Source organism: Nycticebus coucang, unplaced genomic scaffold (assembly GCF_027406575.1).
Source record: "Nycticebus coucang isolate mNycCou1 unplaced genomic scaffold, mNycCou1.pri scaffold_49, whole genome shotgun sequence".
NCBI lineage: Eukaryota > Metazoa > Chordata > Mammalia > Primates > Lorisidae > Nycticebus > Nycticebus coucang.
The window spans coordinates 131,700-260,396 of record NW_026515580.1 but is presented as its reverse complement, the minus strand read 5'-3'; the positions used below and the strand labels follow the sequence as shown (position 1 = coordinate 260,396).

The 128,697-nt window shown below is 36.5% G+C and overlaps 2 protein-coding genes and 3 pseudogenes across 2 annotated transcripts; all 5 read left to right on the top strand.

Annotated features, from left to right (window-relative positions):
* Positions 1-21,513: 21,513 nt before the first annotated feature.
* Positions 21,514-24,947, top strand: LOC128579376 (protein MCM10 homolog; annotated as a pseudogene).
* A 4,645-nt stretch (positions 24,948-29,592) lies between these two features.
* LOC128579381 (protein lin-54 homolog) lies at positions 29,593-31,948 on the top strand (annotated as a pseudogene).
* A 7,542-nt stretch (positions 31,949-39,490) lies between these two features.
* On the top strand, positions 39,491-68,503 carry LOC128579361 (POTE ankyrin domain family member A-like). The gene is made up of 6 exons (XM_053581497.1): positions 39,491-39,547; positions 49,995-50,161; positions 59,493-59,526; positions 59,980-60,121; positions 68,148-68,207; positions 68,487-68,503. The coding sequence occupies exons 1-6, from the start codon at positions 39,491-39,493 to the stop codon at positions 68,501-68,503; spliced, it is 477 nt and encodes a 158-aa protein (XP_053437472.1).
* A 3,273-nt stretch (positions 68,504-71,776) lies between these two features.
* On the top strand, positions 71,777-103,793 carry LOC128579375 (ankyrin repeat domain-containing protein 26-like). Its single transcript, XM_053581506.1, has 9 exons — positions 71,777-72,186; positions 73,086-73,238; positions 80,536-80,606; positions 80,954-81,047; positions 82,148-82,221; positions 82,535-82,619; positions 95,231-95,433; positions 96,737-96,823; positions 103,548-103,793. Exons 1-8 carry the CDS (start codon positions 71,779-71,781, stop codon positions 96,801-96,803), a joined length of 1,155 nt encoding a protein of 384 aa, XP_053437481.1. The 5' UTR covers positions 71,777-71,778; the 3' UTR covers positions 96,804-96,823; positions 103,548-103,793.
* A 2,201-nt stretch (positions 103,794-105,994) lies between these two features.
* LOC128579386 (succinyl-CoA:3-ketoacid coenzyme A transferase 1, mitochondrial-like) lies at positions 105,995-107,718 on the top strand (annotated as a pseudogene).
* The last annotated feature ends 20,979 nt before the right edge of the window (positions 107,719-128,697 follow it).

Here is a 128,697-nt window from a genome sequence, read left to right as displayed (position 1 = left end):
AATTATCTTCCATGACTTGGTAATTATGAATTGAGCTGCAGTGAAGAATCTGGTGCAAATATCTTTATTGCCAAATGACTTTTGGTCATTTGGATATACACCTAGAAGAGGAATTGCAGGATCAAAAGTCAGGTGTACATTTAGATCTCTAAGGGTTCTCCAAACTTCCTTCCAAAAGGAACGTACTAGGTTGCATTGCCACCAGCAGTGCAAAAGTGTTCCCTTTTCTCCACAACCACACCAACATCTAGAGTTTGGGAATTTAGTGATGTGGGATACTCTTACTGGAGTTAGGTGGTATCTCAGAGTAGTTTTTGTTTGCATTTCTCAGATGATTAAAGATGGTGAGCATTTTTTTCATGTGTCTGTAGACCATGCGCCTGTATTCTTCAGAGAAGTTTCTGTTCACGTCTCTTGCCCACAATTAAATGAAATCACTTTTTTTTTTTTCTTAGTCATAATTTTGAGTTCTCTGTGGATTCAGGTTATTAGACCTTTGTCAGAAATATAACTAGAAAAAATCCTCTCCCATTTTGACGCTATTTGCTTTATTTACTGTTTTCTTGGCAGTGCAGAAACTTTTTAATTTGATCAGATCTCAGTAACGTATTTTTGATGTTGCTTCAATTGTCCGGGGTGTCCTCCTCATCAATTTTTTCAAGCATTTCCCTGCACTACGAATTTTTTATAGTTTCATGTCTTAAGTTTAAGTCCTTTAACCAGTGAGAGTCAATTTTTGTTAGAGGAGAAAGGTGTTGGTCCAGTTTGAGTCTTTTACAGTTTGCCAGCCAGTATACCATGGAACACTATGCAGCATTAAAAAAAAATAAATAAAAAAAAGAAAAGGGGACTTTACCTCTATTATGTTTACATGGATGGAGCTGGAAAATAATCTTCTTAGTAAAGTATCTCAGGAATGGAAAATAAAATCTAATGTACTCAGTGCTACTGTGAAACTAATCTATAATCACTCACACTTGCATATGAAAAATGAAACATGGGGCGGTGCCTGTGGCTCAAGGAGTAAGGCACTGGCCCCATATGCCAGAGGTGGTGGGTTCAAACCCAGCCCTGGCCAAAAACTGCAAAAAAAAAAAAGAAAGAGAGAAAAATGAAACGCAACTTTAGCCTGGGAAGGGGAGGGAGAAGGGAAAGGAGGGAGATGGGTTGATAGGGGAGGGTTAGTAGGGGGATCACACCTATGGAGCATATTGCAAGTACAAGTTGGATCTATCAGGTGTAGAACACAAATGTCTTAATGCTGCAATTGGGGAAATGAGGTGAAAGCTATGTTGATTAGTAGGGTGTAAGCACTCCAAATTGTACAAATAATCAACACATCGAATCCCATAATGGCATAAATGTACTTATGATCTATGTACAAATGACTTAATTAAATATATATGTGTGTATATATGTATGTATTCATGTTTTTTCCAAAACTTTTTCTTATTTTTAGCAAATATTGCTTTTATTTTTGAAATGTAAAAGTTTATTAATTTCATATAATGCTGTGACATTTCAATTTTTTTCTTTTTGGATAAATGTTTTGATATTTGAAATTTATTGTTCATAATTTCTTTGGTGTATTTTATATGTCCTTAGGTGAGTGGGTAATGAAACTCTTAGATGGTAAAAGTAGATGGTAGAAGAAATGTAGGTATATCTGCAGGTATATCTGCAGCTTACATGGAACAAAGGGAATGTTTATATTAACTATTAATTATTCTACAAGTGTACATCCATGCTGCTCTATTAAAAATACTTTCTCTAAGAGAAATATAGATTAAACTGTACTGTCATTAGAAGTGTGTCCTTTATAAATAACAAAACAAAGATCAGATGAATACTTATATGTATAAAGGATGCTTTTGTGTCTCGTTAAAGCTATGCTGTAGGCTTCTGCCATCAGCTTTGTCATTTATCCTCTCAATGGTGTGATTTGCTCCTCTGATTAAAGACACCATTCACATTGCCATATGTGCACTACTGTATTTGAATGGTTTTCCTCTGAAATACTTCAGAAATCTTAAGTTGACGGTGTATTAAATGTATGTTCCCTTTCTTTTCTTTGTTTATTTCTGTCATATTGCTGTCCACAATAAAAAAAGAAAAAGGAAAACAACTTCAGAGCTAAAATAATCATGTACAAAGTCAAACTTGAGGATTAAGCTCAATATTAACTCTCCATAACTGCACGTTTGGCTTTATCGTATTTACATTTATATTGTCATTTACATTGATTGTCTGTGTTTTTTGTTTTTTTAGGGTTTTCCGAGAAACATTGCCAGTTGAAGGTAACCACATTTATTTTTTTATCTGGAATTATTCACTGTGTGTCATACGAAATATACATTACTTATGAAACCCTTTATTTTAAAGTCCACTCAGCATGCCATTAAGATGGAAGTTTCCCATGGCAAGAACACAGTAAAACAGAAGAATGTGCAACTATCCAGATCAGGTAATTTTTGGGGGGGAAAGTGGATACATGTTCTTGCTTTGTGTAGTGACTATAGTTCACTGTAACTTCAAAATCCTGGGGTGAAGGGATCTTTCTTCCTTCTTTAATTTTCAACTTAAAATTCCTGTTTTTGTTAGGGAGTGGACAGAGATGAACTATGAAACTACACAATTTTCTAGTAATTCAAAGAATTTATGAAATTCTGACTTTACATAGTGGAATGCATTATACTAACAAGTTCTTTTAACTTTAGTTATTTTATCCAGTTTTTAGACTGATGATATTAAGGCAATAAATGTCTGACTAGCAGAACCTATGTGCATGTGTGTCATCATTAATTATTAAAAACAAGGAAAATAATAAATTATCCTTCCATGGCTATTTGAAAGACATAGTCTTTAAAAATGGCAGTACTAAATGTTTTGGCTTTAGGGTCCTCTCAAACTATTACAAATAATTGACTGGAAGTATCCAACACCTAGAATTAGCTGTATGTTATTACTATGAACTCATACTCTGAAAATGTTTTACTTCATAGGTGACATAGGTGTACAATCATAATTTGTTTCCATGTCCTAAAATTTCATATAACTGATATATACACTTTGTACAAAATAAGATGATGAAGTTTGTGAACTCATCCTAGAAAAAGCACTGCATACCTCATTGCTGAATATCACCATAGTCACCTTTGAAGTACTTCCCTTGGAAAGTTGTGCAGCAATACTAGTGCCTCATCCAGGTCCAAAGCAATTTTGGAACTTTTTTTCTGGAATAGCCATCAGCACTGACATTGTATTATATTTGATGTCCTAAATGTTATCAAAATATCATCCTTTAAAATGTTCCTTCATCTTCGGGTAAAGAAAAAGGTCATTGGGAGCCAGATTATATGAGTAGGGAGGATGTTCTAATACAGTTATTAGTTTACTGAGTAAAAACTCCGCACAGACGGTACTGTGTGACTTGGTGCATTGTCACACAGCAAGAACCATTGCCCCCCTGATGCAAGAGCCATGATTTGGCAAAAAGTTCAGGTCATTTTCATCTAACTTTTCCATGTAGCCTTTTCAGCACTTTCAAATAGTAAACTTTGTTAACTGTGCAGTTGTCGAAAATTCCTAATGAACAATCCCTCTGATATCAAGAAGGTTAGCAATATCATTTTCACATTTTGTTAGAACTAAAGGAATGTTTTGATTGTGGAGAAGACTGACTTTCATTGTGCACTTTGATGCTTTTCTTCAGTTCACGTTGGTATGCCCATGTTTCATCACCAGTGATAACATGGCTCAAAACTTCATCTTGCTTCTCTGTGAGGTCTTGTCAAAATTTGACTCTCCTTTCCATTTTTTTCCACTGGTGATCTACTTTGGGAATCATTTTGTCCAAGTTTTTTCTTGTCAAGATTTTCCATTATGATTTTCCTGATATTTTTATTAGATCATAACTGTGTACATTACTGCATTTGTGTGGTACAGTGTGCTGATTTTATATATAATTTGGAATGTTTACATCAAACTGGTTAACATAGCATTCACCTCCCCTTCTTCCCTCCCCTGTTTGACTTGAGTATTTAAAAAAAAAATTTCCCAAGGGCGGCACCTGTCGCTCAGTGAGTAGGGCGCCAGCCCCATATGCCGAGGGTGGCGGGTTCGGACCCAGCCCCGGCCAAACTGCAACAGAAAAATAGCTGGGCGTTGTGGCGCGCACCTGTAGTCCCAGCTCCTCGGGAGATTGAGGCAAGAGAGTCGCGTAAGCCCAAGAGTTAGAGGTTGCTGTGAACTGTGTGACACCACGGCACTCTACCCGAGGGTGGTACAGTGAGACTCCGTCTCTACAAAAAAAAAAAAAAAAAAAATTTCCCGGTTGATTCCATTAATCCATATAACCCAACTATTGATATGACAGACGTATGTGTGTATATTGACCTTTCAAACACACTTTATACTACATTTATCTAATGCTACACTCTTCTTATGTAAATAAATGTTTGCTAACTAAAAGAAAGAAAAAAAAACATAGCATTCACCTCACTTATTTATTTTCTTTTTCTTTCAGTTTTTTACTGGGACCGGGTTTGAATCCACCCCCTCTGGTCTATAGGGCTGGCTCCCTAATTCTTTGAGCCATAGGCACCACCCACTTATTTAATTGTTGTGTTTAGACATTTATACTCTACTATTAATAAAATATTAAATTTAATATTAATAGCGGAATATACATGTCTACAAATTTTAATACCAGTATTTAATATTTAATAGTATTGATATTTAATTCTTAATATTTAATAGTATTAATGCTTAACTAATAGTAGATTATAAATGTCTCTACAATACTTAAGAGTAGTGTTAATATTTAATAGTAGAGTATAAATGTCTAAACACAACAAGTAAGTAAGTGAAGTGAATTCTGTGTTAACAAGTTTGATTTAAACATTCCAAATTGTATATAAAATCAGCACATTATACCCCATAAATGGAGTAATGTATGCAGTTATGATCTAATAAAATAAATTAAAAAAAAGACTTTCCTACTTATTTCTCTATTGATGTTTACTTGATATGCTATGCTTCTCACAGTCAGCTAATAGTTTTGATGCAAAATTCAATGAATTTTTGTAAGGTTTTCATGACTTTCATTCTTATCACTGGGCACCCTTACCTCTCTTCTTCAGTGCTGCTTTTTATCCCTTCAGAAAACTATTTAATCTATTTGCAAACTGCTGATTTTTTTGTGGCATTATCTGCAAACTAACATGTCCCTGACTTCCCTTTCATGCTTGCTAAGTTTAACAAGATTAACATTTATTCATCGCTCTAATTCAGGTTCTGAAATTCTCATAACAGCACACAATCATGCAGCAATGATAATGAACTCCATTCTGAAAGACAGTCAACATAAACACAACTATGAGACACTGATACACCAAAGTTATGAAACTTTAATGAGGGGCTTGTACAGTACTAACAACATAAGCACACGGTTGTGAGCTTGTGAACTTAATTGTCAAGGCTTCATATGTCATTCTGTGACTTTCTCTTATTTGCTCAGTATTGTATTTGTGAGATCAATCCATATTGACACATGTATATTTGGCTTAATTTATTTTGATTTTTATAACATTCCATCACATAAATGCTGCAACATCAAACTCTTCGAAAGCTGATATATATATATATGTGTGTGTGTCATATATCCATATATATATATATATATATGAATGATAGTCATAATGGCTTTTGTATTATATAGGTGTATCTACAGATATTTATTGTATTGTTTATTAATACTGAAAAAAATCAAAATACAAAACCAAGTTTTATATGTTTATTTATTTTATAAAAACATCCATCCTATATGGGACACTGATATTTGCTATCCAAAATATTTCCATAAACATTCACTTATCTCAGGCCCACATTGCCTTTATTTTCCAATATTTCCTTGTAATGCATCTTCTGCCATTCACTTGTGTTTTTCTGAAATTCGTCTTTCATATAGAATTTACAGTGATTTACTTCAGTGAAAATGGGATAATTAATATCTCTTTGAAATATTAATATTCAACCACCATGAAATTTCATAGAAGGATTTCTGCTATCCCTTCTTGTCTGCATTTTTTTCTGGCATTCCTGAGATTCTAGAATGCCTGGCTCACCAATCCCTCCACTGTAGACAAATACATATACATATGTTTCTTCAGGAATTGTTTCCTCTCTCTCTTTCTGCTTTCTGTCTTGCCCTCATCCTTTCCTGTCCCCTATGCCCTTTAATTTGGCTCATCTAACATTATAAGTATCAGCTCAGACATGATCCCTGAAAAACTCATTTTTGACAGTTTTATTTATATTCCTTCCAGCCACAGTCTCAATCATTATTGAGTAAAACAGATAAAGACTGTTCCAGAAGTTTTGAAATATTGTGCTTACAGTCCAGGGGCAAAGGGTAGAGACATGGCAAGAAATGATTTACAGTTTTGGTAGGAAAATTGCAGTAGAGATGACACTAGAGTACTAAGGCACCCCTGAGGGAGGAGATGCCTATTTATCTGGGGAAACAGCAGGAATCAATGAAAGCTTCATGTAGCAGGCTAAGGCCTTAAAAGATGAAAATAAAATTGTTAGAATAGAAGAGGAAATCTTTTCACATGTAACAAACAGGATGTACACTGATGAAAATAGAAAAAGTAACAGAAATTTGTGAATTATTGATAAAACAACATGCACAGCATGCTGTTAAAAGGTACTATTATGAAGTAGAGAATAATCCACAATGTTATTTCATATGTGTGTATTGTATATTTAAATTCTGTTTTTCTTCTAACATTATATGTAATGTGTATTGTATATTTAAATTCTGTTTTTCTTCTAACATTATATGTAAAATACATTAGGTGGAAAAATCTGTGAGTAAATCTGTGATATGTCTGTATTTGTTGAACCTAGTGACATCTAGTGCCCTCTGGGTTGTTTTGCAAAGTTTTGGATAATTAGAAGTTTTTTTTTTTTTTTTTTACAGAAGTAAATATTTGGCTAAAGATTAAGCTTAACTTAAACTCTCAATTTACACAGAAATTACCTTTTAACCCTTTTGTATCAAACAGTGTCAATTTTGTTGAACTGTGGTCCACTTAACTAAATGTATGGTCTATCAGCAGAACAAGCCTTGCAGATGTCATCAGATGAAGAGAAAGAAAGTCATGAAGGAAATAAAAATAAACTGTCAAAGGTATGAAAATATTTAATTTTAGATTTCTGATTTAATGTTGATTTCTTTTGCAATGGTATTTTGAATGGCATTTGCAATGTAGAATAGTCCAAAATAAAATTATATTTAAAATTATATTTTGGACTAACATCTTAGACTCAATAGGTCACAATTTAATATTTTCTTTAAAATATATTCTCAAATACTTAAAATAATTAAAAATCCTGAAATCTCAGATAGCCTTTGTCTTTGGAATAGAGATAAAGAATTTCTGGGTGGAGCAAATTTGGGAATCAGAAAGATCATTCAGCTGAGTTCTCCTAGAAGGACTGGGGAAAAAGAGAGAACCCAGCTATACCTGGCATGAAGACCTTACCCAGAGTCATAGCTAAGGGAGCACAGTGATGAGGTGGTGAGATGGATTTAGTTTATGATCTGGAGGGGTGGAAATCTGATGAATTAGGTAGGTGATTGAGACTGGCTGGGATCAGCTGGCCACCCACAGAGGCTTGGGACAGGAAGAAGTCTTTCTTGAATTTTCAGTTGTTGGGGCAAGCTGTGTGTTGAGTGAAAAGCTTGGAAGAGAAGGCAAGCTCAAACAGCATACAGCAACCAGATTCAAATGCTGGTTTGAGTGGATGTGCCATAGGTTTGTGGCTGGTGAGGCAACTATAATGAGAAGGTCTCAGTGGCCAGGAGGCTGCCATTGTGGGAAGTCCTGACAAGGTCTTAGCAGGAGCCTAAAGCACGGCTGTCTTAATTCCTTCCGCCAGGATCAGAACGCATCTATTGGGGCAGGCTGAGGGACTCCTGCAACCTACAGGAACTAGAGTCAGGGGGCACTGTGAAACCTGCCCCTGAAGGATTCTAGTGAGCTTTAAGATCCCAACCCAGCAGGATCTGAATGCTGAGAAAACAATCAGGCGATTGCCCAAGGCAATAATTTTGGAATTAGGACAATAGAGGTTGCTGGCTGTGCTCTCGGTCTCCTAAAAAACCCACAGCGCCACCTGGTGCCCCAGAAACGTACTGTCATCATGCAACATACTGTCATCAAGAGCAAGGACTTCTCTTTAAAACAAACGAGGTAGTGAGAAGTAAAAAGGAGCATAAGGAGGTAAACAAGAAGAAAGAACACATGAGGAGGAACCAATAGAAAAATTCAGGCAATATAAGAACAGAGGATCCCCCACAATGAACCGTGAGGCACCTACTGCAGAAGACGCCATCTATAAAGAATTAGTGGACTTCTCCCAGAGCTGGACAGATCCTCTAAACAGAAATTAAACAAAGATATAAGAGATTGAAATGAGACCCTAGCAAAACTGTGCTTGATAGATGTATATAGAACACTCCATCCCCAAAATACGAATATACATTATTGTCATCATCCATGGAACATTCTCAAAAATTATCACATCCTATTACAGAAAACAAAACTCAACAAAATCAAAAGAATTGAAATTTTATCATGCATCTTCTCAGACCACAAGGCACTAAAAGTCGAACTCAACTTCAACAAAAATGTTCAACCTCACAAAAAGGCATAGAAGTTCAACAACCTTGTGCTGAATGACAGTTGGGTGCTGGAAGAAATAAAAAAGGAAATCATTAAATTCCTTCAGTATAACAACAATGAAGATACAAGTTAAAAAAAAAAAAAAACTGTGGATATAGCAAAAGCAGAAAAAAATGATCACTTTAGAAGCCTATATTCAAAAAACAGAAAAAAAGAAAGATGGAGACTTTACCTTTTTTATGTTTACATGGATGGAGCTGGAACATATTTTTCTTAGCAAAGTATCTCAAGAATGGAAGAAAAAGTATCCAATGTACTCAGCCCTACTATGAAGCTAATGTATAGCTTTCAAATGAAAGCTATAACTCAGTTATAACCTAAGAATATGGGGACCAGGGAGAGGGAGGGTAGAGAGGGGGTAGGATGGGCGGAGGGAGGGTGATTGGTGGGATTACACCTGTGGTGCATCTTACAAGGATACGTGTGAAACTAAGTAAATGTAGACTATAAATGCCTTAACACAATAACTAAGAAAATACCAGGAAGGCTATGTTAACCAGTGTGATGAAAGTGTGTTAAACGGCCTATAAAAGCAGTATACGGTGCCCAGTGATTGCATTAATGTACACTGTTATGATTTAATAAAAAAAATTAATGTTCACATAATGTACCTTGGTCAAAATTAAATCCAATTTATGTAATAATTGGTCACTAAATTGCCCTCTAAAGAGACACAGGTTGGTTGACTAAATAGAAAAACTCAGGCCAGACATCTGCTGCATTCAAGAGTCTCATCTTTCCTTAAAAGACAAACATAGACTCAAGGTGAAGGAATGGTCACCTTTAATTCAGGCAAATGGAAATCAGAAAAAAGTAGGTGTGGCAATTATATTCTCAGATACAATAGGCTTTAAACCAATCAAAGTAAGAAAAGATAATGATAGTCACTTCTTATTTCTTAAGGGCTACACTCAACATGATGAGATTTCAATTATCAACATTTATGCACCCAACCAGAATGCACCTCAATTTATAAGAGAAATTTTAGCTGACATGAGCAACTTGATTTCCCCCACACCATAATTGTTGGAGACTTTAACACTCCTCTGGCAGTGTTGGATAGATCCTCACACAAAAAAGAAGCTAAGCAAAGAAATTTTAGAACTAAACTTAACCATTCAACATTTACATATAATAGACATCTACAGAACATTTCATCCTAATTAAACTGAATACACATTCTTCTCATCAGCCGAGGGATCATCCTCCAAAATTGATCACATCTTGGGTCACAAGTTTAACATCAGCAAATTTTAAAAAATATAATTCATTCCTTGTATTTTCTCAGACCATCATGGAATAAAAGTTGAACTCAGTAAAAACAGGAATCTCCACATGCATACAAAAACATTGAAACTAAATAACTTCATGTTGAATGATAGCTGGGTCATAGATGAGATTAAGAAGGAAATTACCAAATTTTTGGAACAAAACAATAATGAAGTCGCAAACTATCAGAACCTCTGGGATACCACAAAGGCAGTCCTAAGAGGAAAATGTATAGCATTGCAAGCCTTCCTCGAGAGAACGGAAAAAGAGGAAGTCAATAACTTAATGGGACATCTCAAGCAATGGAAAATGAAGAACTTTACAACCCTAAACCCAGCAGAAGAAAATAATTAAAATTAGAGCACAAGTAAATGAAATTGAAGACCAAAGAATCATACAACAGATCAACCAATCAAAGAGTTGGTTTTTTGAAAAGCTCAAGAAAATAGATAAAACTTAGGCTAACCTAACCAGAAGTAGAAGAGTAGAATCCCCTATTCATCAATTAGAAAAGATAAAGGCCAAATAACAACAGACTCCATAGAAATCCAACAAGTCCTTAATGAATACTATATAATATATATATATATATTATATAATATTCATACTATATAATAAAACTCTACTCTCAGAAGTATGAAAATCTGAAGGAAAGAGATCAATACTTGGAAACATGCCACCCTCCTAGACTTAGCCAGAAAGAAGTGCAAATGTTGAACAAGCCTATAACAAGCTCTGAAATAGCATCAAGTATAAGAAATCTCCCCCAAAAGAACAGCCCAGGACCAGATGGCTTCACATCAGAATTCTACCAAACCTTTAAGGAGGAACTAGTACCTATATTACTTAATCTTTTCCAAAACATACTAAAAGAAGGAATACTTCTCAATATATTCTATGAAGTGAATATCATGCTTATATCTAAACCAGAAAAAGACCCAACAAGAAAAGAAAATTAGAGACCAATATCTCTAATGAATATTGATGCAAAACTATTCAATAGGATCCTAGGAAACAATCCAATAACACATCAAACACATTATACACCACAACCAGGTGTGTTTTATCCCAGGGTCCCAAGGATGGTCCAGTATACATAAATTCATAAATACAATACATCACATAGACAAATTAAAAATCAAAGACCATATGATTCAATTGATGCAGAAAAAGCTTTAGACAATACCCAGCATCCTCTCTTGATCAGAACGCTTTAGAAAATAGGTATAGAATTTATTGAATTCTTGAGACATCTTTTGGGTTACTGCTTGGAATTCTAATTCGATCAATTGGCACTTGCTACTGGCTGCTTGAAGAATTTTTTTCTTCTTGACTTCAGACAGGTTCATTGCAATGTGTCTTGGAGAGGCTCTGTTAGCATTGAAATTACCCAGGGTTTGATATGCATCTGAAAGGGGTGTGTTGGGGTCTTTAGTGAAACTTGGGAAGTTTTCCTTTATGATAGATAGTCTCCTGAATGGCTTCCAGGCTTCCATTCCTTTGGGGCAATCTTCTTCCCCTTTAGGAATCCCTATTCATATATTTGAATACTTCATGGAGTATTGTAGTTCTCTAAGGACATGTTATGCTTTCTCTCTCTTCTTTTCTGCTCATCAACTCTCCGGGTTAAGTGAAAATTTTGTCCTGTAGCTCTGAGCTTCTTTTTTCTCCATAGTCTACCCTATTTTTGATACGTTTTATTGCAGCTTTACATTCCCTGATTGTTTCCTTCATTTCCTTAAGCTCCACCATATCCTTTCTGTATTGTACATATCTCTTGTCTCATTTTTGGTTCTTTCTTTCCATGTTCTTGCCCATTCCTTTTAATGTCTTTATCATCCATATTTTAAATTCCCTTTCTATCAACTCTATTAATTATTTTTGTTTATTTTCTCCATACATATACATGTGTTTATTTGGTTTCCACTTTTTGCCTGCACAAAATTAAAAAGACTTAAAATTTAAAAACAATAGCATTGATTACAATAAGCACTAGAAACAAAAATCTCATCAAGAACGAGCAAAGATAAAAACATTCATAAAAGAAATCAGATAATTGCTGCCAGAAAATATTGAGCAATAATAATAAGAATGCAAAAAAAAAGTAACATTCATATGGTTAGATAAGAGTATGTCTATCATAGAATGCTTTGACTTTGAGGTTCAGTATGGGGTCATCAGTTAACTTCTTTTTCTTTTTTATTTTTCCAAAGTCTCAAAAAATAGACAACTATTCTTGCTAATATGTTTGAGTTCTCTGTGGATTCTGGTTACTAAACCTTGTTCGGAGGTTTAACCTGCAAATATTTTCTCCTATTTTGAGGGCTGTCTGCTTGCTATACTTACTATGTTCTTGGCTGTGCAGAAGATTTTCAGTTTGATCAGGTCCCAGTAGTGAATTTTTGATACTGCTTCAATTGCCTGGGGAGTCCTCCTCATTAAATATTCACTGAGGCCGATTCCTTCAAGAGTTTTCCCTGCTTTTTCTTCTAGTATTTTTATAGTTTCATGTCTTAAGTTTAAAGATTTTACCCAGTGAGAGTCTATCTTAGTTAATGGTGAAAGGTGTTGGTTCAATTTCAGTCTTCTACAGGTTGCCAGCCTGTTTCTTAGGGTAGGCAAAGGAATGGAAGAGAAACTTCTCTAAAGAAGACAGATGCATGGACTACAGACACATGAAAAAATGCTCATCATCCTTAATCATCAGAGAAATGCAACTCAAAACTACTTTGAGATATCACCTAACTCCAGTAAGAGTAGCCCACATAACAAAATCCCCAAACCAGAGATGTTGGCGTGGATGTGGAGAAAGGGCACACTTCTACACTGCTGGTGTGAATGCCCACTAATACGTTCCTTTTGGAAGGATGTTTGGAAAATACTTAGAGACCTAAAAATAGAGATGCCATTCGATCCTATAATTCCTTTACTAGGTAAATGCCTAGAAGACCAAAAATCACAATATAACAAAGACATCTGTACCAGAATATTTATTGCAGCTCAATTCATAATTGCTAAGCCATGGAAGAAGCCCAAGTGCCCGTCAACCCACGAATGGACTAGCTAATTGTGGCACATGTATACCATGGAATGTTATGCAACCTTAAAGAAAGATGGATAGAGCTGGAACATATTCTTCTTAGCAAAGTATCTGAAGAATGGAAGAAAAAGTACCCAATGTACTCAGCCCTACTGTGAAGGTAATTTATAGCTTTCATATGAAGGCTATAACCCACCTATAGCACAAGAATATGGGGAATGGGCCATGAGAGGGTCAGGGAGGAGAGAAGTCAGGGTGGAGGGAGGGTAATGGGTGGGGCCACACCTACGGTGCTTATTAAAATGGGTACAGGCAAAACCTACTAAATGCAGAATACAAATTTTTACATACAATAACTAAGAAAATGCCATGAAGTCTACTTTGAACAGTTTGATGAGAATATTTTTGATTGTATATGAAACCAGCACATTGTACCCCTTGGTTGCACAAATGCACACAGCTATGATTTAACAATAAAAAAAAAGAAGGAAAATAAGTATAGAAGTAACATTTCTTAAACTGATAGAGGCCAACTGCTGCAAACCCACAGCCAATATCATAGTGAATGGAGTAAAATTGAAATCATTTCCACTCAGATCAGGAACCAGACAAGGATGCCTACTGTCTCCACTACTTTTTAACATTGTAAGGGAAGTTTTAGCCACCACAATCAGGCAAGAGAAGACAGTCAAGGGGATCCAAATAGGACCAGAAGAGATCAAATTGTCACTCTTCACAGGCGATATGGTTATATATCCAGAAAATCCAAGGGAATCAACTACAAAACTCCTAGAAGTGATCAAGGCATATAGTAATGTTTCAGGATACAAAATTAACACTCATAAATCTGTAGCCTTTATATATACCAACAATAGTCAAGGGGAAAAAACAGTCAAGGACTTCATTCCCTTTACAATTGTCCCAAAGAAGATGAATTATCTGGGAGTGTATCCAACTAAGGACATGAAATATCTCTATAAAGAAAACTATGAAACTCTGAGAAAAGAAATAGCTGAAGATGTTAACAAATTGAAACATGTATCATGCTCGTGGTTGGGAAGAATCAACGTTGTTAAAATGTCTGTACTACCTAAAGCAATCTACAGATTTAACGCAATCTCTATTAAAGCACCTCTGTCATATTTTAAAGACCTGGAAAAATTAGTACTTTGTTTTATACGGAAACAGAAAAAAACTCAAATAGCCAAGACATAACTCAGAAATAAAAACAAATTGGGAGGTACCACACTTCCAGACTTCAGACTATACTATAAATCGATAGTGATCAAAACAGTATGGTACTGGTACAAAAATAGAGAGGTAGATGTGTACTCAGCCCTACTATGAAGCTAAATTATAGCTATCACATGAAGGCTATAACCCAACTAAAGCACAAGACTATGAGGAAAGGGCCAAGGAAGGGGAAGGGAGGGGGCAGCTTATGGTGGAGGTAGAGTAATGGGTGGGGCCACACCTACCGTGCATCTTAGAATGGGTACAGGCCAAACTTACTAAAGGTAGAATACAAATGTCTACATACAATAACCATGAAAATGCCATGAAGGCTACGTTGAATAATTAGATTAGAATATTTCAATTGTATATGAAACTAGCACATTGTACCCCTTGATTGCACTAATGTACACAGCTATGATTTAACAATAAAAAAATAAAAAATAAATAAATAAAAAGCAAAAAAAAGAGGTAAACCCAGACACTTATTGTCATTTGATTTTCGATAAGCCTATTAAAAATATAAATTTTGGGAAAGATTCCTTATTCAATAAATGGTGCTGAATGAATTGGCTGGAAACTTGTAGAGGACTGAAACTGGACCCACATCTTTCTCCTCTAATAAAAATTGACTATTACTGGTTAAAAGACTCATACTTAAGACATGAAACTATTAATATTCTTAGAGAAAGTGCAAGGGAAATGCTTGAAAAACTTGGCCTGGGAGAATACTTCATGAGGAAGACACCCCGGGCAATTGAAGCACCATCAAAAATACATTACTGGGATCTGATCAAATTAAAAAGCTTCTGCACTGCCAAGAACACACTAAGTAAAGCCCTCAGATAGACAGCCCTCAGAATGGGAGAGGATTTTTGCAAGTTATACTACCAACAAAGGTCTAAGAACCAAAATCCACAGAGAACTCAAACTTCTTACTAAGCAAAAAACAAGTGATCCCATTTCATTGTGGGCAAGAAACGTGAACAGAAGCTTCTCTGAAGAAGACAGACACATTTCCTACAGACACATGAAAAAATGCTCATCGTCTTTAATCATCATAGAAATGCAAACCAAAACTACTCTGAGAAACCATTTAACTCCAGTAGGACTAGCCCACATCACAAAATCCCAAAACAACAGATGTTGGTGTGGATGTGGAGAAAAGGGAAGACTTCTGCACTGCTGGTGGGAATGCAAACTAGTATTTTCGTTTTGGAAGGAAGTTTGGAGAACACTCAGGGATCTAAATGTAGACCTGCCATTTGTCCTACAATTCCTCTTCTAGGTGTATATCCAAAGGACCAAAAATCTTTTGGCAATAAAGATATTTGCACCAGATTGTTCATTGCAGCTCAATTCATAATTGCCAACTCATGGAAGAAGCCCAAGTGCCCATGGACCCATGAATGGATTAATAAATTGTGGTATATGTATACCATGGAGTACTAGCTGCAGTAAAAAAAAAAAAATGGAGACTTTACCTCTTTTATGCTTACATGGTTGGAGCTGGAAAATATTCTTCTTAGTAAAGTATCTCAGGAATGAAAATAAAAGTATCTAATATACTCAGTACTACTGTGAAACCAATTTATAATCACTCACACATGCAAATGAAAAATGAAACACAACTTTAGCCTAGGATGAAGGAGGAAAGGGGAGAGTGAGGGGAGGGAAGGGGGTGGGAGGGATAGTAGGGGGACCACACCTATGGAGCACATTGCAAGTACAAGTTGGATCTATTATGTGTTTACCACAAATGTCCTTATAATAGGGTAAATGAGGTGAAATCTATGTTGATTAATATGATGTAAGCACTGCAATTTGTACAAATAATGAACACATTGAAAATGGCATTAATGTATTTATGATCTATGTACAAAAGAATAAAAAAAGAAAGAAAAAAATCATACATTATGATCAAATAAGATTCATCTTACATTAATTTTTTGAGTGGTGAGAAATATGGATTCTTTTTTATTCTTCTGCATATGGCTATACAAATACAATTTTACCTGCACCTTTTATTGAAAATGGAGAGATTCCCCCAATGTATGTTGTTGCCTGCTTTGTCAAAGATAAGGTGGCTATATGTGGATGGTTTACTGTATGGGTATTTTGTCTTGTTTCATCAGCCTGTGTCTCCATTTTTGTGTCAATACCATGCTGTCTTGGTTACTATAGCCTTGTAGTGTAGTTTGAAGGTGGTAATGTGATGCCTCCAAATTTGTAAAAGAAGCATTATATCAAAAAATACCTGTATTTAAATGTTCTTTGCAACACAATTCACAATTACAAAGATGGGGAATCAACCAAATGCGCATCAGTTCATGAGTAGATTAATAAAACATGGTACACGTATTCCATAGAACACTAAACCACAAACAATGACTTAATGCCTTTTCAACAATCTGTATATAACTAGGGACCATTAGAACTAGGGACGATTATCCTCAGTGAAGTATCTAAAGAATGAAAACACGAATACAACATGTACTTACTACTAAATTGGAATTAAATTGATGGGCACACATGTGAAGTAAACCTCAATAGAAATGAAGCAGGGGGTTACAGGGGGAGAGGAAGCAGAAACCTATCTAACAGGTAGAGCGAACACTCTCTGGGTGAAAGACATACTTCCAATGATGACTGAAAGATTACAAAAAGAAATCTACATAACCAAAATATTTGTACCCCCATAATACTTTTAGATAAATAAATAAGTATATAAATAAATAAATGAAAGGATAGAAGATGGCATCTTTTGTGTGTCTTTTTATTTCTCAATTTCTGACAGTGAAATGGGGTGAAAATTCATTCAATACCAAGAGGAAAGGGGAATGACAAAGTTAAGAATGGCCCTTTTTGAAATTTTGAAACATTCTGTTTGACTCACTCAAAGAGAAATAAAGAAGATTCTCCAAACAATTTAAATAACAATTATAATTATATCTCACAATTATGTGCTAATACTCAAATGTAATGCTAAAATTAATAACAAAATATTTTGCTGGCTCTAATCATAACAAAGTAAAGTGATAAAATCAATGAAAAGAAAAAATTTCTTTTTGTAGACTAAAGTAGTAGCAATTATCCTTTCTATTAAACTTTTCATCAAGGTTAAAAAACAAAGGAAGAAGTGTGAAGCTAATGAGATAGAAGTATCTAAATACCTCTGTGATTTTGCAACTGATAACAGTGATGATGATGGATTAATTCAAAAAAGAAAGGCTGGAGAAACCTACAATCAGCAGTTTTCCAGGAAGGAGAATGAAAAGTGGGACAGGTGAGCCTGTAGTGGTGTTTCATAGTAGATAATTATTACTGTACAAGAAAACTAATTTTAATTTGGACTAACATTCACAATTAACAAGTTGTATACTTAACCTAAGGATTTTCAGCCTTTGCCTGCTATAAGAACAATGCAAATTTACAAACAATGGGATATCGTTGTTTTCAGTCATGCTGACATTTTTTTTTTAACAAAAACAGTGCTGAGAAATGTGCAGAAAAGTTATTGTCATGCACTATTTGTTGATAAAACCAGTAAATCCTTTTGACAGGTGATTTAGCAATGGGCATCAAATTTCAAATATGTCATTCATTGAATGTAAGAGGTCCAGTTCTGCAGCTAGATCCTACAGGAAAATATGACCCATCTAAACACACAGACGTGTTAAGAACATTTGTTATCTGTGATATATACTTAAAATAAACCAATATTTATGTATCTAATATGAAATATGTGTTAAGATACATAGTATTTGTGTATGTTAAGGACATTTATATAACTATGTTATCTATATATGTGTATTACAGAAGTTTATTATAACATTGTCATATCAAAAGTTGGAGATAGTCTAAATATGTGTCAGTAAGGAAATACTTAAAATACCACACCCATAAAGTAATGTTGCATACAACGATTTTCTAAAATGAGGTGAATCTGTAGTATACTAATCATTTCCCAATGAAAGTATGCTTAAAGTATTTAGTTTAGTGATACATACAACCAAATTTTGATAGAATTGCTTAAATATCTGCTGAGTTGCAAAAGGCAGCTACATGTTGTATTGGCATTCTAGCTTATAACCAAGAAGGTTGGAGGTTATTATATTTTTGGTTTTGTTCTCAATACATGAGTACTCAACTATTGGAACATCAAATTAGTCTGAATATCAGCAAATGATTGCACATGGCACTCATTTTCCATATATACATTTCAATAAGGTGTAAAAATGATTACATCAAAGGTTGTTTAATCTAATAAAATTAGCCTTGGCCAAATTTTCCTTTAAAAAGCCAGAGAGTAAATATGTTTTAGACTTTGTGGGCCATATGGTTTTTGTTATAGTCCAAAATCTGTCATAGAAAGTGAAGGAACCGGCATGCCTGTGATCCAATAAAACTTTGCTGACAAAAGCAGGCAGTGGGCTGAGCTTGGCTCACATGTGCTAATTTACTGACTCTTGTGGTAAAACCCAGTACTACTAATGCAGCAAGTCTTCTTTTAAAAGATTATGCATTTCAATATGAACCACATCACATTATTCAACAGATCTCATGTTACATTATTTACACAATAAGATTGTTTTTGCAATTTTTCCCCTTTTATTTCCATTATGGAATTCAAAATTTTAACATAAATATTTACTTTGTATAGTGAATGAGTATAAAATATCCTAAATTTGGATGGTTTTTATCACGCAATACATACTTCCCTTGAAATTTTAGTCATTCTTCGGTCTTTATTTATATACATGGACAAAATGATAATCAGGTCTTTTCCAGTTTCTTTTTTTTCTTTTTAATTTCATGTTAATGTGAGGGTATAAACAACTAGATTACGTTATTTTCATTAGTTAGGTAGAGTCCTTCTTGTAGTTGTGTCTCACACCCAAGAGGTGTTCCATGTAACCTTAAAACCTGCTTATTAAGTAGGAGCACACCAATCTCCCTCTAACCTTCTTTTGCCCCTTCCCTTGTTCCCCTTCCTCCTAACTCGAACGGAAATGAGATTTTCTCTTATGTGGACATGTATTAGGTTGTCTATTGGCTTTATATTACCATTGAGTATGATGGATATTTGTGTTTCTATTTTCTGATGCTTTGCTAAAGAATGCATTTCACCTCCATCCAGGTTAATATCAAAGATGTAAACTCTCCGTTTTTAAAATGACTAAGAAGTATGGTGTACACATGGCACAGTTTTTTGATCCATTTTTGAGTTGATGGGCATTCAGGTTGTTTCAAAATCTTGGCAAATGTAAACTGAGCTGCAGTAAACAATCTAGTGAAAATGTCTTTATTAAAAAATATTTTTTTTCTGAGTAGTTCCATCTCTATTAATGGGATTGCAGGATCAAATAAAAGTTCGATTTGAGTTCTCTGCGGATTCTCCATACTTTTTTCTAAAGAGGCTGCATTAGTTTGTAGTCCCTGCAAGGGTGTAAAAGTGTTCCCCATTACCAACATCAGCAATTTTGGGACTTTGTGATGTGGGCTATTCTCACTGGAGTTGGATGATATCTAGGGTGGTTTTGATTTGCATTTCTCTATTGATCAGGGAAGATGAGTAATTTTTTATTTGTTTGTTAGCCACTCATCTGCTTCCTCAGAGAAGGTTCTGTTCATATCACTTGACCAGTAGTAGATGGATTTTTTTTTGCTCTATTGATGTTGATTTAATTTGAGTTCTCTGTAGATTCTAATTATAAAAACTTTATCAGATCCATAACATGTAAACCCATTCTGAAGGTTGTCTATTTGTTTTACCTGTTGTGTCCTTAGCTGGACAGAAGTTTTTCAGCTTAATTAAGTCCCATTTGCTCATTTTACTTGTTGTTGTGATTGCTACTGAGGTCTTTGTCATAACATCTTTCCCGAGTCCAACATCATCAAGAACTTTTCCCACACTTTCTTCTAAGATTCTTATCATTTCATGTCTTAGATTTAAATCTTTTATCCATCTTAAGTCAATTATTTTAAGGGGTGAAAGGTATTGGTTGAGTTTCAGTCTACTACAAGAAATTATGTCTAGAAATTTGGCAATGTGGAGGAAATGGACCAATAGCTGCAATCATGAGATCTTCCTAGACTTAACCAGAAATAGATCTCCTGAAAAGGCATATATCAAATGTTGAGAGTGCAGAAACAATAAAAAAGGTTATAGCACCAACAGCAGCAACAGAAGCCCAGGACCAGATGGCTTCACAACAGAATTCTATCACACCTTCAAAGATGAAATTCTACCTATACTGCAGAACCTGTTTCAAAATATTGATAAGGCTGGAGCCTTCCCAAACATATTCTATAAACCAAATATCACTTTTGTTTTGATTCCAAAACCAGGAAGGAACTTAACAAACAAGAACTTCAGACCAATTTAACTAATGAGTATAGAGGGAAAAATACTCCACAAAATCTTAGCTAATAGATTACAGTTACTCATTTCAAAAAAATTATGCATTACCATCAAGTATATTTCATCCAAGAGATGTAGGTTGTTTTAACATATGTAAATTCATAAATGTAATACATCCTATCCATAAAAACAAAGTCTATATGATGCTCTCAAAAGAGGCAGAAAAAGCATTTGTTATAATTCAGAATTCTATACTAACAAGAACATTTAAAAAAATTAGGCAAATTTGTATATTTCTTAAGATGATTGAAGTCATCTGTCCACAGTTAACATCATGCAGAATGGTGTAAAATTGAAAGCTTTTCCAAAGAGAACTGGAACCAGACAAGGATGCACACTCTCACCACTATTATTCAACATGGTTCTAGCCAATACAATTAGGCAAGAGAAGGATATACAGTGCATCCAAATTGCTTCAGAGGAGATCAAACTCTCCCTCTTTCTTGATGATATAATCTTATACTTAGAAAACCCAAGAGACTCAACCACAAACTCCTGGAAGTTATCAGGAAATACAGTAATGTCTCAGGGTATAAAGTCAATTTCCAAAGATCTTGTATATGCCAGTAACAACTAAGCTGTTCAGCTTCTCTTGATTTGAGAAGCAAATCAAGGACATAATTCCCTTCAGAGTATCTTCAAAGAAAATTAAATACTTAAGAATATACCTAACAAAAGAGCTGAACTATCTTTTCACAAAGAATTATGAAACCCCAGGAAACAAAATTGCAGAAAATACTAACAAATTGCAGAGCATACCATGCTCTTTGCTGGGAAGAATCAACATTGCCAAAATGCCTATTCTACACAAAGTAATCTACAAATTTAAGGCAATGGGGATTAAAATACTGACATCATATTTTGAAGAACTGGAAATAATAGTACTTCATTTTTTATGGAACCAGAAAACAAGCAATATAGGTAAGGCTATTCTTAGTAATAAAAACAAAGTCAGAAGCATCACCCTACCAGACTTTGGGCTGTATTATAAGTCTGCCGTAAACAAAACACCATGGCATTGACACACATAGACATATGGAACCAAATTTAAAACCAAGAGATCAAACCAATCTCCTCTTGCCATCTGATCTTTGATAAACCAAACAAAAATATACAGTGTGGAAAATAATTGATTTTCAAAAAATGGTGCTGGGAAAACTACATAACCACATGAAAAGACTGAAACTTTCCCCACAAATTTAACCCATTATAAAACTTGTCTCAAGATAGATGAGAGACATCAAACTAAGACACAAAACAATAAAAATCTTGGAAGAAAGCATAGGGGGAAACTCTTGATGATGTTGAGCTAGGGAAAAATTTTATGACAAAGACTTCAGACCCATCATAACAGCAACAAAAATTAACAAATGGACTTAATTAAGCTGAAAAGCTTCTGCATCACTAAGGACACAACAAGGAAAGCAAGAAGATAATCTTCAGAATGGTACAAGATATTTGCCAGGGTATGAATCTGACAAAGGAATGATAACTAGAATCTACAGAGAACTCAAGTTAATCAACAGAACAGACTAAACAATCCAATCTACCTCGGGACAAGAGATACAAACAGAACCTTCTCTGACAAAGACAGACAAGTGGCTAAGAAATATCTGAAAAATGCTCATCTTCCCTGATCATCAGAGAAATGTAAATCATAACTACCCTGAGATACCACCTAACCCCAATGAGAATAGCCCACATCACAAAGTCTTAAATCTGCAGATGCTGGTGTGGATATGGAGAGAAGGGAACACTTTTACACTGCTGGTGGTACTGAAAACCAATACAACCTTTTTGGAAGGAAGTATGGAGAATCCTCTAAGAACTCAAACTAGCCCTCCCATTTGATCCTGCATTTCCACGGTGAGGCATCTAGCCACATGGAAAAAAATCGTACTAAATATTTGCACTGGACATTTGCAGCTCACTTTACAATTGCCAAACTGTGGAAACCACCTAAATGCCCACCAACCGAGGAATGGATTAATAAGCTGTAGTTTCTGTATACCATGAAATACTATTGTGCCATTAAAAAAGATGGAGATTTTACATCTTTTTAACTAACCTGTATGGAGGTGGAACACATTCCTCTTCATAAAGCATCAGAAGAGTGGAGAAGAAAGAACGCAGTGTACTCAATTCTAATAAGAAGGCTGTAAGTGGTCTAATAGAAGGTGGGGGGTAGGGAAATGAAGGATGGGGAGGGGGCGGAGGGAGTAGGGTAAGGGGTCACAGTGTATGGCACACCTCTTGGGGGTGGGACACAATTACAAGAGGGAGTTTACCTAACAGCTGCAATCGGTGTAACCTAATTCATTGTACCCTTAATAAATTTCAAACAATAAAAATAAATAAAATAAATACATAAATAAATGAATAATAAAATTGAAGATAGAACAAGGTGCTTTTATAAGATTGCTCAATGCTAATCCCATGAAGCCCAAGGATGGCTCAGAGAAGGTGTCCTTAGCTATGGATCATCCCCAGAATCTCTTAATTATGGGTGAAGCTCTTGATCTTGAAACCTATAAAGCAAAGAAAAAGAATGGAGAACCTCATGCACAGATGGTTAATTTGTGAAACTCTGAATACTTGAGTGTCACATCCAGGCTCAGTACTGGAAACTCAGTGCACAACAGGCTGACCTGCAGTCCACCTTATCCAGAGGATAAATTCCAAAGAAGTTTGTCTGCAAAGTCACCAGCCTAGAAGAATTTTTATTTCAAGATGGTTTTTACCACTGAGGAGTTTTTCTGCATCCTATGTGGCCTCAGTTGCAGCAGCTATTGTGCCTAGGAAGATGATTCAAACCACTCTGAGCAATCTGGTTGTCAAAGGTGCAGACTTGATCATTCAGGAAACAAAACAAATACTCAGAATGCCCCAGAAGAGCTTGTCTTGCTCTGAGGAGTTCAAAGAATTGAGGGATCTGCCACTGAGTGGAGCCAGAAGCCTGTAGCATTTAGTCAAGACCATGACTACAGGGATTATGGGAAGCCCCAAACCTGCCATGCAGTCTGTATTGGCATCGGCCCTCTTAAAACAACAGAAGCAGGGCGGCACCTGTGGCTCAGTGAATAAGGCACTGGCCCCATATACCGAGGGTGACTGGTTCAAACCCAGCCCCGGCCAAACTGCAACCAAAAAATAGCCGGGTGTTGTGGCGGGTGCCTGTAGTCCTAGCTACTCGGGAGGCTGAGGCAAGAGAATCGCTTAAGCCCAGGAGTTGGAGGCTGCTGTGAGCTGTGTGAGGCCATGGCACTCTACCGAGGGCCGTAAAGTGAGACTCTGTCTCTACAAAAAAAAAAAAAAAAACAGAAGCAGCAGATGTTGGAGATGAGGGAAAGGAAATCAGAAGCTTTTTGGAGACAATTTCTCCAAGGCTCAATTGAAGTCAAGAGCCTGGCTCTGCCATCCTCATCTTAATAGCCCACTGCCCAATTTGCATAGATGGGGACTGAATTCCCCAGGCTGGAAGGAAGTCTGACCATGTGGATGACCAAGATTGGGTGTGGCAACTCAAAAGGAGATGACATTCTCTTTTCTGATGAGTCACAATCACCAAAACCAAAACTGAGTGCTTTAGCAGAAACGAAAAACTTGGCTGCTATCACCAAATTAAGAGCAAAGTCCAGGTTCTTACAGAAACACACCAAAACAGCCTCTAAATGATACAAAAGGATTCCCAGTATACCGTGGGAGTGATGAAATGTGTAGAAAAGAACACCATGTTTTCTTCCCAAGCTGAGGATGAATTGGAGCCTGCCATGAAGAAAAGGAGAGAGCAGTTTGCCTGACTGGTATCTGAGTAATTTCAGGAAATTCTAAAAGTAAAGTCAAAGTGCACAGGTGTCCTGAAAGAGGCTGAGGCTGAGCTGCATAAATGCTATTTTGAGGCACTGGTGAAAAAAGAACAAATGGAAGAAAAGATGAGAAACATCAGAGAAGTGAAGTGTCTGGTCGTGACATGCAAGGTGAGTACCTACTCCCATCTCCATGTGCTGGAGACCTGTGTCAATGAGCAGCACGACCTCCACTGGCTCAATGGCATGAAAAAGTTTTTCAAGTGTCCCTGTGGGGACAGACTCCCACACAAGCACTGCATTAATCATGGCCTCTAAAAAAAAGGGAGGGAATGCTAAAAGAAAACTCTGGTCCATAGATCAGAGGAGAAATTTTGTTACCAAGAGGAGAACACACCAAATTTCTAAATAGCCTCAAATAACCCTAAAGTCATTTGCCTCAATCCTTTTTTTCTTCATGTGGCTCTGGAAAGGCCCAGGATGGACTCCGGATGGCCTTTGTTTCTGACTGACACCAGCTAAAACCCATGCTGGTTAAGCCCATAAGCCTTGTCTGCTTATTTCTGCAGTTGTGTGGGCTTGACACCAAATTTAACATTGATGTTTAAGTGGAAAACCAGAATATTGTCTTCCCTGTTCTCACTACAGTATTGAGGCAACATTACAGCTTTCACAGAAATTTTTGGCCCCAAACTGGAAGGTAAACCAAGAGGTGTGTTTCTGTACCTCTTGGTTATACACTCCTTTACCTCAATGAAGTTCTAGTGTTACATGGAGATAAAAATATACATTGTATAATGACATTAACAATAGCATCATTGTGATTTTATGAGATACTCTAAATTATCAGAGGTATAACCTTTATAGTTTAGACAAGGGAAGATTTTGATTATGTACAATAGAAAAATAAAAGATTACTGCTTTCACAGAAATTTTTGGCCCCAAACGGGAAGGTAAACCAAGAGGTGTGTTTCTGTACCTCTTGGTTATACACTCCTTTATCTCAGTGAAGTTCTAATGTTACATGGAGATAAAAATTTACATAGTATAATGGCATTAACAATAGCATCATTGTGATTTTATGAGATACTCTAAATTATTAGAGGTATAACCTTTATAGCCTAGACAAGGGAAGATTTTGATTATGTACAATAGAAAAATAAATGATTGACAGTTTATTTCAGATAACACTTTTTTGTATTATAAATTTATAAAGCTTGAAAACCACGTTTCTTTGTACCAATAGTGTCATGGACGTGTATTGTGTGCTCAATAAGTATTTGTTGAGTACATGAATAAACAGTTGAATAGATAAATTAGTGCTGATGATGAATTTTCTTAGAAAAATTTTTCTTAGAAAAGTTTCTTAGAAAAATAAGTTTTGAACTTGTTGAAAGTAGGTTTCTCTAATTGCCTAGATACAACAATATGAAGGCTTTTAGTTTTTAAAAAATATGTGAGATTTAGAAAATTTTATTTATAATTATGGCCATAAATAGAATGATTATATGGATTTATCTACTATCCTATCACTTAAGAGCAGTTGACAATAAATTTGATTTTCACAACAGGCTATGAAGCTCATGTGTTGGAGCCAGAATTCTGGGGTTTGAATGTGTGGTCTCTACTGACCATCTGTATGTGGTGGGCAAATTACTTGGTGTTCTGAGCCTAGTCTCCTCCTTTATAAAACCATACAGGATGATAACATCTCTAAAACAGTAGCTACATCACAAAGCTCTTGTAAGGATTCACATTAATTAAATACATGTACAGTGTTTTAAGTACTACATAGTAAGGACATAGTAAGTTGTGAAAATACAGATGAAAAACATTATTATTGTTCCTTTTTAAAGACAGAGTCTCACTTTGTAACACTTGGTAGAATGCTATGGTGTCACAGCTCACAGCAATCTCAAACTATTGGGCTTATGCGATTCTCTTGCCTCAGCTTCCCAAGTAGCTGGGACTACAGGCCCCGACCACAATGCCTGGCTATTTTTAGTGACAGTGTCTCACTCTCGCTAAGGCTAGTCTTGTACTCATGAGTTTAGGCAGTTCACTGCCTCTGTTTCTCAGAGTCCTGGGATTACAGGTGTGAGCCACTGCTTCTGGTCTTGAATTTAACATTATTAATATTATTACAAAAAGAATTTCCCTCATATAAGTATGTTAGAAAAATAATGCAAAGAAGTCTTAGTGCCTATAAATGACCATGTTTATTAAAAAGGAGAGTGACAAACACCTGGTATATTTCTATCAAATAATGCAAGTATGATTGTCCTTTCTCTTTTTCAGAAAGCTTGATCTAAATGTAATTCTTTGTTAGGATGTTATGTAGTAAGTTTTCTTCGTCTCTTAATGTTACTGTTTATACTTCAATCCCTCTTGTAGAAAATGATTGATTTTACATTATGTATTAAAAACCCTAAAAACTCTATAAGTAGGAGAAATAAATGACAAATGCAGATATTTTATTAAACAGCAATAGTTTTAGATATTTTGCATTTGTATATTTCCTCTTTGCTAAAAGGAATTATTTGTGTTTTTTAGGCCTACAAAGAGAACATCTAAGAAAAAGAACAAGGTATTACTAAACAATCATCAAACATGTCATTATTTGAAAATATAAAGTTAAAGTAAAAAACAGAGTCTTTTGCTATAAAGACATTTCCTTTAAAAACTGATTAAGGAACCATAGCCATAGGTAAAAGTGTCATCCTTTTAGCACACATCAGTACTTTACAAAATATCTGTGGTTTTGCTCATATAAAAAATAGATAATTTTTTTTTCATTCCTGAGATACTTTATGAAGAAGAGTATTTTCCATCTCCATCCATGTAAACATAAAAGAGGTAAAGTGGTAGAAATAATCAACACATTGAATCCCGAAATGGCATAAATGTGTTTATGATCTATGTACGAATGAATTAATAAAAAAAAAAGAAAGAAAGAAAAGAAAAGAAAATGGATAACTACCACTTCTGTACATTTAGACTATGCTGTAAACATTTGGGGGACATTTTGAAGCACTGTTCTTTATTTTATAGGTGAAAAAACAAATACACACTATGGATGACCATGATGACATAACCTGGTCATCTGAGGGAGACTCAGAGGATTATGAGTTGCCTTCTGTTAATTATAAGAATTTGACATTTCTTGCTAAACAACATGGAAAGCACTATAAAGGTAGGACCAGTGCATGAGTGTAAGGCCTTTTTATGTGTCCTACAGTAGCATATGCATTGCTTAGCACTGCACCATTGAGCACAGAAGTGTTATGGTGACATTAATCTCAGAAATGTGCTTTATGTTCATATACAATGAGAACTAGGGTATGTTGTGAACTCTCAGTCAAAGAGCTCTGACAATCCCACTGTACTTCTGTCAGTGTGAATGACACCCCCGGTGTGTTGCTGACCCTACTTCTCTCTTACGCTTTCCCAAGATCAGGTTGCCATTATCTCCCACTCGGAATGCTAGGGTAACCTTGGAACTGCTTTCCTCACAACCCCATCTCCTGAGCCCATGATCTACTCTGCAACCATTATATATATCATCAAGCCTCTGTGAGTTGACCTCCCAAGGGACTATAACGAACTGTTTAACACATGGAGATGGCCAACATAAGGAACTAGGCCTACAGTACAGATACGTATGTGTGGTGCATGTGTGGTCAACTTGAGGTCAAATTGAGGTGGTCAGTGCAGGGCGGTGGTCAACTATGGAGGGTCTACTGTACTTTTAAAAATGAGGATCCCATTGTGTTAAAAATCCTTGTTGAAAATACATTTACCACTTCTCATTATTATAAGATTAGAGATCTCAACTCTAGCATTATCCTGCTAGAGTTGTGTCTGGCTGTTCTTTCCTGTGTGTTTCGGTCACTATCTTAGGTGTTTGTTCCTGCTTTCAGTGGCTTTAGAGAGGCATAATTAGTATATGATCAACTGTGCACATTTCTAATGTACAATATCGTAAGTTTTGAAACATACAAGTGAACCCATGGCCATAATAAGAGAGTTAACATATTCATCACCCACAGCACTCTCCTCCTGGCGTTTTTCATTCCCTTATTTTAGAACCTGCTAAGTTACTTTCCATAGTATTCATAGTATTTCTACCATTTTCCATTCCTGACAGCAGTCCATGACAGTTCCATTCTCTGCATCTTCACACTCAGTATATCATTGTTTTTAATTTTAGACATTCTGATGTGTATGCATTGTGCATACTATTTTGGTTTCAATACACAGCATCCTAATGACTCATAATGTTGAGCATCCTCCCATGTGCATATTTGCCATCTGTACATCTTCGATGAGCTATCTTTGCAAATTTCTTGCCATTTAAAAAATTAGACTGTTCTTCTCTTTGTTGAGTTTTAAGAGTTCTTTATATATTCTGGATACAGTTTCTTTACTAGCTTTGTTTTTTGCAAGGAATCTTTCCTGGTTTGCATTCCAAGGAATGTTTCCAAACATTCCAAAAACTGTTTCCCAGTTTTCATTTTTTAATAGTATTCCAATGAATTCTGTTTTATCTGTTTGTTTAATTATGGCATCTCCACATCCCTCTCTCTCCAGACACCACTCTCTCTCTGCAGCCCCCTGCTTCCTCAGTAGTCACTGTCTGTGATGCCATCCAGAGGTCTACACAAAGCCTGGGGCTCTCTGGGAATTCACCAAACACTCTGAGCTCTGCAGTGGGTAGACTTTCAGGCAGCCAGGCTCTGGGCAAAGGGTTAACTGTGCATTCAGAGTTTTAGGGAAAATATTTGATTGCTTTTATGACCAGTAGGATGGCACCTAAGCTCATAGGTGGGACCTCCCTGGAAGAGGAAGTACATTAAGGGAAAAGGATTAGGTGGCATGATTCAGGTTGGTCAAATGATACAATTTCTGGAGAGGGTGCATGGGTGGCAAGGGCCTACGTATTATGGGGTGAAGCGGTAGAATGGTTCTGGGCGAGTGAATTTGAACAGTCCCTGCCCTGAGTCTCCAAGGCATCTACTGCTGCTGCCACAGATAGTGGGAGCCCAGAGAGCTGCTGTGTTTGTGCCTGATTAACTTTCTAGCAGGAGAATGATCATGGAGGTGGTCCCTGCCAAAGTGAAAGGTTTGCTTCCAGAGGAGATAATGGACACTGGTATGACTTCAGTTGGTGACCATAGTATTGAAGCTGGGGAAGACCCAATTCCCATAGAGACAGAAGTGGAAGAAATTGTCAACATAAATTTTACTGGTGGCTCTACAGCCATGCCTATTTCCACGGAACCAATCACAGTGGACAGTAAGCACATTAACCAAGTTACAGCGAATGCCATAATTCCTAAGGCAGATTGTAACACCACAGTGAAACCAGCTTTTCCAAGTGGCATTCACAAATTTGGTGCTCAGACTCCTATGACTGTATCAGTCCATCATATTATGTTAAACAAAGTATCACAGACAGCTGATGTTAAACTGGTAGTCAGAAACTTAAACCAGATGAACAGAAGTTAATTTTAATCACTTTGGTTAAGTCTCGTTCTAGCACTACCCCATAGCCAACTACCACAGACTCAGAAAGTTACAACTGAGGCCCAATCATGAGATACTAAGTTACCACTGTAGCAAATTAAAATAGTTAATTATGGGAAGAAGGCCAGAGGTGAAACCTGTCATTGGAGTCTCAGCACTGACCCCAGGAAGTTAACAGATGACATGTAACACATGTCCTTGGTGTTATAGACCAAACAGTAAAAAACACTACAGATTGCTAAGAAGCCTCAAATACCAACCTCTGGTTTGGTAATCAAGAAGCTGATCTTTGCAAAACCAAGTAATAGGAAAGCAGTTACAGGACAGACAACTCAAGTATCACCTCCAGTCATTGCAGGTAGGGTTCTTTCACAGTCTATTCCCAGAACTCCATCAAAGACCACAACAATATCTGAAAGTGGTTTTATTGGATCGTCTTTAAATTATACAACACAGACACTAAAGAAAATAGCCATATCTCCTTTGAAATCACCAAATAAGGCAGTGGAAGCAACTGTGCAGACCATCACTGTTAGGGGAGTAAGCACATCAAAGTTTAAAGCAATTACACCTCTGGAAACTGCTCTCAATGTCCGGAAGATTCAGTTACCTGGAAACAAGTTTTATTATATCTGACTTCTTACTGCCTCACAACCAGTAGCTCACCCCAGCCAGTTAGTCAGAATCCCAGTACAAACACTCGACCTTTTCAGCAAGCAAAGCCATTGGTTGTGAATACTACCACAGTGCAGATGTCCGTTCCAATTATCTTGCCTTAGGTTGTCAAACAAGTTGCTCCCAACCAATCAATCCAACTTCACAAATCATAACTACCAGCCACCCACAGGACCGGCTCATCATGCCTGCCGCAACACTGCCACAGATTCAGCCCAACCTCACCAATGGACCACTAGGCCTTGTCCTGGCAGTGTCTTGGCCCCAACTCTGGGAACAGGGATTGTGGGCTATGCTGTGCTTCCAGCTCAGTACTTTACTCAGCTACAGTAGTCTTCATACGTGTCTGTAGCAAGCTATTCTAACTTCGTTGGAATATTTGGTATCCAGATCCAGTCGAGGCTTCCATTCAAAGGCATAATCCCATCTGTGTCTTCCATTGGGCCTAGAAAGCCCTGTAAGTGTATAATATCACTGTGTTTGGCATTATATTCTGATTGCTTTGCAAATAGTGAATTTTACAACAACCGCAATTGTACTAGTTATTATAACAATTTGGAACATGAAAATGAAAGGCAAAAAGCAATAAAAGCATGCCTTGACAGAAATCCAGAAGGCTTCAAGCCTAAGATAGTGAAAGGAAAGGAGGGAGAATCAGATTGACATCATAGCAAAGGATGTAATTGCAAATGATCAGGCTGTCTTAAAAACTATTGTGAATGCTATGAGGCAAAAATAATGTGTTCCTCAATATACAAATGTAATGGGTGTAAAATTTTGAGAAAGCCCAGAAAGAAAGACATTGATGCACTTGGCAGAGGCAGCTGAAGTAAGAGTACAGCAACAAACAGCAGCAAAAACTAAGTTGTCTTCCCCAATTTCAGACTACTTTAGTAGGCCAAACCAACTTTGAATAGTGGATGAGGAAAATTGTTGTTTACAGTCGTGACTAAGGAAGTAGCTGAAGCCATGTGTGACTACCTTCTTGCCCAGACAGAGCAGGCAGACAAGAAGGGAAAATAAAAATCAGCAGCTGAAAGAGTAATAGGAACACATGTATAAGAGGGACTTTGCTTGACAAATGCAATTAGTGTAACCTGGATGTTTGTACGCTCAATGAATCCCCAAAAATAAAAAAAGAAAAAGATTTGGATGAGGTTTGATGAGCATCGTTAACTTAGCAGGAAAAGCAAAATATGACCCCTGTGCCATGAATTGCTAGCTCTTGTACAAAAGACTGATAAATGGTACAGTACAGAAAATTTAAGGTGCACTGACACTTGATGTTTTGACAGATGGTTTAACAATTACTGTGTTTTAATTCACTTCTTGTTTTAAGAGACTTCAAATTATAACATTGAAAGGGAAGAGATTTAAAATGAGGAAATTAGTACATTTTAAATCTTAGTTAAATCTGCTTATGGCCTAAATTAAACTTTCCTTTCTTGTATTATATAGATTTTTCATTGGCTTAGGTTTTTAAACAGTTAGATGGTCTATCCTTCTGATTCTATTGACAAAGAATATTTATAAATTACTATAATTTACAATGTATGGTGTCACATGATTTTTCTCGGTAGAGAAAGTCAAAGTACCAGTGGTTGTTAACCAGTCATCCTTTGAGTATAGATTTAGAGCGTATTCAGACAGAATCTCTAACTTAAAAAATTCTTCAGAAACATTCAGATGGCCTTTTGTGTTTAGAAAGCACCATATTTTAAAGAAAAATCAAGTTTTAAGGTGGATTCTGGAATAATAATATCTTGTTGTTAATTTGGGAATGTCAGAAGGGAACCCTCAGGCACACTCTTAAAATTAAGAGGGGGAGAGGGATAGGGTGAGTGGAGGGAGGGTAGTATAAATGTCTAAACACATAACTAAGAAAATGTGGTGAAGGCTATATTAACCAGTTTGATGAAAGTATTTCAGATTGTGTACAGAACCAGCACACTGTACCCCATAGTTGCATTAATGTACACAGCTATGATTCAATAAGAAAAAAATAAACATATAAAATATTAAGGGGGGCAGCACCTGTGCCTCATTGAGTAAGGTGCTGGCCCCATATACCGAGGGTGGCAGGTTCAATCCTGGCTCTGGCCAAACAGCAACAAAAAAATAGCCCGGCATTGTAATGGGCACTGGTAGTCCCAGCTACTCTGGAGGCTGAGGCAATAGAATCACGTAAGCCCAAGAGCTTAAGATTGCTGTGAGCTGTGACACCACTGCACTCTACAGAGGGTGAAAAGTAAGACTTTCTCTAAAAAAAAAAAAAAATTAAAAATGACAGTAAATGATAAATGATACTTAGAGAATTAACAATGTGTTTCTATGATAAGGAATGGCCAATAAAGACTCCATTTTCTCTCAAAGAGGTGGCATGTATTTGAAATAATAAATTGTCAAAGTGTTTACTGGGTGCTTTGCAAATAAGAGGTGTGTATAAGAAGTAAACTTATCATGTAGTGATTATATAGAACCTCACATAATTATCAAGTATAAAATTTGGCCTAGATGAAGAAATAAAGAATAAGGAAGCTGTAAGAAATGAATTTGGAGAAGGATTTTTCATCTATACAAATATTTCTCTTTGTAAACTTTTGAACTAAGAAGTTTCAAATCAATACATGACTCTTACTTGATTTACTGAAATGGGCTTCCCAACAAAGCCTTCAAAATTATAATGGGAAAAATTCTTTTTATAACAGTAGTCAGGCATGTTGTCCATTGCTCTATTGGTTTGTTTTTATAATGGAAGTTTAATGTAGCATGATTTTACTCAGTTATTTGGGTAAGCGGAAGGTATGAGTATAATTACTCAAATAATCTAAATCATTTTCAGTAATTCAAAAACTCTGAATTTAGGAGTGTGTTGTAATGGGACTCTTGGTTTATAACAATAAAAAGACCATGTTGGAATTCAGTAATTTTGTTAGGTACCTTAATCCTCAGTAATTATTCATGTATGATTATTGCAGTTCCTAAAGGGACTCTATAGTGTTTCTGTATGTAGTGAGAATATACGTTCATATGAACGGGCCTGATATAGGCAGTAGAAACTAAGTGATCCAAAAGAGGATTCCATTATTCAATAAACAGAATCCTTCCTTTTGAAATTTGGATTTATAAAATTATAGGGCATTGACTTTAAGTATAGATAGTGCACACATTCTTAGCACCTCAATCTAGTATGTTTAATTAAAATTTTTATAAATGTAAATTAGCGTAAGATGATAAAATAATGTCTAGTCAACTTATTTTCAACAAATCGGAATATGTTTTTGGTCGAGACCTAAATTTTGTTCATTTTGTAAATATTCTGTATTAATTCTAATTGCACATTTGTGATGTGTATTTCTATACAGTGTGAAGAAAATGTGAAATTTTGTTTTCAATTGTAGATTATATGTGGTGGCATTGTTTAAGAGTGTTTGCTTATAGAAATTTTGAGGTGGAATCAAATGCTACCAGTTTTTCTGATTTTCAAGAAGCTTTGTAAAATACTAAGCCATTTCCTTCCTCTGTACTGAACATTTTGTATTTAAGCATTTGCATCAAATTGCTGAACAAAAGAAATAGCTATATTAATTCAACAATTTTAAAAACTACTTGAAGAGGGTTGGGCATATAATTTTTTAGCTCTAATTCTATCACAAAGTAGAAAGATTAAATTTATATTTGTTAGAGCTATTCAAAGAATACCCTTTTCTACACTGTAGAAACAGGACAGCCAATTAGTAATACAAAAAAATTAACATTTATACTGTCTTAAAAGAAATCAATTTCTTTTTCATTTTTTAATGTTGAGGATTCATTGAGAGTACATGAAACCAGGTTACACTGATTGCATTTGTTAGGCAAAATCCCTCTTGCAATCCTATCTTGTCCCTAAAAGGTGTGGCACACACCAAGGCTCCACCTCCCCCTCCTCCCCGCTTCTACTATTCTTTTCCCCACACCTCCCTCCTTTCTCTCTCTGCTCTCCACTTTCCCTACCCCTACCATGTCCTTAATTGTCATTAATTGTCCTTAAATTAAAATTGAGTACATAGGAAAAATAGTAATTTCTTAGTGCAAAGTGGAACAGGGCATTACAAAGGTGGCAAGAATATAAAGTGAGCTCCCAGTTTCAAAATGTGTCAGAGACAGAGAGCACATACCCTCGCTGCTCCCATGTTCCTCACTGTTAGGGAGGCATGAAAGACTGAAGTCTCTGATCATGCAGAGGCGTGTTTCATCTAACACAGAGGAAAGGAAGCATAGGATCAGGCACAAATGTCTATAATTCAGTGTCATATAAACTATTTTACTTTATTGAACAGTAGTATCATATACTTCACAATAAGGAAGCTAGAATGGAGAGAAGAGGGTTAGTTATGAAGATATATTGGAAAGTATAGCCTGATAAAAAGTCCATCAGAAACTTGATGATTTGTGATGCCTTTTCATCTTGGAGTATGTTACACGGAGGGACTGGTGGTGAGATTCTAAAGGGGAAGCTCAGGTAAGGAAATGTGGACGCAAATCACTGCAGACCAGAGCTTCTCAAACTTTCTGATATCTCCTGGATACCTGGTTAAAAATGCACTTTGTGATTCAGTAGGTCTAGGTATCTTCATTTCTAACACACACAAGTGACGCTGAGGTTGCTGGTCCTTGGATCCCCATGAGTAGCAAGGGTATACACTTGCCTATAGAGAAATCTGGAAAAAAAGCCTGGAAGAACAGTTTCACCATAGCAGGATCAAGAAAAGGCATTATTTTGCTCTTATTTCTGAGCATGAGTTTAGCTGGAGAAGAAGGAGCAAAGAAACAAAGAAATCAAGTTATAAATGTGAGATCGTTTTGCTAAATGAAGAGGGAAGAAATGGCAGAAATAATCCATGAAAACAATGGAAGACCACAGGGTTACAGAATACTTTTTGAAGGGAAGAGACATTCTGGGTAGGGAAAGAGAGTGGAAAGAAGAAAGTTAACTAGGTAATTTTGTAGTTAATGATGAGGAAACTTGAGAGTACTGACCAAGATGGATTTAGGAAACTGGCAGTCACACAAGATAGATTGTTGCTGCCCCAGAGATCACTAGAAGCAGGAGAGTGCTGGAATTGGGGTAAACCAGAGAGATCCATTTCTCCTCTCCACAAATGCCAGGCATCAGAGATGCATGTTGCCTTGATATTACATTATCAAATAAGACTAATTTGCATACAAGCAGTGGCTGCTTTTTTAAGACAGATTTTTTTCCTATAAAATGGCTATTTTCCAAAGATCTTAAAAGATTAATAGGATATACCAAAGGAAACTAATTTTATAAAAATGTAATTATCTTCCATGTGTTGGCAATTATGAATTGAGCTGCATTGAACAATCTGGTGCAAATATCTTTATTGCCAAATGACTTTTGGTCCTTTCGATGTACACCTAGAAGAGGAATTGCAGGATCAAAAGTCAGGTGTACATTTAGATCCCTGAGTGTCCTCCAAACTTCCTTCCAAAAGGAATGTACTAGCTTGCATTCCCAGCAGCAGTGCAAAAGTGTTCCCTTTTCTCCACAACCACGCCAACATCTAGAGTTTGGGGATTTTGTGATGTTAGATGGTATCTCAGAGTAGTTTTTGTTTGCATTTCTCAGATGATTAAAGATGGTGAGCATTTTTTCATGTGTCTGTAGACCATCTGCCTATCTTCAGAGAAGCTTCTGTTCATGTCTCTTGCCCACAATTAAATGGAATCACTTTTTTTTTTTCTTCTTAGTCATATGTTTGAGTTCTCTGTGGATTCAGGTTATTAGACCTTTGTCAGAAATATAACTTGCAAAAATCCTCTCCCATTTTGACGCTATTTGCTTTATTTACTGTTTTCTTGGCAGTGCAGAAACTTTTTAATTTGATCAGATCTCAGGAATGTATTTTTGATGTTGTTTCAATTGCTCGGGGTGTCCTCTTCATCAAATATTCTTTCAGGCCAATTTTTTCAAGCATTTCCCTGCACTCTCTCAATGAATTTTTTATAGTTTCATGTCTTAAGTTTAAGTCCTTTAAGCAGTGAGAGTCAATATTTGTTAGAGGAGAAAGGTGTTGGTCCAGTTTGAGTCTTTTACAGGTTGCCAGCCAGTATACCAGGAATACTATGCAGCATTAAAAAAAAAAAATGGAGACATTACCTATTTTATGTTTACATGGTTGGAGCTGTAAAATACTCTACTTAGTAAAGTATCTCAGGAATGGAAAAAAAAATCTAATGTACTCAGTGCTACTGTGAAACCAATTTATAATCACTCACACTTGTATATGAAAAATGAAACACAACTTTAGCCTAGAATGAAGGAGGGAAGGGGAGGGAGAAGAGAAAGGAGGGAGATGGGTTGATAGAGGGAGGGTTAGTAGGGGGATCACACCTATGGAGCATATTGCAAGTACAAGTTGGATCTATCAGGTGTAGAACACAAATGTCTTAATGCTGCAATTGGGGAAATGAGGTGAAAGTTATGTTGATTAGTAGGATGTAAGCACTCCAGTTTGTACAAATAATCAACACATGGAATCCCATTTGGCATAAATGTACTTATGATCTATGTACAAGTGACTTAATTAAATATATATGTGTTTATATATTTTTATGTATTCATTTTTTTCAAAACTTTCTTATTTTTACCAAATATTGCTTTTATTTTGAAATGTAAAAGGTTATTAATTTCATATAATTCTGTGAGATCTCAATTTTTTTTCTTTTTGGATAAATGTTTTGATACTTGAAATGTATTGTTCATAATTTCTTTGATGTATTTTATATGTCCTTAGGTGAGTGGGTAATGAAACTCTTAGATGGCAAAAGTAGATGGTAGAAGAAATGTAGGTGTATCTGCAGCTTACATGGATATGGAACAAAGAGAATGTTTATATTAACTATTATTCTACAAGTGTACATCAATGCTGCTCTATTAAAAATACTTTCTCTAAGAGAAATATATTATAGATTCAACCCTACTGTCATTAGAAGTGTGTCCATTATAAATAAAAAAACAAAGATCAGATGATTACTTACGTGCATAAATGATGCTTTTGTGTCGCATTAAAGCTATGCTAAAGGCTTCTGCCATCAGTCTTGTCATTTGTTCTCTCAGGGGTATGATTTGCTCCTCTGATTAAAGACACCATTCACATTGCCATATGTGCACTGCCGTGTTTGAGTGGTTTTCCTCTGAAATACTTTAGAAATCTTAAGTGGATGTTGTACTAAATGTATGTTCCATTACTTTTCTTTGTTTATTTCTGTTATATTGCTTTCCACATCAAACTGTTCGAAAGCTTTTTTATATATATTCATATAGTGTGTATATATATATATATATATATATATATATATGAATGATAGTCATAATGGCTTTTGTATTATATAGGTGTATCCACAGATATTTATTGTATTGTTTATTAATATTTAAAAAATTAAAATACAAAACCAAGATTTATATGTTCATTTATTTTATAAAAACATGCATCCTATATGGGACACTGATATTTGATATCCAAAATATTTCCATAAACATTCACTTATTTCAGGCCCACATTGCCTTTATTTTCCAATATGTCCTTGTAATTCATTTTCTGCCATTCACTTGTGTTTTTCTGAAATTCATCTTCCATATAGAGTTTAGAGTGATTTACTTAAGTGAAAATGGGATAATTAATATCTCTTTGAAATATTAACATCCAAGCACATGAAATTTCATAGAAGGATTTCTGCTATCCCTTCTTGTCGGCATTTTTTTCTGGCATTCCTGAACTTCTAGAATGCCTGGCTCACCAATCCCTCTACTGCAGACAAATACATATACATATGTTTCTTCAGGAATTATTTCCTCTCTCTCCTGCTTTCTGTCCTGCTCTCATTGTTTCCTGGCCCCTATGCCCTTTAATTTGGCTCATCTAACATTATAAGTATCAGCTCAGACATGATCTCTGAAAAACTCATTTTTGACAGTTTTATTTGTATTCCTTCCAGCCACAGCGTCAATAATTATTGAGTAAAACAGGTAAAGACTGTTCCAGAAGTTTTGAAATATTGTGCTTATAGTCCAGGGGAAAGGGTAGAGACATGGCAAGAAACGACTTACAGTTTAGGTAGAAACATTGAAGTAGAGATGACACTAGAGTACTAAGGCCGCCCTGAGGGAGAAGATGCCTATTTATCTGGAGAAACAGCAGGAATCAATGAAGGCTTCATGTTGCAGTCTAAGGCCTTAAAAGATAAAATAAAATTGTTATAATATCACAGTAAATCTTTTCACATGTAACAAACAGGATGCACAATGACGAAAATACAAAAAGTAACAGAAATTTGTGAATTATTAATAAAACAACATGCACAGCATGCTTTTCAAAGGTACTATTATGAAATAGAGAACAATCCACAATGTTATTTCATATGTGTGTATTGTATATTTAAATTCTGTTTTTCTTCTGACATTATGTGTGTATACATTAGGTGGAAAAATCTGTGAGTAAATCTGTGATATGTCTGTATTTGTTGAACCTAGTGACATCTAGTGCCTTCTGGGTTGTTTTGCAAAGTTTTGGATAATTAGAAGTATTTTATTTTATTTTTTTTACAGAAGTAAATATTTGGCTAAAGATTAAGCTTAACATAAACTCTCAATTTACACATAAATTACTTTTTTACCCCTTTTTATCAAACAATGTCAATTTTGTTGAACTGTGGTCCACTTAACTAAATGTATGGTCTATCAGTAGAGCCAGCCTTGCAGATGTCATCAGATGAAGAGAAAGAAAGTCATAAACGAAATAAAAATAAACAGTCACAGGTATGAAACAATTTAATTTTAGATTTCTGATTTAATATTGCTTTCTTTTGCAATGGTATTTTGAATGGTATTTGCAATGTAGAATAGTCCAAATAAAAATATCTTTTGGACTAACATCTTATACTGAATAGGTCACAATTTAATATTTTCTTTAAAATATATTCTTAACTAGTTAAAATATTTAAAAATCCTGAAAACTCAGATAGCCTTTGTCTTTGGAATAGAGGTAAAGAATTTCTGGGCTTGGGATGGAGCAAGTTGGGGAACCAGAAAAATCATTCAGCTGAGTTCTCCTAGAACGACTGGGGAAAAAGAGAGAAACCAGCTGTACCTAGCATGAAGACCTTACCCAGAGTCCTAGCTAAGGGAGCACAGTGAGGAGGTGGTGAGATGGATATAGCTTATGATCTGGAGAGGTGGAAATCTGATGAATTAGGTAAGTAATTGTGACTGGCTGGGATCAGCTGTCACAAACCTCTGTGGAAGGAAGCCTTTCTTGAACTTTCAGTTGTTGGGGCAAGCTGTGTGTTGAGTGGAAAGCTTGGAAGAGAAGGCAAGCTCAAACAGTAAACAGCCTAACCATATTCAAATGCTGGTTGGAGTGGATGTGCCATAGGTTTGTGCCTGGTGAGGCAGCTATAATGAGAAGTTCTCGGTCGCCAGGTGGCTGCCATTGTGGGAAGTCCTGACAAGGTCTTAGCAGGATCCTAAAGCACTGTTGTCTTAATACCTTCTGCCAAGATCAGAACTCATCTATTGGGGCAGGCTGAGGGACTCCTGCAACCTACAGGAACTAGAGTCAGGGGGCACTGTGAAACCTGCCCCTGAAGGATTCTAGCCAGCTTTAAGATCCCAACTCAGCAGCATCTGAATGCTGAGAAAACAATCAGGTGATTGCCCAAGGCAATAATTTTGGAATTAGGATGATAGAGGTTGCTGCTGTGCTCTCTGTCTCCTAAAGAACCCACAGCACGACCTGATGCCCCAGAAACATACTGTCATTATGCAACATACTGTCATCAAGAGCAAGGACTTCTCTTTAAAACAAACGAGGTAGTGAGAAGTAAAAAGGAGCATAAGGAGGTAAACAAGAAGAAAGAACACATGAGGAGGAACCAATAGAAAAATTCAGGCAAACTGAAAAATAAGAACAGAGAATCCCCCGCAATGAACCATGAGGCACATACTGCAGAAGACCCCATCTATAAAGAATTAGTTGACTTCTCTCAGAGCTGGACAGATCCTCTAAACAGAAATTAAACAAAGATATAAGAGATTGAAATGAGACCCTAGAAAAACTGTGCTTGATAGATGTATATAGACCACTCCATCCCCAAAATAAGAATATACATTATTGTCATCATCCCATGGAACATTCTCCAAAATCATCTCATCCTGTGACAAAAAATGACACTCAACAAAATCAAAAGAATTGAAATTTTACCGGGCATCTTCTCAGAGCACAAGGCACTAAAAGTCAAACTCAACTTCAACAAAAACGTTCAACCTCACAAAAGGGCATGGAAGTTCAACAACCTTATGCTGAATGACAGTTGGGTGCTGGAAGAAATACAAAAGGAAATTATTAACTTCCTTGAGTATAACAACAATGAAGATACAAGTTAAAAAGAAACTGTGGGATACAGCAAAAGCAGAAAAAAAAATACCACTTTAAAAGCCTATATTCAAAAAACAGAAAAAAAGAAAGATGGAGACTTTACCTTTTTCATGTTTATTACATGGATGGAGCTGGAACATATTCTTCTTAGCAAAGTATCTCGAGAATGGAAAAAAAAGTGTACAATGTACTCAGCCCTACTATGAAACTAATTTATAGCTTTCATATGAAAGCTATAACTCAGTTATAATTTAAGAATATGGGAAAGGGGGAGAGGGAGGAGGAGGATGGGTGGAGGGAGAGTGATTGGTGGTCTCCTGTGGTGCATCTTACAAGGGTACATGTGAAACTTAGTAAATGTAGAATATAAATGCCTTAACACAACTAAGAAAATGCCAGAAAGGCTATGTAAACCAGTGTGATGAATGTGTGTCAAAAAGTCTATAAAAGCAGTATATGGTGCCCAATGATTGCATTAATGTACACTGCTATGATTTAATAAAAAAAATTAATGTTCAAATAATGTACCTTGGTCAAAATTAAATCCAATTTATGTAATAATTGGTCACTAAATTGCCCTCTAAAGAGACACAGGTTGGTTGACTAAATAGAAAACCTCAGGCCAGACATCTGCTGCATTCAAGAGTCTCGTCTTTCCTTAAAAGATAAACATACACTAAAGGTGAAGGAATGGTCACCTTTAATTCAGGCAAATGGAAATCAGAAAAAAGTAGGTGTGGCAATTATATTCTCAGATACAATAGGCTTTAAACCAATCAAAGTAAGAAAAGATAATGATGGTCACTTCTTATTTCTTAAGGGCTACACTCAACATGATGAGATTTCAATTATCAACATTTATGCACCCAACCAGAATGCACCTCAATTTATAAGAGAAATTTTAGCTGACATGAGCAACTTGATTTCCCCCACACCATAATTGTTGGAGACTTTAACACTCCTCTGGCAGTATTGGATAGATCCTCACACAAAAAAGAAGCTAAGCAAAGAAATTTTAGAACTAAACTTAACCATTCAACATTTATATATAATAGACATCTACAGAACATTACATCCTAATTAAACTGAATACACATTCTTCTCATCAGCTGAGGGATTATCCTCCAAAATTGATCACATCTTGGGTCACAAGTTTAACATCAGCAAATTTTAAAAAATATAATTCATTCCTTGTATTTTCTCAGACCATCATGGAATAAAAGTTGAACTCAGTAAAAACAGGAATCTTCACATGCATACAAAAACATTGAAGCTAAATAACTTCATGCTGAATGATAGCTGGGTCATAGATGAGATTAAGAAGGAAATTACCAAATTTTTGGAACAAAACAATAATGAAGTTGCAAACTATCAGAACCTCTGGGATACCACAAAGGCAGTCCTAAGGAAAATATATAGTATTGCAAGCCTTCCTCAAGAGAATGGAAAGAGAGGAAGTCAATAACTTCATGGGACATCTCAAGCAACTGGAAAAGGAAGAAATTTCCAACCCTAAATCCAGCAGAAGAAAAAAAAGATAACTAAAATTAGAACAGAACTAAACGAAATTGAAAAACAAAGAATCGTACAACAGATCATCCAATCAAAGAGTTGTTTTTTGAAAAGGTCAATAAAATAGATAAACCTTTGGCTAACCTAACAAGAAGTAGAAGAGTAGAATCCCCTATTCATCAATCAGAAAAGATAAAGGCCAAATAACAACAGACTCCTCAGAAATCCAACAAATCTTTAATGAATAGTACATAAAACTCTACTCTCAGAAGTATGAAAATCTGAAGGAAAGAGATCAATACTTGGAAACATGCCACCCTCCTAGACTTAGCCAGAAAGAAGTGCAAATGTTGAACAAGCCTATAACAAGCTCTGAAATAGCATCAAGTATAAGAAATCTCCCCCAAAAGAACAGCCCAGGACCAGATAGCTTCACATCAGAATTCTACCAAACCTTTAAGGAGGAACTAGTACCTATATTACTTAATCTTTTCCAAAACATACTAAAAGAAGGAATACTTCTCAATATATTCTATGAAGTGAATATCATGCTTATATCTAAACCAGAAAAAGACCCAACAAGAAAAGAAAATTAGAGACCAATATCTCTAATGAATATTGATGCAAAACTATTCAATAAGATCCTAGGAAACAATCCAATAACACATCAAACACATTATACACCACAACCAGGTGTGTTTCATCCCAGGGTCCCAAGGATGGTCCAGTATACATAAATTCATAAATACAATGCATCACATAGACAAATTAAAAATCAAAGACCATATGATTCAATTGATGCAGAAAAAGCTTTAGACAATACCCAGCATCCTCTCTTGATCAGAACACTTAAGAAAATAGGTATAGAATTCACTGAATTCTTGAGACATCTTTTAGGTTACTGCTTGGAATTCTAATTTGATCAATTGATGCTTACTACTGGCTGCTTGAAGAATTTTTTTCATCTTGACTTCAGACAGGTTCATTACAATGTGTCTTGGAGAGGCTCTGTTAGCATTGAAATTACCCAGGGTTTGATATGCATCTGAAAGGGGTGTTTGGGGGTCTTTAGTGAAACTTGGGAAGTTTTCCTTTATGATAGTCTCCTGAATGGCTTCCATTCCTTTGGGGCAATCTTCTTCCCCTTTAGGAATCCCTATTCATATATTTGAATACTTCATGGAGTACTGTAGTTTTCTAAGCGCATGTTATGCTTTCTTTCTCTTCTTTTCTGCTCATCAACTCTCTGGGTTAAGTAAAAACTTCATCCTGTAGCTCTGAGCTTCTTTTTTCTCCATAGTCTACCCTATTTTTGATATTTTTCACTGCAGGTTTACATTCCCTGATTGTTTCCTTCATTTCCTTAATCTCCACCTTATCCTTTCTATGTTCTACATATCAATCATCAGAGTTTTGGTTCTTTCTTTCCATGTTCTTGCTCATTCCTTTTAGTGTCTTTATCATCCATATTTTAAATTCCCTTTCTATCAACTCCATTAATTCTTTTATTTTCTCCATACAAATAAATGTGTTTATTTGCTTTCCAATTTTGCCTGCTCAAAATTAAAAAGACTTAAAATTTAAAAACAATGGCATTGATTAAAATAAGCACTACAAACAAAAATGTCATCAAGAACAAGCAAAGATAAAAACATTCATAGAAGAGATCAGATTATTGCTGCCAGAAAATATTGAGCAATAATAATAAGAATGCAAAAAAAAGTAACATTCATATTGTTAGATAAGAGTATGTCTATCATAGAATGCTTTGACTTTGAGGTTCAGTATGGGGTCATCAGTTAACTTCATTTTCTTTTTTCCAAAGTCTCAAAAAATAGACAACTATTCTTGCTAATACGTTTGAGTTCTCTGTGGATTCTGGTTATTAAACATTGGTCAAAGGTTTAACCTGCAAATATTTTCTCCCGTTTTGAGGGATGTCTGCTTGCTATACTTAACTATGTTCTTGGCTGTGCAGAAGGTTTTCAGTTTGATCAGGTTCCAGTAGTGTATTTTTGATACTGCTTCAATTGCCTGGGGAGTCCTCCTCATTAAATATTCACCAAGGCCAATCCCTTCAAGAGTTTTCCCTGCTCTTTCTTTTAGTATTTTTATAGTTTCATGTCTTAAGTTTAAAGATTTTACCCAGTGAGAGTCTATCTTACTTAATGGTGAAAGTTGTGGATCCAATTTCAGTCTACTACAGATCGCCAGCCAGTTTCTCACTGTGGGCAAAGGAATGGAAGAGAAACTTCTCTAAGGAAGACAGGCGCATGGACTACAGACACATGAAAAAATGCTCATCATCCTTAATCATCAGAGAAATGCAACTCAAAACTACTTTGAGATATCACCTAACTCCAGTAAGAGTAGCCCACATAACAAAATCCCCAAACCAGAGATGTTGGCATGGATGTAGAGAAAAGTGCACACTTCTGCACTGCTGGGGGGAATGCACACTAATATGTTTCTTTTGGAAGGATGTTTGGAAGACACTTAGAGACCTAAAAATAGAGGTGCCATTCAATCCTATAATTCCTTAATTAGGTAAATACCAGGAGACCCAAAATCACAATACAAAAAAGACATCTGTACCAGAATATTTATTGCAGCCCAATTCATAATTGCCAAGCTATGGAAGAAGCCCAAGTGCCCATCAACCCATGAATGGACTAGCAAATTGTGGTACATGTATACCATGGAATATTATACAGCCTTAAAGAAAGATGGAGACTTTATCTCTTCCATGCTCACATGGATAGAGCTGGAACATATTCTTCTTAGCAAAGTATCTCAAGAATGGAAGAAAAAGTATCCAATGTGCTCAGCCTTACTGTGAAGGTAATTTATAGTTTTCATATGCAGGCTATAACCCAACTGTAGCACAAGAATTTGGGGAATGGGCCATAGGCGAGGAAGAGAGAGGGGAATTCAGGGTGAGGGAGGTTAATGGGTGGGGCCACACCTACGTACGGTACATATTATAATGGGTACAGGCAAAACCTACTAAATGCAGAATACAAATGTCTACATACAATAACTAAGAAAATGCCATGAAGGCTACGTTGAACAATTTGATGAAAATAATTTAGATTGTATATGATACCAGCACATTGTAACCCTTGATTGCACAAATGTACACAGCTATGATTTAACAATAAAAAAAGAAAGAAAATAAGTATAGAAGTAACATTTCTTAACTGATAGAGGCCATCAGCTGCAAACCCACAGCCAATATAATAGTTAATGGTGTAAAATTGAAATCATTTCCACTCAGATCAGGAACCAGGCAAGGGTGCCTACTGTCTCCACTGCTTTTTAACATTGTAATGGAAGTTTTAGCCACCGCAATCAGGCTAGAGAAGACAATCAAGGGATCCAAATAGGACCAGAGGAGATCAAATTGTCACTCTTCACAGACGATATGATTATATATCTGAAAAATCCAAGAGAATCAACGACAAAACTCCTAGAAGTGATCAAGGCATATAGTAAGGTCTCAGGATACTAAATTAACACTCATAAATCTGTAGCCTTTATATATACCAACAATAGTCACAGGGAAAAAACAATCAAGGACTTCATTCCCTTTACAATAGTCCCAAAGAAGATGAAATATCTGGGAGTGTATCCAACTAAGGATGTGAAATATCTCTATAAAGAAAACTATGAAACTCTGAGAAAAGAAATAGCTGAAGATGTTAACAAATTTAAAAATGTATCATGCTCATGGCTGGGAAGAATCAATGTTGTTAAAATGTCTATACTACCTAAAGCAATCTACAGATTTAATGCAATCTCTATTAAAGCACCTCTGTCATATTTTAAAGACCTGGAAAAATTAGTGCTTTGTTTTATACGGAAACAGAAATAAAACTCAAATAGCCAAGACATAACTCAGAAATAAAAACATATTGGGAGGTATCATGCTTCCAGACTTTAAACTATACTATAAATTGATAGTGGTTAAAGCAGCATGGTACTGGTACAAAAATAGAGAAGTAGATGTGTACTCAGCCCTACTATGAAACTAAATTATAGCTTTCACATGAAGGCTATAACCCAACTAAAGCACAAGACTATGAGGAAAGGACCAAGGAAGGGGAAGGGAGGGGGGTGATTATGGTGGAGGCAGGGTAATGGGTGGGGCCACACCTACGGTGCATCTCAGAATGGGTACAGGCGAAACTTACTAAAGGTAGAATACAAATGTCTATATACAATAACCATGAAAATGCCATGAAGGCTACGTTGAACAGTTAGATGAGAATATTTCAGATTGTATATGAAACCAGCATATTGTACCCCTTGATTGCACTAATGTACACAGTTATGATTTAACAATAAAAAAATAAATAAATAAAAGGGGAAAAGAAAAGAGGTAAACCCAGACATTTATTGTCATTTGATTTTCAATAAGCATATTAAAATATAAATTTTGGGAAAGATTCCTTATTCAATAAATGGTGCTGGATGAATTGGCTGGAAACTTGTAGAAGACTGAAACTGGATCCACACCTTTCTCCTTTAACAAAATTGACTCTTACTGGTTAAAAGACTCATAATTAAAACATGAAATTATTAATATTCTTACAGAAAGTGCAAGGGAAATGCTTGAAAAAATTGGCCTGGGAGAATACTTCATGAGGAAGACACCCCAGGCAATTGAAGCACCATCAAAAATACATTACTGGGATCTGATCAAATCAAATGCTTCTGCACTGCCAAGAACACACTAAGTAAAGCAAATAGACAGCCTTCAGAATGGGAGAGGGTTTTTTTTTTTTTTTTTGTAGAGACAGAGTCTCACTGTACCGCCCTCGGGTAGAGTGCCGTGGCGTCACACGGCTCACAGCAACCTCTAACTCTTGGGCTTACGCGATTCTCTTGCCTCAGCCTCCCGAGTAGCTGGGACTACAGGCGCCCGCCACAACGCCCGGCTATTTTTTGGTTTCAGTTTGGCCGGGGCTGGGTTTGAACCCACCACCCTCGGCATATGGGGCTGGCGCCCTACTCACTGAGCCACAGGCGCCGCCCGGGAGAGGGTTTTTGCAAGTTATACTACCAACAAAGGTCTAAGAACCAGAATCCACAGAGAATCCATTCAAACTTCTTACTAAGCAAAAAACAAGTGATCCCATTTCATTGTGGGCAAGAAACATGAACAGAAGCTTCTCTGAAGAAGACAGATGCATGGCCTACAGATACATGAAAAAAATGCTCATCATCTTTAATCATTAGGGAAATTCAAATCAAAACTACTCTAACATACCACCTAACTCCAGTAAGAGTAGCCCACATCACAAAATCCCAAAACAACAGATGTTGGTGTGGATGTGGAGAAAAGGGAAGACTTCTGCCCTGCTGGTGGGAATGCAAACTATTATGTTCCTTTTGGAAGGAAGTTTGGAGAACACTCAGGGATCTAAATGTAGACCTACCGTTTGATCCTGCAATTCTTCTTCTAGGTGTATATCCAAAGGACCAAAAATCATTTGGCAATAAAGATATTTGCACCAGATTGTTCATTGCAGCTCAATTCATAATTGCCAACTCATAGAAGAAGCCCAGGTGCTCACAGACCCATGAATGGATTAATATATTGAGGTATATGTATACCATGGAGTACTATGCAGCAGTAAAAAAAAAGGAGACTTTACCTCTTTTATGTTTACATGGATGGAGCTGGAAAATATTCTTCTTAGTAAAGTATCTCAGGAATGAAAATAAAAGTATACAATATACTCAGTACTACTGTGAAACCAATTTATAATCACTGACACTTGCATATGAAAATTGAAACACAACTTTAGCCTAGGATGAAGGAGGGAAGGGGAGGGAAAGGAGAAGGGAGGCAGTGGGAGGGATAGTAGGGGATAGAAGGAGGACCACACCTATGGAGCACATTGCAAGTACAAGTTGGATCTATCATGTGTAGACCACAAATGTCCTTATAATATAATTGGGTATATGAGGTGAAAGCTACGTTGATTAATATGATGTTTAAGCACTCCCAATTTGTATAAGTAATCAACACACTGAAAATGGCATTAATGTGTTTATGATCTATGTACAAAAGACTTAATAAAAAAAGAAAAAAATCATGCATTATGATCAAATAAGATTCATCTTATATTAATTTTTTGAGTGGTAAGAAGTATGGATCCTATTTTATTCTTCTGCATATGGCTATACAAATACAATATTACTGGCACCTTTTATTGAAAGGGAGAGATACCCCAACATATGTTGTTGCCTGCTTTGTGAAAGATCAGGTGGCTATATGTGGATGGTTTTGTATATGGGTATTTTGTCTTGTTTAATCAGCCTGTGTCTCCATTTTTGTGTCAAAACCATGTTGTCTTGGTTACTTTATACTTGTAGTATAGTTCGAAGGTGGTAATGTGATGCCTCCAAATTTGTAAAAGAAGTCATTTTATCAAAAAATACCTGTACTCAAGTGTTCATTGCAACACAATTCACAATTATAAAGATGGGGAATCAAACAAAATGCGCATCAATTCATGAGTAGATTAATAAAACATGGTTCATGTATTCCATAGAATACTAAGCGTCAAAGAATGACTTAATGTCTTTTGCAACAATCTGGATATAACTAGGGACCATTAGAACTAGGGACGATTATCCTCAGTGAAGTATCTAAAGAATGAAAACATGAATATCACATGTACTTACTACTAAAATGGAATTAAATTGATGGGCACACATGTGAAGTAAACCTCAATAGAAATGAAGCAGGGGGTGACGGGGGAGGGGAAGCAGAAACCTATCTAACAGGTACAGTGAACACTCTCTGGGTGAAAGACATACTTCTATCGATGACTGAAACATTACAAAAGCAATCTACGTAACCAAACTATTTGTACCCCCATAATACTTTTAGTATTTCTTTATAAGTATATAAAGAAATAAATGAAAGGATAGAAGGTGGCATCTTTTGTTTGTCTTTTTATTTCTCAATTTCTGACAGTCAAATGGGGTGAAAATTCATTCAATACCAACAGGAAAAGGGAATGACAAAGTTAAGGATGGCCCTTTTTGAAATTTTGAAAAATTCTGTTTGACTCACACAAAGTGATATAAAGCAGATTCTCCAAACAATTTAAATAACAAAGTTATAATTATATCTCACAATTATGTGATAATACTCAAATGTAATGCTAAAATTAAAGTAATAACAAAATATTTTGCTGGCTCTAATAACAAAGTAAAGTGATAAAATCAATCAAAACAAAAAAATTCTTTTTAAGGACTAAAGTAGTAACAATTATCCCTTCTATTAAACTTTTCATCAAGGTTAAAAAACAAAGGAAGAAGTGTGAAGCTAATGAGATAGAAGTATCTAAATACCTCTGTGATTTTGCAACTGATGACAGTGATGATGATGGATTTACTCAAAAAAGAAAGGCTGGAGAAACCTACAATCAGCAGTTTTCTAGGAAGGACAATGAAAAGTGGGACAGGTGAGCCTGTAGCGGTGTTTCATAGTAGATAATTATTACTGTACAAGAAAACTAATTTTAATTTGGACTAACATTCACAATTAACAAGTTGTATACTTAACCTAAGGATTTTCATCATTTGCCTGCTATTAGAACAATGCAAATTTACAACAATTTACAAACAATGGGAGATCATTGTTTTCAGTCATGCTGATATTTTTGTTTAACAAAAGCAGTGCTGAGAAATGTGTAGAAAATTTATTGTCATGCACTATTTGTTGATAAACTGGTAAATTCACGTTGACAGGTAATTTAGCAATGGGCATCAAATTTCAAATATGTCATTCATTGAATCTAAGAGGTCCAGTTCTGCAGCTAGATCCTACAGGAAAATATGACCCATGTAAACACACAAACATGTTAAGAACATTTGTTATCTATGATATATACATAAAATAAACCAATATGTTTGTATCTAATATATATATAACCTATGTTAAAATACATAGTATTAATTATGTATGTTAAGAACTTTTATATAACTATGTTATCATATATGTGTATCACAGAAGTTTATTATAACATTGTCATATCAAAAGTTGGATATAGTGTAAATACGTGTCAGTAAGGAAATACTTAAACACCACACCCATAAAGTAATGTTGCATGCAATTATTTTCTAAAATGAGGTGAATCTGTAGTATACTAATGAGGTGAATCTGTAGTATACTAATCTAAAATGAGGTGAATCTGTGGTATACTAATCATTTCCCAATGAAAGTATGCTTAAAGTATTTAGTTTAGTGATACATATAACCAAATTTTGATAGAATTGCTTAAATATCTGCCTGGTTGCAAAAGGCAGCTACATGTTGTTGGAATTCTAGCTTATAACCAAGAAGGTTGGAGGTTATTATATTTTTGGTTTTGTTCTCAATACATGAGTGCTCAACTATTGAAACCTCAAATTAGTCTGAATATCAGCAAATGATTGCACATTGGCACTCGTTTTCCATATATACATTTCAATAAAGTGTATAAATGATTACATCAGAGGTCGTTTAATCTAATAAAATTAGTCTTGGCCAAATTTTCCTTTAAAAAGCCAGAGAGTAGGTAGGTGGCGCCTGTGGCTCAGTGAGTGGGGCGCCAGCCCCATATGCTGAGGGTGGCGGGTTCAGACCAAGCCCCCGCCAAACTGCAACAGGAAAATCGCCGGGCGTTGTGGTGCGCGCCTGTAGTCCCAGCTACTCGGGAGGCTGAGGCAAGAGAATCGCGTAAGCCCAAGAGTTAGAGGTTGCTGTGAGCCGTGTGACGCCACGGCACTCTACCCGAGGGCGGTACAGTGAGACTCTGTCTCTACAAAAAAAATAAATTAAAAAAAAAAGCCAGAGAGTAAATATGTTTTAGACTTTGTGAGCCATATGGATTTTGTTATAGTCCAAAATCTGTCATAGAAAATGAAGGAACCGGCATGCCTGCGATCCAATAAAACTTTGCTGACAAAAGCAGGCAGTGGGCTGAGCTTGGCTCACGTGTTAATTTACTGACTCTTGTGGTAAAACCCAGTACTACTAATGCAGCAAGTCTTCTTTTAAAAGATTATGCATTTCAATATGAACCACATCACATTATTCAACAGATCTCATGTTACATTATTTATACAATAAGATTGTTTTTGCAATTTTTCCCCTTTTATTTCCATTATGGAATTCAAAATTTTAACATAAATATTTACTTTGTATAGTGAATGAGTATAAAATATCCTAAATTTGGATGATTTTTATCACACAATACATACTTCCCTTGAAATTTCAGTCATTCTTCGGTCTTTATTTATATACATGGACAAAATGATAATCAGGTCTTTTCTTTTCCTGTTTCTTTTTTTTTTAATTTCATGTTAATGTGAGGGTATAAACAATTAGATTACATTATTTTCGTTAGTTAGGTAGAGTCCCTCTTGTAGTTGTGTCCCGGATTCAAGAGGTGTTCCATGTACCCTTACATTCTGCCTATTAAGTAGGAGCACACCAATCTCCCTCCAACCTTCTCTTGCCCCTTCCCTTGTTCCCCTTCCTCCCAACTTGAACTGAAATGAGATTTTCTCTTATGTGGACATGTATTAGATTGTCTACTGGCTTTGTACTACTATTGAGTATGTTGGATATTTGTGTTTCTATTTTCTGATGCTTTACTGAAGAATGCATTTCACCTCCATCCAGGTTAATATCAAAGATGTAAACTCTCTGTTTTTAAAATGACTGAGAAGTATGGTGTACACATACCACAGTTTCTTGATCCATTTCTGAGTTGATGGGCATTCAGGTTGTTTCAAAATCTTGGCAAATGTAAACTGAGCTGCAGTAAACAATCTAGTGAAAATGTCTTTATTAAAAAATATTTTTTTTCTTCTGAGTAGTTATATCTCTATTAATGTGATTCGAGGATCAAATAAAAGTTCCGATTTGAGTTCTCTGAAGATTCTCCATACTTTTATCCAAAAAGGTTGCATTAGTTTGCAGTTCCTGCTAGGGTGTAAAGTGTTCCCCATTACCAACATCAGCAACTTTGGGACTTTGTGATGTGGGCTATTCTGACTGGAGTTGGATGATGTCTAGGGCGGTTTTGATTTGCGTTTCTCTATTGATCAGGGAAGATGAGTATTTTTTCATATGTTTATTAGCCACCCATCGGTTTCCTCAGAGAAGGTTCTGTTCATATCACTTGACCAGTAGTAGATGGAATTTTTTTGCTCTATTGATGTTGATTTAATTTGAGTTCTCTGTAGATTCTAATTATCAAACCTTTATCAGATTCGTAACATGTGTAAAACCATTCTAAAGGTTGTCTATTTGCTTTACCTGTTGTGTCCTTAGCTGGACAGAAGTTTCTTCAGCTTAATTAAGTCCCATTTGTTCATTTTACTTGTTGTTGTGATTGCTACTGAGGTCTTTGTCATAACATCTTTCCCGAGTCCAACATCATCAAGAACTTTTCCCACACTTTCTTCTAAGATTCTTATCATTTCATGTCTTAGATTTAAATCTTTTATCCATCTTAAGTCAATTATTTTAAGGGGTGAAAGGTATTGGTCGAGTTTCAGTCTACTACAAGAAATTATGTCTAGAAATTTGGCAATGTGGAGGAAATGGACCAATAGCTGCAATCATGCCATCTTCCTAGACTTAACCAGGAAGAAATAGATCTCCTGAAAAGGCAGTTATCAAATGCTGAGAGTGCAGAAACACTAACAAAGCTTCTAACACCACCAACAACAAAAGCCCAGGAACAGATGACTTCACAACAGAATTCTATCACACCTTCAAAGATGAATTCCTATCTATACTGCAGAACCTATTTCAAAACATTGACAAGGCTGGAGCCTTCCCAAACACATTCTATAAAGCAAATATCACTTTTGTTTTGATTCCAAAACCAGGAAGGGACTTAACAAACAAGGAGAACTTCAGACCAATTTAACTAATGAATATAGATGGAAAAATACTCCATAAAATCTTAGCTAATAGATTACAGCTACTCATTTCAAAAAAAGTATGCATCACAATCAAGTAGATTGCATCCAAGGGATGCAGGTTGTTTTAACATATGTAAATTCATAAATGTAATACATCCTATCCATAAAAACAAAGTCTAAATGATGCTCTCAATAGAGGCAGAAAAAGCATTTGTTAAAATTCAGAATTCTTTACTAACAAGAACATTTAAAATATAGGCATATTTGGTATATTTCTTAAGATGATTGAAGACATATGTCCACAGCTAACATCATGCAGAATGGTGTAAAATTGAATGCTTTTCCAAGAGAATTGGAACCGGACAAGGATGCACACTCTCACCACTATTACTCAACAGAGTTCTAGAAATTCTAGCCAATACAATCAGGCAATAGAAAGAAATAAATGACATCCCAATGGGAGCAGAGGAGGTCCAACTCTCCCTCTTTCCTGCTGATATACTGTTATATTTAGAAAACCTGGAGACTCAACCAAACACTCCTGGAAGTTATCAGGAAATACAGAAATGTCTCAGGGTATAAAATCAATTTCCAAAGATCAGTAGCCTTGTATATGCCAGTAACAACTAAGTTCAGCTTCTCTTGATTGAGAAGCAAATCAAGGACATAATTCCCTTCAGAGTATCTTCAAAGAAAATTAAATATTTAAGAATATACCTAACAAAAGAGGTGAACTATCTTTGCACAAAGGATTATGAAACCCTACGAAAAGAAATTGCAGAAGATACTAACAAATTGCAGAACATACCAAGCTCTTTGCTGGGAAGAATCAACATTGCCAAAATGCCTATTCTACACAAAGTAATCTACAAATTTGAGGCAATGGGGATTAAAATACTGACATATTTTGAACAACTGGAAAAAATAGTACTTCATTTTTTATGGAACCAAAAAACAAGCAATATAGCTAAGGCTATTCTTAGTAATAAAAACAAAGTCAGAGGCATCACCCTAATAGACTTTGGGCTATATTACAAATCTGCCATAAACAAAACACCATGGCATTGGCACACAAATAGAGACATAAACATATGGAACCGAATTTAAAACCAAGAGATCAAACCAATCTCCTCTTGCCATCTGATCTTTGATAAACCAAACAAAAATATACAGTGTGGAAAATAACTAATTTTCAAAAAATGGTGCTGGGAAAACTACATAACCACATGAAAAGACTGAAACTTGCCCCACACATTTCACCCCTTATAAAAATTGGCTCAAGATAGATAAGAGACTTCAATCTAAGACACAAAATGATAAAGATCTTAGAAGAAAATGTAGGGGGAAACTCTTGATGATGTTGAGCTAGGGAAAAATTTTATGACAAAGACTTTAGGGCCCATCATAACAACAACAAAAATTAACAAATGGACTTAATTAAGCTGAAAATCTTCTGCATCACTAAGGACACAACAAGGAAAGCAAGAAGATAATCTTCAGAATGGTAAAAGATATTTGCCAGGGCATGAATCTGACAAAGGACTGATAACTAGAATCTACAGAGAACTCAAGTTAATCGAAAGAAAAAGAGTAAACAATCTCATCTACCTCGGGGCAAGAGATACAAACAGAACCTTCTCTGACAAAGACAGACAAATGGCTAAGAAACATTTGAAAAATGCTCATCTTCCCTGATCATCAGAAAAATATAAATAATAACTACCCTGAGATACCACCTAACCCCAATGAGAATAGCACACATCACAAAGTCTTAAATCTGCAGATGCTGGTGTGGATATGGAGAGAAGGGAACACTTTTACAGTGCTGGTGGTACTGAAAACCAGTACAACCTTTTTGGAAGGAAGTATGGAGAATCCTCTAAGAACTCAAACTAGCCCTCCCATTTAGTCCTGCATTTCCTTAATGAGGCATCTAGCCACATGGAAAAAAAATTGTACTAAACATTTGCACTGGACATTTGCAGCTCAATTTACAATTGCCAAACTGTGGAAAAAACCTAAATGCCCATAAACTGAGGAATGGATTAACAAGCTGTAGTTTCTGTATGCCATGAAATACTATTGTGTCATTTAAAAAGATGGAGATTTTACATCTTTTTTACTAACCTGTATGGAGGTGGAACACATTTCTCTTCACAAAGCATCAGAAGAGTGGAGAAGAAAGAATGCAATGTACTCAATTCTAATAAGAAGGCTGTAAGTGGTCTAATAGAAGGTGGGGGTAGGGAAATGAGGAATGGGGAGAGGGGCGGAGTCAGTATGGTAAGGGGTCACAGTGTATGGCACACCTCTTGGGGGTGGAACACAATTACAAGAGGGAGTTTACCTAACAACTTCAATCAGTGTAACCTAATTCTTTGTACCCTTAATAAATTTCAAACAATAAAAATAAAATAAATACATAAATGAATAAATAGTAAAATTGAAGTTAGAACAAGGTTCTTTTATAGGATTGCTCAATGCTCACCTGTGAAGCCCAAGGATGGCTCAGAGAAGGTGTCCTTAGCTATGGATCATCCCCAGAATCTCTTAATTATGGGTGAAGCTCTTGATCTTGAAACCTATAAAGCAAAGAAAAAGAATGGAGAACCTCATGCACAGATGGTTAATTTGTGAAACTCTGAATACTTGAGTGTCACATCCAGGCTCAGTACTGGAAACTCAGTGCACAACAGGCTGACCTGCAGTCCACCTTATCCAGAGGATAAATTTCAAAGAAATTTGTCTGCAAAGTCACCAGCCTTGAAGAATGGCTATGTCAAGATGGTTTTTACCACTGAGGAGTTTCTTCCGCGTCCTATGTGGCCTCAGTTGTAGCAGCTGTTGTGCCTACGAAGATGATTCAAACCACTCCGAGCAATATGGTTGTCATAGGTGCAGACTTGATCATACAGGAAACAAAACAAATACTCAGAATGCCCCCAGAAGAGCTTGTCTTGCTCTGTGGAGTTCAAAGAATTGAGGGATCTGCCACTGAGTGAAGCCAGAAGCCTGTAGCATTTAGTCAAGGCCATGACTACAGGGATCATGGGAAGCCCCAAACCTGCCATGCAGTCTGTATTGGCATCGGCCCTCTTAAAACAACAGAAGCAGCAAATGTTGTAGATGAGGGAAAGGAAATCAGAAGCTTTTTGGAGACAATTTCTCCAAGGCTGAAATGAAGTCAAGAGCCTGGCTCTGCCATCCTCATCTTAATAGCCCAATGCCCAATCTTCATGGATGGGGACTGATTTCCCCAGGGTGGAAGGCAGCCTGACCAGGTGGATGCCCAAGATTGGGTGTGGCATCTCAAAAGGAAATGACATTCTCTTTTCTGATGAGTCACAACCACCAAAACCAAAACTGAGTGCTTTAACAGAAACAAAAAAACTTGGCTGCTATCACCAAATTATGAGCAAAGGCCAGCTTCTTACAGAAACACAGCAAATTAGCCTCAAAATGATACAAAAGGATTCCCAGTATACCATGGGAGTGATGAAATGTGTAGAAAAGAACACCATGTTTTCTTCCCAAGCTGAGGATGAATTGGAGCCTGCCATGAAGAAAAGGAGAGAGCAGTTTGCCTGACTGGTATCTGAGTAATTTCAGGAAATTCTAAAAGTAAAGTCAAAGTGCACAGGTGTCTTGCAAGAGGCTGAGGCTGAGCTGCATAAATGCTATTTTGAGGCACTGGCGAAAAAAGAACAAATGGAAGAAAAGATGAGAAACATCAGAGAAGTGAATTGTCTGGTCGTGACATGCAAAATGGGCATCTACACCCATCTCCATGTGCTGGAGACCTGTGTCAGTGAGCAGCACGACCTCCACTGGCTCAATGGCATGAAAAAGTTTTTCAAGTGTCCCTGTGGGGACAGACTCCCACACAAGCACTGCATTAATCATGGCCTCTAAAAAAAAGGGAGGGAATGCTAAAAGAAAACTCTGGTCCAAATATCAGAGGAGAAATTTTGTTACCAAGAGGAGAACACGCCAAATTTCTAAATAGCCTCAAATAACCCTAACGTCATTTGCCTCAATCTTTTTTTCTTCATGTGGCTATGGAAAGGCCAAAGATGGACTCCGGATTGCCTTTGTTTCTGACTGACACCAGCAAAAACGCATGCACAGATGGTTCAGTTGTGTGGGCTTGACACCAAATTTAACATTGATGTTTAAGTGGAAAACCAGAATATTGTCTTCCCTGTTCTCACTACAGTGTTGTGACAACATTACAGTTTTCACAGAAATTTTTGGCCCCAAACTGGCAGGTAAACCAAGAGATGTGTTTCTGTACCTCTTGGTTATACACTCCTTTATCTCAATGAAGTTCCAGTGTTACATGGAGATAAAAATATACGTAGTATAATGACATTAACAATAGCAGCATTGTGATTTTATGAGATACTCTAAATTATCAAAGGTATTACCTTTATAGCCTAGACAAGGGAAGATTTTGATTATGTACAATAGAAAAATAAATGATTGACAGTTTATCTCAGATAACACTTTTTTGTATCATAAATTTATAAAGCTTGAAAACCACGTTTCTTTGTACCAATAGTGTCATGGACGTGTATTGTATACTCAATAAGTATTTGTTGAATACACGAATAAACAGTGGAATAGATAATTTAGTGCTGATGAGGAATTTTCTTTAGAAAAATAAGTTTTGAACTTGTTGAAAGTAGGTTTCTCTAATTGCCTAGATACAACGATATGAAGGCTTTTAGTTTTTAAAAAATATGTGAGATTTACAAAATTTTGTTTATAATTATGGCCATAAAAAGAATGATTATATTGATTTATCTACTATCCTATCATTTAAGAGCAGTTGACAATAAATTTGATTTTCACAACAGGGTATGAAGCTCATGTGTTGGAGCCAGAATTCTGGGGTTTGAATGTGTGGTCTCTACTGACCATCTGTATGTGGTGGGCAAATTACTTGGTGTTCTGAGCCTAGTCTCCTCCTTTATAAAACCATACAGGATGATAACATCTGTAAAACGGTAGCTACATCACAGAGCTCTGTAAGGATTCACATTAATTAAATACATATACAGTGCTTTAAATACTACATAGTAATTACATAGTAAGTTGTGAAAGTACAGATGAAAAACATTATTATTATTATTGTTCTTTTTTTAAGACAGAGTCTCACTTTGTAACACTTGGTAGAATGCTATGGTGTCACAGCTCACAGCAACCTCCAACTATTAGGCTTACGCGATTCTCTTGGTCAACTTCCCAAGTAGCTGGGACTACAGGGCCCGACCACAATGCCTGGCTATTTTTAGTGACATTGTCTCACTCTCGCTCAGGCTAGTCTTGTACTCATGAGTTCAGGCAGTTCACTGCCTCTGCTTCCCAGAGTGCTGGGATTACAGGTGTGAGCCACAGCTTCTGGCCTTGAATTTAACATTATTAACATTATTACAAACATTTAACATTATTAAAAAAAGAATTTCCCTCATATAAGTATGTTAGAAAGATAATGCAAATAAAAATAAGTATTAGTGCCTGTAAATTACCATATTTATTAAAAAGGAGAGTGACAAACACCTGGTATATTTCTATCAAATAATGCAAGAAGTATGATTGTCCTTTCTCTTTTTCAGAAGGCTTGATCTAAATGTAATTCTTTGTTAGGATGTTATGTAGTATGTTTTCTTTGTCTCTTAATGTTACTGTTTATACTTCAATCCCTCTTGTAGAAAATGATTGATTTTACATTATGTATTAAAAACCCTAAAAACTCTATAAGTAGGAGAAATAAATGACAAATGCAGATATTTTATTAAACAGCAATTGTTTTAGATATTTTGCATTTTGAATATTTCCTATTTGCTAAAAGGAATTGTTTGTGTTTTTTAGGCCTACAAAGAGAACATCTAAGAACAAGAACAAGGTATTATTAAAAAATCATCAAATATGTCATTATTTGAAAATATAAAGTTAAAGTAAAAACAGAGTCTTTTGCTATAAAGACATTTCCTTTAAAAACTGATTAAGGAACCATAGCCATAGGTAAAAGTGTCATCCTTTTAGCACACATCAGTACTTTACAAAATATCTGTGGTTTTGCTCATATAAAAAATGAATAATTTTTTTCATTCCTGAGATACTTTACGAAGAAGAGTATTTTCCAGCTCCATCCATGTAAACATAAAAGAAGTAAAGTGGTACAAATAATCAACACATTGAATCCCAAAATGGCATAAATGTGTTTATGATCTATGTACAAATAACTTATTAAAAAAGCAAGAAAAGAAAAGAAAATGGATAACTATCACTTCTGTACATTTAGACTATGCTGTAAACATTTGGGGGACATTTTGAAGCACTGTTCTTTATTTTATAGGTGAAAAAACAAATACACACTATGGATGACCATGATAACTTAACCTGTTCATCTGAGGGAGACTCAGAGGATTATGAGTTGCCTTCTGTTAATTATAAGAATTTGACATTTCTTGCTAAACAACATGGAAAGCACTATAAAGGTAGGACCAGTGCATGAGTGTAAGACCTTTTTATGTGTCCTACAGTAGCATATGCATTGCTTAGCACTGCACCATAGAGCACACATGTATTATGGTAACATTAATCTCAGAAATGGCTTTATGTTCATGTAGAATGAGAACTACATTATGTTATGAACTCAGTCAAAGAGTTCTGAGAATCCACTGTACTTCTCTCAGTGTAAATGGCACCCACGTGTGTTGCTGACCCTACTTCTCTCTTACACTTTCCCAAGATCAGGTTGCCATTATCTCCCACTCGGAATGCTAGGGTAACCTTAGAACTGCTTTCCTCACAACCCCATCTCCTGAGGCCATGCTCTACTCTGCAACCATTATGTAAATATATCATCAATCCTCTGTGAGTTGACCACTCAAGGGACTATAACGAACTGTTCAACACATGGAGATGGCCAACATAAGGAACTAGGCCTACTGTACAGATACGTATGTGTGGTGGATGTGTGGTCAACTTGAGGTCAAATTGAGGTGGTCAATGCAGGGAGGTGGTCAACTATGGAGGGCCTACTGTACTTTTAAAAATGAGGATCCCATCGTGTTAAAAATCCTTGTTGAAAATACATCTACCACTTCTCATTATTATAAGATTAGAGATCTCAACTCTAGCATTATCTTGCTAGAGTTGTGCCTGGCTGTTCTTTCTTTGTGTGTTTCAGCCACTGTCTTAGGTGTTTGTTCCTGCTTTCAATGGCTTCAGAGAGGCATAATTAGTATATGAAGAAATGTGCAATATCATAAGTTTTGAAATATACAAGTGAACCCATGGCCATAATAAGAGAGTTAACATATTCATCACCCACAGCACTCTCCTCCTGGCGTTTTACATTCCCTTATTTTAGAACCTGCTAAATTACTTTCCATAGTATTCATAGTATTTGTACCATTTTCCATTCCTGACAGCAGTCCATGACAGTTCCATTCTCTCTGCATCTTTACACTCAGTATATCATTGTTTTTAATTTTAGGCATTCTGATGTGCATGCATTGTGCATACAATTTTGGTTTCAATACACAGCATCCTAATGACTCATAATGTTGAGCATCCTTTCATGCCCATGTGCATATTTGCCATCTGTTCATCTTCAATGAGCTGTCTTTGCAAATTTCTTGCCATTTAAAAAATTAGACTGTTCTTCTCTTTGTTGAGTTTTAAGAGTTCTTTATATATTCTGGATACAGTTTCTTTACTAGCTTTGTTTTTTGGTAAGGAATCTTTCCTGGTTTGCATTCCAAGGAATGTTTCCAAACGTTCCAAAAAATGTTTCCCAGTGTTCATTTTTTTTTTTTTTTTGTAGAGACAGAGTTTCACTTTATGGCCCTCGGTAGAGTGCCGTGGCGTCACACAGCTCACAGCAACCTCCAACTCCTGGACCTAGGCGATTCTCCTGCCTCAGCCTCCCAAGTAGCTGGGACTACAGGCGCCCGCCACAACGCCCGGCTTTTTTTTGTTGCAGTTTGGCCGGGGCAGGTTTTGAACCCGCCACCCTGGTATATGGGGCCGGCACCCTGCTCACTGAGCCACAGGGGCCACGCCCCAGTGTTCATTTTTTAATAGTATTCCAATGAATTCTGGTTTATCTGTTTGTTTAATAATGGCTTTTGTTTTGTCCTATTTAAGAATGGTCTACCTAGTGCAAGGTCATAAATAATTTATCCTATACATCTAAAAGTTTTACAGTTTTTGTTGTTACATTTAAGCTTATAATCCTTCTTGAATTCCTCTTTGTTCATGGTTTGAGGTATGGATTTCAGTTCAATTTGGGGATGTGGAACTCCAGTTTGTTCATATGCCAAAAAAGCCATTGTTGCTCTGGTGCATTGACGTTGCACCTTTGTTGAAAACAAGTTGTCTGTACACATGCTGGTCTGTTTCTGGATGTTCTGTTGTGTTCCCCTAATCTATAGGTGCTCCTCAAATATACAGCTATGTCCTGATAAAACCATCATAATTAAAAATCCATTTCATGCCCCCAATAAGTCCACCAAAAAGTTGAAAAATTCTAAGTCAAACCATCTTAAGTTTGGCTGCCATTATACAAGTTGAGCATCCCTACTCCAAAACTCTGAAATATGAAAGGCTACTAAATCTGAAATTTTTTTAATTTTTTTATTTATTCCTTTTTTTGAGACAGAGTCTCACTATGTTGTGCTCAGTAGAGTGCCATAGCGTTACAACTCACAGCAACCTCAAACTCTTGTGCTTAAGCAATTCTCAGGTACCTCAGCCTCCCAAGTAGCTGGGACTCCAAGCACCTGCCACAATGCCTGGCTATTATTGTTGCTGTTGTCACTGTTATTTACTTGGCCTGGGCCAGGTTAGAACCTGCCACCCTCGGTGTATGTGGCTAGCGCCATAACCACTGTGCTATTGGCACCAAGCTGTACATGTGAAACTTAAGGAGTGTCAATATAATACCACAAGGGGAAAATTCCATACCTGACCTCATGTACACAAACATTGTTCATGCACAAAATTATTCAAAAGCCTGTAGAAAATTATTCTCAAACTATTGCAAGATGTATATAAAACCTAGGTGTAATTTCGTGTTTAGATTTAGGTTTCATCCCCAAGATGATCTTATTTTATGTATACGTATGTTTCAAGATCTGAAACACTTTTGCTCTCAAGCGTTTTGGATAAGGGACACTCAAGCTGTGTCTGTTTCATGTTGTTCTAGTTAATAAGGGTTCATATAGTTCCTAAAAGCACCCCTTCAATTTGGTTATATTTTTCAGGGTTATTTTGGTGCATAAATGTTAGAATACCTTGTCAATTACAAACAAGTTACTGGGTGGCGCTTGTGGCTCAGTGGGCAGGGCGCCAGCCCCATATACCGATGGTGGCGTGTTCAAAGGACGGTTGCAGCCTGGCCCCGGCCAAACTGCAAATAAAAAAAGCCAGTAGTGGGCGGCGCCTGTGGCTCAGCGGGTAGGGCGCCGGTCCCATATGCCGGAGGTGGTGGGTTCAAACCCAGCCCCGGCCAAATTAAAAAAAAAAAAAAAAAAAAAAAAGCCAGTAGTTGTGGCAGGTGCCTGTAGTCCCAGGTACTCAGGAGGCTGAAATAAGAGACTCACCTAAGGCCTGGAGTTGAAGGTTGCTGTGAGCTGTTGCCCTACCAAGGGTAACAATGTGAGACTCTGTCTCTACAAAAATGAACAAACAAACAAAAAGAAGCAAACAAACAAACAAAAAACAACTTACTGGCCTACTAGGAATTAGGTTGTGCTTATGATGCTTCTATAGGTTAATTTGGAGATAATTGACTTCTTAACAATAATGAATTATTTCATTCCTGAATAAAGTGCATTACTTTATTTGTGAAGGTCATATTTAATTTTCTCAGCTAACATTTTGTGCTATGGAGTATATACATCCTCCCTATTTTATTGCATTTATCTGTATTTTATGTTGTTATAAATGACATTTTAAACATTTTTGCTTTTATATTTTAATGCTAATTGTATTTGGACATACAGGTGATTTCTATATGTTGATTTTGTATCATCAACTTACTCAACTCATTTATGACTTGTAGTACCTTCTTTGATAGATTCATTGAGATTTTCTAAATGGACTGTATGTTGTCAAAGCTTTGCTTTCTCAAACTACTTTCTTCATGGATGTGGAGAAAAGGGAACAATTCTGCACTGCTGTTGGGAATGCAAGCTAATACATTCTTTTTGGAAAGAAGTTTGGAGAACACAGGGAACCAAAAGTAGACTTGCTATATGATCCTCCAATTCCTCTCCTATATCCAGATGACCAAAAATCATTATACAACAAAGATATTTGCAGAATGTTTATTGCAACCAATGCATAATTGCCCAATCATGGATGAAGCCCAACCGCCCATGAATGGATTAATAAACTGTGGTATATGTATACCATGGAATGTTATGCAGCCTTAAAAAAACATGGAGACTTTAGCTCTTTTATGTTTACATGGATGGAGCTGGAACATATTCTTCTTAGTAAAGTATCTCAAGAATGCAAGAAAAAGTATCCAATGTACTCAGTACTTTTGAGAAACCAATATGCAATCACCCCCACTTTCATATGAAAGATAAAACACAACTATCACCCAGAATGAAGGAGGAAAGAGGAGAGTGAGGGGAGGGGAGGGGTCAGGTAATTTGGGGGTGCAGGTAATTTCAAGGGTACATGTCAAATCTATTAAGAGTAGAGTATAAATACGTCTTAACACAATAAGTAAGTAAGTGAGGTGAAGGTTATAGTAAACAGTTTGATGTAAGCATTCCAAATTATATATAAAATCAGCACATTGTACCCCAGAAATGCATTAATGTAAACAGTTATGATTTAATAAAAAATTATTGAGAAATAAAAAAAGATTGTAAATATTTTAAACCTGTTGTAAAGCAAACTCTGATGTAGCTCATCAATTCTGTCATTATTGTATAACAGTAGTCATAGAGCAGTCAATACAGACATTAATGAACATCTGCATTATCATAAAACAAAGCTAGCTCACAGGTTGGAGTTCACTCACCCTAGCATGTGATCATGGTTGTAAATAAAGATCACATTTTACTTCTTCCTTCCAATTAGGATGCCTTTGATTCCTGTTTCTGGCTCACTGTACTGGCCAGAATCTTCAGTGCAATGCTGAATGACAGCACTGAAAGCAGCATTCCTGTGTTGTTCCTGGTCTTAGAGAGAAAGCATTCAGTTCTCTCCATGACATCTGTTAGCTGAAAGTTTATCACAGGTGCTCCTTGTCATGCTGAAGAAGTTCCTTTATATTCTTAGTTTGCTGAGAGTGTTTTTAAATTAAGAATGAGTATTAAATTTTTTCTCATGCCTCCGTCTACTGAGATGGTCCTATAATTCACTTTTGATTTGTAATATGGTGAATAACAGGGATTTTTGAATGTTAAATTAACCCTGTGTTCCTGGGATAAACCTCATTTGTTTATAAGGTATTATCCTTTTAATATATCTTTGAATTTTATTTGTTAACATTTAGTTTAGATTTTTTTTAAAGATTTCATTTCTTTTAGAGCCATCTTATTTTATTTATTATTTCAGATTAATATGAGGGTAGATGCCTAGTAATGGGATTGTGGGATATCTGGAAGGTCTGATTTGAGTTCTTTGAGGATTCTCCATACTTCTTTCCAAAGAGGCTGCATTAGTTTTCACTCCCACCAAAAGTGTAAAGCATTGATAATGAACTCCATTCTGAAAGACAGTCAACATAAACAGAGTTATGAGACACTTATACACCAAGGTTGTGAAACCTTAATGAGGGGCTTGTACAGTACTACCAACATAAGCACACGGTTGTGAGTTTGTAAACTTAATTGTCAGGCTTCATATGTCATTCTGTGACTTTCTTTTATTTGCTCAGTATTTGTGAGATCAATCCATATTGACACAAGTATATTTGGTTTAATTTATTTTGCTTTTTATAATATTCCATCACATAAGTGCTGCAACATCAAACTCTTTGAAAGCTGTTATGATACTCCTAATGGCTTTTGTATTATGTAGACATATCCACAGATATTTATTATGTTTTTTATTAATATTGAAACAATTAAAATACAAAACCAGGGTTTATATGTTTATTTATTTGGTAAAAACATCCAACCTATATGGGGCACTGATATTTGATATCCAAAATATTTCCAAGAAACATTCACTTATTTCAGGCCCAAATTGACTTTATCTTCCAATAATTCCTTGTAATTCATCTACTGCCATTCACTTGTGTTTTACTGAAATTCATCTTCCATATAGAATTTAGAGTGATTTACTTCGGTGAAAATGGGATAATTAATATCTCTTTGAAATACTAATATCCAAGCACATGAAATTTCATAGAAGGATTTCTGCTATCTCTTCCTTGTCTGCATTTTTTGCTGGCATCCATGAGCTTCTAGAATGCCTGGCTCACCAATCCCTCTACTGTAGACAAATACATATACATATGTTTTTTCAGGATTTTTTCTCTCTCGCTTTCTGCTTCCTCTCCTGCTCTCATCCTTTCCTGGCCCCTACGCCTTTAATTTGGCTCATCTAAGTGTCAACTCAGACATGATCTCTGGAAAACTCATTTTTGACAGTTTTATTTATATTCCTTCCAGCTACAGCATCAATAATTATTCAGTAAAACAGATAAAGAGTGTTCCAGAAGTTTTGAAATATTGTGCTTACAGTCCAGGGGCAAAGGGTAGAGACATGGCAAGAAACGACTTACAGTTTAGGTAGGAACATTGCAGTGGAGATGACACTAGAGTACTAAGGCAGCCCTGAGGATGGAGGTGCCTATTTATCTGGCGAAACAGCAGGAATCAATGAAGGCTTCATGTAGCAGTCTAAGGCCTTAAAAGATGAAAATAAAATTGTTAGAATAGCAGAGGAAATCTTTTCATATGTAACAAACAGGATGTACACTGATGGAAATATAAAAAGTAACAGAAGTTTGTGAATTATTAATAAAACAACATGCACAGCATGCTGTTGAACGGTACTATTATGAAGTAGAGAACAATCTACAATGTTATTTTATATGTGTATTGTATATTTAAATTCTGTTTTTCTTCTAACATTATATGTATATACATTAGGTGGATAAATCTGTGAGTAAATCTGTGATATGTCTGTATTTGTTGAACCTAGTGACATCTAGTTCCCTTTGGGTGGTTTTGTGAAGTTTTGGATAATTAGAAGTATTTTTTCATCAAAGGTTTCTCATAGATCACAAATATCTCAGTTTTGTGAATATTTTCTTTCATGATATCTAATCTTTTTTTTTTTTTTTTTTTTTTTCCTATCTGGTGTAGTCTGCCTCTCTGACATTACAATTTACACGTCTATCAGTACAGGTTTTTTTAATTTTTAATTTCTTCCATGTCTATACTTATCTTCTTAAGATTTACATAGGGATAGGGTTGCATTACTTTAAAACAGCTTGTCCCTTTCTGCTGTTGCTTTTATAATTTGAGATAATACCCTATGCAAGAGGCAAGATGTATTTCATGATTATCTTATGCAGTCTGTGTTTTTCCATCCTTCATTATGAGAATGGACACTTCCTGGCACTATATGAGCACCGGGCTTGGTTTACCTTGATGTTGTTTAGATAATTTTTCTCTTAGTCTCAAATAATTCCTAGCACACATGCACAGTTGACTATTCTGATAAATACCTGAGAGGGGAATCTCCACACATCTCCTGGATTCTTTCACTATACTGCTTTCTCCTCTTCAGTTGCTATCCTGTGATCACTGTCTGCTTTGGTCTTTTCAGACTGTCCTTTCTCAACAACAATTAGGGGAGTCTGGTAGCGTGTAGGTCAGGCTTTTTCTTTTTTTTATTTTTTTTCTCCAGGTGTGCTTTCCTGAAAACTCTGTTAAGACAGGGATCTGGGGCATTCCCAAGGCTTCCTTCTCTTGTTTTCTATTTTTCAAAGATCTTTGTCTTTGTTGCCTAAATTCTACTATCTTAATAATAACTGTTTAATGTGTTTTGGCTGGGTTTTTTTTGGGGGGGTAAGGGGAAAGATGGAAAATCAACACCTGTTCCTCTGTCTTGGCTAGAAGGAGATTGCAGTTGAACTTCAGCACATGCTATGGACTGGCCAGCATGCTTTTATTCTTGCTTTACTTTACTGCTTGCTTCTCATCCTTCATTTGTCAGTACGGCCATCTCTTCCTCAGAGAAATCTTCCCTGGGCCCAGTATATATTAAATTCTCTTACATAACATACTAATTTTCTTACAGAATCTATCTGAATTAATAATTGTCACTGTTTTGTCTTTTTTTTTTTCTTCACTTTACTTCAAGCTAAATAAGAGCAGAGGTCCTGTCTAGTCTGTAGAGCTCAGTATCACATGTCCGCCACGGTACCCACTGGGTTATATATGTATAATGTGTGAGTGAGTGACTGTGAGAATGTGAAGCCCTTTGTATATAAAAACTGTTCCTGTATTCTCTTTCTTTTTTTTCATACTGATATAGATTCTTTTAACCAATTGGAAATTCAAAACACAGCTCTTCCCTATAAGAGCCATGCAGAACGTAATAAAAATTTTTATAAAAAACTTACAGATAATATCAAAGCACTGGAAACTATGATTATTTTTCTAAAAATGAAGCTATCTAAAACGAAAGGAATAAACTTACAGTTATACCATCAAAGATGTGAATGGGAGCAAAAACTCCACAGTTTGAGGTATGAAATCCTAGCTTTAAAGAAACATTTGAACTATTTATTTAGAACTATTTATTTGAAATATTTATTTATTTATATATTGGAGAATTTTTGACATTGCTGACATATCATCTGGTATTTAATAGGAGAGAAGTCATCTTAGTCTTCTGCGGTATAAAATTCTTGGAAATAATAAAATAAGTTCTTAATTGTAATTACAATTACTGATAATTAAATGTATATTCTTTTAAATCATAATTCTAATAACTATATTAGAAGTTCACCTTAGGGAAATCTCCTTTTATTTAACAAATTGAATTTGGAATTTTAAATATTTGTATTATAATTAATACTGTTATGAACATTTTTACACAAGTCTTAATTTTCAAATTATATGCCTTTAACATATTCTTCAATATAGAATTCTTGGGTTAAAGTAATCTAATGAAAATGGCTTTGATCAATATTTTGAAATGGTTCTCAGGAATGTTTATGCAAATTTATAACTCAACCAACAGAGTTTCAATTGGCCTTTTTCAACCCAGAAGAAGTTTCTTAAGGAAATTACATAGTTTGTTTTCATAATGCAGGGAATGAAAAGGAAAATGGAAAGTGACTACTGATTCGCTTGTTCAACATCTCTCCTACACAGATAAAATTAATTTAAACTTTTGTGTTGAAAACATACATTATTCTTCATTGTTTTTTTTTTTTTTTTTTTTTTTTTTTTTTTGTAGAGACAGAGTCTCACTGTACTGCCCTCGGGTAGAGTGCCGTGGCATCACACGGCTCACAGCAACCTCTAACTCTTGGGCTTACGCGATTCTCTTGCCTCAGCCTCCTGAGCAGCTGGGACTACAGGCGCCCGCCACAACACCCGGCTATTTTTTGTTTGCAGTTTGGCCTGGGCTGGGTTTGAACCCACCACCCTCGGCATATGGGGCCGGCGCCCTACTCACTGAGCCACAGGCACCACCCTATTCTTCATTGTTTAATTAAATATTAGACCTTGTCTTTCCCCAAAAGGAATTTCAGAATTGTTTATAATATATACCAGCATCAACAAGTACCTTGAAATTATCACTCAAAACAGAAACACAGAACACGTGGGTAGCAAATATAAAAATAGCAGTCTGCAATTATATGTTGTGTGAGAGACATCGGAATGAGTTCTCTTACACTGCCAGTCACTTTCAGGAATGCTTGTGTTGTTTTGTGGAGATGAACATTTCCCTCCAGTGAATTCATAAACTTATTTATAAATGGTAAATTTTGGTTAGTTTACACTCCATGATCTGTCCCAGTTTGGGAGTAACTATGACTATGTAAAAAAGTAATTTTCAACTTATACATTTGAAAATTTTCAATATCCTTTTCAAGAGTAACTAAACTAACAGAAACTTACCAATTAGGAGAATGTTCTTTCACATCTACTTTTCATGTGTACATGTCTTTTGGGAGAAAATGAAGTGAGATATTCAAAACCTTAGAACTAGAAAAAACAAATATTCAAGAAAACAGACATTTTATTAGATAATCAATGAATAGATGAAGAGTCAGGTCTCAAAATGAACTTTTCGCTAACAAAATGAATTTTAAGATAAGTATATTTAACTGCAGATTCACACTAAAAGAAATGGAAGAGATGAGAAAAAATGATTCTATAGCATTTGAACAAATTAAGGAAAAGTTAACAAGAGAAATAGAGCAACATAGAAAAGAAGTTGCGATAAAAGAAGAATTGGAACACAGACTGAGAGCCCAAAATGTGGAGTTGGGGACCCTTAGAAATAATCTGGAGGTAAATTAATCTTTGGTTAACATCACATTTATTATTTTACTTCATCACTATTAGTTGTGATGTCTCTTTGATTCAATGCTTATTGTTTAGTTATAAAACAAACCAAAATCTTGCCTTAAAAATTAACTATGATATTTATAGCTAAAGTTGTTTATTATAAATCTTGGCATCCAAGTAGTATCTTATTTCAATACAAAGAATTTTTTAAAATAATATACCATAATATATACTTAATGATGACTTATTAGGTGTTTTGTTCCTAGTAAAATAGTTCAGTGATTTTTCCCCTATTTCACATTTATTACAACTTCAAACATTATGAAGAGGAAAGAAACAAAATGTATTGTAATCTAAAGTAATCTCATGATTTTCTAAGAAGACCTCTGCAAATTTTATCTTATTTGTCATTTGTGTTTTGAAATATAAGGCTTATTTTGCATTTATCTATTTATTCCAGAGAGGTAACTGTGATTTGGTAGATGAGCCTCATGGGTTAGGATCAGAAGACTGAGGAAAATCCTACAAGGGGCTTATACGTTTAATCTCTCCTTTTCAGAATTGTGATCAGTAACTGAGTTAATTGATATATAGAGAAATGCTTTGCACAGTGCCTAGATTTGTCATTTATCAATAGATATAATTGTAATAACTTGGGATAAAAATGTTAGAAGAGTAGATATCTATAGAATGCTCTCAGAAAAAAAACTTAAAGAACGTTGGCAAATTTTGCCTGTTCTAGTGTACGCAGAGCTGAGGCTCCTACTATAGAGGGGGATGTAGTTTAGACACCAGAGTGTACACCCAACTTTCTAGTGTGTCACAGTTATTAGAGTTTTGTGCATTTGGATTTGTTGTCATTCAAAGAAAGCCTTTTCCAATTTGGAGATTCATAAAAATTCTTTACTGATTTCATTTTTGCTTTCACAGATTCATTGCATTCATGTAAATTTTTCAACTTTCAGGAATTTATGCTCTATAAGGTTTGAGGTTTGGATCCAGCTTCTTTGCCCAGTTAGCTGCTTTTTACAACCCTTTCATTTCGTAAATGTGCATGTTATTATTTACTTTCTGGGGAAATCGTGATATTTTATTGAGTGATAGATAAAAGTTTCCTTTCTTTTACTTAGAATTGTCAAAGGCATGAACATGAAAGAGATCTCCTGAACAAAGAAATTGTCAGACTAAGATTGAAAGTAGAAAGAATGAAAATGAACAATGAGGAGATAGACAAGAAACACTTGCGGGACTTGGAAATCATCAAAGACAAGACTGATGATCTTCAAAATGCTGTAAAGCTCAGTGAAGAAAGGTTAATGAAAGTAACAGCCCAGTATAATGGCCAGCTCAACATACTACGAGACGAGAATAAAGTGCTACAAGCCAAACTGAAGGAAGCGAAAGAAAACCAGGAAAAACTAGAAGCAGAACTTGAATCCCACCGTCTCAGACTGGCAGATGCTAACAGTGAGCGTCACCAAAGTCAGGTCTCCCAAAGAGACCTTGCCTTCATTGTCCAGAGAACAAAAGAAGAATGGTCTGGTACACTGGAGTATATGAACTCTCGTGCCGAAACCCTTTTCCAACAACTCTGTGATGCAGAAGAGAAATTCAGTTGCCTTCAAGCTGAGTTTTGTCACATGAAAGATGCTCTTCGAGAGAAGAGTTTTGCTCTAGAAGGTGCACAGAGAGACCTGATGGAAGCACAGTTTGAAAAGCAGAACATTCAACTGAAGTATCAAAGTGAACAAAGAACAGTGAGTATGTACATTGTAAAGCAGGAGTCTTTAGAGCAGAGACTGTCCGGACTGCAATGTAAAACTATGTCACTTCAACAACAGCTGGATGATGTTCACAAGGATTCTGCAGATAAAGAGAAGGCAAAACACAGCAGAGACAGCCCGTGTGCTGCAGTGGTGAAGGCTCTTGAAGTAGGGCATGAAAGGTACAGTCTGCTTTTGGAAGAGGAAAACAAGAAGTTGCTTGATGAATGCAATCACTTAAAAGAAAGGCAGTACCAATATAAAAAAGAGAAAGTGAAAAGAGAAGTAAGTATCAAGAAATAAACATTTTTCAAACTTCCAAAAAGAAAAGTGAAATGATATTTGGTAGTGACTAAGCATCGTATCTGGTTGAATGTGAGACTATCTAGATCTATATTTGTGATATCAGCCTAGAAACATACCTTGTTTCCAGCAAATAAAAGTTAGTGCTGAGAGATGTTTTACCTTGAGTAAAGACAGTGTGTCACTTACAACATTTTAAGAGTTTAAGTTATAAATTGTTAATAGACATAGAGTGAAAATGCTGAAATCATAATTTTAGTGTCTTTATGTTGCCTCATTTTAAGACAGAGCCGAAGCAGAAAAAAGTGAGTAGGAAGCTGAGTAGGGGTAGGAGTTGCAGAAGTTGAGATTAGGGAGGGAGGTGGAGGCCAGCTTACTTAGGGCCTGCAGGAGCCATTGGAATTTCACTTTTATTCTAAAATAGGGATTATTGGGAGAGTTTGAGCAGAGGACTGAATTTGTGAGAAACTTTGAGGCTGATCTGAGCTTCTAATCAAAAAGAAAGAAACCATTTTACAGGGTAGAATTTGCCACCACTATCCCATCCACATGCATATGAATCTTTTGTTATGCATTTCACATTCCTTTTAAGCCTTCAGTTGGTCCTTATGCATTTCACATTCATGAGGGGAGGAATGAATAGAGGACTGAATCTGTTGTCTGAGCAGTAGAATACTGACTTGGGGGGGAGGTAGCACTTTCCTTAGTGTCCTTAGCCAAATTTAGTGGTCAACAGGAATGTGTACACAGGAGGAAAAGAAGGTGAGTCAATGCAATGTATGTGATGATAATCTTCAAGGTATATATGTTAAAGTTAAATATTATTAACACATCCTAATAATAAAGTGTTTATAATATCTGCAACAAAAATATCTTACCAGGCAGTTTTGAGACAACTTCGCCAAGAACTGTATGATACCATGCAAAAACTATCCAGATCGGAGACGTTACTAGAAACTACATCACGTTGTCACATTCATTTAGAAGATGAGACCCAACATTCAATGAGAAAAATAAGTCAGATGACAAACCAAGTATGTACATAATTAACATGCCACCCGTTAATCTAGAGCTGATCCAATAAAATAAAGTGTTTTAGAACACTAGCTGCAGGTGACAGCTTTCTTTTTATATTTTCATTATGAGTAGTTTTGTACAATTTTATTATCTTTATCATGTACTTATTTCTTAAATTCTGACTTTCATTCTTCCACTTTTCCTTAAAATTACTTAGAAATATACCATATTTTCTTATAATATATGCCCTTAGGAAAGTCGAGGATTATGCATCATTTTTCACAGAAGTTGTGAGACATTTTTCCTGTTAAGCAGTAGTTTTCAGTGATTTCTCTATTGCCATTGTGAGGCAAGCCAGATTAAATCAGGGTAATGTCTAATGAAATGTTCCAGAACATATCTTCAATTTTGTGAATGGATACAAAATCTGTGTATACTTATTTCACGGATTTCAGGTTAACTCATAGAGAAAGGCCTTTATATTCTTGTCTAAAATGAAAATGCTGCTCGGGAGGCTGAGGCAAGAGAATCGCTTAAGTCCAGAAGTTGGAGGTTGCTGTGAGCTGTGTGAGGCCACGGCACTCTACAGAGGGCCATAAAGTGAGACTCTGTCTCTAAAAAAAAAATAATAAATAAATAAATAAAATGAAAATGTTTTAGGTTAATTTATAAACTCTTTGCAAAGTTAATTGCCTTCATTTCCATTTCACTTTAATTATATTGTAAAAGCACAGAAATATTCAGGTCTTGGATAGGAGGTACATCCAAAATAAAGAATTAAGAAAATTATCCAGATCCTGCCATTGGATTTTTAAAAGCAAATGTATTGAGGTCTCATTCACATACCATGCAGTTCACCACTTAATGTCTCTTAGTATATTCACAGGGTTGTGGAACCATCATCACAATCAATTTCAGAACATTTGCATCAATGTGAAAAGAAACCCCACATCTTATAACCATAACCTCCACCCTAATCTTATCCCTCCACTTTCCCCAGGCCTGGGCAACCACCATCTACCTTTATCTCCATAGATTTGCTTATCTAGCCAGTTCATTTTGGGGGTGGCGGGGTGGCGGTGTGGGGGGGAGGGAGACTTTATCAATCAAATTTTATTTTATTTTTTTCCAAGGGACATATTATACATCCTCACAATGTGCACAATAGGTGAGATCTTGCCTCGTGCCCTCCCTCACTCTGCCAAACGTTCCTCACCCCGCTTCACTCTACCCACAAACTGGACTATAAGAGTGTTTTATTGTTCTTATGAGCATGTAATTGTTTATATATTGATTTCATATAGGTATGGAGGTATGGATTTCATATTGGATACTTATTTTTCTATTCTTATGGTACTTTACTAAAAAGAATGTATTTCAATTCCATCCAGGTAAATGTAAAAGATGTAAAGTCTCCATCTTTTTAATGGCTGAATAATATCCCATGGTATACATATACCACAGTTTGTTGATCCATTCATAGGTTGATGGACACTTAGGTTGCTCCCATGACTGGGCAATTATGAATTGAGTCACAGTAAATACTCTAGCGCAAATGTCTTTGTGGTAAAATGATTTTTGTTATTCTTGATAGATACCTAGTAATGGGATTGCAGCGTCAAAATGGTAGGTCTACTTTTAGATTTTTGAGGATCCTCCATACTTCTCTCCAAAAAGGCTGTATTATTTTGCAATCCCACGAGCATGGTAGAAGCGCCCCTTCTCTCCATATCCACAATAGCATCTGTAGTTCTGGGATTGCTGGGGTTAGGTGATATCTTAGAGTGGTTTTGATTTGCATTTCACTGGTGATTAAAAGACAATGAGCATTTTTTCAAGTGTTTGATGGACATTCGTCTGTCATCCTCAGAGAAGTTTCTGTTCAAATCTCTTGCCCACTTATAGAGAGGGTTGTTTATACTTTCTTATGGTTCAATTTGAGTTCTGTGTACGTTCTAGTTATCAGGCCTTTGTCAGATTCATAACCTGCAAAAACTTTCTCCCATTTGAAGGCTGGCTGTTGGTTTCATTTGCAATAGCCTTAGGTGTGCAAAAGCTTTTAAGCTCGATCAAGTCCCAGGTATTGATTTTTGGTGTTGCTGTAATTGCTAAGAGGGTCTGTCTCACAAAGTTTTTTCCCAGGCCAATGTATTCAAGTGTTTTCCCCCACTCTTTCCTAGAATTTTTATTGTTTTGTGTCTTATAATTAAATCTTTCATCTATGAAGAATCAATTTTCTGTCAATGGTGAGAGGTGCAGGTCCAGTTTCAGTCTTCTACATGTGGATAACAAGTTCTTCCAGCACCATTTTTTAAATAAGGATCTTTTTCCTCATTGCATGCTCTTTGTAGGCTTTTCAAAGATTAAATGGCGATATGTGGCTAGGTTCATCTCTAAACTCTCTATCCAATTTCATAGATCTACATCTTTATTTTTGTGCCAGTACCATGCTGTTTTGTAGACAGTTCTTATAAATGGAGCCATATACTACTTAGTCCTTTGTGACTGGATTCTTTCACAAAGCGTGTTTTCAGGATGAATCCATGTTGTAGTATGGATCAATACTTCATTTCTTTTCATGGTCTGGTACTGTTCTATTGTGTGGTCCTACTGGTGATCGATTCTTCACTTGCTGGACCTTTAGGTTTGTTTCTACTTTTTGCCACCAATGCATCATAGTCCCATGAACATTAATTTAAATGATATCAAGCGGACATGTTTTTATTTCCCTGCCATTGACTATCATCCTCAGTTAGTTAGCAGATTTGACCATCTCTCTGCCTTGCTCATGCTGTGCTTCCCGCTTTTTTAGCTTCTGATCATCTAACCTCCTTCAGACCTGAGCACAATTTTTCCTTCTTCATGAAACTTTCTCTGAGTGTTCTGACTTTCGTTGACTTTATTCTTTAGTACTTGTTATCTAATCTGTGCAGAATAAGTTAGTCCTTCATTTTGCATTGCTTTTTTTAATTTTTTTATTATTAAATCATAGCTGTGTACATTTGTGCAATCAAGGGGTACAATGTGCTGGTTTCATATACAATCTGAAATATTCTCATCAAACTGTTCAACATAGCCTTCATCGCATTTTCATGCTTATTGTATGTAGACATTTGTATTCTACCTTTAGTAAGTTTCTCCTGTACCCATTCTAAGATGCACCGTGATGTGGCCCCAGCCCTTACCCTCCGTCCACCATAACCTCCCCTCTCCCTTCCCTTCCCTTGGTCCTTTCCCCATATTCTTGAGCTATAGTTAGGTTATAGCCTTCATATGAAAGCTATAAATTAGCTTTATAGTAGGGATGAGTACATTGGATACTTTTTCTTCCATTCTTGAGATACTTTGCTAAGAAGAATATGTTCCAGCTCCATCCATGTAAACATGAAAGAGGTAAAGTCTCCATCTTTCTTTAAGGCTGCATAATGTTCCATGTTATACATGTACCACAATTTGCTAGTCCATTCGTGGGTTGATGGACACTTGGGCTTCTTCCATGACTTAGCAATTATGAATTGGGCTGCAATAAATATCCTGGTACAGATGTTTTTGTTATATTGCCATTTTTGGTCTTCTGGGTATATACCTAGTAAAGGAATTATAGGATCGAATGGCAGGTCTATTTTTAGATCTCTAAGTATTCTCCAAACATCCTTCCAAAGGGAACATATTAGTGTGCATTCCCACCAGCAGTATAGAATTGTGCTCTTTTCTCCACATCCATGCGAAGATCTCTGGTTTGGGGATTTTGTTATGTGGGCTACTCTTACTCAGGTTAGGTGATATCTCAAAGTAGTTTTGATTGGCATTTCTCTGATGATTAAGAATGATGAGCTTTTCTTCATGTGTCTGTATTCCGTGTGTCTGTCTTCTTTAGAGAAGTTTCTCTTCAAGTTCTTTGCCTACCCTGTGATTGGATCACTTGTTCTTTTCTTGCTAATATGTTTGAGTTCTCTGTGGATTCTGGTTATTAAACCTTTATCGGAGGTATAACCTGCAAATATTTTCTCCCATTCTGAGGGCTTTTATTTTTTCATGAAGAGTCATCTTGTTCAATTATAAATTTGCTTAAGGTGAGAATAATATCTAAGTTGTATATAAAACGAGCACATTGTACCCTATAATTGCATTAATGTACACAGCTATGATTTAATAGCAAAAGTTGATACGTCTATAAGTTATCCTTATATAAATTGAAAATGTTTTAGATTAACATTTGTTAGTATATAATTAAATACTTTATACTATACTGATAATTGATATAATAAAATTTTATTCTAAATATATTTTAAGCAATAAAATATAAAATTGGAACTTTTTATTAAAAAAAACAATAAAAAACTCTTTCTTGCTATTGTTACTAATTTTCTCTATTTGGGATATATATTTCAGTAACTTTTCCCAAGTTATTTTATAATTAATAGATGGTATTTAACAGAATTTAGTGAAAAGTATTTTGTAAATATGTCTAGCTGTGATTTATCCATTGCAATATCTTCCCAATGAAGTTTGTAATTGGGGAATTAAGGAAATTATATGGAAAGAAGGTGAAGGGGAGTCTCAGGGAAACTTGCCCTTTTCCCCTAGGTTGATGTGCTGAAAAGATCAACTCACAGTTATAGTAGATTAATAAGGGGAAGGTTTATTTCCAAATACCATGCACATGGGGGGTATGAATGATTGCCCAATGTTTCAGTGATAGTCAGTGGCTTTTAAAGATGCCTTTTAGAAGGGAGGGGGGAGAGAAACTGTAAAATATATGTGTAGCAAGTGGTTGCGAGGGATGATGGGTAGATGGAGGGAAACAGACTGAGTTGCAGTTTAACCTGAGAGACAGGTCTCAGTGCTTCAAAGGACATTAGGGCCAGGCCTATGTGATAAGGACTCCAGCAGCCCCCTTTCTGATTCTAAATCAAGTTATTCAGGTTTTATAGAGGAGAGACTAGTGCATTCTAATCAAAATGGCCTTTTCATTGAAAATATTCTCTATACCAAGGAATTATATTTTGATTTCCTTATCTCCTTCAAAGATATACATCTGGAAAGTACTCTATGTCTTTGCTTATCTCCTCATGTAATCTTATTTAATATTGATAAAGTTTGAAATATTTCCTGTAGTTCTTTCTTATTGTTCGTTGCTGTTTCAACAGTAGCAAGAAAATATTTTTCTGTTTTTTGTTTTTTTCTTTGTTTGTTTTAATGAGTTAGGGCCAAACCAGTCTGCTTCTTTCCTGCTAATACTAATTTAATTTCCAAGGAAAGTGTTCAACCAAATAAATAAGTGAATGTAGATGCAACCAGCAGGAAAAAAAATATATTCATATCATTCTCACTATAGAAAAAAAATTAAATTAGTACTCCTTCATTACAAAGTCAGAATTGGGACTTGTAGATTGATAATTGCCTTTCCAACTGAAAAGCTCTGGCCTTTCTGATCTACCACAGCACGTGACCTTAACTTGATCATCAGAGTGCTTGCTAGTGCAGCCCATCATATCCAGTTGCTGGGAATGAAGTGACCAAGGCACCTTGATTTATCAATGGAGTACAGTGTTTTCAGGTTGAGGCTATTGCCTGGGGTCATGTAAGTTCCATACAACTCACTCTAGAAGATGCTCTGTGCACTGCAGTGCATGGTCATCCATCCCACTGATTGCTATGGAGACAAGTAAGCCATGAATTCTTATGAGTGGACGAAAACACTGCTGGCTACTGGAGTTGGTGACTGTTATCTACAGAATTTGGGACTGTTGTGGGCATCATGCTATGCATTTATTGCCCATTTCAGTAGTGTGGAGATAGTTGAGTGCAGCTGTCGGGGACCATTTTCATTGGCATGTCACCTGCCTAAACTATAAAATTAGAACATAAAATACAACAAGATGTTAATAGTAAATATTATATGCCACTCACCATGTGCCTCACGTTTTTCTAAGTGCATTATGTGTATTCCCGAGTTCAGTCTTCCCAACATCCACATGAGGAAATCAGTGCTATTCTGTCCATGTTGTAGATGAAGAAACCAAGTTGCTAATTTGCTAAAGGTCACACAGCTAGTACTGGTGGAGCCAGTACTCAAACCCAGATCTTTTGGCCTCTGTAAAGGTCCACCTCTCGAACTATTCCATGAGACATCTGTTTGTCATCTGAAGCATACACACAACTGAGATGTGAGAGAAAAAGGAAAACCTGGTCCCCTTGCTCTGTGGGAAGCTGAAGGGTGCTGTCCCCCGTGTAGCAGTGCACAAAGTTCTAGCCTTTTCTCTATTTTCCCTGTAAATTGGCTCAGAGACTACAATGTGTCTATGAATATGGACAGTTAGCATTTACCAACTTGTGCCTGTCTACTTGCTCATGTTCACAAAAAGAAAAAAAATAAAATAAACATCTGGTCACGATGGTTAGTAAAACATAGCTTTGACGTGACTGGGTAGGTTAAGTGGTAATTTTAACATCATGGCCTCTCTTTTGTCATGTTTAATTGCAAAGTTTAATAGTCATCCTCACAGTTTAAGGCGACACATTTAGATTAAATTCTCTCCTAGTGAAAACTTAAGCCTTGCGACTTAACTTTGGGGTTGACATTCTCTGTTGTACTTTTCTTCCCATTTATTTTTAAAAGTCCTTTTCCTTTTCCTAAAAGAAAAGATGATGGTGAGTGTTAGATGCTGAAAGTATATAAGTTGCCTTGTTACAATAAAATTAAATGTGAATAAAATAAAATAATAAAAGTTGATGTTGTGATCTTAGAATACAAAATATACATGCTTATCATAATGTAATCTTCTCTTTCCCCATTTTATCAATTTTATAAATTTGAGTATTTATCTCATACAATATAGTTTGTAAAATTAAGAATAGTGTATTTATTGAGTATTTAATAGTATTTATGTAATACAATATAATTTGTAAAATTAATAATAATACAATATAATTTGTAAAAGCAAGAATAATGTTGTGTTTTCATCCTATAACAGGAGTAGATAACCTTCTCTGTGAAGGGCCAAATAGTATATTTTAGGTTTTATGATCCAGAAGATTCCTGTTGCAACAGCTCCACTGTGCAGTGATGGCAGAAAAGTATCTATAAATAATATGCAGAATGAAGGGGTGTGTCAGGGTTCCAATGAAATTTAGCTAAAAAATCTCTTCAGGTGATGAGCAGATTTGTACTAGATCATTATTATTTTTAATGCAAATAGTGTGTTAGTCTAAAAACCTTGTTTTCTATATGCTACATTTTTTAGCTGTCCATCCAGTGAGGGAAATGTGGGTCATTTCCAAGTGTAAACATTTTTCTAATCTTTGTTTTAGTTTCAAGAAGTAGAGGATCAACTCAAAGAGGAAGGACACCGTGCCGAGAAGATGCTAGACCAATGGAAAAAGTATGCTTTCAAGCAGCAAAAAAGAAAAATAAAAAGACTTGAGTATTATAAAGAAAATAAGTGTTACAGTTTGAGACTAGTGCTAGTTGTAATAGTAACTATATCTGTGTGAATCTTAGGAAAATTTTCAGCTTTAAGCTATTTTGAAATGCATATTTTTTTTTACTTTGTTTCTAAATTTTGCACATTATGCATGGACATTGCTAGAAAAATGATATAGTTGCTTAATCATCTACTTTTCAAATATCTAAGGATTCACATAAACATACCTTCAAGTGTTTGTTCAAAAATTGCATGATATTTAAAAAAATTATCTGACATTAATTATTTTAAAAATTATATTTTAGGATCAAAATGGCAAATTCCAAATTAAAACTTACTGTCAAAGACCAAGCCGAAAAACTCAACCAGTATGAGAAAGACTTGTCAAGTGCAAGTTTCGTAAGTTAATCTCTTATTTTAGTTCTGTGGCAGAATAGGCCGAGTGTATCTTACTCAAAATGCTTTGGACTAGAAATGTTTTGGATTGTGGAATATTTGTACATGCATATTGAAATATCTTGGGAAGGGAATTCAAGTCTAAACCCAAATTTATTTGTAATATATACACCATATTCACACACCCTGAAGATAATTTTATGTAATGTTCTATAATTTTGTGCATGAAGCAAAGATGTTTTCACTGCAACATGGCACATGAAGTCAGATGTCAAATTTTCCATTTGGAATGTCATTTTGACCCTAAAAGTGATTAGGATTTGGGGGCATTTTGGATTTTAGGTTCTAATATTAAGATGCTCAACCTGTAGTACAGATGCTCACTGACTTTCAATGGGGTTATATCCCAATAAACCCATCCTCACTTAGCCTAGCCTACCTGGAACATGTTCAGAGCACTTACATTAGCCTTCAGTTGAAAAAATAATCTAGTTGGGCGGCGCCTGTGGCTCAAGGAGTAGGGCGCCGGTCCCATATGCCTGAGGTGGTGGGTTCAAACCCAGCCCCGGCCAAAAAAAAATAAATAAATAATCTAGTATAAGTCTGTCTATAATAAAGCATTGTATGTCCCTCATACCACATATTGCTAGCCTGGGAAGGATCATGAATCAAAATTCAACATACATTGAAATTGGGGTGTTTCATTTTAAAGTCAAAAAAATTAAGGTGGCCATCATCATTATGTCAAACTTGCAAGGGCTTCACATCATTATGGAGTCAAACAATAGGAAGTTGGAGGATCCCAAATCAGGGACAACCTGCGTATAAGAATATGGTAGACAATATGAAAAACGTCTCTGATAAAAATATCTATCCCCTTCATAGTGATAGTACTTATTGCAAGTAGTGCCTGTCCCCTTGACTTTACAAAAGAAATTGACTTAATTCCTAAAATTAATGATTTGGGTAGTAAGATTTTAATAAAAACATTGTCATAGCCCAAGAATAATATTTTTATGTATACCACATTTCATTTATCCATTAATCCATTGGTGGACATTTTGTTTTTCCAAGTGTAAATTATTTTTAATCTTTTGTTTTAGGTGCAGAAATCTCTGGAAGATCAGTTAGCAGAGACTATAAAATGTAAAAGGATGATGGAAGACCGCATGCAAAGGTACAGTTAAAAGCAGCACATAAAGCAAATAGCAGTGTAATATGAGATTGTATCTGTTCAGATAATAAGTATGTTTGTGTGAAGCCAAGGACAGTTTCAACTTTAAGCTATTTTGAAATGCATGCCTTTGTATATTTTTTCAAAATTTTATACATTTTCCAAAAATACACCTAGAAAAATACCTTTGCCAAATCATCTGCTTTGTTAATCCTTGAGAAATTCTCTAATTATGCCTTTAGATATTTGTTCACAAGCTTTATGGCATTTTAAAAATTTATCTTTGATAAGAATTATTTTATAATATGTATTTTAGCCTTGAAAAAGAAAATTCAAAAATGAAAGTAAACTTTGGAAAGGCACTGGACTGCATTGAGAAGTACGTGTCATCTGCAAGTTCAGTAAGTCAATCTCTTACTTTCTATCATACTTAAAAGGAACTTTTTTTCTCTACTAGTACAGGCTGTACATTCTGTACCCCAAATGCCCAGAAGTATTTCAGATTTTAGAATATTTATATATACACAATAAAATATCTTGAGGATGGGATCCAAGTCTAAACACAATATTCATTAATGCGTCATGAACAACTTATGCACAAAGCCCGAATGTAACTTGATATAATATTTTTAAGTACTAAATTTTGCATGAAACAAAGATGTGTGTTTTCAATGAAACCTGTCACATGAATTCAGATGTGTAATTTTCCACTTGTGCTGTCATCTTTATATGTAAGATGAATAACATTTTGAAGCATTTTGGATTTCAGGTTTGGAGATTTCAGGATAGATGCTCATCCAGGAGCACAGGGAAGGGCCTAGTCAGTGCCTGCAGGTAGTGCTGAGAGGTAAAGCAAACTAAAACTCAAAGATATGGCCTTGATGGCCCTCTTTTTTAATTGGAAGTGTAGGATTGTAAAAGATTTTAGTTTAAAAAAGTGATGAAAAATAGATCTCTGGATGAGACCTTGTATTAAGGAATATTAATACACAGTCATGCCATGGAATCCCAGCACTTTATGAGGCCAAAGTAAAAAGGCCAAGGCAAAAAGATCACCTGAAGCCTGGGCCTATCTCTACAAAAACTATAAACCAATTAGCCCATCATGGTGAACTGTAGTCCTAGCTCCTTGGAGGCCCAGTCAGGTGAATCACTTGAGCCCAGGAATTAGAGACTTCATCAAGCTGTGATGGTAGCACTGTACTTGATCTTGGGTGACAAAGTTATACCTAGTCTCAAAAAAAAAAAAAAAATAGAGTTCAAAGCAAGGGGAGAAACAGGATGATAGAAAAGCTGTAAGAGGTGATTCATGCCTGTAATCTAAGCACTGTAGAAGGCTTGAAACCAGGAGCTGTAGACAAGCCTAGGTAATGTGAGAACAAAAAGAAAGAAAGAGAGAGAAGAAAGAAAGAGAAGAAAGAAATGAAGAAAGAAAGGTAGGAAGGATGGAAGGAAGGAAGTGAGGGAGGGAAGGGAAAGAGAGAAAATGAAAAAAAGAAAAGAAAAAAGAGAGAGAGAGGAGAGAGAGAGATAGGAAGAAAGGAGGGAGGGAAGGAAGGAAGGAAAGAAGAAAGGAAGTAAGGAGGAAGGAAGGAAGGAAGGAGGGAGGGAGGGAAGGAAGGAAGGAGAGAAGGAAGGAAGGAAGGACCTGTAGGTGGTGCTGAGAGGTAAAGCTAACTAAGACTGAAAGATATGGCCTTGATGACCCTCTTTTTTAATTGAGGAAGGAAGGGAGGGAGAGAGGGAGTAAGGAAGGAAAAGGAAAGAAAGAAAGAAAAAATAATTATCCAGGTGTGGGTGTGGTGATGCTTCCCTATAGTCCCAGCTATTCAAGAGGCTGCAGTGAGAAAGTAACATGAGCCTTCATATTAGAGGTTGCAATGAGCTATGATCATGGCATTGTACTGAGTCAGAGCAAGACCCTGGCTCAAATAAAAGAAAGTTTAAAACAGAAATAAATAAAATTTAAAATAGAAAATAAAAATAAATGAAAAGCTGCAAGAAACAGGGAAAAGGCATGTTTATTATAGAGAAGTCTTAAACTTTGTGGGGGTTTGTTTTGTTTTGTTTTTGAGTTTGTTAGGGAAAGTCCCTATTAGAATTGTTTCTCACTCTGGGGAGATGTGCCCTATGTTCTTACATGTGCCCATTAGGTGGGACCACACTGATTCCCTTCCCTTCTCCCCCTTTTTCCTCCCCCGTTAGCTCAACTGGAGTTAAATTGACTTTTTGTTTTGTGGGGGCATGTATTAGTTGGTCTACCAGCTTCATATTACTGTTGAATCCATTGGATACTTGCTTTTCCATTCTTGTGATACTTTACTAAAAAGAATGTTTTCTAACTATCCAGATGTACATTCTCCATCTTTTTATGGCTAAGTAGTATTTCATAGTATACATATACCACAGTTTGTTAATCCATTCATGAGTTGGTGGGCACTAGGGTAGTTTCCACATCTTGGTGATTGTAAACTGAGCAGCAATAATCAAATGCAGATGTCTTTATGATAAGGTGCCATTTTTTTCTTCTGGGTAGATGCCTAGTAGTGGCATTGTGGGATCAAATGGGAGGTATAATTTGAGTTCTTTGAGGACTCTCCCTACTTATTTCCAAAGAGACTCTATTAGTTTGCAATCTCAACAACAGTGTAAAGATGTTCACTTTTCTCCACATTTGCACAAGCATCTCATTTGGGACCCTGAGATGTAAGCTATTCTGAGTGGGGTTAAGTGATATCTAAAAATGATTTTGATTGTATTTCTGTGATGATTAAGACCATTTTTTTCATGTTTGTTAGCCATTCATTTGTCTTCTTCATAGGTTGTGTTCATGACTCTTGCCCAGTGATAGATGGGATTGTTTATTCTTTTTATGTTGATTAATCTGAATTCCCTGTGGATTCTAATTATCAACCCTTTGTCAGATTAATAACCTGCAAATATCTTTTCCCATTCCAAAGGTTCTTTATTTGCTTTAGTTTTTTTTTTATTTTTATTAAATCATAGCTGTGTACATTAGTATGATCATGGGGCACCATAAACTTGGTTCGTAGACCGTTTGACACATTTTCATTACACTAGTTAACATAGCTTTTGTGGCATTCTCTTAGTTATTTGGCTAAGACCTTTACATTCCACTTTTACTAGGATTCACATATTCCCTTGAAGATTACTCAATCTGTTCCAAAAGGTAGAAAAAGAAGGAAGACTACACAACACGTTCTATGAAGCAAACATCACCCTGATCCCCAAACCAGGAAAAGACCCAACAAGAAAACAAAATTGTAGACCAATATCACTAATGAATATAGATGCAAAAATATTCAACAAGATTCTAACAAACAGAATCCAGCAACATATCAAACAAATCATACATCATGACCAAATCGGTTTTATCCCAGGGTCTCAGGCTGGTTCAATATACGTAAATCTATAAATGTAATTCAGCACATAAACAAATTAAAAAACAAAGACCATATGATTCTCTCAATCGATGCAGAAAAAGCTTTTGATAACATCCAACATCCCTTCATGATCAGAACACTTGAGAAAATTGGTATAGAAGGGACATTTCTTAAACTAATAGAGGCCATATACAGCAAACCCACAGCCAATATCATATTGAATGGAGTTAAATTGGAATAATTTCCACTCAGATCTGGAACCAGACAAGGCTGCCCATTGTCTCCATTGCTCTTTAACATTGTAATGGAAGTAGGCTCAGTGCCTGTGGCTCAAGCGGCTAAGGTGCCAGCCACATACACCTGAGCTGGCAGGTTCAAATCCAAAGCAGAGGCCCACCAAACAACAATGACAACTACAACCAAAAAATAGCCAGGTGTTGTGGCCAGCACCTGTGGTCCCAGCTACTTGGGAGGCAGAGGCAGGAGAATAGCTTAAACCCAGGAGTTAGAGGTTGCTGTGAGCTGTGATGCCACTACACTCTACCCAGGGCGACAGCTTAAGACTCCATCTCAAAAAAAAAAAAAAAAAAACATTGTAATGGAAGTTTTAGCCAGCAAAATGAGGGAAGAAAAGGTGATCAAGGGTATCCACATAGGGTCAGAAGAGATCAAACTTTCAATCTTCGCAGATGATATGATTGTATATCTGGAAAATACTAGGGACTCTACTACAAAACTCTTAGAGGTGATCAAGGAATACAGCAGCGTCTCATGTTACAAAATCAACATTCATAAATCAGTAGCCTTTATATATACCTACAATCGTCAAGTTGAAAAAACAATTAAGAACTCTATTCCATTCACAGTAGTGCCAAAGAAGATGAAATACTTTGGAGTTTATCTAACAAAGGACGTGAAAGATCTATATAAAAAGAATTATGAAACTCTAAGAAAAGAGATAGCTGAGAATGTTAACAAATGGAAAAATATACCATGCCATGGTTGGGAAGAATCAACATTGTTAAAATGTCCATATTACCCAAAGCAATATATAATTTCAACGCAATCCCCATTAAAGCTCCACTGTCATACTTTAAAGATCTTGAAAAAACAATACTTAGTTTTATATGGAATCAGAAAAAACCTCGAATAGCCAAGACATTACTCAGAAATAAAAACAAAGCAGGAGGAATCACTCTACCAGACCTCAGACTTTATTACAAATCAATAGTGATCAAAACAGCATGTTGGGCTGTGCCTGTGGCTCAAGGGGATAGGGCACTGGTCCCATATGCCAGAGGTGGTGGGTTCAAACCCAGTCCTGGCCAAAAACCACAAAAACAAACAAACAAAAAAACCAGCATGGTACTGGCACAAAAAAGAGAAGTAGACGTCTGGAACAGAATAGAGAACCAAGAGATGAATCCAGCTAATTACCGTTATTTAATCTTTGACAAGCCAATTAAAAACATTCAATGGGGAAAAGATTCCCTATTTAACAAATGGTGCTGGGTGAACTGGCTGACAACCTGTAGAAGACTGAAACTGGACCCACACCTCTCACCATTAACCAATATAGCCTCTCACTGGATTAAAGATTTAAATCTAAGACATGAAACTATAAAAATACTAGAAGAGAGTGCAGGGAAAACCCTTGAAGAAATTGGGTTGGGCGAGCTTTTTATGAGAAGGATCCCCCAGGCAATTGAAGCTGCTTGAAAAATACACTACTGGGACTTGATCAAACTAAAAAGCTTCTGCACAGCCAAGAACACAGGAAGTAAAGCAAGCAAACAGCCCTCAGAATGGGAAAAGATATTTGCAGGTTATGTCTCTGACAAAGATTTAATAACCAGAATCCACAGAGAACTCAAACGCATTAGCAAGAAAAGAACAAGGGATCCCATCACAGGCTGGGCAAAGGACTTGAAGAGAAACTTCTCTGAAGAAGACAGGCACATGGCCTTCAGACGTATGAAAAAATGCTCATCATCTTTAATCATCAGATAAATGCAAATCAAAACTACTTTGAGATATCGTCTAACTCCAGTGAGACTAGCCTACATCACAAAATCCCAAAACCAGAGATGGTGGCATGGATGTGGAGAAAAGGGAACACTTTTGCACTGCCGGTGGGAATGTAAATTAATACATTCCTTTTGGAAAGAGATATGGAGAACACTTGAAGATCTAAAAATAGATCTGCCATTCAATCCTGTAATCCCTCTACTGGGCATATACCCAGAAGACCAAAAATCACATCGTAACAAAGATATTTGTATTAGAGTATTTATTGCAGCCCTATTCATAATTGCTAAGTCATCGAAAAAGCCCAAGTGCCCATTGATCCATGAATGGATTAATAAATTGTGGTATATGTACACCATGGAATATTATGCAGCCTTAAAAAAAGATGGAGACTTTACCTCTTTCATGTTTACATGGATGGAGCTGGAACATATTTTTCTTAGTAAAGTGTCTCAAGAATGGAAGAAAAAGTACCCAATGTACTCACCCTTATTATGAAACTAATGTAGGACCTTCACATGAAAGCTATAACCCAGTTACAACGTAATAATAGGGAGAAGGGGGAAAGAGGAGGGAGGGAGCAGGGAGGGAGGTGGAGGGTGGGGGATTAATGGCATCTTGCTTTAGTTTTTGTGTCCTTACCTGTGCAGAGACTTTCCAGCTTAATTAAGTCCCATTTGTTTAATTTTGGTATTGTCGTGGATTGCCAACAGAGTCTTCATAAAATGTTTCCCCAGGTCTACATCATCAAGTTTTCCCCTGCACTTTCTTCTAGGACTTTTATCATTTCATGTCTTAGATTTAAACTTTTATCCATCTTGAATTCAATTTTTGCAAGTTGACGAAAAGTGCAGGTCTACTTTCAGTTTTTATGTGAATTATCCAGTTCTCCCAGTACCATTTATTGAATAGTGATTATTTGTTTGGTTTATCAAAGATCAGATAGCAATAAGAAGCTGGTTTCATCTCTACGTTTTCTATTCTGTTCTATATGCCTGTATTTCTATTTTTGTGGCTGTACCATGCTGTTCTGATAACTGTGGACTTACAATATAATGTAAAGTCTGGTAGAGTGATACTTCTGGATTTGTTTTTATTATTAATAATTTCCTTGGCTTTATGGGTTTTTTTATTGTTTCCATACAACATGCAGAACTCTTTCTTCCATTTCTTCAAAGTATGATGTTGGTATTTTAATGGTAATTACATCGAATCCATACATTACTTTGGGTTTTATAAACATTGTAACAATGCAAATCTTCCCAGTCGTGTACATGACATATTCTTCCATATATTCATGTCTCCTGCTATTTCTTTTCTTAGGGTTTCATAATTCTCTTTGTAAAGATCTTTCATGTCCTTGGTTAAGTATATTCCCAGGTATTTCACTTTCTTTGAAGCTGCTCTGAAGGGTATTGTGTCCCTGTTTTCCTCTCATTTTAATTGTTATTTGCATACACAAAGGCTCCTGATTTGAGCACATTGATTTTATACTCCACACCATTACTGTATATCTTGATCACTCCCAGGAGTCGTGTAGTTGAATCAGTTGGGTTCTCTAAGTATAAAATGATAACATTGGCAAAGAGTGAAAGTTTGACCTCCTCGGCCATCATTTGTATCCACTTAATGTCCTTCTCTTTCCTGATTGCATTAGTTAAAACTTCCAGAGCTATGTGGAATACCAGTGGTGATGGTGTACATCCTGTCTAGTTTCAGTTCTAAGTGGAAAACTTTATTCAGTGTGAAATTGGCTGTGAGTTTGTCCCAGAAGGCTTCAACCAATTAAGAAATGTGTCATCTCTGCCTATTTTCTTAAGTGTTCTTGTTAGAAAAAGATGCTGAATATTGCCAAATGCTTTTTCTGCATCTATTGAGAGGATTTTATGGTCTTTATTTTGGCTTCTATTGATATGGTGAATTATGTTTATGGACTTGTGTAGGTTAAACTAGCTTCATCTTAGCATCACTGGGATGAAGCCGACTTGATTATGACATATCATTTTTTAAATGTATAGATAAAATCTATTTTCTAGGATTTTGTTGAGTATATTTCTGTCGATATTCATTAGTGAAATTGGTCTGTTGTTCTCTTTTTAGTTTGGTCTTTTCTTGGTATTGGTATCAGGGTGATATTTTCGTCATAGAACATGCTAGGGAAGGTTTCTTTCTTCTCAGTGTTTTGGAATTCATTCTGCATGGTAGGTATAAGCTCTTCATTGAAGATTTGATCAAATTCTCGTGAAGCCATGTGGTTTAGGGATTTTCTTTTTGTTATTGGAAGCTTTTTTATTGTTATTTAAATTTCAGTGCTTGATATTTGTCTGTTCTAGAGCTCTATTTCTCCCTGGTTAAGTCTAGGGACACAGTGTGATTCCAGGTATTGGTCCATTTCGTCCACATTGTCAAATTTCTGGGCATAGAGTTGCTTGTAGTAGACAGAGATAATCTCTTGTATCTCTGTGGTATCTGTAGTCATTTCCCCTTTTTTTGTTTCTGATTGAGGTTTTAGAGATTTTAATGCTATCTTTCTATTTAATCTGGCCAAAGGTTTATTGATTTTATTTATCTTTTCAAAGAACGAACTTTCCATTTTATTGATTTTCTGAATGATTCTTTTGTTTACAACTTCATTTATTTCTAATTTAAGTTTGGTTATTTCTTTTCTTCTGCTAGGTTTGCAATTGGATTACTCTTCCTTCTCCATTTCTTTGAGATGATTCATTAGGCTGTTGATGTGCTCTCTTTCCATATTTCTTATGTTGGTATCTAATGCAAGAAATTTCCTCTTATGACATCTTTTTCAGTATCCCACAGGTTTTGGGAATCTGTGGCTTCATTGTCATGCTGTTCATGAAATCTAATAATTTCCTTCTTTTATCCTCCTTGATTCAACTGTCGTGTAGCATAAAGTTTGTAGTTTCCAGGACTTTGTGTGTGGATGAAGGTTTTTGTTGCAATCGATTTCTATCTTTATTCCCTGGTGGACTGAAAAGATGCAAAGTATTATTTAAAATTTTCAAAAAAAATTGTTGAGGTTTGATTTGTGTCTGTGGGCTGGAGTATGATCCATGGGCTGATAGAAGAACATATTCTCATTGGCTTTGGGGTTGTGTGTTCTATATATGTCTATTAAGCATACTGATCTAGGGTAGCATTCAAGTTCCTTGTTTCTATGTGTAGTTTCTGTTTAGTGGCTCTGTCCAGTTCTCTTGGAGGAATGTTAAAGTCCCTAGCTACTGTGGTGTTGTAGGATATTATATTGTTCAGACAATTAGTGTTTGCTTCATAAATCTGGGACCATATAAGTTGGGTGTTATATACTTTTAGAATTGAAATGTCCTCTTGTTCTATTTTTCTCTTGACCAGTATATAGTGACCCTCTTTGTTATTACTTACTTTTTTGCTTTAAATACAATTGTCTCTGAAAATTAACTTGCAACCCCTCCTTTTCTGATTTCCTTTTGTTTTTTAATATTTTAAATATATTTTCCTTCATTAAATCATAACTGTGTACCTTAATGCATTTATGGGGTATAATGTGGTGATTGTACATGTTGAAGGATAAAACAAGACTAAGGATGAAGGACTGGAAAACAATAATTCAGGCAAATGGTAACATGTTGAAGGATAAAACAAGACTAAGGATGAAGGACTGGAAAACAATAATTCAGGCAAATGGTAATCATCTCCTCGCTTACTTAACTGCTGGTTCACCCTGAGTCTTCTTTTGTCCTTCAACATTAGGTGTGTTTCTAGAGACAGCATATAGATGGATTGTGCTTTTTTATCCAGTCACCCAGTCTGTGCCTTGTCAGTGGGGATTCCAAGCCGTTCATTGAGAGAATTGTTAAGTATTGTGGAGTTCTATTCACCTTATTTTGTGAAGGTCCATTGCTTAATTTTATTTTTTGCACCAATGTGGAAGCTATGTTTTGTTCTTCAGTTTCTGGGTGTCTACTTTTCTTGGAGGTCCATTGTGATGGTCAGTATGGAGAATGGGTCTGAGTATTTCTGCAGAGCTGGACGTGTAGTGGCAGATTTCATCAATGTTTGCATGTCAATAAAAGATTTGATTTCTCTGTCAAATTTAAAACCTAGTATACAGAATCCTGGGCTGAAAATTGTTGTATTCAAGAAAGTTAAATGTCAATGACCACCTTCTTCTGGATTACAAAGTTTCAGCTGAAAGGTCCACTGTCACCCTAATGGATTGGCTCTTATAATTAAATTGGTGCTTACTCTTGTTTGCGTGCAGAATTTTCCCTTTAATTTTGACCTTGGACAGGTTCATTACAATGTGTCTGTTGAGATGAACCAGAGTTTGATATGCATCTAAGAGGACTGTGTCAGAATCTTGGTGATGCTTGGGAAATTTTCATTTACAATATGCTCTAGAAGGGCTTCTATACATTTGGGTTATTTTCCTTTCCCCTCAGGGATCACTTTAATTTGTGTATTTGTATGCTTCATGAATTTCCATAATTCTCTTGGGCGGTGCCTGTGGCTCAGTCGGTAAGGTGCCGGCCCCATATACCGAGGGTGGCGGGTTCAAACCCGGCCCCGGCCAAACTGCAACCAAAAAATAGCCGGGTGTTGTGGCGGGCGCCTGTAGTCCCAGCTACTCAGGAGGCTGAGGCAAGAGAATTGCTTAAGCCCAGGAGTTGGAGGTTGCTGTGAGCTGTGTGAGGCCACGGCACTCTACCGAGGGCCGTAAAGTGAGACTCTGTCTCTACAAAAAAAAAAAAAAAAAGAATTTCCATAATTCTCTAAGCTCTGCTTTTACTCTTTTCTGCCTCTTTAAATGCCTGAGTTAGCTCAAGAGACATATCCCCTAGCTCTGAGATTCTTCTTTCTCCATGGTCTAATCTGTTATTTGTACTTTCTACTGCATCTTCAACTTCCCTGGGTGACTCCTTTATTTCTTTAAGGTCTAGTACCTCTTTCCTATCTTTTATTCACTTCTTAAGTCAATTTTTGGATTTCCCTTCAGTGATTATCCACTTTCCCTTCAATTCCCTTCATCATTTTTGCCATCCATACTCTAAATTCCCTTGATGTTACTTCCATAATTTCCTTCTAGGTAGGATCCTCTATGGTAGCTGCCTCATGGTCCCTTGAGTTTAGGGGTGATCTTTTGGTTTTTCGTGTTGCCAGATTTTTTTTCTTGTTGGTTTTTCCTCATATGTGCTTTCTTCTTTATCCATATCCTTCCCCTACTTTTTCCTCTCACGTCCTTCTTCTTAAGTGTTCTTGTCTCTGTGCTTGAATGTTGGAGTGGCCTTTTGATACAGGGACAAAAGGAAGAAAAGAGAAATGAATGAGAAGGGAGAAAAGAAACAGAAAATAAGGGTGAAAGAAAAAGAAAAGAAAGGACAGGAAGAGAAATACGGGAGTAATAGTGGTGTTCAACAGGGTGCATTGACCCATACATGCAATTTCAGGACTCTGAGGGGCCAAGGAAGTTGGGTTCTCCACAGTCAAGAGCTCCTTATCAGCCTGACCAAAAGCAAGACCTTGCCTCCACCATAAACAAAAGGAAAACATTTTTGTGTCACTGGGGGGACCTACTAATACTGTCCTTTGGAAGTCCAAAGTGAGAAGGACACCCAAGCCCAGGTTTTAAGGCCTCCTTGAGCCATGCCAATGCCATGGACCCCCAGCCTAGGCCCCAGAGCAAGGCTCTGTCCCATAAATAAAATACAGAATGAAAGAGAACAAAACAGATGAGAATAAAATTAAGAAAATAAATAAAATTATAAACTTTGGGGGAAAAAGTAGGGATAGAGGGATACCTTACTTTTCATTTGAAAAATTTATGAAGGAAAGATGAGAAAAATCTAGAAAAAGGAAGGAAAGAAAAAATAGAAAAGTAAGTTTAAAAAGCAAAGAAATGCTAACAAAAAATGGAATCCTTATTATACAAGAAATTAAAAATGAAAAAATAAAACACAAGGAAAGAAAAACTTAAAAAAATTATAAGGAAAAAATTTTAAATATACATACAGATAGCAATATATTACCTGGACTTCAGGTGGCACTCTGGGGGTTGGAGATGCAAAACAAACATGCTGATTCTGCTATATAAGATGGATGTGGGAAGCCACTGTCTAGTTGCTGAGGAAACCCGCTTCCTTCTTTCTGACTTATTATCCCTTAGTCAGGGCATGGTGGTTTCATTAACATTCAGGCATAGCAGGGTGGGGGCCTGAAGCTTTTACCAGACTTTTTAGGATACACACCTCAAGTTTCCAAACAGTTCCCCTTGGCCACAAAGTGGCTTTTCTGGGATGTGAGAACCATCCACCTCACCCCAAGGATGGCTACCCAGCTCATCAGGTGCACCACAGCCAGTCACGTGCTGGGACCCTGCAGGCTGTTTCTTCCCAGTGGCCCTCCCACAATGACAGCCCTCTGATGGCAGCCAACCTAATCAAAGTTACACCCTGCCTGGTAGTTCAATCCCTGCCACTGGGCACCATTCAAGTTCACTCTCTCACGCAGGCTCTCCCAAGGCAGCTGTGGTGAGCACCCAAGTCCAAAAAATCTGCAGGACAGTACTTCCCTGTCTTTACCCCTCTGCCAGAGGGTCGGCCAGCCTCTGCAAGCAGGCACCTGCTTTCCATGCTGGTCCTACACTGCTCCTGACCTCCTTGTCAATGTGTAGGTGATTATATACTGATTTCATACTAGTATTGAATACACTGGATACTTTTTTCCCCATTTTTGAGATACTTTACTAAGAAGAATAACCTAATTTACATAATGCAATGAGACATTTCTAAACTATTAAGAAAAGCGTACGAATGCCTTACCACATCAAATAAGTAAGCGAGGAGATGGTTCTGTTAATCATTTCAATGTAAGCATTCCACGTTGTCTATCAAATCACATTTTACTTCATAAATGCATTAGTGTACACAGTTACTATTTGATAAATAAAACAAAAAGAAAATCATTTGATTATTAAGAGAAGCTGTGATTTAGAAATTAGACCACACTCTTGAATTGTTCTTAAGATACACTATTTAACATTTTTAAAATTTAAATTGATTCTAATATTCTTTGAATGATCATATTACATGAGTTCTAACATAATGATTCCTTTTGTATAATTATATTTAATATTGAATTATATTAACAGCTTACTTTTTTTGTTGTTTTTATTTTTGAGACAGAGTCTCACTCAATAGAGTAACCTTGTGTCACAGCTCACAGCAACCTCAGACTCTTGGGCTTAAGCAATTCTCTTGCTTTAGCTTCCCAAGTAGCTGGGACTACAGGCACCCACCACAATGCCCAGCTATTTTTTTTGTGTGTGTGTTATAATTGTCCTTGTTTGGCAGGCCTGGGCTGGGTTCAAACTCACCAGCCCCAGTGTATGTGGCCAGCACCCTAGCTGCTGAGCTATAGGTGCTTTGCCAACTTAGTTGATCTTGATGATGAACATTTGCAATGTATGCTTTCTCCCCATGTTTAAACTTACTCAGGGCATCACTGACTCAACACATTAAAAAATAAATATACAATAACTATTCATATTATAATTCTTTAAAATGTATCCTTTCAATTTGTTTTAGACTGGAGCATCATCTCAAGGAAAATTAGAGCATATTGTTTCAGCAGGAGCTCAGATGAAATCCTGTATTGCATATCTGGAATCTGAAATCTCTGTAACAGAAACTTCTCGAGAAGAAATCAATGAAACCACATTTCGGAAATATAAGCAACTCTATCTAAAAGAATTGAAAATTAGAAAATTGTCATACAAAAAACTAAGAGAGTAGGTCAAAACACAAAATCATAGAAAATAAATTAAGTTCATTAATTTTCCTCAATGCATAATTTTTTAGGGAGGGAAGCTCATGAAATTATTTGGAAATAAAAACAGGTCTTAGTGAACTTAATTTTGAAATATTCATTCAGAGCAGTTTGTTTTTCTCCCTTTTTATGATTTTATATGAAATTTTTTCATATGAATTATTATGTAGTGAACCTGATCTCTTATTCCTTCAGCTAGATATTTTTGTAGCTTTATAATTTAGACAGTGATATTGTTTTAAATTTCTTGCCACCATTCCACTAGGTAAAAATATTAATGAGTTTCATTAATCTAATGAAGATTACAACTTAAACCCAAATAGTCAAGTACTACAACTATTCTTTCAGCATCTTCTGGCACCTGGAAAATTAACTTTTCTTGGCTGTGATCTTTGGTCTTGTCACTAGTGGGCACATTGAGAAAAAATTTCTGGTATAGTTTTTCCACTCAACACAAAGGCAGATTTGCAAAACTTGCATACTTGATTAACACAGAGATAAAGGAATGGATAATTCACGAAGTTCTTAAAAATAATGCCATGGTCAGCCTGAGGTATGGAAGACACACAAAAAGATTAGGCCCCACCACTCATGCCTTGGTAACAGTGTTAGCAGCTAATTTCCACCGGTGCTTGCTGAGTTCTTCTTGATCACCATCTCAGCCATCTCATTCTCACCTAGAAGTTGTTGCTCTGAATTATCTCTCAGTGCCCAATACTTAACTTTCCCCATATAGTAGGTGAAATGTAAAAGGGTGGCAAAAGCAAGTGCTTGAAGAAGTCTTTGAGGAACTTTTTTTTTTTTTTTTTTTAATCTTTGTACTGGCTTAAGAGAATAAGTTTTTCTCTAACTTTTTTGTTGTGGAATGTTTAGTATAGTCAAGCAAATTGATATATTCCCTATTGCACATAGTTGCTTTCCAAACATAAGTATTTCTAATGATACCCTCAAGTGTTTATTATAAAGAGAGCCATTACAGAAGGCAGCGAGCGTACCCTGTTGATCTTTGCATCATTGACAGCCATACCTCTCCCCTCTGCACTTGAACTATTTTCTTATTAGAAACTATTTTCTTATTTAGAATGCTTTTATAACTGGAGTTGCACAGAGTAGGCCTGCCCTGACACATTTTCAGTTACAAGACACTGTTTAAATGGAAATTTTATTTATACTTATGCCAACTTCTTAATATTAAATTGCAAGCCACTTAGGAATGCTTTAGGAAAAATGAAATACTAACCACTCATCTTTTGCAATCTTCATAGAATTCATCAGAATCTAACAGAAGACACTGCTGATTTGCTTGATGAAAAAAAGAGTAACAGATCTTGATGTATCACTCTTGCCATAAGGTCAGTTCTAGATTCACTTGTATTGAAAATATTTAAAAAGTGTAGTTTTCAACAGAAAGTTTATTTGAAGGGAACCTTGGTGATCTTATGCCTCAAGCCCAGAGATTTCAGATAACAGCCTAGTGAACTACCTAACCAAAGTTAGTTATGTTATCTTTTTTTCTTTTGGGTTTCAAATTTCTGACGTAACTTTTCTTTTTAATTTGTGGAAATGCTGAGTTGTTTAATTAACTTAACATGTTAAGCAAAGATCATAATTATCTACCTTAATTAAGAAAAGAAACAGAAATTTTATTTTAAGTCCCTGGTGCTCTCATTTTCAAGAGATACCCATTTGTTACCTTGATGGGATAAATATAACTAAACTGATGCATTTTTACATTTTTTATTTTTTAATTTTTTATTAAATCATAAAGAGATAGATCTTAACCTGTATGATGTAAGCATTCCAAATTGTGTATGAAATCAGCACACTGTACCCCATAAATGCATTACTGTATGCATTTTACATTTTCTAAAAAGCTACATTTAAGTTACATTTAGGGCATTGAACATTATTGCCTAATAATCGAATGAATACCCATAGGTGCTCTGAGTTACTTTGTAATTGATTTCACTGTGACGGTGTTTCATAACACTTCAAGGTTTCCTGCACCACCTAAAGTGTTCCACCCCTAATCACAAGGGAATGCTTGCCATCCAAAACTTTAACCACATAGGATGTTTACTACCTATAGGAATCCAACATAGACACTTTTTATGAATTCAATAAGCCTGTAATACAAAGAAATATTAATTTCTGTTTCTAATTAATTTCTTTTTTTTTACTTTATTACATAACCATATGTCCTTAATTACCATTGAACTTATGGCGGTTTTGTATCAAGTTTCATAAAATGTATAGATTTCTGGGCAATTGTATTATACTTTTTAAATAGTGAAATCAAGCAACTAATTGAGCTTTTAAAATGAAGTTTATCCATGCCTCTCTATTTGACCATTGCTTGAATGATCCAAGACCAAGATGGCAAAAGTATCAAAGATGTGTAAATAGCAATGACAACCAAAGAGAATCAATTAATTCCTCCTACTCAGAATTTCTTGTAAAGGAACACATGGTTCCCATTTCTCTTGGAGATGTAACAAGAACCTGGTATTACAGCCATTTTATTTTATTCATAGTAAGAATTCATTTCTGCAAATCTCAAAATGGATCCGATGATGACAAGCTGTATCAATTGTAGAGGCCATAAAGAAAAAGTTACTTCAACTGTCTTGTCCCAATTTAAATTGCTTATCTAATGTTTGGCCATTTTTACTCTGGGGGACATTACAAAGGCCGTTCACAGGAACACATTCCTGTGGGAGTCTGAGGCAGGATGAACTCCAGAGCCCAAGCAGTTCAAGCTGTGGCGTGCGGTGATCATCCCTGTGTATAGCCACTGCACTCCAACCTGAGCAATATAGCATGGCCCTGTCTCAAAAAGAATTTACAAAAACCATAAAACATTTGTTTGAACAAAAACAAATAGCAACTAATTTTCATGATGATTTTAAATACTTAAATGGCAAAATACTAGCTTACAAATTTTTCTTCATTATTTGGCTTACTTAGTGTTTGTTTTTTTTAAAAAACAAAACATGAGATGATCAGGGTCTATGTACTTCCGAGTCATGAAATTGAACTACTGGATATAAAAAGAAAATGAGTGTTAAATACTCTGCAAATAAAAAATGTCCTCATTGGCTCTTACCAGGAAAGTCAGATAATGTATCATTTTATAGAATAATGATGAAAGAATGTATAAGTACAGATGCAGTGAAAGGGAAGATTTTGGAGGAAATATTCTCCCATAATTTTTCAGAAGGAAAGGAATGTTTATTTTAAATGTGTATATTCCTTCCATTTTCTCTGAGTTATATTTAAAAATCTGTGTGGTTTTATCAATGTGCAGAAAGTAGCTGAAAAAGAACTCCACGTTCAAGAAGGTGACCTAAAGCCCATTCCCGGGCTGAAACTAATTTCCTTTTTAACTTTAGACAAACTACAATCTCTCTGACCCAGTGTTGCCTCTAATATGAATTTAGGGGGTTGATTACATTAATGTGTTTTATGGGTTTTTGGAATTTTTTACAAATATAAAGTTTCTTTAAAAAATGCATGAAACCATATTATACAAAACAGAAACACAGTCGTCTGGCTAAAGGAGGCATGGTGCCTCTCTAGGTGTGACTTCCTTGACTCTTAATCCTACAGTGTTCTCTCTGGACACTTAGATTTCCCTGGGACATAGATTGTAAGTTACCCGTTATGAGAGAATCTTCTTAATTAGCTAAAATTTGCTGATACATTTGTGTTCTGTATATAATATTACAATATTCCTATATTTAAGAATGAAAAATTAGAAACAAAGTTGCAAATGTGCTCCTCATATTAATATTGGACTTCAAGCTACCCCTGCCACCTGAAACCTAATCTCCACCTGCAAATAAACAGAAAGAACATGGAGATAGGGGCAGTGCTTTTCCTACAAATAATTGGTGCATTGTACTCCATAGGCAGCTAAGATAGCTTTTGACTTAGTATTATGTATGAAAATATTAGCAGTTCATTAAGCTTTTTTATTTCCTCTGGCAGTCATCAGTTTTTCCTAAGATATTGCTCCACACACTTCACAAACCATTGGTGGTACCTTGTCAGTGATCAATGTCACCGAGATATTTTTCTCCCCCTTTTGCTTTTGTCATCTGTACCAGGCACTGTATTAAATAATTCACTTGGGGACAATGATTCTGCATTTCTATTAAGAGAAGTATGAGGAAAAATACATGACTTAATAGGAACATAAAAATAAAGTGAGAGAGGGCAGCGCCTGTGGCTCAGTGAGTAAGGCGCCAGCCCCATATACCGAGGGTGGCGGTTCAAACCCAGCCCCGGTCAAAGTGCAACAAAAAAAAGCCGGGTGTTGTGGCGGGCGCCTGTAGTCCCAGCTGCTCGGGAGGCTGAGGCAAGAGAATCGCGTAAGCCCAAGAGCTAGAGGTTGCTGTGAGTCCTTTGATGTGATGGCACTCTACTGAGGGCAGTACAGTGAGAATCTGTCTCTACAAAAACATAAATAAATAAATAAATAAATAAAAGTGAGAGAGACTTTTTAAAAGTCCTTTAATATTTGACAATTTTCACTTGTGAATACAGACAAAATAACTGCAGCCTCCCATCATCTAGTGCAAGACTGGAGTCATCATAGATCCAGATCTTATTCCATAACGTACACATACCACAATTTGTTAATCTGTTCCTGGGTTAATGGGCATTTGGTTGCTTCCATGACTTGGCAATTATGAATTGGACTGACAATTTATAATTGAGGTGATGGTTATGTTAATCAGTATGATGTAAGCATTCCATATTTTATATCAAATTAGCACACTGTGCCCCATAAATGTACATAGTTATGATTTAATAAAAAAATAAATAAAATATGAAAAAATCAAGATCTTTCTTGAAGCTTTTAGGTGCCCTCCCAGAGATGCTCCTTCCCTTTGGTCTGGGTCTGTCTCTTTCCCTGTGAGTTCTCACATCTGACCTGGTGTCTCTTTCCCAAGAACAGTTGCCCTTGCCATCACTTATGTGGGAAAGTATTCAAAAGCCAATGAGAGGCAGGAAGAGAACTGATTCCAGGGTTGGAATAAGAGCAACTACTTCGACCACGTGCTAAGAGTTAGGAGGAAAGATGACCTCTCCTTAAATATGTTATATAAAAAGTATTCTCCATCTAGAGAAAACACTCCTTTAGCACAGAAGTAAGCAATCTGTTGAGAAGTGTATTTCATTTTTATATGAGTAAAATGTATATAAAACAGTTTGTGAATCAGGCATAAAGGAGTTAAAAAAAATCCACACATAAGTAGCGAATATTTAAAAGAAGAGCTCCCTGGGGAAAGCTAATAAGATTACACTAGTAGTTCCTTAATTCAAGTCATGTAAGGATGTACATTTTACATAGTCTTTATTGATGGTAATGTGAGTATTCATTCTGTAAAAGCTTCTCTTTATATTTGGTATTAAAGTTTTACTTTTATAAGACCTAGTTAGTATGGTTTCATTATGTATTTTATAATCCTGTCAATAATATTATCACAGAAATGTTATGGAAAACAATCTATGAAAATATTAGGAAATCATTTTAACTTATGTCGTGTGGGCAAAGTGGCCTGTGATTCCAACACTTTTGGAAGCCAAGGTGGGTTGATTACTTGAGGCCAGGAGTTTGAGTCTAGTTTCTGCAAGATAGTGAGACCCCCAATCTCTACGAAATGTTTTATAACATTTCAAAAAAATTGACTTTATATCTGTAATTTATAAATCCCTTGGATATTATATTATCAACACAAAACATTAACTATATTCAGTAGAGTATTTGAGATCCTATTTTTGGCACTTAGTAAGAGAACACATTTTATACAAGAGTTAAATAAGAATACTCAAGATGGAGACACTTGCAATATAGTTTGTTTCACACATTTAATAATTTACCTAACAACTGTAATTAATCTAATATTAAAAAAAGGTAGTTATTTCTGATCTGAAAAAAACCAAAGTTATGATTAACAAGTTATTTATACTTTTGCATCTAATCCTGTTACACAAAGTCTTGAATCAAAGAAACTAAGTTTGAAAATGAGCTTTAACCTGTATTTATTCTTTTCTTCAAGCAAATTTTCTGAAGTGTTTGTATCTGTATGAATAAGGAAAGGTTAATAATAGCACAGATGGCATAATATTTACACTTAATCTTTTGTCAGTAGAATTTGGATAGGACATTACGACAATGCCACTTCATGTATATGTTTAAGATTCTGAGATGAAAAGTTATTAGCTTTGAACATGCCTAAAAATTCTAATTTTCTAAAACTGGAGAGTGCAAAGATCATTTTTAAGAGAAAATCAACTAAAGTGAAAAAACTGATTCAACTTTTATAAATAACAGAGTTTTGCTCAGAATTAACAAAAAAAATACATAGATTACAAAGTATGACTTGAGTTGTTTGACCTTTATATTAATAAATAGAAAAATCAGGGCTCTGAAATGATGTATATTCAATAGTAAACCTATGGTAACTGTATTTTATCAGATTATTATAAATAGCATTACATTTTGATGTTCTATAGTACGTAAAACAGTTTGTAAACTTAAAATAAGCTGGAATTTACTTTCACTCATGTGATTATTCTTTTATTTAAAAATGCTCGTCAGATCTAGTTTCGAAATTTTTTGTTTAAAGGACGCATTTTATAAGAAATATGTCATTCCCTAGCCGAGCATTGTGGCGGGTGCCTTAGTCCCAGCTACTCGGGACGCTGAGGCAAGAGAATCGCTTGGGCCCAGGAGTTGGAGGTTGCTGTGAGCTGTGTGAGGCCACGGCACTCTACCGAGGGCCATAAAGTGACACTCTGTCTCTAAAAAAAAAAAAAAGAAAGAAATGTGTCATTCCCATGATAATGTCTCTTGTTTAAATTTAACATTATAAATAATATTTGTCTTATTTCAGATCTAGGATTTGTTGCCAAAATTTATGAATTAAGTTAAGATTAATTATTGATTTCTGAAATGAACTTGATAGAGCAAGTGGCACCACTCTTTATTGTGTGGTCAAAGGATACTACATTACATTTTTTTTTTCTCACACAAATCTACTGAAAACTGTGAACACATAGACACTCATCGTGAAGAGTGTACACATGCTTCGTTTAATTTATGTTTCACAGCTTTAAACATCTTGGGAGGGAAGGCTATGCATCTTTTTCTCTGGCTCTACACTTCCTTCACTTTTGCCATTTCTGAGGGATTCTCAGCACACTGAAGCTATTCCTGGAAAGCAAAGGACTCACCAACTTCTCAGGTTTACCTAGTGATTTAAGGCCAAAGTCCCCAGACACATGTAGTAACACTTAGTCAAGCCATTATAGCTCATTAGCAGTCACTTGACAGGTGACGTTTTCAATGTCTGGTCATTTACTTGTCATTAGTTTTCTTTTGCCCTTAGGAAAAGTACCAAATTCCTTAGCATGGGAATAAAAATACTTAAATCAATTTGGTTTATGTGAAGTTATTCAGCTTTATCTCTTAGGACTTACTGTGCTCTGCCCCTGTGTTCTAGCAACTGGCTCAACTAAACCACTTAGGATTCCCCATGTTCTTTCCCCACCCCATCAGCTGCGTGCGTTAGCTTCTTCCTCTCCCTCGTTCTTCAGGCAACCTACATATTGTCTCCACCAAAAAGCCTGTGATGCTGACACAAAACTAGGATGGCTTCTGTGTGCATGTTTCAGTACTGTCCTGATTTTTGCCTGTCATGGTGTCTGTGACTCTGGAAATGGCCTAGCTCTTTTTTCAGGTTATTGTAGACATTTGTTGAGGGATGGACTATATTATGTCTTGTAATTTCAATGCTTGCCACAGTACCTTAGCATAGGACTGTAGAATAGATGAATGAAGAATGAGAAAAGGAGAAACTGATAATTTAACCACAGTGATAATCAATTTATAATTAATATGTAGCATTAGGCATATTATTCTTAATAATTTTTCATTACTAACATAACTGTGCAGATATAGTTTTAATCCTCTGTAATATTGGATAACTTCTTAATTCTTCTTTACTGACTTATACTCAGTTAATTATGAAATCTTTTAGTCAAAAATTCTTTTTTATTTCCTAGCTGCTTCTGAATATGCATCTGGATTCGACATATCTTCTCCTTTAATCATATGATGTGTTAAATGTAAACCAAGTTCTAGTTGGAAAAGCACATGAGAATATATACAAATTTTACAGAAAAAAGTTCCATAATCAGAAAGATAATAAAATGTTCTTACTGGGCTGTTTAAATGGTGTACTGTTTTTCATTCAATGTATCACATGGGAGAATCTTTGCGAAAAGAAAATAATTTATACCATATCTTTATAATAAAAATTTATTTATGTTTTAAATAATGTTTCTTGGCCTATTAACTATTCAGTGAATTTTGCAGTTGAAGCCAGTATTGCTGCGTTTCCATATACAAACTGCCCTCATGCCGGCTGCTTAGCAACCAAACCACCAAGTTGTCATTGATATTTCAGTGGAGTTGAGAGTTAGGTTATTTGTATTTTATAGCTAGTATAATAATATGTAGTAATAGATTCAAATTTATTTTTTTTAATTCTTTATTAAATCATAACTGTCTACATTAATGCATTTACAGGGTACAATGTGCTGATTTGATATACAATTTGGAATGCTTCCATCTAACTGATTAACATAACCGTCTCCTTGCTTACTTATTTGTTGTGGCAAAAACATTCATACTCTATTCTTAATAGTATAGAAATGTATCATTGCTTTATGCACATTAGATTGGATCCCCCAAAAACCTTCTTCCTCCCAGCCTCCTCACCCCTCCCCTCTCTTTCCTCTTCCCTCCTTTTTCGGGACTATAGTTATGTTTTACCAATCCTACATGTTGGAGCCCAAAATGCCGTGTCTTCCTCCCAACCTAGGGCCTCATAGGAGCCGGGACCCTAGGTCTCCGGCCAGCCCACTTCAGTGTCTGGATGTGGGTTGCTGTGCCAGTTTACTCACGGTAGGTCTTGTTCAGGTCTCGAGTGCCAAAGCACTTAGAAGTCACAGTCAATATAAGCAGAAGTGAGCATCTCAGCAGCAGTCTTAGTAGGAGAGCACCGATCAGCCATCCTCTGAGCAAGAATAAGAGCCAAAGGACGAGCCCTTGCTAACTTCTCCTGAAGCTATTTATAGAAGTAATCCTATGGTCACCTATGCACATCTAACCAATGATGAGCATTCTTTCATGCTCTCGTGCATCTCACTAATGAGACCCAATGATGTTAAATCCTTCCCCAATCTCTTATTGCCAAAGTATTTCTCACAGGTGCCTTCTATACCTATGAATGTGTAGGTTATTATATACTGATTTCATAGTAATATTGAATACATTGGATACCTTTTTTCCATTCTTGAGATACTTTACTAAGATGAGTATGTTCCAGCTCCATCAGGTAAACATAAAACATGTGATGCCTCCATCTTTTTATGGCTGCATGGTATTCCATGGCCAAATGTTTATTGCAGCCCAATTCATAATTGCCAAGTCAAGGGAGTAACCAAGTGCCCATGATAGATTCAAATTTAAACACACATTGTTTTGGTTTACCAGTACTGTGGCCATTGTCTATGTTTTGATTTATTACAATCATTACAGTATCATCAAACAATTTTTTTTTTTTATTTTATGCACTGACTTATATAGCTCTTCCTACTGGAAGAGCTGGAAAAGACTGTTAGTAGGATTATTACCTCATTTCACAATTTATGTTTATGAATAGATTTTTGATATCTGAAGTCCTTTATGAAACAGTGTTAATTATGAGATATATAGCATGAAGGAAGAAATAATAATGTATCATGAGCAGGGTTTGGATGATAACCCTTCGACGCCGAGGTTCCAAATGGAGAAAATAATTCCAGTGGTATCAGTTGAGAAACTATGACTGGTATGTATCCATTTTCTTATTAATCCTTATAATAACCTGGTCAGTTATGAATTAGATATCCATTTAACATGTTATGTCAATAATATTCAGAAGGTGTATTTAACAAAGTTTCATGTTAGACAATAACAGACCTAGAATATAAACTTAGCTCTATCATCCCAAAATTTCAGATCCATACTCACACATCTTAGGGGACAGATACTGAGTAGATGTATGACCTGAATGTGTCCCTTCTGAAATGAACCATCAGAGACCCTGTCTCATCACTACATCCTCACATGGTCACTCCTCATGCCCATGTGCCCCCGCCAGAGTAGTGTCTCCACCACTCTCACATTACCCCCAGCTCTGCTCAGGTTCACATGCATCTGACATACACGTAGAAGAACAAAATTATCATGCCTCTCCAATTTTCACCATTTCCAGTGATCAGGATTCCAGTCCCAACTGACTCCAAATGTTACCCTTCCCAAGGCTGTGTCACAGGACATCATTAGAATGTCAGCCAGTTTGGGCGGCACATGTGGCTCAGTGAGTAGGGGCTTTAGCTTTGGTGAAAGCCTGGAAGGCAGAATGAGCAGGAAATGTAATGTAATTTTCAGGAAAATCAGGAGGAATTTCAATTTTCCAATGAGCAAAGCTGCAGCAGTAACAGTGGTAGAGGTTGGAGAAATTGTGGATATTGGCACATTTGCTCCAGGAGACATTCATATTCCTCAGATTTAGGTATCTCACCTTATAAAGGGAAAAAACAATGAGAAAATAATTGAGTGTTTATCAATTCACAAAGATGTAAATGGAAAAGCCAAATTTGGGAAACCTGGAGATGATATAAGGGAACGTATCATCGAGTGGGCAGCTCTTGAGTTTGAGGATGGCATGGTCCATATCCAATACAACACGAAGCCAATGAAGATCTAATCAATGCAGGCAGGGAAACAGCTGTTATTCTTTTTTTATTTGTTTATTTTTACATAATATACATGTGTTTATTAGGTTTCCATTTTTTTGCCTTCACAAAATTAAAAAGGCTTAAAATTTAATAACAATAACAATGTTTAAGATAAGGACTAGAAACAAAAACCTCGTAAATAATGAATGAACATAAATACATTCAGAAAAGAAATCAGACAATTGCTACATCAAAATATTAAGCAATAATGATAATAATGCAAAGAAAGTAACATTCACATTGTCGGATAAGAGTATGTCTACAATAGAATGCTTTGACTCAGATTCAGGATGGAATCATTAGTTAATTTATTATTTTTTTAAGTCTCAAAAAATAGACAACTGATATTTATAAATAAAAGTAAAAGATAATTTCGAAAAACAGATCATGCCAAATCTTATAGATGATAGAAAAAGAAAAAATACTTCAAGATCATTCTACTTGATCTGTGTACACCTGATATTAAAATTGGAGAAAATAGGGCGGCGCCTGTGGCTCAGCGGGTAGGGCGCCGGCCCCATATGCCGAGGGTGGCGGGTTCAAACCCGGCCCCGGCCAAACTGCAACAAAAAAATAGCCGGGTGTTGTGGCAGGCGCCTGTAGTCCCACCTACTTGGGAGGCTGAGTCAAGAGAATCGCCTAAGCCCAAGGATTTGGAGGTTGCTGTGAGCTGTGTGACGCCACGGCACTCTACCGAGGGTGATAAGGTGAGACTCTGTCTCTACAAAAAAAAATAAATAAAATTGGAGAAAATATATTATTATAAGGGGGAAATTACAAACATATGTCACTTATCAATGAGGATGCAATATCCTAAACAGCATATTAACATGTCTTTTTTCTCCAGCCATGAATCATTTGCAATGATTAGAGGGGGAAATGTCAATCTAACAATGATAGGAACAATGCAGGTTTCCAGATAAAGTGACCTGGCTAACTGGACAATTTCTGGGAAGATGATAAAAGGAATGGTGGTGCTATGGATTTAGCATCCAGTGCCAAAACCAAAGTGGTGGTCACCAAAGAACATTCAGAAAAAGAAAATGTACATAAAAACATGAAGAAATGTACCTTACCACTGACTGGAAAGCAGTGTGTCAACTGCATTATTACTGAAAAGTAATATCACCCAGGTTATCTGTGAATCCATCAAACAATCCAAGAATGCAAGTTCATTGGTCCCAGTGATGTCTTGTTCCTGGAGGAAAGCATCAATCAACTGAAGACCATAATTATTTTAAGGCTTAAATCTGGATTCACACACAAGCTGTGTTCCATGAGGACAAGAAGAAAGGGCTAACTCTGGGCTCTAGGAAGGCCTGACGGGAAGACACACAGAAGAGCACCAGGTATGACTTTTTCACTTTCAGCAAAACTCCTGCAGTGAAACAGATCACAAACTGAAATGTGGACACCTGTCCCAGGCTGGATGTTTTTCATTTTAAACCCTTTGTATTTAAGGTTTCAACTGCTCCAGGCAGCCTAGAGGAAGAAGGCTAAAAACTAGAAAGGTTTACTGTATACTAACGAGCAGTACCTGATTAGTTTTCTTCTAATATTTCAGGCTTTATGCAGCCATTTAGAATTTATTCTCTTAAAAGTACTCGACAGAGGTGGGCAGGAAGATGGCCCACTAGAGGCAAGTTTCCCCAGAGGCTCCTGACCAGAAGGGGAGATTCTGGACAGATTTGGCCTCTGAAACTGAAAGAGGGGAGCTGAGATAGGAAAAAAAATAGACAAGCACACATGATACCAGCAGTGTAAACCTGTGATTCCAAGAAAGAGGTGCTAATGAACAAATTCCAGGTAGAAAGCCTGTTGCCAGGAGAAAAAGAGTCTCCTCCCCAAAGCAGGAGGCATGCTGCATTGTTTTCTCTGCAAGTGAGAAGGGGACAAAAGACCTCTCATTTTACCTCCTGAGTGAGAGTGAGAGCTGCTAAATACTGGGCCTCTTCCTCCTCCAGAGTGGCCCCCCCATAAGCCTAGGCATTATCTTGCTCAGCATGAAAATAAATACTCTCCCTGCAATTCTGAACTTTCATTCCAAGCTTTCCCCCTTGTCTGGCAGTCTGAAGGTCCTGCAGAGCTCAGAGTGTGTGGCCATTCCCTTGGTGGTCTGGGCATTCATTATATGGATAGAAGCTGGGAAACAGTGACTTCAGTAGAGGCAGAGAGGAATGGGAAGAGAGGGACATTTGGGAGAAAGAAATGCATGCGACATTGCACTGAGGGCAGTAGCACTAACCTCTTTTCAGACTTTAAGGGTGGAGCCACTGATTCTGGTGCAGAGGTACTGACCCCTGTTAAGACAGAGCCATTACTACCTAATTGGGACTTTATTTATTTTAAATTTTCCCCTTCTTTATTTTTATTAAATCATAACTGTATACATTAATGCATTAATGGGATATAATGTGCTGATTTTATATACAATTTAGAATCCTTACATAAAACTTGTTAACAAAGCCTTCACTTCACTTAATTATTGTGGTAAGACATTTGTACTCTACACTTAATGGGTTTGATATGTACCCTTGCAATATGCATGATAGACGAGGTCTCACTGTTTTACCCTCCCACCCTCCAACCACCCTTTCCCTTCCCCTCCTTCATCCTGGGCTATATTTCTGTTTTGTCTTTCATATGAAAATGTGCGTGATTATAAATTGGTTTCATAATAGTACTGAGTACATTGGATACTTTTTTTTTACATTCTTGAGATACTTTACTAAGAAGAATATGTTTCAGCTCCATCCATGTAAACATAAAAGGGGTAAAGTCTCCATCTTTTTAAAGGCTGCATAATATTCCAGGATATACAGATACCACAATTTATTAATCCATTCAAAGGCACTTGAGCTTCTTCCATGAGTTGCCAATTATGAATTGAGCCACAATAAACAATCTGATGCAAATATCTTTGTTGTAAAATTACTTTTAGTCTTTTGGATATATACCTAGTAGAGGAACTGCAGGATGGAATTGCAGGTCTACTTTTAGTTCCTTAAGTGTTCTCCAAACTTCTTTCCAAAAGTAACATATTAGCCTCCATTCCCACCAGCAATGCAGAAGTGTTCCCTACTTTCCACATCCACACTAACGTGTAGTTTGTTGATTTTGCGATGTGGGCTACTCTTACTGGAGTTAGATGATATCTCAAAGGGGTTTTGATTTTCATTTCTCTGATGATTAAAGATGATGAGCAGATTTTCATGTGTCTGTAGGTCACATGCTTGTCTTCTTCAGAGAAGCTTCTGTTCAGTCCTCTTGCCCACAATGAAATGGGATCACTTGTTCTTTTCTTCTTAATAATTTTAAGTTCTTTGTGGATTCTGGTTATTAAGCCTTTGTCAGAAAAATAACCTGCAAATATCTTCTCTCATTCTGAGGGCTGTCTGCTTGCTTTACTTGCTGTGTTCATAGCTGTGCAGAAGCTCAGAGATCAAACTTTCACTCTTCACAGATAATATGATTTTATACCTGGAAAACCCCAGGGACTCAACTGCAAAACTCTTAGAAGTGATCAAGGAATATAACAGTGTCTCAGGATACAAAAACCATGCTCACAAATCAGTAGCTTTTATATATACCAGTAATAGTCAAGCTGAAAAAAACAGTCAAGGACTCTATTCCTTTTACAGTAGTGCCAAAGATGAAATATTTGGGAATTCATAACAAAGGATGTGAAAGATCTCTATAAAGAGAACTATGAAACTCTGAGAAAAGAACTAACTGAAGACATTAACAAATGGAAAAACATACCCCATGCTCATGGCTTGGAAGAATCAACTTTGTTAAAATGTACATTTTATCCAAAGCAATATACAAATTTAATGCAATCCCTGTTAAAGCACCACTTTCATACGTTAAAGATCTGGAAAAATAGTACCTAATTTTCTATGGAATCAGAAAAAAAATCTAATAGCCAAGACACTATTCAGAAATAAAAACAAATCAGGAGGAATCATGCTATCATATTTCAGACTATACTATAAATCTATAGTGATCAAAACAGCATAGTACTGGCACAAAAAATGGAGAGGTAGCTATATAGAACAGAATAGAGAACCAAGAAATGAACCCAGATACTATTGTTATTTGATCTTTGATAAGCTTATCAAAAATTTAAATTTGGGCAAAGATTCCCTATTTAACAAATGGTGCTGGTAATTGGCTGGCAACATGTAGAAGACTGAAACTGGATCCACACCTTTCACCATTAACAAAAATTGAATCTTACTAGGTAAAAGATTTTTTTTTTACCATAACCGTTTATTAAAGTAGATACAGAACACTTCTTTTCTCAAATTTCAATACTGTTTTACATGTTTTCTGTTTGTGAAACAACTCCTATTATGTTTATAACCCCAAATTTCAATTGTTAACAGATTAACTTAATATTCACTTGTCAAACACAGTTGATAATCTTCAGGGGAAAATACATCAAAAGCATATATACAATTATAGAAGTTCTTACTATACATGTAGCATGGAAGATGCATTTTATTACTTTTTACATATTCTAAAAGACATTCAAATGAAGATAAATAGATTCAAACTGGCTGACAGACTGTTCTGTTGGTTGAGGTCCTTCATTTTATTTTTTGTGATAAGAAAATCCAAAATTATTAACATTGAATTTCTCATCATACATTCATCTAAAAACAGTTAAACTTGTAAAGGAAGATTATAGATTAACTGGTTAATTTAGGTTTTTTATACTGGCTTATTATTAAATTAATTTATTGCTGGGGATATCTGCTAGAGAAGGAAAAATGTATTGGAGAAACTTCTTCCAGTTATTAGAATTTGGTAAAGAAACAAAATGAAAACAAAAGGAAAAAATAATTGCAAAGCCTTATGATGCTATTTTTTGGACTAGTCTTTTATGTTCAGATGATCGTTTTAAGTGTTTTCATTTTCATAAAGGTAAATACCTGAAAAGAAAGACACATTGTATATGGTTTTTCCCAAAATATAGCTTTTAAAAAAATATATACATATATCTATAAGCTAAAATTATGCAAAACCAATAAACAAAACACAGTATAGAAAGTGGATGCAGCATATAGATTATAAAATGTCCCCACAGCAGTTGGGGGCTTCCTCCTCCCTTTACCTGTTTCATGATTTTATAATCACACCTAAGTATTATCAAGCCTGAAATAAAGGCACTACTGATAACAGGTAGTGCAAAAAAGCTCAGATATTTCTTTGAATAAAATACTTTTAAATGAGTAGATTAAAATGCAAAATGGCACATTTTTTCAACTCATTCCAGTGTCAAAGCTTAACCAAAAACCTAAATATACAAATGCAGCCTGGAAACATTTTAGTGCAAATACGAAAAGTAACGGCATAATTTAGTTACTTTAAGTAAGGTATTGTATGGGTAGGGATTTTTTTATGAGGGACAAAGAATGTAATGGCATCTGGTGAGCAATGTCTTCAAACTTAAGAAAACAAAATAAGAGGTGAAAACTCACCTAATTATTTAATTTATCAATCTAACTTATAAGGGGAGACTAAAGTGTGATTTGTGAAGATCAAAATACTTTCTTAGATTTGTTGATGGCAGCAAAAAATAACATATGAGTTCTCCTGAAGTCTGTACACAGAAGTCAGCATTGCAAGAAGAGAACATTAAACTTGCCGAGGAGCTGGGGAGAAGCAGAGACGAAGTCACAAGTCATCGAAAGCTGGAAGAGGAAAGATCTGTGCTCAATAATCACTTGTTAGAAATGAAAAAAAGAGAATCCAAGTACATAAAAGATGCAGATGAAGAAAAAGCCTCCTTGCAAAAATCCATCAGTATAACTAGTGCCTTACTCACAGAAAAGGATGCAGAGCTGGAAAAACTGAGAAATGAGGTCACAGTGCTCAGGAGAGAAAACGCCTCTGCCAAGTCCTTGCATTCAGTTGTTCAGTCTCTAGAGCCCGATAAGGTGAAGCTTGAGCTCAAGGTAAAGAACTTGGAGCTTCAACTCAAAGAAAACAAGAGGCAGCTCAACAGCTCCTCAGGTAATACTGATACTCAGGCAGAAGAGGATGAAAGAGCCCAGGAGAGTCAGATTGATTTCCTAAATTCGGTAATAGTGGACCTTCAAAGGAAGAATCAAGATCTCAAGATGAAGGTAGAGATGATGTCAGAAGCAGCCCTCAATGGGAATGGGGATGAGCTCAACAATTATGACAGTGATGACCAGGAGAAACAGTCTAAGAAGAAGTCTTGCCTCTCCTGTGACATTTGTGACTGCTTTGAGCTGCATGACACAGAGGATTGTCCTACCCAGACACAGATGTCTGATGACCCTCCCCACTCTACACACCATGGCAGTCAGAGTGAGGAACGCCCGTACTGTGAGATCTGAGAGATGTTTGGCCACTGGGCAGCCAACTGCAATGACCACAAGACCTTCTGATGAAGCCTCAAGTCAAGAACTTGGCTTTTTCAGGTGTGTTAGTGTTTAAGCAATTTAACACCAGCATTGTGTGTACAGACTTCAGGAGAACTCATATGTTAATTTTTGATGCCATCAACAAATCTAGGTAAAAGATTTAAACGTAAGACATCACACTATAAAGATACTTTGAGAGAGTGCAGGGCAAACCCTTGAAGAAATTCACCTGGCAGTATCCTTTATGAGGGGACCCCTCCAGGCAATTGAAGCAACACCAAAAATACATTACTTGGATATTATCAAAGTAAAAACCTTCAGATTGGGAGTTTAATGGGTGGGGGTGCTGACCGTGATTTGGACATTCAAGGGTGAAGCCACTGACTCCTGGTTGGGACTTTTGCCTGTGGGAGTATGGACTCTCAAAGGGTGCAGTCATTGATGCCTGGTTTGGACTTTAAAGGGCTGGGCACTGACACCATGTTTGGACTTTGAAGGGTAAATGAACTGATTTCCAGTTCAGACTTACAAGGCTGGAGGTGCTGATGCCTTAGTCCTAACTATGGCTAGTGATCTTTTCAGAATTGGTCATACACAGGAGGGGGCAGTCTCCATCCTCTTGTGTATGTTGGCTGTAAATGTCTGTGGATTTCTACTATCTAGGAATTAAGAGACCCTTTGATCTCTCCCTACCAGGCAGTGATTGTACTGTCCAGGTCAATCTGTTGAGAACTCTAGACATGGGCTGTCCACCTGGGGTCTCTCTGAGGTTGAGCTGTGGTTGTTTTGAAGTGGGAAAGAACTGAATATCCTTCACCATCTGTCACTTATCAAAGGAAAAGTGACAATGTGTCTGGGTTCCTTTATAGATACTCTATGCTAGTCCATATATCTACATCTCTGTTTTTCTGCCAGTACCACGCTGTTTTAATCACGATAGACTTGGAGTATAACCTAAAATTTGGCAACGTGATGCCTCCAGATTTCTTTTTATTTCTAAGAATTTTATTTACTAATAGGGTTTTTCTGGTTCCATATGAATTGACGTACTATTTTTTCAAGATCTTAAAGGTCTGACATTGGTGCTTTGATGGGTATTGCATTGAATCTATAGATTTCTTTGGGTATTATGGAAATTTTAACAATGTTGATTCTTCCCAGCCATGGGCATGGTATGTTCTTCCATTTATTAACATCTTCGGCTAGTTCTTTTCTCAAGGTTTCATAGTTCTCATTACAGATATGTTTCACATCTTTTGCTAGATATATTTCCAAGTATTTCATCTTCTTTGGCACTACTGTAAAAGGAATAGAGTCCTTGACCATATTTTTGGCTTGACTATTGTAGGTATATATAAAAGCTACTAATTCACAGGTATTGATTTTGTATCCCGAGACACTGCTATATCCCTTGATCACTTCTAAGTGCTTCATATTTGAGTCCCTGGGGTTTTCCAGGTATAAGATTATCTGAAAAAGTGAGAGTTTGACCTCTTTTGTCCTTATTTGAATAACCTTGATCCCCTTCTCTTGCCTGATTGAGAAGTCTAGGACTTCTAGTACTGTGTTGAATAACAGTGGTGACAGTGGGCATCCTTGTCTAGTTCCAGATATGAGTGGAAATGTTTTCAATTTTACTCCATTCAATATACTATTGGCTTTGCATTTGCTGTAGATGTCCTCTATCAGTGTAAGATATAGCCCCTCTAAACCTATTTCTTAAGTATGCTAATCATGAAACGATATTATCAAAATCCTTTTCTGTATCAATGGATAGAATTATATGGTTTTTGATTTTATTTATATGGCATATTATAATTATAGGTTTATATATGTTGAGCTAAACTGGTAACCCTAGAATAAAACCAACTTGAACGTAGTGTATAACTTTTTTAATATGTTGTTGAATTCTTTTTTATAGGATCTTATTGAATATTTTTGCATCAATATTTATTAATGGTATTATTCTATAATTATCTTTCTTTGTTGGGCCATTTCCTGGTTTGGGAATCAGGGTGGTATTTGCTTCATAGAATGTGTTGGGGAGGATTCCTTCCTTAACTTTGTTTTAGAAAATATCATGTAATGTAGGTACTAGTTCCTCTTTGAAGATTTGGTAGAATTCTGATGTGAAATCATCTGGTCCCAGGATTTTCTTTTTTTGGAGAGTCTATATACTTGCTGCTATTTCAGTGCAGAATATAGGTCTATTTGAAATCTCTAATTCTTTCTGGTTGAATTTAGGAAGGTGGCGTACTTCCAGGTATTGGTCCATTTCCTCCACATTTTCATATTTCTGAGAATAGAGTTTTATTACAGTAATCATTGAAGATTTTTTTTTAATTTCTGTGTTATCTGTTGTTATTTCCTTTTTTGTTTCTGATAGAAGTTATTATAGATTTTACTTTTCTGTTTATTGGTTAGTCTAGCCAGAGATTTATTGATTTTATTCACCTTTCCAAAGAACCAAATTTTTGTTTTGCTGAACTACTGAATGATTCTTTTGTTTTCAATTTTATTTAATTCTGCTTTAATTTTGGTTATTTCTTTTCATATGGTGGGTTTGTAATTAGATTGTTCTTCTTTTTCCAGTTTCTTGAGATGTCCTAATAAGTTGCTGACTTGCTCCCTTTCTGTTTTCTTGATGAAGGTATCTAATACTATGTATTTCCCTCTAAGGACTGCCTTTGCAGTATCCCACAGTTTCTGTCTTCATTATTATTTTGATCGCCAAATCTGATGATTTCTTTCTTAATGTCATATTTAATCCAGCTATCATTCTTTCCATGACTTTGCTTGAGTATGAAGATTTCTGCTACTGTTGAGTTCAATTTTTATTCTGTCATCACAGTCCAAGAAAGACAAGGAATCATTTCTATTCTTTTGAATTTGATACAATTAGACTTGTGTCCTAAGATATGATCAACTTTGGAGGATGATCCATGGGATGAAGAGAAGAATGTGTATTCAGTTTTATTAACATGAAATGTTCTGTAAATTTTCCCCAGGGTGAAGTTTAAATACATTGTTTCCTTCTTTAGTTTCTTCGTGGAGGGTCTATCCAGAACCGCCAAAGGGGTGTTAAAATCTCCAACTATTATATTGCAGGAAGATATCAAATTAGTCATGTCAGTTAGTCTTTCCTTTATAAATTGAGGAGCATTCAGGTAGGGTGTATAAATGTTAATTATTGAAATCTCTTCACAGTGAGTGTTTCCCTTGACAAATATGTAGTATCTTCCTTATTTTTTCTTATTTTAGTTGGCTTAAATCAAATTATATCTGCAAATAAGATGGCAACTCCTGCTTTTCTGATTTTCATTTGCCTGTAAATGAATGACCCATCCTTTCATCCTGAGTCTTTCTTTCTTCTTTGAGATAAGATTAGTCACCTGTAGGCTACAGACATATGGTCTGAGTTTTTTGTTTGTTTGTTTTTTATCCAGTCACCCAACCTGTGTTTCTTGGAGGAGAATTTAAGCCATTCACATTATGGAAGAATTGATAGGTATAGTAGTGTATTGGCTGTCATGTTTTTCAAATGTCCTGTGTATATTTTTAATTATTTAACTGTTGCAGGAATACAAGGCCCAATGAAGAGAAAGAGCAACCAAACACCACGTTTATAAGAGGAAGGGCTTTATTCACCAGCCGGAAGCTTATGGCATAGAAGAATTCCAAATGGCCATGCTCCCCAACTGTCTTGGTCTTTCCCTTTTTATTGACAGTCAAAAAGTTCCACCCCACAGGTACCCTTCTCACCGGCCAGTTTGAATCAAGCAGGAGATGACATTCCCGCCCCTACAGAACTACAGGATTTCACAACTTGGAAATTTCCAAGTTTCAGGAAGTTAAGTTTACAAATACCCAAGAGTTGAGTCACCGTGGAGAGGACCCTGCATGTGTATACTTGTGGTCTCCTTGAGAAAACCTGTTCTTCTAGATCTCACCCTTCTTGGGTATCATCTCTCATTCCCCCTTTTTGAGACTCCAATATATTTTAATTTGGGGTCTCAATATCAGCTTGTTTCTGCAGGTGCAAATATTAATTACTTTTCAGCACTGAGATTTTAGGGACTGTGACTCTTGGTGGGTTCTCTACTCAGGCCTTAATAGTACCATGGTGGTGCGCTAATATACATATGAGTTTTTACTTTTCCCTGTGACATTTCCCCTCTTTGCCCAAAGTTCAAAGTCCAATTAAGATAAGTCCCTCAAGGAGTTTCCTCAGGCTTCAGCCATGCATTGACCAGCCAGCTCCCAGTATGTGCCTGGAGCAGGGCATGTCGATTGTCGCAGGGTATGTCGATTGTCTTAAAAGTTACCTTTACTTTCCAAGGGTCAGGGAAGCCCTATTCAGCCAGCTGTGATGACTTTAGATGAGGATTGTTTCCATCTTCACTGCTGTGCGTGTGGTCAGAATGATGGTGTAAAGTCCTTTCTACCTTGGTTTCAGGGGGACCAAGTTCTGATTCCAGACCTATACTTGGTCCCCTTGATCTTCCAGAGAGAAAAGATGTAAAGACGCAAATGACTAAACAGAACACAGTTAATTACCCCGGTGGAGATTTTCCATGTTACTCTTTATAGGGTTTTTGTCTATTCAGTTCAGTCTTTCCAAGTTCTTTTAGGAGTTCCAGCTTAATTGCAGAAAATTGACAGAGGCCTCTTTGAACAACACCAGTGGCAAGGCCTGCCAGTTAAGCTTTGCTTCCTGACAGAATTTACCAATTTCTGCTTTTATGGTACTGTTTATGCACTTTACCCAGTCTAAGCTTTGAGGCCTATTAATTATTCAAAGTTTTAGCTTATTATTTGTCCTAGTTCTGTTATGAAGGCTAGCCCATTGTCAAATTTAAAACAGTGGCTACCTAAACCATGGGACGATTTCTCTGGGAAATATTTTTACTACTTTAGGAGTCCTTTTTATCCTGATGGGGAAGGCTTTTACTTATTCCAAGTCTGATAGACCATCACCAGCCAGTACTTGTTCCCTCTAAACCTGGTCATTTCAGTAAAGTCTACCTGGAAGTCCTTGAAGGGCATTGCTCCATACGAATGGATCTCTGGGGGTACCGCTGGTTCTTGGCACGAATTGAACTGGCTGCCGGTGACACACTGTAGACTGACAGTTTTGGCCAGGGCTGCCAGGTGGGAGATGTAGAAGTATTGGCCAAGCAACTTCATCAAATATTCCTGTCACCACGGTGGCTCCTAGAATCTGGGGGACTGCTACTCATTCGTCTGGCATCTTTATTCATCCTCCCTCTGCTTCCTGATTCCCCTCTGCTGCTAACAATTTCTTCTCCTCCCAGGAGTAGATAGGGGTGATCACAGGGACCCATGGGATGAGGGGAGCCACTCGTGACACCTGTTACATCTGGGAGGCAGCCCTCTTTGACTCAGTGTCAGCTCTGGTGCTCCCCTTAGTGATGGTGGAAGCATCTCTTTGAAGTTCACGACAGTGCATAACTGCCACTTTCCGAGGTTTCCATACTGCCTCTAGCAACTGAAGTTATCTCCTGCTGATACTTAATGTCTTTTTTTCCCCCAGAATTTAATAGTCCCTTCTCCTTTTACAATGTCCTGCATACTTGGAGAGTCAAAAAAGTATACTTAGAGTCTGTGTAAATATTTATACTTTTTTCTTGGCTTAACTCTAAGGCTTGGGTCAAGGCAATTAACTCAGCCTTCTGAGCAGATGTCCCTTGAAGTAGAGGCTTAGCCTCCACAGTCTCTGTTAAGGTAACCACTGCATACTCAGCCCGCCACTCACCTTGCGCTGTCACGTAACTACTTCCATCTACATACAAGTCCCAGTCTGCATCTGTCCAAGGCTGGTCACACAAGTCAGTTCTTCTAGAGTACACATTATCTATAACTTCTGTACAGTCATGCTCAGTCTCTCTTCCACTGACTGGAAGGAGCGTGGCTTGGTTTAGAGTGTTGCATTAGAGAGCCAAAAGTGTCCCTCAGTGTCCACTAAATTGACCACAGAGTGCGGTACTTTCACTCTGAGATCGTGCCCTAGGGTCAGCGTATGAGCTTCTTGCACAAGGAGAGCAGTAGCAGCTAAAGCCTGTAAATAGGGTGGCCAACCTTTTGCCACTCTATCCAACTGCTTAGAGAGGTAGGCTACAGGCCTTGGCAAGGACCTAAACAGCTGGGTTAATATACCCACAGCCATTTTATCACTCTCTGAGACATACAGAGTAAAAGGCTTGGCCAAGTTTGGCAGTCTCAATGCAGGTACAGCCATCAGCCTCATCTTTAGCTGGGAGAAGGCATGTTCCTCTTTTCCTCCCCACTCCAAGGGCACTCTCTCCTCTCCTTTAGTTGCCTCATGCAAGGGCTTAGCTAAAACGGCAAAGTTAGGGATCCAAAGACAATGGAAGCCAACCGGGCCTAAGCATTTTTAAATCTGCTTTTGGCTCATGGGGTTGAGGAGGTAATTAATGACCCGCCTCCATTTCATGCCTAGATACCTCTACCCCTGCTGGATAGTAAATCTTCGATAATGTACTGGCTGCTGGCAAATCTGGGCCTTCTGTTTGGATAATTTATAGCCACATACCTCTAGATGTCATAAAAGACAGTCCATACCTCGGGCACAGGCCTCCTGGGTAGAATGTCCTGAAAGGAGGTCATCGACATATTGGAACAGCACACATTCTAATTCCTCAGCCTGGAATTTCTGGAGGTCACAAGCCAGCCCTTCTCCAAAAATTGTGGGTGTTTTGAACCCCTGTGGCAACCTGGTCAATGTGTACTGTTTCCATGTCTGGTCTCTCCCACTGGAAAACAAACAGTCTCAGGCTTCCCAGAGCCAGCCTTATACTGAAGAAGGGTTCTTTTAAGTTCATACAAGAGGGCCATTTGGCTTCTGCTGGCAGGAGATTCAGCAGAGTAGGATGCAGTGTTTACAGTTACACCATTTACTGGGAAATTCTAGATAACATTTAATACTGCACAAGTTTTCCAGTGTAGCCAACAGGTGACCTTTGTGGAGTCTTAAGGCTTCAGAGTAAATATAACTACTGCATGTAATTCTATACTCTTTGGCCAGTCTCTTAGTCCCATTTAACAGATCAGTTTAGTAAAACAGTTAGGTCTCATTTTATGAGTTGACAGTACAGACAAGGCTGGTGGACCACAGCCTCTTTTTCCTCCTTTTAAACTATTTTTATCTCTCCAATTTCTCTTTTTACTAAAGGCAAATTATAGTAGAACTAACTTATTTGCCAAAATAAACTGTACCTTCAGTATACGGGGTCTGATTATTTGCATAAAGTGCAGTAAGAATAATTAATTATTAGACATCTAGGATCTTCTTTTCTTTAAAATTGACTTTGCTGGAACCTCTTATAAGGAATCTCAGGCTGGACTTTTTGAAATCCTTTCAGAACTCAGGTTTCAACTGTGCCTTTAGATACCTGTATGCATTGGGTAAATTCCTCTTCTCTTGAAGTTCCCAAGCACATTTCAATTCCCAGACCCATTAGCAAGTGACTGTCATTACGTACCACAGATCAGGAAATGTTACTGATGGGTATCTGGCCAGTTTTCCAAAGGGCTTTTTTATTGGCCTTATAAAGTCAACCTTAATTCTTTAATGCAGTCTGCACACCTCTGGAAATGCTATTCCAGCCAAAGCTTTGGTAAAATAACCAGTGCCTTCATCATGTCCTATAGAACAAAACAGATTCTTATTGAACTTATGCAAATAACTATATTGTCAGAAAGTAAGAGTACTTACAAATGGCTTTCAAATTCCAGAGAAATCAAGGAGAGAGAAAAATACATGTTTCAAACTCTGCTCATAAGTATATATACATTTCTTGAAAAGCTACAAATAGCTCAAAAGACAAAAAAATATTTTCTTGATTTCTGGAAAACAGAACACAGAAAGAATCATTCAAGCAAAAAGCCATTACACATTAGACAAGTTCCATGTAACTGATTTCTGTTCTTTTGAAGTTAGGTTAGCAATACTCATAGACATGTTAACTTTCCAAGGAAAGTTCTAAAAATCGGCTTTTTAGTCCAAAGGTATTCAATTTCCAAAGACATCAGAAATTTGAATTTGAGAGAATTCATCAGCTTCTCTTAATATTTCTTTTTCTTTTCAGGATGAACTTTGGATTCAGCCAGTTACATAAGAAATAGTTTTTTTTTTTAAGATGAATTAAAATTATTACCAACCATATATGTTAGGACAGAGCAATGTTTTATACATTAGGACAGACCAATGCTTTATACATTAGGACAGACAAATGCTTTATAATATTGGAATATATATGTATAAAACCATAATCCACATAAAATTCATCACCATTTCATATTTGACAATGTTTCCTATATATTTTTAATAAATCAAATAAGTTTAATTTGTTTTTCCGTGACTTTCAGTGGTCTTAATATTTCAAGAAGACCAAATTTATAGTTGTTTTTTGTTGTCGTTGTTGTTTGTTTGTATGTTTGTTGGCCTGAGCCAAGTTTGAACCCGCCAGTCTCAGTGCATGTGGCCCAGCATTGCAACTACTGCCCTACAGGCACCAAGCCACAGATTTAGTGTTTTTATTTTGGAAGATTCCTCAAATATCAAAGGCCTAAAACATTTGTTTAAACAAAATTACAAGCCAAAAGATTCGAAAGGAAATGCATAGTCAACTGGGTCACGTGTAAATTCTTTCCCAAATTCTTTTATGCGCTTTTTTAACCTGCACAGACCATCTACAAGCATTTTAAACTTTCTTTAACGTTTGCCCTGCCTTCCACTTTCTTACACAACCATGCTGTTTTAGGACAAAATTATCACGCAATATTCTTTCTTTACACAATACCATTTTCCTTTCTGTTTAATTTCTCTTACTCTCAAAAACTCACTTCCCACAAAACAGGATCCCAATTTACCATGAAGTTACCCATTCACTCAGCCAAACTGATAACTAGAAGGTTTAAAAGGCAAAAATCTTATCCTTTGACAAAGAGTCAGTTTCCCCAACAATTTAAACAACAAAATTATTACATTTTACAAATGAGAGACATTTTATGAGATGTAACATTGATACAGAATTTTCCCACTCAGGGCTGGACAGGGAACCACCATTTTTCAGGCTCAGGTGAGCTTAGACATCAGACTCCCATCTCCAGGCACAAACCCTCTGAGCCCCAGCAAGCTCATGGACAAATCAGCCTGAAACCTTTTGGACAGCTCCACCTTGACTAAGGTGCACACACCCTAATCCCCTCCCCAGACAAAAACTACAGCAAAGACCTAATAACCTTGTCCAAGGTGAGGCACTTCATTCATTCATTTGCTAGAACACCCCTTCAGTTTGTAAAGGTATTTTTCCATCTACGAAGTCCTGGCCAAAATATCTCTCAGGACCAATTATTTACCCATAGAAAAAGGACTTATGCAGGAAACCTCTGATCTGGGCCTCCTCCTCCCTTCCAGGGGCTATTCACCTTGGAGACCTGTTGCTTATATGGATACAGCCTTGTCCAGCACGAGATTTACACTCTCTTCCCCAGATTTTCAAGGGCCATCCAGAGCTCACTGGACTTCTTCAACCGCAACACTTTTCAAGGCACGACCCCTCTGCCAATAGCTCTGGTACCCCCCACTCTCTCTGCATGACCCTCAATCCAACAAAATGCCATTTTATCACTGATCTGTGGCCTGTGGGCTCAATTCTCAAATCCCTGAGACCAAACACTCACTGAAGAAATTCCATTAACAAAACTACACCAACATCCTTTCTAATGTCTTTTCATTTCTCCCAAGTCCCACATGGCCACGTGGCCACCACCAAAGACAGAAAGCTGAAAACCTGGAACTTCCAGTTTATCTCAGAACAGCCGGGGGACAAAGTTGGAGCAGGGAAGAAGGGCACACTCATACATTCCTTTCACCTCATGAATGGCGGAGGGTGGGGGTGGGGAACCCCATCTATTGTTACCCATCTCAGTCATTCTCAAAGCACTCACATACACACAATTCCAACTCACTTCTTAAACTGGGCAGCCTCGATTTCCCACTGAAGCTGCCACTTAGCCATAGGAGGCAAAACAACACTCCCCTAGGCCCTGTGAAGGGAGTCCAACTCCACCCTTGGAGTTCTCTCAGTCACACCACATTCCACACATGTAGTGGGATTCCCAGATCAATCATACCTTGCTTTAGATGTCTCCCTGTGTAGGTACCCGTTCCTGCATGCCAGTTCCTCATAGTGTTTGACTCCTTGAAACCACGCTGACAGGGTCCTTTCTCAGCCCAGTCGAGGTGTCCACACAGAGAGGCCAAACTGTCTCACTGGCACGCTCAGTGGTTCACGTCACCCAGGCCGATTAGGGGCCCCCACGTGGGGGTTCAGAGGATTGGCGGCAACTACCAGGTGCCTGTTGTCTCCAGGGGTGATCTCGCTTCCCAGTCAGGGAACCAAAAATGTTGCAGGAAGACAAGGCCCAACAGAGAGAAAGAGCACCCAAACACCACGTTTATAAGAGGAAGGGCTTTATTCACCAGCCGGGAGCTTATGGCATAGAAGAATTCCAAATGGCAATGCTCCCCAATTGTCTTGGTTTTTCCCTTTTTATTGACAGTCATAAAGTTCCACTCCACAGGTACGTTTCTCATTGGCCAGTTTGAATCAAGCAGGAGATGGCATTCCTGCCCCTACAGAACTACAGGTTTTCACAGAACTTGAAAATTTCCAAGTTTCAGGAAGTTAAGTTTACAAATTCCCAATAGCTGAGTCACCATGGAGAGGACCCTGCATGTGTATCCTTGTGGTCTCCTTGAGAAGACCCGTTCTTCTAGACCTCACCCTTCTTGGGTACCCTTTCTCATCACCCCTGTGAAAGCTAGATTTTGCTGTTCAAATCTGGGTATGTTTATTTTGGGGTAGAACATTGTACTGTTCATTATGGAAAATGGATCTGAGTATTTTCTGGAGAGCTGGTCTAGGAATTGCAAATGTCCTCAACATGTGGACATCAGTAAGTATTTGATTTCTCCATCACAAATGAAACTCAGTTTAGCTGAACACAGGGTCCTTGGCTAAATGTTGTTTTGTTTTAGAAGATTGAAGGTTGAAGACCCTCCTCTTCTGGCTTGAAAATTTTTGGCTAAATGATCTGCAGTCAACCTAATATTTTTCTCATCGTAGGTAAGACTTTTGTTATGACTGGCTGCTTGCAGGATTTTTTTAATTCATAGTAATTTTGGCATAGTTAATTACAATGTGTCTAGGAAATACTTTATTTGGATTGAGTCATTCTAGGATTCTGAAACTATGTGCTATCTAGATTTCTGTACCTCTTGCATTGCGTGGGAAATTCTCCTCTATAATATCTTGGAGTACAACATCTGTGCCTTTAGGATCATCCTCTATTTCAGGAGTCCCTACAACTTGGATGTTTGAAATGATCACACAACTCTCTCATAGAATGTTCTGTTCTTGTTCTTCAGGAATCCCTACAACTTGGATGTTTGAAATGTTCCCACAACTCTCTCATGGGATGTTCTGTTCTTGTTCTTCTTTTTTCAGTCTCTTTAAATGCTTGGGATCATTCAAAAGACTTGTCTTCAATTTCTGAGATCCTTTCTTCTGCCTGTTCAAATCTATTACTGAGAGGCTCTACTGTATTTTGAAACTTTATGAATAACTTTTGTACTTCCTTGATCTCTGCTATGTTTTCTCATTATGTCCATAGTCTTGGTGACATTGTCCTTGAATTCATTAATTTCTTGAGATAACTTTTGAACTACTGTTTGCATTTCTATTTCCATCCTTTTCTCCATTCTATTCATCTTATTTTCAATCCATATTCTGAATTTTCTTTCTTTTTTTTTTTTTTTTTTTTTTGCCCGAATTCCCTTTCTGACATTTCAGCCATTTCTCTATGTATGGTAATTTCTGTTATATTTTCTTTGTCATCCCTTGGGGAAGTTGATCTATTCTGTTTATTGTAGGATAATATTTAGAAATAAACATATCCTACATCAAGCACACAAAGTAAATTCAGTGTGAGTTTAAAATCACTTGCTTTTCTTTCTGAGGCTTAAGAGATCTGGACACCTCCTGGGTTACTCACAGAGTTAGGCTTTTTTGGAGTTGTAAAATTCCTTAGGCTTTTTCTCTGAAGCTGTACACCCCGTGAAGCCTGAGATCCAAGGACATGCCGCCCTTCCTCAGAGATACGGGCCAGAGGGTTGACATATGTTAACACCATATTGTCAGAAGTCTATAGGTACTCTGCCCTGAAGGAAGGACACAGTCATTACTTCATACTGAGTGAACTGAGTGAATGCTTGAAGATATTCTATCAACTCTGTTCCCCTATGGCTATTTTCGTCTTTGTGAACTGCTCGGAAACTAGTCACTGTTTAGAGGAAGAGATTTACTACACAGGTGATTGCATTGATATGATAAATATTTCCTTTCAAGTTAAATTAGTTATGTAAAAAAGAAGATAAGATGATGAAACTAATAGATAATAGATTAGGTGTGTACGTGATTGGAAGAGTACAAAACTAAAACTTGGAATAAAGAATTTTGCTATATGCCATCCCACGGTGTATAGTCTGTTTCTTGACTTAATAATTACAGAAGCGAGTTTACACCCACCGCAAAGCTGCTGTTCGTTCGCATCTCCGGTTATGCAACATTTATTTATGTTGTAAGAGTTCTTCCATGGTTCCTCCCCATGAGTATTTTTTGAAATTTGACAATTATATTGCAGAAAATTAAAACTGGTGTGGTGAGACTGAATTGGTGTCCCAAGAATTGGATCTAACCAGCCCCTAACCAATGAGCTGGGGCTTGTGCTTATGGCTTTTCCCCTGGAGCCTTGCAGTGGTCTCTTTCAGAGCTGCAAAGACTCTGAGGTCTTTCTTGCTGAAATAACACAATCTGGCTCTGCCTTCATGTCAGGCTTCCCCTACCCTATCCTAATGAATCACTGTACTAGGCTGAAATCTCATCTGGGCCCCACTAGCAACACCTGGAGGAGGAAAATATGTCCATCTCCACTACAAAACAATCACCACTCAACCTTGGAGGGTCCCCAGGTGGACATCCCAGTTTGAAAGTTCTAACAGATTGTCCAAGTCAGTACAATAACTGTTCACAGGAGTGAATTCAAAGTTTCAAGTGCCCAGTAAGTAGATATCCACAGACATTTCACCTGAAAAACCCATGGGGCTGAAGCTTGGTCCCTTTGGGGGGTAGGGAAGTCAGGAAAGTTTGTCTGACCAAGTCAAAACTGAGTTTTCAGTGCCCCAGTGCCCACTATGCACCATCTCCAAGCAACCTTCTCTTCCTTCATGTCCCTCTTTTCCTGCCTTTTTCTCTCTCCCCGCACACCCCTGGTGCCACATGAATCAGTTTCCCTGCTAGTAACCATCAGCCCACACAATTCCTGAGCCTCTGGGTGAATTCACCAAACACTATGGATTCTGCAAGGGGTAGACATTCAGGCAGCCAGGCTAGTTGAGAAGGGTGAACGGTGTGTTCAGAATTGTGGAGAAAATATTTCATTCCTTTTATTCCAGGCAGGTTGACACCTAGGCTCACAGATGGGACCTCCCTGAAGAAGAAGGACCAGCTTTACTGGCTTTCTTCTGTGGGGCAATGCGAGAGGTCCTTTGTTCCATGCTCACTTACAGAGAGCCCCAAACAGGTCTCTGGCTTGGGGAGGGATCTCCCATCCACTTGGTGAAGGGCTTCATATCTGGGCTTTGTTTTCTTTCCATCTAATTCTTGGAGGTACAACGTGTCTCAGCAGTGATCATGTACACTTGTTATCTTCTTTCTATGCTTAGTTCCCACCTTTGACTTCACTGAGTCCCTTTCAGTCAAATATCTCTAGCTCTGGACAGGAGCCTCAGGTAAAAGCTGCTTTCAGTTTGTCATCTTCCTTTCACCATCCATTTCTCTGGTGATTAAAAATGAGGAGCATTTATTCATGTGTTTCTAGGCCATTTTTCAGTCATCCTCAGAGATTTTATTCAAGTCTCTTGCCTAGTTATAGAGGGGGTTCTTAGCACTTTTCTTATTGTTTAATTTGAGTTGTCTGTATATTTCAGTTATCAGGCCTTTGGCAGAATCATAACTTGAAAAAAGCTTCTACCATTCTGAAAGCTGTCTGTTTTCTTTGTCTGTGGTACCCTTAACTGTGCAAACACTTTTTGTCTTGATAAAATACCAGGTATTTATATCTGATGTTGCTGCAATTGCCAGGGGGAAATTCCTCATAAAGTTATTTTCCCAGATTATCTTCCAATGTTTTCCCCACACTATCTTCAAATGTTTTCCCCACACTCTCTTATAGAATTTTTACTGTTTCAAGTCTTAAATTTAAATCTTATATCCAGCAAGAATCAATTTTTGTCAGTGATGAGAGGTTGAGAGTTTTCTACATGTGGATAACAAGTTCTCCCAGCACCATTTGTTAAATAATGATTCTTTTCCCCAGTTCAAGGTTTTGTTAGGATTATTGAAGATTGAATGACAACATGTGGCTGAGTTCATCTCTAGCCTCTGTTTTCTATTCCATAGGTCTATGTCTCTATTTGTGTGCCAATACCACACTGTTCTGATTACTATAGTCTTGTAGTATAACCTAAAATCTGGCAACCTGATACCTCCAGATTTTTTTTAATATCTAGGAATTGTGTTTGCTGTTGAGAGTATTTTTCTGGTTCCATATGAATTGAGGTACTATTTTTTCAAGATTTTCGAAGTATGACATTGTTGCTTTGATGGGATTGCATCAAATCTATAGATTGCTTTAGTTAGCTTTGACATTTTAACAATGTTTATTCCTCTCAGCCATGGGTATTTTATATTCTTCCATTTGTTGACATCTTCTGCTATTTCCTTTCTCAGAGTCTCATAATTCTCTTTACAGGGATCATTCACGTCTTCTGTCGGATATATTCCCAGGTATTTCATCGTCTTTGGTGATTTTATAGAAAGAATAGTCTTTCATTTTATTCTTGCCTTGACAATTGTTGGCATTTATGAAGGCTACTGATTTGTGGCTATTGATTTTGTATGCCAAGACACTGCTATATTTCTTGATCCCTTCTAAGAGTTTTTTAGTTGAGTCCCTTGGGTTTTCCAGGTATAAGATCATGTCATATGCAAAGAGGGAGAGTTTGATCTCCCCAACCCCATTCAAATTTCTTTGATCTCTTTCTCTTGCCTGATTGTGATGGCAGAAACTTTTTCAACACATGTTAAATAGCAATAGAGACAGGGTGCGTCCTTATCTGTTTCCATATTTAAATGGAAATGCCTTTAGTTTTAGTCCATTCAGTACGAAATTGGCTAAGAGTTTGCTGTAGATGGCCTCAAACAATTTCAGAAATGTTTCATCTAAGCCTATTTTCTGGAGGCTTTTTAACTTGAAAGGAGGCTGAATATCATCAAAAGCCTTTTCTGTATCAATTGAAAGAATCATATGGTCTTTGCTTTTTATTCTATTTATGTAGTGTATTATATTAATAGATTGATGTATGTTGAACCAACCTTGTATCTCTGGCATAAAACACACTTGATCATGGTGTATAACCTTTTTAATGTGTCATTGTATTCTTGTTAATATCTTGTTGAATATATTTCCACTCATATTCTTTAATGTTATTGGTCTAAAGTTTTGTTGTTGTTTTGTTGTTGTTGTTTCCTTTCCTGGTTTGGGGATCAGAGTGATACTTTCTTCATATAATTTTTTGGGGGTAGGATTTCTTCCTTTTCCATATTTTTGAATTGTTTATGCATCATAGGAACTAGTTCCTGTTCGAAGGTTTGATAGAATTCTGATGTGAAGCCATCTGGTCCAGAGCTTTTATTTTGGGGGACTTTTTTATAATTGATGTTATTTCAGTGTTTCTCATTGTCTATTGAAGCTTTCTAACTCTTTCTTGTAGAGGATTAAAAATCATATTTACTACAACA

What these genes read in the sequence shown, in the direction of transcription:
- LOC128579361 (XM_053581497.1), top strand. Translation starts at nt 39,491, where the DNA reads ATGTCATCAGATGAAGAGAAAGAAAGTCATAAACGAAATAAAAATAAA. An exon ending in CATCTAAGAACAAGAACAAG is followed by an intron (nt 59,527 to 59,979) that starts GTATTATTAAAA and finishes TTTATTTTATAG; the next exon opens with GTGAAAAAACAAATACACAC. An exon ending in ACATGGAAAGCACTATAAAG is followed by an intron (nt 60,122 to 68,147) that starts GTAGGACCAGTG and finishes ATACTGATATAG; the next exon opens with ATTCTTTTAACCAATTGGAA.
- LOC128579375 (XM_053581506.1), top strand. Translation starts at nt 71,779, where the DNA reads ATGAAAGATGCTCTTCGAGAGAAGAGTTTTGCTCTAGAAGGTGCACAG. An exon ending in ATGCTAGACCAATGGAAAAA is followed by an intron (nt 80,607 to 80,953) that starts GTATGCTTTCAA and finishes ATTATATTTTAG; the next exon opens with GATCAAAATGGCAAATTCCA. An exon ending in ATGGAAGACCGCATGCAAAG is followed by an intron (nt 82,222 to 82,534) that starts GTACAGTTAAAA and finishes TATGTATTTTAG; the next exon opens with CCTTGAAAAAGAAAATTCAA.